At 42.3% G+C, this 144,179-nt stretch overlaps 1 protein-coding gene across 1 annotated transcript; it reads right to left on the reverse strand.

The window, feature by feature from the left end:
• Window positions 1–13,003: 13,003 nt before the first annotated feature.
• Window positions 13,004–90,764, reverse strand: NTS (neurotensin). The gene is made up of 4 exons (XM_077261093.1): window positions 90,573–90,764; window positions 87,679–87,740; window positions 30,903–31,127; window positions 13,004–13,380 (listed from the first exon to the last, which is right to left on the reverse strand). The coding sequence occupies exons 1-4, from the start codon at window positions 90,643–90,645 to the stop codon at window positions 13,231–13,233; spliced, it is 510 nt and encodes a 169-aa protein (XP_077117208.1). The 5' UTR covers window positions 90,646–90,764; the 3' UTR covers window positions 13,004–13,230.
• Between the last annotated feature and the right edge of the window lie 53,415 nt (window positions 90,765–144,179).

The raw sequence follows: 144,179 nt of genomic DNA on the forward strand, positions 1-144,179 counted from the left end.
CGGTTGCGTCGTGTTGCGTCGGTCCATCGCCAGCAAAAAACGTTGCATGTAACGTTTTTTGGTGCGTCGAGACCGTCTTTTCTGACCGCTCATGCGCGGCCGGAACTCTGCCCCCGCCTCCCCGCACATCACAATGGGGCAGCGGATGCGTTGAAAAACAGCATCCACTGCCCCCGTTGTGTGGCGCTTTCACTGCTTGCGTCGGTACATCGCAACAACGCAATTCGTCGTGCGTTGTACGACGCTAGTGTGAAAGTAGCCTTAGGCTACTTTCACACTAGCGTCGGGAACAACCCGTCGCTGCGCGTCGGGCCGACGTTCCCGACGCTAGTGTGGTCTCCGCCGCACAACGGGGGCAGCGGATGCATATTTCCCACGCATCCGCTGCCCCATTGTGATGTGCGGGGAAGTGCGGGGAGGTGGGGGCGGAGTTCCGACTGCGCATGCGCGGTCGGAAAAAGCGGACCGTCGGGAGCAAAAAACGTTACATGTAACGTTTTTTTCTCCCGACGGACCGCTACCATACGCCCAAACGCCGCCAAACGCATTCACCGTTTGGAAATGCGTCGCAAATGCGTCGCAAATGCGTCGCTAATGTTACTCTATGACGAAACAACGTATCCAGCAAAAACTTTTGCTGGATGCGGCGTTTCGCAAAAACGACGCATTTGCGACGTATTGCAGTTAACGCTAGTGTGAAACTAGCCTTTGACTTAAGCACAAGATGGGGTGGGGCCAAACTGAGTCTCCCACATTGGTGGACTTATTTGCTATTGCGACATCCGGAATGGCCTTAACTATAAAAATGTCACACAATGTAAATCTTAAAATGAACACCCTAAAAAAAAATGAAAAAAAAATGGCAAAAAATGTTTTTCATCATACCACTGCACAAAAGGCAGAATCAAATGTAATAAAAAAAAGTCATATGTAAATAAAAATTATATCCCTGGAAGCGTCATCTTGTTATAAAAGAAAAACAAGCACTGAACTCAGTTCTGTCAGATGAAAAATAAAAAAAAGTTATAGCTTTTAGAAAATGGCAATATATAAACAATTTTATTTCTGTAAAATTCTTTTTACTGTACAAGCAGCAAAACATAAAAAACCTAAAGAAATCTGATATTACCGTGATCATACTGTACCAAACAATAGAGCTGTCTTATCAGTTATATCACATAGTGATAATTGCAGAAAATAAAAAAAAATAAAACAATTCCTGATTTATTGTTTCTTAATCAATCTGCCTCCGCAAAATAGGAATAGAAAAATAGAAAGTGATCAAAAAATGTTTTGTAATCCCAAATGGTGCCAATAAACACTGTAACTCATCCTGCATAGAACAAGCCCTGACATAATACTGTCTGCAGAAAAAAAATTATAGCTGTTAAAGTATGACAAAGCAAAACAATTTTTTTTTTTGTAAAAAAGTTTTTTTTTTATGTGTAACAGTAGCAAAACTTAAAAAATAAACTATATCAAGCTAGTATTGTTGAAATAGCACTGACCTTAACAATAAAGCTATGCTATCACTTATACCGCACAATAATAAGCAATAAATCTTGGTTTACATTTATCCTCTGTTCTTGGCTGAGCACTTACATTGTGGTTTCATTCTACATTGCTCAAAAAAATAAAGGGAACACTTAAACAACAGAATATAACTCCAAGTAAATCAAACTTCTGTGAAATCAAACTGTCCACTTAGGAAGCAACACTGTTTGACAGTCAATTTCACATGCTCTTGTGCAAATGGAATAGACAACAGATGGAAATTATTGGCAATTATCAAGACACACTCAATAAAGGAGTGGTTCTGCAGGTGGGGACCACAGACCACATCTCAGTACCAATCTTTTTCTGGCTGATGCTTTAGTCATTTTTGAATGTTGGTTGTGCTTTCACACTCGTGGTAGCATGAGACGAACTCTACAACCCACACAAGTGGCTCAGGTAGTGCAGCTCATCCAGGATGACACATCAATGCGAACTGTGGCAAGAAGTTTTGCCCTGTCTGTCAGCGTGGTGTCCAGAGGCTGGAGGAGCTACTAGGAGACAGACCAGTACACCAGGAGATGTGGAGGGGGCCGTAGGAGGGCAGCAACCCAGTAACAGGACCGCTACCTCAGCCTTTATGCACAGAGGAACAGGAGGAGCACTGCCAGAGCCCTGCAAAATGACCCCCAGCAGGCCATGTGTCTGCACAAACGGTTTGAATTCAACTCCATGAGGATGGTCTGAGTGTTAGAATCTGTTTTGTTTTTTGACCATCCACCATCTTGTTGTGGTTTTCTGGCTGCTGGCCTTTTTCCCCTGGTGCAGGGTTGTCTTAGGTTAGGTGATTGTATCACCCTTAATTACCCAGCACCCGCCTCCCATTCCTTGCTGGACAACAGTGTTAATCCACTAGAGTTATGGCTAGGTGCTTTGATAGCTTTCTGTGTTTGATATTGTGGGATCTCTGGTTCTGCTATCCTTAGTTTCTGATTTCAGTTGGTTTCTGCAACTGTCTCTGTGTTTTCTATTAGGAGGTGACCTGTTTTTATACCCAGTCCTTAGATCTTTCAGGGACCTCCTTCCCCCTGTCTAAAGGTCTTAACTTGAGTTTAACCTAGGATCGTTGGTGGGTCTATTCGCTAGGAATGGGTCAACCACTCCATCATAGGGTATCAGCCTAGTCTCAGTGCAGGGTCAGTTTTCCCCCCTTCTGTTCTAGTTCTGTGTTGCAGTTGTGTAACACTGAGTGCCTGACATCCACAGATGGGGGTTGTGCTCACAGCCCAACACCATGCAGGATGCTTGGCATTTGCCACAGAACACCAGGATTGGCAAATTCACCAATGGCGCCCTGTGCTCTTCACAGGTGAAAGCAGGTTCACACTGAGCACATGTGACAGACGTGACAGAGTCTGGAGACGCCATGGAGAGCGAACTGCTGCCTGCAATGTCCTTCAGCATGATGATTTGGCAGTGAGTCAATAATGGTGTGGGGTGGCATTTCTTTGGAGGGCCGCACAGCCCTCCATGTGCTCGCTAGAGGTAGCCTGACTGCCATTAGGTACCGAGATGAAATCCTTAGACCCTTTGTGAGACCATATGCTGGTGCGGTTGGCCCTGGGTTCCTCCTAATGCAGGACAATTCCAGACCTAAAGTGGCTGGAGTATGTCAGCAGTTCCTGCAAGATGAAGGCATAAAAGCTATGGACTGGAATGCTCGTTCCCCAGACCTGAATCCGATTGAACACATCTGTTACTTCATGTCTCGCACCATCCAACGTAATATTGCACCGCAGACTGTCCAGGAGTTAGCGGATGCTTTAGTCCAGGTCTGGGAGGAGATCCCTCAGGAGATGATCCACCGCCTCATCATTAGCATGCCCAGGCATTGTAGGGAGGTCATACAGGCACGAGGCCACACACACTACTGAGCATAATTTCCTTTTCTTGAGACATTTCCACTGAAGTTGGTTCAGCCTGTAACTTCATTTTCCACTTTGATTTTGAGCATCATTCCAACTCCAGACCTCCATGGGATATTAGTTGTGATTTAGTTGATATATTTTAGGTTTTATTGTTCTCAACACATTCCACTATGTAATGAATAAAGATTTACAACTGGAATATTTCATTGAGTGATATCTAGGATGTGGGATTTTAGTGTTCCCTTTATTTTTTTTAGCAGTGTATATCTTTGAAGAACATGAATGGGATGAAACTTCACCAGAATATTCACTATGATGAGTCAGATTGAATATACTTTGGAATCCATCTGGCCAATGATAATCCTGTCGTAGTCCTCAGTAGTGTTGAGCGATACCGTCCGATACTTGAAAGTATCGGTATCGGATAGTATCGGCCGATACCCGTAAAAAAGTATCGGATATCGCCGATACCGATACCCAATACCAATACAAGTCAATGGGACACCAAGTATCGGAAGGTATCCTGTATGGTTCCCATTGTCTGAAGGAGAGGAAACTCTCCTTCAGGCCCTGGGATCCATATTAATGTGTAAAATAAAGAATAAAAATAAAAAATATTGATATACTCACCTCTCCGACGCAGCCTGGACCTTACCGATGTAACCGGCAGCTTCCGTTCCTAAGAATGAGCGCTTGACAGACCTTAGATGACGTCGCGGCTTGTGATTGGTTGCGTGAGCGGTCAATTGACCGCCACGCGACCAATCACAAGCCGCGACGTCATCTAAGGTCTTTCAAGCGCTTGAAAGACCTTAGATGACGTCACGGCTTGTGATTGGTCGCGTGGCGGTCACGTGACCGCTCACGCGACCAATCACAAGCCGCGACGTCATCTAAGGTCTTTCAAGCGCTCATTCTTAGGAACAGAAGCTGCCGGTTACATCGGTAAGGTCCAGGCTGCATCGGAGAGATGAGTATATCAATATTTTTTATTTTTATTCTTTATTTTACACATTAATATCGATCCCGATACCGATTCCCGATATCACAAAAGTATCGGATCTCGGTATTGGAATTCCGATACCGCAAATATCGGCCGATACCCGATACTTGCGGTATCAGAATGTTCAACACTAGTCCTCAGTGGTTGATACCTTTTAATGGCTAACTGAAAAGATGGTAACAAATTGCATGCTTTCAAGACTAAACAGGTCTCTTCATCAGGCAAAGACTAAAAGAAATTCTGAAGAATCACATATTTATGCACAACATAGCACAGAAAAACAAAACAAAAAAAATGGATAAGACAGGTCACATGAAGCAGAATTACCATGAGTGATAAACAGTTATGTCCATAAATATTGGGCCAGTTCTTAGATAAGGAATGTTTTATTGTCCTCTGCAGGGCCGGCGTCAGCACCCGGCGTACCCGGGTAAGTGCCGGGGCCCTGGCGAGACAGGGGGGCCCATTTAGGGCCGGCGTTAGGGGCAGGCTGCCTGCATGCGGCCCCTGAGGCAGGCATCTGCGGTCCGAGGTGCAAGCTAGAAGAGAGGAGGCAGAGGCAGCACGGAGCTCTGGAACTTTTGCAGCTGCTGGAGAGCCGCCCACAATCCGTCGCCATGGATACGTAGCAGAGCAGAGTGACTTCCGACTGTCCAGTGCCTGGAGAATGAGCCGAGTGTCGCCAAACAGGTAGTGTGCAGCACCTGCCACTTGGAACAAAGGATTGCGGGGGCTGGGGGAATGCAGAGCCTGGCTGGGAGGACAAGGTATGGGCTCTTATATTCTGATTGGGTTGTGTTATATACTACGTGGGCTGGGCTGCTATATGCTGTGTTGGCTGCTATATACTACATGGGCTGCGCTGCTATATACTACGTGGGCTGCGCTGCTATATACTACGTGGGCTGCTATATACTTCTACGTGGGCTGTGCTATATACTACGTTGGCTGCTATATACTACATGGGCTGCGCCGCTATATACTACGTGGGCTGGGCTGCTATATACTACGTGGGCTGCTATATACTTCTACGTGGGCTGTGCTATATACTACGTGGGCTGCTATATACTACGTGGGCTGCTATATGCTACGTGGGCAGCTATATGCTACCTGGGCTGCTATATACTACGTGGGCTGCTATATACTACGTGGGCTGTGCTGTATACTACTATGTGGCTGTGCTATGTACTACTATGTGGGCAGTGCTGTATACTACTGTGTGGACTGTGCTATATACTACTGTGTGGGCTGTGCTATATACTACTATGTGGGCTGTGCTATATACTACTGTGTGGGCTGTGCTATATACTACTGTGTGGGCTGTGCTATATACTACTGTGTGGGCTGTACTGTATACTACTGTGTGGGCAGTGCTGTATACTACTATGTGGGCTGTGCTGTATACTACATGGCTGTTCTGTAAACTACGTGGGCTTTGTTATATACTATGTGGCTGTGCTATATACTATATGGGCTGTTATATGATATGTTGGCTGTGCTATATACTACGTGCCTGTGTTATATGCTACGTCGGCTGTTATATACTACATGGCTGTGTTATATGCTACGTGGCTGTGCTATATACTACGTGGGCTGTGTTATATACTACATGGCTGTGTTTGTATGCGATCATGAATCGTGGTATGTGTTAAAGGGGGGGCCCACTGAGACTCTTTCGCCTGGGGCCCTCAAAAACCTGGAGCCGGCCCTGGTCCTCTGATTGGGGTCTGGTTCTGTTATCTGTACTTATCCATGTTTTTTTTTTCTGTGCTATGTTGTGCATAAATATGTGATTCTTCAGAATTTGTTTTAGTCTTTGCCTGATGAAGAGACCTGTGTAGTCTCGAAAGCTTGTAATTTGTTACCATCTTTTCAGTTAGCCATTAAAAGGTATCAACCACTGAGGACTCTCAATTCATAAATATTTTTCTATCTACTGGCTAACACCGTACCAAGATATATATACTGTATTTCCTGTACCTTATTATAGTGAATGGATCCGTGGAGGGTTCCCACTTAATCACGTATTTTGATGCTTTAAATGGAAACCCTGATGTAAATGTTAGCACAGAGCACAGGATAAATGTGAAATGAGCCTTAAAAGTGATCCAAAATGTCAGGTATCCAAAAATGATATCAATAAAAGATTTAACTTAATCCAAAAAAAATAAGTCCCCACTTAGGTTCATCATCTGTTAATGAAAACTTAGAGGTGATTACACATTTCAAGTAGCTTAAAATAACCCGCAAAATAAAAATAGAAACCTTTGACCTCCTTAATCCAAATGCTCACATTCCTTCTGAGCACCTCAGTGTGCCTACACCACAGTTAGCATCCACGTGTTTGGCATTATGGTAGCAGGGAGAGTCCATTTCACAATTTACAGGGTGCATTTCTCTAGAAGCACAGCTCAGCACAATGCATATTCCACTAAATTGACAAATTAGCAGTTTTCACACTACAACATCTACTGACTTCTTGCTTCTAGAAAACATACACAGAGTCAAAACACGTTTAAATATGTTTTCAGATGCGTGTCATTTTCATATCTGGGTCATTTAACAGGGGTTCCTGCAGTTCTGACACCTTAGGGGTCCTGCAAATGGAATCCACAAAATTTGTGCTCCAAAATTCATATAGCGTTCCTTCCCTCACGAGCCCTGCTCTGTGGCAGACCTGTATTGTACAGTCAAATGTGGAGTATTGCCATGTTCAAGAGAAATTGTGAAACAAATTATGGGGCCATGTTTACTTATCTTCCCTTGTAAAAATGTAAAAATCTAGGACTAAAACTATGTTATTGGTAAAATGGTAAGTATTTTACTTCACTCCTAAATAGTATAAATTTATGTTAATGGTGTCAATGTGCTCGCTGCCCAATAAGATGAATTAATGAGATGTAGTTTGTAAAATGGGTCACTTATGAGGGTTGTGCTGCTGTGGTATCTCAGTGTACCATATGGCACTCACAAACCATTCTAACAAAATCTGCACTTCAATTTGACGATCTTCTACTTCTGACCTTTGAACTGAATCTCAACAGTATTTTCTGACCACAATAGAGCTCTGCAAATGCAACATGGCATCTACAATCTATTTCAGTCTAATATGTACTTCAAAATTCATATGGCGCTCCTTCCCTTCTGAGCCCTGCCATGTATCCAAACAGAATTTTACAACCACATATTTGCCAATAGTGACCTCAAGGAAAGTTGCACAGATAACTGTGGCATCCATTTTCTATTTTTACCCCTGAAAAATGTGGAAATTTTGCATTAAGACTATGTGCCTACGTTGCGTTTTTTATGCGCTTCTGCTGTGCTTTTTACCGCAGTGGAAAAGCTTAAATACTCATAAAAACACATTCCCATATAATTGAGTCGCCCACCAGGGCCGTGGGGTACCCGGTACCGGGTCCGGTGTTCTCAGGGGGATGTCACGGTGGTGACCCGGTCTGTGGCCCTGGGTGCCCATGTGAAAGGGGAAATTGAATAAAGTTTATGTTCGTGACGCCACTTGTGGTATTCGGTCAGTGGGGACTGATGCTGCTTTAAGGCGTCCTCTGGGGTGATGTTATGGCAGCTAGATGGTATAACTTCCCACAGGTGAAGTCTATCCCCAGGGCTCCCGGTGTGTAGATGGAAGATGGTGAATGGCGCAGTAAAGAATGAGGACACAGGTTTGCAGTCTCTTTACCTGGTTTTACTGAAGACTTCAGGCAGCCACAGTCCAGGGTACCAGATCACAGGGCAGGCAAGGTCCGGCCAGCTTGGAAGCGAATCCAGAGTCCCCTTTACCAGGTGAAGTTAAAAGCCTTCCTCTAGCATGGTGGTGTTGTAGTCCCTTACTGCCTATGGCATCAGATAAGGTCCTCACAGTTCTTCTCTCTGTCCCCCATATAGGATAGGACAATACCTGTATGACAGGTAACTCGAACCTTTTTACAGGGACTCTATCACACCCCAGGCTCTATCTGTTACTGTGTCTTCAGGTGTGTGTGGCGGACAGGTAACTTGAAATTCAGCTGTCCTGCTGGTCTCTAGTATAAGTCCTAGAGTCCCTTACAACCTCGGTGTGCCGGCTACCAGTTATCTGCTCTTTGCCAGGGAGACAGTCTGCTCGCTGCTGTCCTCCCCCTGGTGTCCTCGCCTGTGCCTCGCTCTCCTTCACTCTCACTGAACGATGTCCTTTCTGTATGTCTCTTTTTCTCCAGGGGCTGTAGTACTTCAGATTACATGGCCCCTTCAGACCTTCTGACACTCTGTCGGTCTGCTCTCTTCTGTCTCTCTGACAATCTGACCTCATTTCCCCTCCAAACCACAATATATATAGGGGAGTTACCTAGGAATATGATCAAAAGCTCCCCCTTGTGGGCTGGAGTGTGAACATGTTGTGTATATGGTGATTACCTGATAAAAGATATCCTTCATTGCTTCCAAACGTAACATCACTCTCCCCGTGAGGAAAGCAATGCTACTTTGATGACCAGGACCTAGGGACGCCACACAATCCTACGGGATTCAGCATTTGCTGTGCCCATGCTGCAGATTTTTTTGCTGTGGAATCGCATAGTGGTAAAATCTGCAGCATGTTCATTATTTCTGCAGAATTGCAGCGATTCCGCCACCATAGGATTGCATTGAAACGCTCACTTTATGCATGTGGCTATGCCCATCATGCGTAAAGTGAGCGCTTCATGTGTGGATGGTAGCCAGGGTTTGGAGGAGAAAAAAAGATTTAAAATAAAAAATAGGGATATACTTACCTTCTGATGGCCCCCGGAGTCCTCCCGCCTCTCAGCGGTGCACGCAGCGGATTCAGTTCCCAGGGATGCATTGTGCAATTCACCTGAGATGACGTCGCGGTCATGCGATCGTAACATCACAAAGGTCCTTCGTGCAAAGCATCCCTGGGAACGGAACGTACCGGGAGCACCACTGAGGAGATCGGTCGCCGTGGGAAGATGAGAATAACCATATTTTTTATTTTTCTTATTATTTTTAATATTCTATCTTCTACTATTGATGCTGCATAGGCAGCATTAATAGTAAAAAGTTGGTCATACTTGTCAAGCACTATGCTTGACAAGTGTGACCAACTTGTCAATCACTTTTCCTAAAAACGCTTGCAAAACGCTTGTGTTTTGCGGGAAAACGCATGCGAATTCTGCATGCGTTTTACCCATGGCAGGGAGTTGCAGAAATGCTGCGGACATTTCCACAGCATTTCTGCAACATGGGCACATAGCATAAAGCAACATTTTTCTGCAAGAATTGGAATATTTCATTTCACAGCTCAATTTCATAAAATGATGCAACTCTCCTGTGAGAAAAATAATAACTAAACCTCTATATAGCTATCATATGATGTGCTCTGTCTAAAATTGGGTCACTTGTAGAGGGGTTCTGCCTTTTTGGCATTTCAGGGGATTTTTAATTGTTAATTTGCACAGTCCAATAGTGTCAAATTCTGTGAAGCACCTATTGGTTCAAAATGGTTATCACAACCACATATGAATTCCTTCTGGAGTGCAGTTTCCAAAGTATCGTCATTTGTGAGGGTTTCTGCACTCTGGCGTCTCTGTACAAGACATGGTGTCCACAATCTAATTAGGCCAAATTTTCACTTTAAAACTAAAATAGTGATTCTTTCCTTTCTAAGCTCTGTTACAGTTTCTAATCACATATGGGGTATAAATGTACTCAGTAGAAATTGAGTAACATATCATGTGGTCCACTTTCTCCTTTTACCCTTGGGAAAATGAAACAAATGGTAATCAAGCAACATTTTTGTAAACTATAATGCAATTTTTCATGGTTTTCTTCTAATTTGTTTTAATTCCTGTGAAGCACCTGAAGAGGTAACAATATGATAAAGGGTACAGTTTATTGCAAAGGTATTCGGCTCCCTGGAACTTTTCAACGTTTTCCCACATATCATGCTTCGAACATAAAGATACCAAATGTAAATTTTTGGTGAAGAATCAACAACAAGTGGAACACGATTGTGAAGTTGAACAAAATTTATTGGTTATTTTAAATTTTTGTGGAATTTCCAAAACTGAAAAGTGGGGCGTGCAATATTATTTGGCCCCTTTACTTTCAGTGCAGCAAACTCACTCCAGAAGTTCATTGTGGATCTCTGAATGATCAATGTTGTCCTAAATGCCAAATGATGATAAATATAATCCACCTGTGTGTAATCAAGTCTTCGTATAAATGCACCTGCTCTGTGATAGTCTCAGGGTTCTGTTTGAAGCACAGAGCATCATGAAGACCAAGGAACACAACAGGCAGGTCCGTGATACTGTTGTGGAGAAGTTTAAAGCTGGATTTGGATGCAAAATGATTTCCAAAAACTTTAAACATCCCAAGGAGCACGGTGCAAGCGATCATATTGAAATGGAAGGTGTATCATACCACTGCAAATCTACCAAGACCCGGCCGTCCCTCCAAACTTTCATCTCAAACAAGGAGAAGACTGATCAGAGATGCAGCTAAGAGGCCTATGATCACTCTGAATGAACTGCAGAGATCTACAGCTGAGGTGGGACAGTCTGTCCATAGGACAACAATCAGTCATACGCTGCACAAATCTGGCCTTTATGGAAGAGTGGCAAGAAGAAAGCCATTTCTCAAAGATATCCATAAAAAGTGTTATTTAAAGTTTGCAACAAGCCACCTGGGAGACAAACCAAACATGTGGAAGAAGGTGCTCTGGTCAGATGAAACCAAAATTGAACTTTTTGGCAACAATGCCAAACGATATGTTTGGCGTAAAGGCAATACAGCTCATCACCCTGAACACACCATCCCCACTGTCAAATATGGTGGTGGCAGCATCATGGTTTGAGCCTGCTTTTCTTCAGCAGGGACAGGGAAGATGGTTAAAATTGATGGGAATATGGATGGAGCCAAAATTGATGGGAATATGGATGGAGCCAAATACAGGACCATTCTTGAAGAAAACCTGTTTGAGTCTGCAAAAGACCTGAGACAGGGACGGAGATTTGTCTTCCAACAAGACAATGATCCCAAACATAAAGCAAAATCTACAATGGAATGGTTCACAAATAAACGCATTCAGGTGTTAGAATGGCCAAGTCAGAGTCCAGACCTCAATCCAATCGAGAATCTGTGGAAAGGGCTGAAAACTGCTGTTCACAAACGATCTCCATCAAACCTCACTGACTGAGCTCGAGTTGTTTGCCAAGGAAGAATGGGCAAGAATTTCAGTCGATGTACAAAACTGATTTTTCAATTCAAATAAATTCAATGGGGCAATAATTTAGTATGACATCATGTAATACCCTAAAAAATTTTTTTATTAAATGTTATTTAAAATGCCACCAACCTGTGGCTACACCAAAGGCTAAATGAAAACACACCGTGAAAAAAACTGGGATGGGGAAAGAGACATACCCTAATGTGTGTCTATGCTGAAGTCTGCCTGTCTGCGGGGGTTGGCACCCTAGGGGAAACATATTGGCACCCCCACTCAGCGACGGCTGGCCCTGGGGTCCCTAGATTGGCCCTGATTGGTCCAAAGGGTCCCTCTACCCACACAATGATGCACTGAAGGTACCCCTATAGACTATACATGAAACACACCTGTAATAGGGAGATCTATACCCCACACCGTGCCATTAAAAACAATTAGAGAACATGTTAGTAGGCGTTAGACGGAAGTGAAAATGCACTTATAACGATACTTATGGATGATTTATGACAAAAGTCACTTTTGTACAAATTACTGCATATTCCATTCACCTAAATCATAATGCCATTGAAAAAACATTTTTCCACCGAACAGGTAAAAGCTAACCATCAAAACAATGATGAATACTAGCTGGACCAGATGAATATATGTCTCATATAGACATAGTGTCGAGTAGAAAAAATCATGATGAACACCACCCAATACAAATAAATATGATCAGCCTATAACTAATGCCCTCTGCCAGATTTAAACACGCAATGTTTCGCAGAAGCTGAGGCATACAAATGGAGTTTGTACTCATCATTAGGTGAGATGCCGTCCACCTGGTATACAAGTGGCCTCAACGCGTTTCGCCTCTCTGGCTCATCAGGAGGCTCGATTTTCTGTCATGTGTCTCGATAGAATATGTATTAGGGTTAGAAACAAAGCCATTCCTATCCTTGGTTTTTTGGAAAATGTTGTAAATAACTTATATCAATGGAAGCTGAAATACCAGCTATAAAATGTACACATGGCATTGTCTTAAAGTGTTTTTTCTAATCCAATTATCCTAAAAATCTTAACTTATTGTTCTGGCAAAGTTCAAATTGCTTTTTTATTTCTTATGATTATTGTGTTTTAGGGAAAGAAAGCACAGAAATAAGAAATCAGTAAAAATTAAGTGTATACCTTTATTGTCAATCTAGATGAGAAGAAGTAAATGAAACAGTCTTTTTAACTTTTCATTTACCAAGGATACATCTGACTATCACGTCTGATTACTCGTGAATATCTTTTCCTAAGAATAAATCTCAGTAGTCCAATTTCGTGACCACCATTTAATGCCAATATTGCTTCTGATTCAATGCATTAACACGATGCAGATAAATGGTATTTATTTTTAAAATGTAAAAGTGCAAATAATATTATATTTATAAAAATCACATTTAACGAACTACGTGAATAAAAACACTTTTTACTTTATATTAATGACAATCATTTTCCAATTTATTTATGGCACAAATAGAACTTTAATTGTAAGTAAAAGAACCATAAATCACATTTACTTATAAATTAAACAAATCTTTGTGAATGATATTAAATTGTTAGTAATAAGAGCTCCTTTTCAGTATGTAGGGTCTTCTAGCTTTGCCTACAATGGCTTGTCTTTTCAAAATATAAGGGGTTTTCCTCTTTACAATATCTTCACTTTCACTGTTTGAACTGCTGGGTTCAAGATAATCCCGTGGAATCAGCTGAAAAAACAAAATTGCAGAGATCTCATTAAATTGATAAATCAGAAACCTAGTTTGCCTGATACATTAAATTGCAAGTGATGTGGATGTCATGAAGTATGATATAGTGTACACATAATCTTATAATTGGAGCTACTACTGTAGATTTCTTACATCATCAATATATTCTTAAAATGAAAAATGTCAATTTTTAGGCAGTATCTTAGCTAGTTTTGTATTTTATCAGGGGCATCGTCTAAAACCTTGCTGGCAACTTCCTGATTCTTTTAGAGAAGAATCAACACATTATTCCCATGCCAACTAGCATCACTAAATAGATTCATGCTCTGTTTTTATCAGCTCCAACAAGTTGATTAAATGTGTCTTTGCATTGCATGAATATCCTTAAAAGTGTTGTCAGGGCATATAATATTTATGAACTATCCTTGGGGTCATCAATATCAGCTCAGTGGCAGTGCAATACCTGGCACCCCCATTGATAAGCTGTTATTAGCTCCTGGGGCATCCAGATATAATTATGGAAGAGATGAGCAGCACTTCATTCAATGTATACTATCCAATGTACAAAGTACAGCGATCAGCTTCCATTTTCTCTATACGTTGAACTAAGCTGTGCTGTCCATCTCTATACATCCCGCCACCAGTAGAGCTAATAATATCAGATGAGTGGGGTGACAGGTGTCGGACCACCATTGATCTGATATTGATGACCTATCCTTCAGATAGGATTATTTTTTAGTTTAATTTCTATCCTGAGGATAGGTCATCAATAGTTGATGCCCAGACAAACATTTGAATCACTAAAACCAATTATTGTGTATAATGTATAAATATAAAGTTATTTTCTTATGGAAATAATAAGTAAAGTTTATTTAATGACTGATTACTATTATTCACATTTATTTATCATCTAGCTACAGTTGCATAATGCTAAATTGTAATATGCTTTATTTTTGCATCACTATTGAAGCCAGTTTATTATTATGTTTCCATGTAATATTGTAGCCATGTTGTAGGATTTGCTGATGAATGACATTTAAAATATCAGTGGGCTCAATGCAATCTAGTGGGGAATTAGGGAATATAGATGAAGGGGAATGTGAGAAGAATATTAGAATTAAAGCGTGCACTTTCAGCTCAATGATACTGCATGTAAAATTATAAAGTTTAGAGTTCTTGCTACTGTAATAAAATACTTGCATGAAATCAATGTTTAGTTATATAAGGCCGTATGTGGAAAATTACAAAGCCAAGTGTTAACCCATTACTTGCCAAATTAAAATTTTTACAAGTACAGATTTTTCACAAAAGGGCGTCCCAATATTCAATTAAAAATGACAATGACATGATTTCCTATTTTGAAAACATTCATTTTACAAACACAACACAACAAATTGGACCTAATTATAAAAATTATAAAATCTTAATTGCTAGAAGCTAAAGATTAGGCATCCCCAAAAAAGGACATTGGTAGATAATGGGTTAAAAAACTTCCAAAACTAGAAGACACTTCTTACTTACAGACCACATCAATGTGTAGACTCATTAGTGCTTCACATAGTAAATTAATAGTATTCACAAATCACTTTGTTTTTTAAATAAAACATCAGTTTTATTGGAGACTACCACATATATACAATTGGAATTGTAATTTTCGCAACAGGGAAATTTGCTTTGCTAGACAAAAAAGTGTTCAGCCTACACAGCTTCTCTAGAGCACTCCTAGTAATTGCAGTAACAAAATCAAGCCAAATACTTACGTCAAACAATTGTGTAAATGCTTTTGGAAACGAAAGGGCTGCTTACCCTACTTCTTGAGTCTGAGAGACATACTCTTTGCAGACTATATATTTTTAAAATTAAGCAACTTATTTTTGGAAACAAGAAAATACTATCTGTAGAATAGTGCTGCACTATAGAATACAATATGCACTCTCTCATAATGGTCTGTAATTTGTGTTCTCTTGAAACAAAGCCACTTACTCTGCTTCCATTCTTCTTCTTCACACTTTCTCCTTTTTCATCTTTCATATCTGCTGTTCACTAAACCACTTTTCTCAGTTGCTGTCTGCTATGTTAAACTGAGTGCCCTCTACTTACGTAATGCCCAAGAGGCATATTTGCCAAGAAGAACTCTGCTGAAGTTCATGATTTATAAACAGAGAACAAATACTGAACCATATACACTCACCGGCCACTTTATTAGGTACACCATGCTAGTAACGGGTTGGACCCCCTTTTGCCTTCAGAACTGCCTCAATTCTTCGTGGCATAGATTCAACAAGGTGCTGGAAGCATTCCTCAGAGATTTTGGTCCATATTGACATGATGGCATCACACAGTTGCCGCAGATTTGTCGGCTGCACATCCCAAAGATGCTCCATACAAGGCAGGATGGATCCATGCTTTCATGTTGTTTACACCAAATTCTGACCCTACCATCCGAATGTCGCAGCAGAAATCGAGACTCATCAGACCAAGCAACGTTTTTCCAATCTTCTACTGTCCAATTTCGATGAGCTTGTACAAATTGTAGCCTCAGTTTCCTGTTCTTAGCTGAAAGGAGTGGTACCCGGTGTGGTCTTCTGCTGCTGTAGCCCATCTGCCTCAAAGTTCGATGCACTGTGCGTTCAGAGATGCTCTTAGGCCTACCTTGGTTGTAACGGGTGGCGATTTGAGTCACTGTTGCCTTTCTATCAGCTCGAACCAGTCTGCCCATTCTCCTCTGACCTCTGGCATCAACAAGGCATTTCCGCCCACAGAACTGCCGCTCACTGGATTTTTTTTCTTTTTCGGACCATACTCTGTAAACCCTAGAGATGGTTGTGCGTGAAAATCCCATTAGATCAGCAGTTTCTGAAATACTCAGACCAGCCCTTCTGGCACCAACAACCATGCCACGTTCAAAGGCACTCAAATCACCTTTCTTCCCCATACTGATGCTCGGTTTGAACTGCAGGAGATTGTCTTGACCATGTCTACATGCCTAAATGCACTGAGTTGCCGCCATGTGATTGGCTGATTAGAAATTAAGTGTTAACAAGAAGTTGGACAGGTGTACCTAATAAAGTGGCCGGTGAGTGTACAATGGATACTCAGTAGACTCTTGCATCTGTTCATAAGAATGATCACACCTGATATACTAATTTCCTTTCACACTTGAATGCTAATATAAAAAAAATGATACTTCTGTTTTTTTTAAATTAGGAAGACAAGAGAAACTGGTAAAACTTAGTAACTGTAAGTCATAAGAGACAAGTAGATGAGCAGTTCTGTTGCATAATTATGGTTTTCTCCTAAAGGCAAGGATGATTTATGGAGAAGTCAGACCATGCAAACCCCAAAAGATGTAATAAGTTTGGAAAAGAACTAAATAAGTGTCTATGCAGCATTTTGTGAGTTAATGAAAGCACTCGTGCCAACCTTTCCCTTAAAGTATGTGGTTAATTTGGCATGAAATACATGGTCCAGTTATTAAATACGTTAGAAGTTAACCAAAGGTAAAGAAGTAGCACTAAGTTTCAGCAATTTGTATTCCTTAATCATTCATTTTCAACTCCCCTCAGTTTTGGGTTTGTATCTTGCATCTGTAAGTCTGAAGTCGGCTGCGATCACTTTCATGTCATCTTCTCTTCCCTGTTATGAGCTGGTGGTTTAGGAGCAACATGGGACATGCTCTGGAGGAGGTGGTACCTGTACAGACCGCAGTTCCTGAGCTTAACACAACACTAGAAGTAGCCGTGGGATGTTCCTGTCACTACCTAGACACCTCTTCACAGCCGGAGGACTAACTTCCCCTAAAGATAGAAACAGGAAAGCTATCTTGCCTCAGAGAAAATCCCCAAAGGATAGGACAGCCCCCCACAAATATTGACTGTGAGTGGAGAGGGAAATGACATACGCAGAATGAAACCAGGATGTAGCAAAGGAGGCCAGTCAAGCTAGATAGATAGAACAGGACAGAATACTGTGCGGTCCGTATTAAAAACTAGAAAAATCCACCACAGAGTTTACAAAAATCTCCACACCTGACTAAAGGTCTGGGAGGTAAATCTGCTTCCCAGAGCTTCCAGCTTAAAGGGAGGGTGCCGTGATTTTAGTTTTTGTATTAATAATTATTGATTATATAATCAATTATTTTTAATACAAAAGTAAATGTACCTCTTTCATACTTTTTTATTTATTCACTTTTACATTCACCACTGGAGGCCGCCATTTTCATTAGTGTGGGTGTAAGTGTCTGGGCACGACACTTGCACACCTCACTTACGGCAGCCATGTACATAGGAGCCAACGGTCGGGCTCCGACCGCATCTCCTCCTGCCTCTCAGCTGTGACTTGGACATGCCCACTGAGCTGCTACATCACAGCTGTGAGAGGAGATCGCGGCCATTTTGTTTATTTCCCTCTGCCATCGCACACACAGCTCAGTGCGTGCGATGGCAGAAGCTGCCAGGGAGAAGCTGCTGCCGAGGGTCCGAGGTGAGTATCTGCAGCGAGGAGCTGTGATTGCAGCCTGTACTTAGTATTACATTACAGGCTGCAATCACTGCCAACCTGTTCAGAGCAGAGCAGGGAGATGTCACACTGCTCTGCCCTGAACATGACTCAGCACATCCTGGGAGAGGACGGAAGGTAAGTACAGCGTTTTTATTTTCTTATGCATCTACCACTTCTACCAGCCCCTATCTACCACTGCTACCTGCCCCTATATACCACTGCTACCAGCCCCTATATACCACCTACCACTGATACCTGCCCCCATATACCACTGCTAGCTGCCTCTATATACCACTGCTACCTGCCCCTATATACCACTGCTAGCTGCCTCTATATACCACTGCTAGCTGCCTCTATATACCACTGCTACCTGCCCCTATATACCACTGCTAGCTGCCTCTATATACCACTGCTAGCTGCCTGTATATACCACTGCTAGCTGCCTCTATATACCACTGCTAGCTGCCCCTATATACCACTGCTAGCTGCCTCTATATACCACTGCTAGCTGCCTCTATATACCACTGCTAGCTGCCTCTATATACCACTGCTAGCTGCCTCTATATACCACTGCTAGCTGCCTCTATATACCACTGCTGGCTGCCTCTATATACCACTGCTAGCTGCCTCTATATACCACTGCTACCTGCCCCTATATACCACTGCTAGCTGCCTCTATATACCACTGCTAGCTGCCTCTATATACCACTGCTAGCTGCCCCTATATACCACTGCTAGCTGCCCCTATATACCACTGCTAGCTGCCTCTATATACCACTGCTAGTTGCCTCTATATACCACTGCTAGCTGCCTCTATATACCACTGCTAGCTGCCTCTATATACCACTGCTAGCTGCCTCTATATACCACTGCTAGCTGCCTCTATATACCACTGCTAGCTGCCTCTATATACCACTGCTAGCTGCCTCTAAATACCACTGCTACCTGCCCCCATATACCACTGCTAGCTGCCTCTATATACCACTGCTAGCTGCCCCTATATACCACTGCTACCTGCCCCTGTATACCACTGCTAGCTGCCTCTATATACCACTGCTAGCTGCCCCTATATACCACTGCTACCTGCCTCTATATACCACTGCTACCTGCCTCTATATACCCCTGCTACATGCCTCTATATACCCCTGCTACCTGCCTCTATATACCTTTGCTACCTGCCTCTATATACCCTTGCTACCTGCCTCTATATACCACTGCTAGCTGCCTCTATATACCACTGCTAGCTGCCTCTATATACCACTGCTACCTGCCCCTATATACCACTGCTACCTGCCTCTATATACCACCTACCACTGCTACCAGCCCCTATATACCACCTACCACTGCTACCAGCCCCTATATACCACCTACCACTGCTACCTGCCCCTATATACCACTGCTAGCTGCCTCTATATACCACTGCTAGCTGCCTCTATATACCACTGCTAGCTGCCTCTATATACCACTGCTAGCTGCCTCTATATACCACTGCTAGCTGCCTCTATATACCCCTGCTAGCTGCCTCTATATACCCCTGCTACATGCCTCTATATACCCCTGCTACATGCCTCTATATACCCCTGCTACCTGCCTCTATATACCCTTGCTACCTGCCTCTATATACCCTTGCTACCTGACCCTATATACCACTGCTACCTGCCCCTATATACCACTGCTAGCTGCCTCTATATACCATTGCTAGCTGCCTCTATATACCACTGCTACCTGCCCCTATATACCACTGCTAGCTGCCTCTATATACCACTGCTAGCTACCTCTATATACCACTGCTAGCTGCCTCTATATACCACTGCTAGCTGCCTCTATATACCACTGCTAGCTGCCCCTATATACCACTGCTACCTGCCTCTATATACCACTGCTACCTGCCTCTATATACCCTTGCTACCTGCCTCTATATACCCTTGCTAGCTGCCTCTATATACCACTGCTAGCTGCCTCTATATACCACTGCTAGCTGCCTCTATATACCACTGCTAGCTGCCCCTATATACCACTGCTAGCTGCCTCTATATACCACTGCTAGCTGCCTCTATATACCACTGCTAGCTGCCTCTATATACCACTGCTAGCTGCCCCTATATACCACTGCTAGCTGCCCCTATATACCACTGCTACCTGCCCCTATATACCACTGCTAGCTGCCTCTATATACCACTGCTAGCTGCCCCTATATACCACTGCTACCTGCCTCTATATACCCCTGCTACATGCCTCTATACACCCCTGCTACATGCCTCTATATACCACTGCTAGCTGCCCCTATATACCACTGCTACCTGCCTCTATATACCCTTGCTACCTGCCTCTTTATACCACTGCTAGCTGCCTCTATATACCACTGCTAGCTGCCTCTATATACCACTGCTAGCTGCCTCTATATACCCCTGCTACCTGCCCCTATATACCACTGCTACCTGCCTCTATATACCACCTACCACTGCTACCAGCCCCTATATACCACCTACCACTGCTACCAGCCCCTATATACCACCTACCACTGCTACCTGCCTCTATATACCACTGCTAGCTGCCTCTATATACCACTGCTAGCTGCCTCTATATACCACTGCTAGCTGCCTCTATATACCACTGCTAGCTGCCTCTATATACCCCTGCTACATGCCTCTATATACCCCTGCTACATGCCTCTATATACCCCTGCTACCTGCCTCTATATACCCTTGCTACCTGCCTCTATATACCCTTGCTAGCTGCCTCTATATACCACTGCTAGCTGCCTCTATATACCACTGCTAGCTGCCTCTATATACCACTGCTAGCTGCCTCTATATACCACTGCTAGCTGCCTCTGTATACCACTGCTAGCTGCCTCTGTATACCACTGCTGGCTGCCTCTGTATACCACTGCTGGCTGCCTCTGTATACCACTGCTGCCTGCCTCTGTATACCACTGCTGCCTGCCTCTGTATACCACTGCTGCCTGCCTCTGTATACCACTGCTGCCTGCCTCTGTATACCACTGCTGCCTGCCTCTGTATACCACTATCTGCCTCTATATACACCTACCACTGCTACCTCTGTCCTGTGTAGCTAATCTAGTCCTGGGTAGCTAATCCTGTCCTGTGTACTGTGTCCTCAGCAGACAGTATCACACAGGACAGGATTAGATACACGGCTCAGCAGTTGGTATCACACAGGACAGGATTAGATACATGGCTCAGCAGTCGGTATCACACAGGACAGGATTAGATACACGGCTCAGCAGTTGGTAACACACAGGACAGGATTAGATACACGGCTCAGCAGTCGGTATCACACAGGACAGGATTAGATACACGGCTCAGCAGTTGATAACACACAGGACAGGATTAGATACATGGCTCAGCAATCGGTATCACACAGGACAGGAATAGATACACGGCTCAGCAGTCGGTATCACACAGGACAGGAATAGATACATGGCTCAGCAGTTGGTAACACACAGGACAGGATTAGATACACGGCTCAGCAGTTGGTAACACACAGGACAGGATTAGATACACGGCTCAGCAGTTGGTATCACACGACAGGATTAGATACACGGCTCAGCAGTCGGTATCACACAGGACAGGATTAGATACACGGCTCAGCAGTCGGTATCACACAGGACAGGATTAGATACACGGCTCAGCAGTTGGTATCACACAGGACAGGATTAGATACACGGCTCAGCAGTCAGTATCTAATCCTCTCCTATGCACTCCTCTCCCCCTGCGTGTCTTTCCCCAATGTGGTTTATTATTTTTGTTGAGGGAGTCGAGGATTATGCGTTCGGTATGGTAAAAGATCAATAAAGGACTTTATTCTGGCCGAGTCTTTACAATACAACTATAGGATTAGTAATGGATGGGTGCCTTATAGATGCCTCTCCATTACTAAGCCGTGGGCTTGATGTCACCGGACAATATGAAGGTGACATTAACCCCAAAAATATGAACCCCACTTGCTACCGCTACAGGGCAAGTGGAAATTGCCAGGCAAAGCGCCAGAAGAGGCGCATGTAAAAGGCGGCTGAGAGCTGATCTTTTTAGCCTGGGGGGGACAATATCCATGGCCCCTTCCTAGGCTATTAATGTCAGCCCGCAGCTGTCTGCATAGTATTTGATGGTTATTAATTATAGGGGGCCCCACGTCTTTTTTTGGGGGGTGTCCCCCATTTTAATAGCCAGTAAAGGCTAAGTATACAGTTGCGAGCGTGTGAGTGTGAGCACACCCTCCCACCCATAGACCAGTACACTGCTCTCCTGAAATACTCTGTGCTCCTGTCACCCTGCTCCTTCCACCATACGTCTCTGTGACCTCCCTAGAGCAGCACAATACCATATGGATCACGTATAATGCCGCTATATATATTTATCACATAATACTCCTGTAAAGACCACACATTATGCCGAGATATTATAATATATATAATATCACACATTATGCCGCCAAGTATTGTGTGATCTATGTGACGGTATTATATGTGATCTATATGGTGGTATTATGTTTGATCAGTGTTGTGGAATGATGTAAAAACTATATGACGGTGGTATATGAGAACTATATTGTGGGATTATGTGTGATCTATGTGGCAGTACTAGGTGAGAATTATATGGCGGTATTATGTGTGATCTATATGGTGGTATGTGAGAACTGTATGACAGTATTGTGTGATCTATTTGATAGTATTGTGTGTGTGATCTATATGGTGGCATTATGTGAGAACACTATGGCAGTATTATCTTCAGAAAGCGGACCCATTCTATGGTGGTTCTGGCTGAGCACCTGCACGCGGGTCTGGGGTAATAGAGGGGGCAGCATGACCTCCAGTTAGGTGCAGTCAGGGCTGGTGATGCAGCTGAAGAGAGGGGTCTCATTTTTATCGTTACTATATGGCTACGTTTCCTTCCCAGCGTCACCCCGTACTTCGCCTGTCGTCTCACTTTCACACATCGCCAGGACAGGATAGAGAAGACAGGATCTGAGGAGGGGAATGGGGTCTTTGCATGCAATGTCTGGATCAGAACAGGTCATCAATCCGCAGAAATGTTTCCTGGATTTCTGTGGAGCAGACGGTCCATCCATGTGTATAAAAGACAGCGCTCTATGTACAATCCCTGGCTGCTCCGCGCACTGAACATGGTGCCCCCCCCATAGACCAGCACACTGCTCTCCTGAAATACTCTGTGCTGCTGTCACCCTGCTCCCTCCACCACATATCTCCCAGAATCCTTGCTGCCTGCCATCCTCGGTGACTGTCTACTTGTTAGTATAAGGCTGCCGTCGCACGTTCAGTATTTGGTCAGTATTTTACCTCAGTATTTGTAAGCCAAAACCAGGAGTGGGTGATAAATGCAGAAGTGGTGCATATGTTTCTATTATACTTTTCCTCTAATTGCTCCTCTCCTGGTTTTGGCTTACAAATACTGAGGTAAAATACTGACCAAATACTGATAGTGTGACGGCAGCCTTACTCTGCAGTCACCAACAAAATGGCTGCTCACTGGGTTCCTGAATATCATCCTCTCTTATCCCTTAGCAAACACCTAGAATGGGAGGAGAGGAGACATCACACATGTCAGCAGACTCCGCCCATAATTACTGCAGTGCAGTAATGTGAGCTAGTTGTACACTAGGTTTTTCTGAAATTTCAGCAGCTGCTCCCCCTAGTGTTTAAAAGTGGAAATTCCCAAACTTTTCAAATTATTTTTCATATTTTACTAAATTATAAACAAATGATAATATTTTTTAAGAAAATTTAAACATTAATTCTTTACATTTTTACAATTGCTGTAAAAAAAATTTTTTTGATGGCACCTTCCCTTTAACTGAATAAATCCATACTGACAAGCTGGACTAGAAAAAACATAGAAAGTGCAGAAAGATTAAGTCCACAACAAGTGGACTGCAAAAGACCAAAGCAAGGACTTATCTTTGCTGAACTGGTCAGAATATCAGGGAAATCCAAGCAGAGATGTGAATCCAACCAGGAACCATTGACAACTGGCACTGGCTGAAGGATAGAGCCAGGATAAATAGCCGAGCCAGAATAAACGATCAGTGGAAGCAGCTGCTGACTGCTAAATCCAAGGAGCAGCAGTTCCACTTAAATCCACCGGAGGGAGCCCAAGAACAGAACTCACAAAAGTGCCACTTACAACCACTGGAGGGAGCCCAAGAGCGGAATTCACAACAGTACCCCCCCCTTGAGGAGGGGTCACCGAACCCTCACCAGAGCCCCCAGGCCGATCAGGATGAGCCAAGTGAAAAGCACGAACCAAATCGGCGGCATGGACATCGGAGGCAACAACCCAAGAATTATCCTCCTGGCCATAACACTTCCACTTGACAAGATACTGAAGCCTCCGCCTCGAAAAACGAGAATCCAAAATTTCCTCCACCACATATTCCAACTCCCCATCAACCAACACCGGGGCAGGAGGATCAACAGAGGGAACAACGGGCACCACATATCTCCGCAACAAAGATCTATGGAAAACATTATGGATGGCAAAAGAGGCTGGAAGGACCAAACGAAAAGAAACCGGATTGATAATCTCAGAAATCTTATTAGGACTGTGACAAAACACTCCGGGATCGCCTTTGCTGGGGTCAAAGGTCACGTGGTTTGTGCATTGAACTCTGAGGCGACAGCAGGTTTCCAAGTTGACTGACCTCAAGTCAGGTTTATTAAAGTGAAAGCAAATACAGAAAACAAAACATAAAAATAAATCCTAGCCTGTCCGGCGCTAACTAAACAAATACGTTCCTATCTAACAACTGGGGGGGCTTCTCCCTCCCAGCTAACATTACATAGATCATGAGCACAGCTCTCACTCACGTTTGTCTCACACAGACAGGCATTCTGTGTGCCCCAGGCTGACACCTGAAACCTCCAGGTGGTCAGCCTTTATTCCTGCACTTATTAACCCCTCGGTATCCTGAAGATACTGAGCGGCCTAATTCACATAGGACAAATACCTGGGCGAGATATACCTGCCCCCGACTACCAGACTGACATGACTCTTACAGGACCAATAAACCGAGGCTTGAACTTAGGGGAAGAAACCTTCATAGGAACATGATGAGAAGATAACCAGACTAAATCCCCCACTCGAAGCCAGGGACCAACACACCGACGGCGGTTAGCAAAACGTTGAGCCTTTTCCTGAGACAACGTCAAATTGTCTACCACATGAGTACAAATCTGCTGTAACCTGTCCATTACAGAATCCACACCAGGACAATCAGAAGGCTCAACCTGCCCCGAAGAAAAACGAGGATGAAAACCAAAATTACAAAAGAAAGGCGAAACCAAAGTAGCCGAACTAGCCCGATTATAATTATTGCCAACGGCAAGAAAGCCACCCAATCATCCTGGTCAGCAGACACAAAGCATCTCAAATAGGTCTACAAGGTCTGATTAGTTTGCTCAGTTTGGCCATTTGTCTGAGGATGAAACGCCAAAGAAAAAGACAAATCAATGCCCATCCTAGCACAAAAGGCCTGCCAAAACCTAGAAACAAACTGGGAACCTCTGTCAGACGCAATATTCTCCGGAATGCCATGCAAACGAACCACATGCTGAAAAAACAATGGAACCAAATCAGAGGAGGAAGGCAATTTAGGCAAAGGTACCAAATGGACCATTTTAGAGAACCGGTCACAAACCACCCAGATAACAGACATCTTCTGGGAAACAGGAAGATCCGAAATAAAATCCATGGAAATATGCGTCCAGGGCCTCTCAGGGACCGGCAAAGGCAAAAGCAACCCACTAGCGCGGGAACAGCAAGGCTTGGCCCGGGCACAAGTCCCACAGGACTGCACAAAAGAACGCACATCCCGCGACAAGGAAGGCCACCAAAAGGACCTAGCAACCAAATCTCTGGTACCAAAAATCCCAGGATGACCAGCCAACACCTAACAATGAACCTCAGAAATTACCTTACTTGTCCATCTATCAGGAACAAACAGCTTCCCCACAGGACAGCGGTCAGGTTTATCAGCCTGAAATTCCTGAAGCACCCGCCGTAAATCAGGGGAGATGGCAGAAAGAATCACCCCTTCCTTGAGAATGCCAACCGGCTCAAGGACTCCAGGAGAATCAGGCAAAAAACTCCTAGAGAGGGCATCAGCCTTAACATTCTTAGATCCCGGAAGATACGAGACAACAAAATCATAACGGGAGAAAAACAGGGACCATCGAGCCTGTCTAGGGTTCAGCCGCTTGGCCGACTCGAGGTAAATCAGATTCTTATGATCGGTCAAGACCACAATGCGGTGCTTGGCTCCCTCAAGCCAATGTCGCCACTCCTCAAATGCCCACTTCATGGCCAACAACTCCCGATTGCCGACATCATAATTGCGCTCCGCAGGCGAAAACTTTCTGGAAAAAAAGGCACACGGTTTCATCAAAGAACCATCAGAACTCCTCTGAGACAAAACGGCCCCTGCCCCAATCTCAGAAGCGTCAACCTCAACCTGAAAAGGAAGAGAAACATCCAGCTGACGCAACACAGGGGCAGAAGTAAATCGGCGTTTAAGCTCCTGAAAGGCCTCAACAGCCGCAGAGGACCAATTCGTCACATCAGCGCCTTTCTTCGTCAAATCGGTCAGGGGCTTAACCACACTGGAAAAGTTGGCAATGAAACGGCGATAAAAATTAGCAAAGCCCAAAAATTTCTGAAGACTCTTCACAGATGTGGGTTGAATCCAGTCATGAATGGCTTGGACCTTAACAGGATCCATTTCTATAGATGAGGGAGAAAAAATAAAACCCAAAAAGGAGACCTTCTGAACTCCAAATAGGCACTTAGACCCCTTCACAAATAAAGCATTATCACAAAGGATCTGGAATACCATCCTGACCTGCTTCACATGAGACTCCCAATCATCGGAAAAAATCAAAATATCATCCAAATACACAATCATGAATTAATCAAGATAATTGCGGAAAATATCATGCATGAAGGACTGAAATACAGAAGGAGAATTAGAGAGCCCGAAAGGCATCACAAGGTATTCAAAATGGCTTTCGGGCGTATTAAATGCAGTTTTCCATTCGTCACCCTGTTTAATACGAACAAGATTATATGCCCCTCGAAGGTCAATCTTAGTAAACCAACTAGCCCCCTTGATCCGAGCAAACAAATCAGAAAGCAAAGGTAAAGGGCATTGGAATTTGACCGTGATCTTATTAAGAAGGCGATAATAAATACATGGTCTCAAGGAGCCATCCTTCTTGGCAACAAAAAAGAATCCCGCTCCCAATGGTGAGGAAGACGGCCGAATATGCCCCTTCTCCAAAGACTCCTTAACATAACTCCGCATGGCGGCATGCTCTGGCACAGACAGATTGAAAAGTCGGCCCTTAGGGAACTTACAGCCAGGAATCAAGTTAATAGCACAATCACAATCCCTATGTGGAGGAAGGGAACTGGACTTGGGCTCATCAAATACATCCTGGAAATCCGACAAAAACTCAGGAACTTCACAAGAGGGGGAAGAGGAAATTGACATCAAAGGAACGCCACTATGTACCCCTTGACAACCCCAACTAGTCACAGACATAGATTTCCAATCCAGCACCGGATTATGTCCCTGTAACCATGGAAAACCCAGTACAACAACATCATGCAAATTATGCAACACCAGAAAATGGCAATCTTCCTGATGTGCTGGAGCCATGCACATGGTCAGCTGAGTCCAATACTGAGGTTTATCCTTGGCCAACGATGTAGCATCAATGCCCCTCAAAGGAATAGGGCTCTGCAAAGGCTGCAAAGAAAAACCACAGCGCCTGGCGAATTCCAAGTCCATCAAGTTCAGGGCAGCGCCTGAATCCACAAATGCCATGACAGAAAAGGACGATAATGAGCAAATCAAGGTCACAGATAAGAGAAATTTAGGCTGTACAGTACTGATGGTAACAGACCTAGCGACCCTCTTAGTACGCTTAGGGCAATCAGAAATAGCATGAGCAGAATCACCACAGTAAAAACACAGCCTATTCTGGCATCTGAATCCCTGCCGTTCTGCTGTAGTCAAAATCCTATCACATTGCATAGGCTCAGGACTCTGCTCAGAGGATACTGCCATATGGTGCACAACTTTGCGCTCGCGCAGGCGCCGATCAATCTGAATGGCTAGAGACATAGATTCGCTCAAACGAGCAGGTGTGGGGAACCCCACCATAACATCTTTAAGGGCTTCAGAAAGACCCTTTCTGAAAATTGCTGCCAGAGCCTCCTCATTCCATTTAGTGAGCACAGACCATTTTCTAAATTTCTGGCAGTATACTTCTGCCGCTTCCTGACCCTGACACAGGGCCAACAAGGTCTTTTCTGCATGATCCACAGAATTAGGTTCGTCATACAATAATCCGAGCGCTTGAAAAAATGCGTCTACATTAAGCAATGCCGGATCCCCTGATTCAAGGGAGAATGCCCAGTCCTGAGGGTCACCACACAGCAGAGAGATGACAATTTTAACCTGCTGAATGGAATCACCACAGGAACGGGGTTTCAAGGCAAAAAACTATTTGCAGTTATTTTTAAAGTTCAAAAACTTGGATCTGTCCCCAAAAAACAAATCAGGGGTTGGAATTCTAGGCTCTAAAGCCGGAGTCTGGACAACACAATCTTGGATACTCTGTACTCTTGCAGCAAGTTGATCCACACGAGAAAACAAACCCTGAACATCCATGCCAGCGCCAAAATCCTGAACCACCCAGCGATTAAGAGGAAAAAAAAGACAAAACAGACTGCAGAAAAAAAAATGGCTCAGAACTTCCTTTTCCTTCTTTTGAGATGCATTTAATTCATTTTTGGCCAGTTGTACTGTTATGAGCTGGTGGTTTAGGAGCAACATGGGACGTGCTCTGGAGGAGGTGGTACCTGTACAGACCGCAGTTCCTGAGCTTAACACAACACTAGAAGTAGCCGTGGGATGTTCCTGTCACTCCCTAGACACCTCTTCACAGCCGGAGGACTAACTTCCCTTAAAGATAGAAACAGGAAAGCTATCTTGCCTCAGAGAAAATCCCCAAAGGATAGGACAGCCCCCCACAAATATTGACTGTGAGTGGAGAGGGAAATGACATACGCAGAATGAAACCAGGATGTAGCAATGGAGGCCAGTCTAGCTAGCTAGATAGAACAGGACAGAATACTGTGCGGTCAGTATTAAAAACTAGAAAAATCCACCACAGAGTTTACAAAAATCTCCACCCCTGACTAAAGGTGTGGGGGGTAAATCTGCTTCCCAGAGCTTCCAGCTTAACTGAATAAATCCATACTGACCAGCTGGACTAGAAAAAACATAGGAAGTGCAGAAAGATTAAGTCCACAACAAGTGGACTGCAAAAGAACAAAGCAAGGACTTACCTTTGCTGAACTGGTCAGAATATCAGGGAAATCCAAGCAGAGATGTGAATCCAACCAGGAACCATTGACAACTGGCACAGGCTGAAGGATAGAACCAGGCTAAATAGCCGAGCCAGAAAGACAATCAGTGGAAGCAGCTGCTGACTACTAAATCCAAGGAGCAGCAGTACCACTTAAAACCACCGGAGGGAGCCCAAGAGCAGAACTCACAAAAGTGCCACTTACAACCACCGGAGGGAGCCCAAGAGCGGAATTCACAACACTTCCCCCTCAGGTCCCCTTTCCTATACTTACTCAGTCTCCATTGTTTTGGGCTTTCTTTTACCATCCTCAACAAACAGTCAAAGATAGTTGCAATAGTAATTTTTGGCTATATCCAAGATGTTAAGGATAAGACTAGAAAGTACAGATCAACAGCGACTGGTTAACGACCAAAACAGGACCTTCAGAGATCGAATAAGGTGAGTATAGTGTATTTTATTGTTTTTAATTGGTCTGAACCTTTCATCTAATTTCATTATGTAAAATAAAACATTAAAAGGCAATGGACACATTTGACATAGAAAACATAATTTGATGGTTGCTTTGGGTTAGCAAAAAGTTGCAGGCTGCAATCTCCATTCCTTAATATTTTTTATTTAATTTTCAGCCTGCTCCTGTAACTCCGGGAAACTACTGGGACATTCTCATTCCTGGACTTATTTCCCCATTTACAGTTTCTGAGAAATTTCATCACTATTGTACAGACACTGAAGCTGAGGAGTGCGTGAGTCCCAATCTCCTGCCCTCATTGATAGCTTAGATATTTCCCCTCTACTCACTTATTTTCCTGGTACATATTCCTCCATATCCCTGTTGCTATCTTTAATTCACTAAGGCCTCCTTCACATGTCCGTGTTTGCAGTACCTGTGGCATTCGTTTTTTTCACACGTACCCATTTTAACCTATGCTGCTCTTTTACATTAACCATGTGTCTGTGCAAAACAAACAGAGACATGTCCATTTTTTCCGGCAGCACAGATGACAAGAGCCAACACAAGTCAATGGGCCCATGAAAAACATTTACAGCACACAGATGGCATGATTGTGCCATGCGTGTGCTGTACATGTCCTGTATGTGTTTAACATTGCAAACTTTAGGAGAAGCTTTGTAATTTAGTTATTTCTTTATCCATGCCAGACAAACACTAATGGCAAACACGGACGCACTGATAAAGCACTGGTGACACACTGATGGATAACACTGATGACACCGGTATTGTTTTTTTACGTATGTGTTTCATAAAGTGTGACAGAGGCCTAGCATTGAGAGAAAGGAACAAGAGAACAGAGACAACAAATCCCGGAACAGTGTTGTCCAATCTATGTCAGATTCAGCATAGCAATCAGCTATGTGAAGGAGGTACCCATGCTCTATATTAGCAAAATCATATTTTGTATGTAGATGATTTAGAAAAACTTATTTTTTCATTTTTGAAGCAACAAAACAATAAACATAATCACCACTAAGCCATTATTCTTTTTTTCTCTTAACTAAAATGATATTAGCCTAAACATTTCTTTAAGGTTCCTTAGCACAATAACCTCAAATACAAACATTGTAATTAAACAATTTATTTGCGTCATACCTCTGAATGCTGAAAAAACATGCTTTGGCAAATTTTCTGCAGTTGAATTGCTGTTAACATGGCTTCCAAGTTAAAACCATCCAATGAAGTTGGATTTTGTTTTCTCACCAGGAGCTCATCTTCTCCATTCTCCCCTGGTTCCTCCGTTTGGGTATTGAAATTGTTCACAAGTTTGCATACATTGAGAAGACTCATTTTCCAGTATGGAGGTCTTGCTTTATTCACCTAAAGTTAAATAATTGCTAATTATTTTGGACACATGCAAACAGATTTTAGCATACTCTTATACATGGCACATAACTTATATCAATTTTCTTTTTTATAGCACCAGCAATAATGCATTTTTTTAATGAATTTGCACTTTATATACACAAATGAACAGTACCGTGCAAAAGGTTTAGAAACCAATATGCAAAAATATCTATATGTATATAAATATAGAAAACCTCGATTGGAAGAAGCACTCATATTGAAATCAGTGAAAAAGGTGGGCTTTACTCCCAAAAAATACATGTGCCATTTCAGCTTCTCATTTGAAGCCTTTCTCATGCATAACACATGGAGAGACAGAGAGATTTTCCAGCTCCAAAGTTTGGGTCTCCATTGATTTTAATGGGCTTGCCTGAACCAAACTTTGCTTTATTCACACCGATCTCTGTATCTATTGGCCATTTCTCCCCTCAGTTTAGCCACATGTCTGAACTTTCAAGCCTCTTCTTGCACCTTATCTGTTAGATGCTCAGACCACATGTCTTAAGCCTCTAGGTCTTTGGTGATCATTCTTAATGTGTACAGTATGTTTATTTTTCACGTGTTCACTTGCTTGTATTACTGAATCTAGGGTTATCATATCATTCATTATCTTATTGCAGGATTGTACACTTGTATTTCTATCACTGTATTCACATATGATACATTTATGCCTGTATAGATTAGACTTATGTATTTATATACAAATCACTATGAATTGCACCATTTATATTTGCCTATAATCAATTAAGCTGTAATTGCAGTAACATAAATATGTGTATTAGGTATCACATATTATGCTTAAAAAAGGCTTCAAATGAGAAGCTGAAATGTTGCTTGCGGCTGTGTTAATAAAGTTCACTTTTTCACATATTTCCATTTGAGTGCTGTTTCTAAATCTATTTTTCCTACATTTGGAGGCTCCGGGGCTGGATCCTTGTGGAAGTATTGCACCCACAACTTTAGGACTGTGCTGCTATTTTTCCTTGTTACTGTAAGTTCATATGAATATACACTGCTCAAAAAAATAAAGGGAACACTAAAATTCCTCATCCTAGATATGACTGAATGAAATATTCCAGTTGTAAATCATTACATAGTGGAATGTGTTGAGAACAATAAAACCTAAAAATGATCAACGTAAATCACAACTAATATCCCATGGAGGTCTGGTGTTGGAATGATGCTCAAAATCAAAGTGGAAAATGAAGTTACAGGCTAAAGTTCCAACTTCAGTGGAAATGCCTCAAGACAAAGAAATGATGCTCAGTAGTGTGTGTGGCCTCCTCGTGCCTTTATGATCTCCCTACAATGCCTGGGCATGCTCCTGATGAGGCGGTGAATGGTCTCTTGATGGATCTCCTCCCAGACCTGGACTAAGGCATCTGACAACTCCTGGACAGTCTGTGGTGCAATGTGACGTTAGTGGATGGTGCGAGACATGATGTCCCAGATGTGTTCAATCGGATTCAGGTCTGGGGGATGGGCGGGCCAGTCCATAGCTTTAATGCCTTCATCTTGCAGGAACTGCTGACTACATTTTTCAATTCACTATGTAACAAGGAGCTGTATCCTGCTGGATAACCAAATGTTTAGAACCTCAACAAAGTGTTGTGGTTAAAAGAGTTGACATAAAGTTTGTCAAGGGAAGTCACATCTTTCAACTTATACGGATCTATTAGCAGATTTTTTTATTGCAATCTGTCAAGGTGACAGAGAATTAAAAATAGGTCAACTTTTAGATGATCTAATGAAAATAAGGCAGCAAATAACAATGGATTACAAGACTGCAAAAAAATGGCACTTTTCTTGCTCATATAAGAGCTATCAGCAAAATGGATAATTTGTGTTACAGGGAAGTGATTTCGGTTTCTGCAATGTTCTGCTTATGGCAATATAATAATCACTCAAATTTAAAGAGTGTCTATTAGATTAAATGGCAGATCCCTTTTAAAGCAACAGTTTTGTTCAGCATGTCAAATTAAAAAAAAAATTAAAACAGTTATGGGGCTTATCTTTTTTTCATACTCCTTGAGAAAGCCACCCAAATTTTGGGATTTTTTTTTTCATTTTTTGCAATAAATTGTTGAACGAGGGATAGTGGGGTGAGTCTTTATTCAAATAAAGTGGTTTTTTTCTGTATGTATGTGTTATTTTATATTAACATGTTAGTAATGGGAGTGTCTGATAGACACCTTTCCTTAACTAACCCCAGAGGTTAATGGCAGCTGAGATTTTTTGAAGTCAAAGCTGTCATCAACCATCATCAAGCTGTCATCAATGGTAGTATTAAACCCCTAGTCAAATCAGTTTGAGAGTGAATTTAATTCAAACATAGCTAAATAGATATTTTGTCCCCTTTGCTGCTTGTACTCAGACATTCAGGTTTACCCCCCAGGTAGGTCAAGTCTAGCCGGTCAGAGTTACCTTGTCTTGGTGGGATCTCTTTTATGCTATTTTTCAAAAACAGTATTACTAAAAACTCTGTGTTATTGACATGCACTTTTTGCTTTTTATTTACTTAGTTACAGCTGGGTGTTTGCTAATTTTTCTCTAGTAGGTTTTACAAATCTAGCCAATGTTGTAAATTTTATAGCCTGAAACAAATAGCTGTTATAGGCATTTTGTCTGGATACTAATAGGGATATAATAATACCTTTTTTACTTCACTTTATTAGACAGGTTAATATCTGCATTGGAACCACAGTTTCCATAAAATATACCACAGAGATATTGTGGTGAATCTGGCATCATTATAAACTCCACTATTGCAGTAAAAATAATATTTTAATATTGTTATTATTAGTGTTGAGCGATACCGTCCGATACTTGAAAGTATCGGTATCGGAAAGTATCGGCCGGATCTAATCCGATACCGATACCCGATACCAATACAAGTCAATGGGACTCAAGTATCGGACGGTATTCCTGATGGTTCCCAGGGTCTGAAGGAGAGGAAACTCTCCTTCAGGCCCTGGGATCCATATTAGTGTGTAAAAGAAAGAATTAAAATAAAAAATATTGCTATACTCACCTCTCCGACGCAGCCTGGACCTCACCGAGGGAACCGGCAGCGTTCTTTGCTTAAAATGTGCGCTTTTACTTCCTTCCGTGACGTCACGGTTTGTGATTGGTCACGTGCCGCCCATGTGGCTGCGACGCGACCAATCACAGCAAGCCGTGACGTGAATTTCTAATTCTAGGCATTCAGGAATTTAAAATTACGTTCCGGCTTGTGATTGGTCGCGTCGCGGTCACATGGGCGACGCGACCAATCACAAGCCGTGACATCACGGGAGGCAGGAGACGCGCGCATTTTTAAAATTATGTCACGGCTTGTGATTGGTCGCGTCTCCCATGTGACCGCGACGCGACCAATCACAAGCCGGAACGTAATTTTAAATTCCTGAATGCCTAGAATTAGGCATTGAGGACCTGAAAATTACGTCACGGCTTGCTGTGATTGGTCGCGTCGCGGCCACATGGGCGGCACGCGACCAATCACAAGCCGTGACGTCACGGAAGGAAGTAAAAGCGCGCATTTTAAGCAAAGAACGCTGCCGGTTCCCTCGGTGAGGTCCAGGCTGCGTCGGAGAGGTGAGTATAGCAATATTTTTTATTTTAATTCTTTCTTTTACACATTAATGTTGTTTCGATACCGATACCCGATACCACAAAAGTATCGGATCTCGGTATCGGAATTCCGATACCCGCAAGTATCGGCCGATACCCGATACTTGCGGTATCGGAATGCTCAACACTAGTTATTATTAAAAGTTATATTTAAAAAAAAAATCTCACTCCAATTGGATTAGTCAGTGAATAAACATTTAATGGTATTTGAAATAGGCTGACATATGGCATGTGTGATAACCTGCAGTTATTCTATGATTTATTGCATAAATTAATTACATAATGAGAGACTGGTGCCCATGTTGACACTGAACATTGACACCGCTTTCAAAGGTCAAGGTCAAGGTACATTGTCTGCATGATATGTCACTATAGACAAAAATCATTGCAATTATTACTTTATCATAACACCTTCACTGATCAGGACACGTTAGTATGTCATTGGGATCATGTGGGTGTATCAAGTGGGCTCAGGAGCTGAGCCTGCATCACTCGGTGCAGTTGACATTTCACACAGTTAGCTCCTGCCTCTAACAGCAGTTATAAAACTTAGCAAACTGACATAGTCATATAAGAGGCATGATCATGATAGAGTGTTTGGTTAGGAGCCACTGTAACATGATCAGAGTTTGAATCACATATATATGACCTAGGCACAAGAGGGAAGAGACATGTTCAGGAGAAGTTCCCTCTCCTTGGTCCATTTCACCTCCATTTAGCAGCATTAAAGTGTTCGGAGACTGGAGCTTCTTCACACAGGACCACAGGAACCTGCAGAAAAGAGCGCAACCTAAGGGGGGCTACTGAATTGTGGGCTGTAGCTTCAGTGCAGGGCCTACATCAGCTGACAACACCGCACTTGGTGAGTGAGTGGAGGGTAGAAGCAGATATTAGAGCCCCTTAACACGCCGAGGCTTCTGCATTATATTTATACATAGCTAACCTCTATTTTCTGATCTGGGTGACGAGAACACTTAGGACTATGATGGAAAAGCTACACAGTAACTCGGACATTGCTGGCATAATACAAACCAACTGCATTTTGGTGACAAAATGCGCCATTTTTAGAAGTACTGGAGAAGCAGAACTACAACTACAACTCCCATCTTATCCACCCCTTTCTCCGCACTAGTGCAAGTACCGCATAAGAATCTCGTTACAGATCTGCAACACAGGACTAACATAGAAGGGGGAAAACTGACCGTGCACTATGACTAGGCAGAAACCCTACGATTGAGTGGGTGACCCATTCCTTGCAAATAGACCCACCGACGAACCTAGGTTAATCTCAAGCGAAGACCTATAGATAAGGGGAAGGGGTACCCGAAAAGAACTAAGGACTGGGTACAAATATGGGTCACCTCCTAGTAGAAAACACAGAGAAGGCTGTAGAAAGCAATAGAAAGCAGAAACTAAAGCTAGCAGAACCAGATGCACCAGTACTGCACAAATAACACACACAGAACACTAAGCAAAGCATCAAGCTAGAGCTCAAGCAGATTAACACTGCTGTCCAGCAAGGACTGGGAGGAAGGTGCTGGTTAATAAAGAGTGAAACAAACACTTTACCCAAGACAAACACAGCACCAGAGGAAAAAGACCAGCAGCCAGAACTCCACAAGAAAATGGAGGATAGTAACAAACTAAACAGATTCTAACAGTACCTCCTGTCATGATCTCCATGGCCAGAGAACTAGCATAAGCCTCTATAGGAACAAGCTCTTGGAAGATGTAACTGTACTGACCATGAACTAAACCTACCGCATCATCTAGAAGTAGCCAGGTAGCATGTCCTACTTTTTATCCCTATATGCCCAGCGCCGGCCGGAGAACTAAATAATGCTAGCAGAGGGAAATATAAGACCTGACTCACCTCTAGAGAAATGCCCAAAAGGAGACAGAAGCCCCCCACATATATTGGCGGTGATATGAGATGAAACAACAAACGCAGCAGGAAAATAGTTTTAGCAAATTTGAGGTCCGCTTTCTAGATAGCAGAAGACAGAAAGCATACTTTCATGGTCAGTAGAAAACCCTAACAAAACACATCCAGAAATTACTTTAGGACTCTGGCATTAACTCATAATACCAGAGTGGCAATTCCTGATCAACAAGAGCTTTCCAGACACAGTAACGAAACTGCAGCTGTGAACTGGAACCAAAATACAAAAACAAAACATGGACGAATGTCCAACTTATCTAGTAGATGTCTGGGAGCAGGAACAAGCACAGAGAGGCTTCTGATAACATTGTTGACCGGCAAGCATCTAACAGAGAAGCCAGGTTATATAGCGACACCCAGATCTAATCAGAACAGGTGAACAGGGAAGATGATGTCACAAGTTCAATTCCACCAGTAGCCACCGGGGGAGCCCAGAATCCAAATTCACAACAGTACCCCCCCCTCAAGGAGGGGGCACCGAACCCTCACCAGAACCACCAGGGCGATCAGGATGGGCCCTATGAAAGGCACGAACCAGATCAGAGGCATGAACATCAGATGCAGTGACCCAAGAATTATCCTCCTGGCCGTATCCCTTCCACTTGACCAGATACTGGAGTCTCCGTCTGGAAACACGGGAGTCTAGGATTTTTTCCACAACGTACTCCAACTCACCCTCAACCAACACCGGAGCAGGAGGCTCAACGGAAGGCACAACCGGTGCCTCATACCTGCGCAATAACGACCGATGAAAAACGTTATGAATAGAAAAGGATGCAGGGAGGTCCAAACGGAAGGAAACAGGGTTAAGAATCTCCAATATTTTATACGGACCGATGAACCGAGGCTTAAACTTAGGAGATGAGACCCTCATAGGGACAAAACGAGAAGACAACCACACCAAATCTCCAACACAAAGCCGAGGACCAACACGACGGTGACGGTTGGCAAAAAGCTGAGTCTTCTCCTGGGACAACTTTAAATTGTCCATCACCTGCCCCCAGATATGATGCAATCTCTCCACCACCGCATCCACTCCAGGACAATCCGAGGATTCCATCTGACCGGAGGAAAATCGAGGATGGAACCCCGAATTACAGAAAAACGGGGAAACCAAGGTGGCAGAGCTGGCCCGATTATTGAGGGCGAACTCCGCCAATGGCAAAAAAGCAACCCAATCATCCTGGTCAGCAGACACAAAACACCTCAGATATGTCTCCAGGGTCTGATTAGTCCGCTCAGTCTGGCCATTAGTCTGAGGGTGAAAAGCAGACGAAAAAGACAAATCTATGCCCATCCTAGCACAAAATGCCCGCCAAAATCTAGACACAAATTGGGTTCCTCTGTCAGAAACGATATTCTCAGGAATACCATGCAAACGAACAACATTTTGAAAAAACAGGGGCACCAACTCGGAAGAAGAAGGCAATTTGGGCAGGGGAACCAAATGAACCATCTTAGAAAAACGGTCACACACCACCCAGATGACAGACATCTTCTGAGAAACAGGCAGATCTGAAATAAAATCCATCGAGATGTGTGTCCAAGGCCTCTTAGGAATAGGCAAGGACAACAATAATCCACTAGCCCGAGAACAACAAGGCTTGGCCCGAGCACAAACGTCACAAGACTGCACAAAGCCTCGCACATCTCGTGACAGGGAAGGCCACCAGAAGGATCTTGCCACCAAATCCCTGGTACCAAAAATTCCAGGATGACCTGCCAACGCAGAAGAATGCACCTCAGAGATGACTTTACTGGTCCAATCATCAGGAACAAACAGCCTATCAGGCGGACAACGATCCGGTCTATCCGCCTGAAACTCCTGCAAGGCCCGCCGCAGGTCTGGAGAAACAGCTGACAAGATAACTCCCTCCTTAAGAATACCTGTGGGGTCAGAGTTGCCAGGTGAATCAGGCTCAAAACTCCTAGAAAGGGCATCCGCCTTAACATTCTTAGAACCTGGTAGGTACGATACCACAAAATTAAACCGAGAAAAAAATAATGACCAGCGCGCCTGTCTAGGATTCAGGCGCCTGGCGGTCTCAAGATAAATCAAATTTTTGTGGTCAGTCAATACCACCAACTGATGTCTGGCCCCCTCGAGCCAATGGCGCCACTCCTCAAACGCCCACTTCATGGCCAAAAGCTCCCGATTCCCAACATCATAATTCCGCTCAGCGGGCGAAAATTTACGGGAAAAGAAGGCACAAGGCCTCATCACGGCGCAGTCAGAACTTTTCTGCGACAACACTGCCCCAGCTCCGATCTCAGAAGCGTCGACCTCAACCTGAAAAGGAAGAGTCACATCAGGCTGACGCAACACAGGGGCAGAAGAAAAACGGCGCTTAAGCTCCTGAAAGGCCTCCACAGCATCAGGGGACCAATTAGCAACATCAGCACCCTGTCTAGTCAAATCGGTCAATGGCTTAACGACATCCGAAAAACCAGAAATAAATCGACGATAAAAGTTGGCAAAGCCCAAAAATTTCTGAAGACTTTTAAGAGAAGAGGGCTGCGTCCAATCACAAATAGCTTGAACCTTGACAGGATCCATCTCAATGGAAGAGGGAGAAAAAATATATCCCAAAAAGGAAATTCTCTGAACCCCAAAAACGCACTTAGAACCCTTGACACACAGAGAATTAGACCGCAAAACCTGAAAAACCCTCTTAACTTGCCGGACATGAGAGTCCCAGTCATCCGAAAAAATCAGAATATCATCCAGATACACTATCATAAATTTATCCAAAAAATCGCGGAAAATATCATGCATAAAGGACTGGAAGACTGAAGGGGCATTAGAAAGACCAAAAGGCATCACCAAATACTCAAAGTGGCCCTCGGGCGTATTAAATGCGGTTTTCCACTCATCCCCCTGCCTGATCCGCACCAAATTATACGCCCCACGGAGATCAATCTTAGAGAACCACTTGGCCCCCTTTATGCGAGCAAACAAATCAGTCAGCAACGGCAATGGGTATTGATATTTAACCGTGATTTTATTCAAAAGCCGATAATCAATACATGGTCTCAAAGAGCCGTCTTTTTTTGACACAAAGAAAAAACCGGCTCCTAAGGGAGATGACGATGGACGAATATGTCCCTTTTCCAAGGACTCCTTTATATATTCTCGCATAGCAGTATGTTCAGGCACAGACAGATTAAATAAACGACCCTTTGGGTATTTACTACCCAGAATTAAATCTATAGCACAATCGCACTCACGGTGCGGAGGTAGTGAACCCAGCTTGGGTTCTTCAAAGACGTCACGATAATCAGACAGGAACTCAGGGATTTCAGAGGGAATAGATGATGAAATGGACACCAAAGGTACGTCCCCATGAGTCCCCTTACATCCCCAGCTCAACACAGACATAGCTCTCCAGTCAAGGACTGGGTTGTGAGACTGCAGCCATGGCAATCCCAGCACCAAATCCTCATGTAGATTATACAGCACTAGAAAACGAATAGTCTCCTGGTGATCCGGATTAATACACATAGTCACTTGTGTCCAGTATTGTGGTTTATTATTAGCCAATGGGGTGGAGTCAATCCCCTTCAGAGGAATAAGAGTTTCCAAAGGCTCTAAATCATACCCACAACGATTGGCAAAGGACCAATCCATAAGACTCAAAGCGGCGCCAGAGTCGATATAGGCGTCAGTAGTAATAGATGACAAAGAGCAAATCAGGGTCACAGACAAAATAAATTTAGACTGTAAAGTGCCAATGGAAACGGATTTATCAAGCTTCTTAGTACGCTTAGAGCACGCTGATATAACATGAGTAGAATCCCCACAATAGAAACACAACCCATTTTTCCGTCTAAAATTCTGCCGCTCGCTTCTGGACAGAATTCTATCACACTGCATGCTTTCTGGCGTCTTCTCAGTGGACACCGCCAGATGGTGCACAGGTTTGCGCTCCCGCAGACGCCTATCGATCTGAATGGCCATTGTCATGGACTCATTCAGACCCGCAGGCACAGGGAACCCCACCATAACATCCTTAATGGCATCAGAGAGACCCTCTCTGAAAGTAGCCGCCAAGGCACACTCATTCCACTGAGTAAGCACAGACCATTTACGGAATCTTTGGCAGTAAATTTCAGCTTCATCTTGCCCCTGCGATAGGGACATCAAAGTTTTTTCTGCCTGAAGTTCCAAATGAGGTTCCTCATACAGCAAGCCCAAGGCCAAAAAAAACGCATCCACATTGCGCAACGCAGGATCCCCTGGTGCCAATGCAAAAGCCCAGTCTTGAGGGTCGCCGCGGAGCAAGGAAATCACAATCCCAACCTGCTGTGCAGGGTCTCCAGCAGAACGAGATTTCAGGGACAAAAATAGCTTACAATTATTTCTAAAATTCTGAAAGCTAGATCTATTCCCTGAGAAGAATTCCGGCAAAGGAATTCTCGGCTCAGATACCGGAGCATGAATAATAAAATCTTGCAAATTTTGTACTTTCGTGGTGAGATTATTCAAACCTGCAGTTACACTCTGAAGATCCATTATTAACAGGTGAACACAAAGCCATTCAAAGATTATAAGGAGAGAGAAAAAAAAGAAAGACTGCAGCATAGACAGACTGGCAAGTGATCCAATTAAGAGCACAGAGGAAAAAAAAAAAAAAAAAAAAAAAACTCTCAGCAGACTTCTTATTTCTCTCCTTTCTCAGCCAAGGATTTTAACCCTTTAGTGGGCCGGTCAAACTGTCATGATCTCCATGGCCAGAGAACTAGCATAAGCCTCTATAGGAACAAGCTCTTGGAAGATGTAACTGTACTGACCATGAACTAAACCTACCGCATCATCTAGAAGTAGCCAGGTAGCATGTCCTACTTTTTATCCCTATATGCCCAGCGCCGGCCGGAGAACTAAATAATGCTAGCAGAGGGAAATATAAGACCTGACTCACCTCTAGAGAAATGCCCAAAAGGAGACAGAAGCCCCCCACATATATTGGCGGTGATATGAGATGAAACAACAAACGCAGCAGGAAAATAGTTTTAGCAAATTTGAGGTCCGCTTTCTAGATAGCAGAAGACAGAAAGCATACTTTCATGGTCAGTAGAAAACCCTAACAAAACACATCCAGAAATTACTTTAGGACTCTGGCATTAACTCATAATACCAGAGTGGCAATTCCTGATCAACAAGAGCTTTCCAGACACAGTAACGAAACTGCAGCTGTGAACTGGAACCAAAATACAAAAACAAAACATGGACGAATGTCCAACTTATCTAGTAGATGTCTGGGAGCAGGAACAAGCACAGAGAGGCTTCTGATAACATTGTTGACCGGCAAGCATCTAACAGAGAAGCCAGGTTATATAGCGACACCCAGATCTAATCAGAACAGGTGAACAGGGAAGATGATGTCACAAGTTCAATTCCACCAGTAGCCACCGGGGGAGCCCAGAATCCAAATTCACAACAACCTCCCCTTTAACGAGGATCCTCTGGATCCTCTAGGCAGGACCTTATTCGGAAATCTCCTGTGAAAAGCCTTAATTAACCTTGAGGCTGAGACATCCACAGCTTTCAATCAGGAATTATCCTAGGGACCAATACCCTCCCAGGACACAAGATACTGTAACCCTCCTCTTTGCCACCTGGAATCAAGAATGCGTGAAATCTCAAACTCGCAGTCCTCATCAATTGGAGGAGCAGATGGCACAGCCACCTTATCTGGCGTGTCAACCTTCTTCAGCAAAGATACATGAAAAATTGAATTAATTTTCCAGGACGAAGGAATGTCTAATCTCACCACTGCCGAATTGACAATGTGAACCACTTTGAAAGGTCCTACAAACTTCAGCTCCAACTTTTTAGAAGGGATCTTCAAATGCAGATTAATAGAGGCCAACCAAACCATGTCCCAAACAGCAAACCTTGCCTCCCTTCTAAAATTGTCAAAAAATTTCTTAGACCTCCTATTATCCTGTTTAAGATCATGGCGCATACTGGCCCAAAACCTTTCCAAATTTCCAGAAAAAATCTCCTCCTCAGGCACCGCCGCCCCAATCCTAGAAAAAGGACAGAAAGATGGATTCTTCCCAGTACAACAAAAGAAAGGAGAACACCCAGCCGAAAAAGCTGTATGATTATTGAGAGCAAACTCAGCTAATGTTAGATATTCCGACCACATCTCCTGATTGTCCGCTACAAAACATCTCAAAAACTGCTCAACGTCCTGGTTCTTCCTCTTGGTCTGTCCATTGGATTGCGGATGATAGCCCGACGAAAATGATAAATAAACCTTAAGTCTGTCACAAAAGGCATGCCAAAAGCGAGCCTCAAACTGTGGTTCCCTATCAGAGACAATGTCTGTGGGAACACCATGGAGTCTGACAATCGCTTTCACAAAAGCCCTGGCAAGTGTCTTAGCGCAGGGTATTTTATTGAATGGGACCAGATGACACATCTTACTAAACCGGTCCACAACGATCCAGATAACAGAAAAACCCTCAGAGACCGGCAGGTCGATGATAAAATCCATTGCAAGATGCGTCCATGGAGAACCAGGAACCTCTAATGGGCAAAGCAACCCTGCCATCTGAGCATGAGAAGCCTTAGACCTAGAGCACAAGGTACACTGACGCACCCACTTGACAATTTCTCTTAGCCACCCCGGCCACCAGAAACTCCAACTGATCAACATTCTTGTTTTGGCAATCCCTGGATGACCCGCCAAACAAGACTCATGACATTCCATAAACAAAGCTCTCTTCGGGGCTTTAGGCACAAATAAATTCCCATACGGAGTGCTAGTTGGTGCCGCATCCTGGTCTTTAAGAATGCTATTTCCAACTCAGAACCTAGTGCTGCCACGACCACCACTCTCTGCAGAATAGATTCTTCCTTTTCGGTACTAACCGCTGGGGAGAAACTTCGAGACAAAGCAACAGCTTTAACATTTTTTGTCCCAGGGATATATGTCACAGAGAATTGGAACTGGGTAAAAAACAATGCCCACCTAGCTTGACGGGCATTCAAACGTTTAGCAGAATCCAGGTAGATCAGGTTCTTATGATCAATAAAGACTTGTATAGGATGTCTAGCGCCCTCCAAAAAATGTCGCCAATGCTCAAACGAAAGCTTAATAGCCAGCAATTCTCGGTTCCCAACATCGTAGTTGAGCTCCACCTCTGAAATTTTTTTAGAAAGGAAAGCACAGGGATGCACTCCTTCCTCCCCCTCCTGGGACAGAACAGCCCCCACTCCTACTGATGAGGCATCCACCTCTACCAGAAAGGGCTTAGTCTCATCTGTCTGAATCAAAACAGGAACAGATCTAAACCTCTCCTTGAGATGCTCAAAAGCCTTAACAGCCTTAGGGGACCATTGGACAGTATTGGAAACTTTCTTAGTAAAATCAGTAAGGGGTTTTGCAATAACAGAAAAATTCTTTATGAATTTTCTATAATAATTAGCAAACCCCAAAAATCTCTGAATTGACTTCAAGCATTCAGGTCTAGGCCACTCCAATACCGCCTGAACCTTCACCGGGTCCATCTCAAAACCATCACTGGAAACAAGATACCCAAAAAAACTAATTTTCTGTACCACAAACTTGCATTTCTTCAGTTTAGCAAAGGGTTTGTTTTCTCCCAGAATCTGCAGACCCTTACGGACTCTCTGTCAGATCAGGCGAATAGATCAAATATCATCCGAATAAACAATCACACTCCTACCGATCAACGGCCTCAGGATGTCGTTAATGAAATTTTGAAAGTACGCCGAATCATTTGTAAGGCCGAAAGGCATAACTAGACACTCAAAATGACCTTTCGGGGTATTAAAGGCCGTCTTCCATTCATTGCCTTCTTTAACCCGCAGCAAATTATATGCCCCACGGAGATCGATCTTAGAGAACCACTTGGCTCCATCTAATTGGTTAAACAAATCCGGAATTAGCGGCAAGGGGTAAGGATTGTGCACAGTGATCTTATTAATCTCCCTGAAATCCAGACATGGCCTAAGACCCCCATCTTTTTTTTTACAAAAAAGAACCCCACTGCCACAGGGGACTTAGAGGGTCTTATATGACCTGCAGCAAGGCTAGTCTGCAGGTATTCCTTTAAGGCCTCCCTCTCGGTAATCATCAGTTTAAATAAATGACTCTTAGGAGAGTAGCACTTAGGACAAACTCAATAGCGTAATCGTAATCTCTATGAGGTGGGAGAGCTTGTGACTCCACTTCTGAAAAGACTTTCCAGAATTCCTGAATAGCTTCAGGTTGCTCTTTTTTCACAACAGCAGCAATGTGTACATCACAACATTTCCCATAACACTCCTCACCCCAGGATCTTATCGTACTTGATGACCAGTCCAGTACAGGATAGTGCATTTTTAACCAGGGTAACCCCATGACAACTGGAACATGCAATTTGTCAAGTACAAACAAATCTAAAGATTCCTGGTGTTCCATATTCACAATGAATGTAAACCCAGTGACCTTTCGAGAAATGCACCCATGCTCTAGAGGAGTGTTATCAATCGCCACTACAGGAAAAGGGCATGTTAAAGGTACAGAATCAATCTTATACTTGTCTAGAAATTGTTTATCAATCAAATTAAGTGCAGAACCACAGTCCACCATCACTTGAAAATCAATCGAATGACCAAGACAGGTAGAACTACCAGAAAAAGAAACTACTGCCGACCATAAAAATGCAATGCGAAAGGGAGGGTTATTTTGATTGACCTTTTCTTTCACTTTTCCTTGTCTATGCGTCCTTCACATTGCTTAATAAAATAGTCAGCCTTACCACAATAAAGACATAGCCCCTCTGAGAATCTTCTCTGCCTTTCCTGGGAACGAGAGGACATCGCCCCAAGTTGTTTTGGCTCCCCACAGTCAACGGGGCTCTCCAGCAAAATTGAAACCTTCTCCTCATTCTGTCTACTTTTTAATCTTCTATCCACCCAGATAGCTAATTGCATAGCAGCCTCAAGTGTACCATGTGCAGGATATGCAATGAGCAAATCTTTAACCCTGTCATTCAAACCTGCTAAAAACTGACTCTTGAGTGCTGGATCATTCCAGCTGACCTCTGCAGACCATCGTCTGAACTGGGTACAATATCTCTCAGCGTCGCCAGAACCCTGTTTCAGCGGCCTGAGTTCTGCCTCGGCTGTAGTGACCAGATCAGGATCCTCATATAACAGCCCCATAACAAAAAAAAAAAAACGCTTCTACAGACATCAAACAAGGGTCAACAGGACACAATGCAAATGCCCAAACTTGGGGCTCACCTCGCAATGATGACATAATAATCCCCGCATGCTGTAAATCAGCCCCTGAAGACCTGGGTCTAAGCCAAAAATAAATTAAACATGCATTTTTAAACAACAAAAATCCTGCTGTTTACCAGAAAAACATTCAGGCAAACCCACCTTAGGGTCTTCAGAGTGGATTCCAGGGCAATTACTTATATGCTTCTGTAAGCTGGCAACTTCCAAGCTGGCAACTTCCAACGTTAACCCTTGCAGACGCTGAGCAAGATCTTGAACGCTGTGCATGTTGCAGAAATCCGGGAGGGGTTTTTTTTGTATACTTCTTTCTGGCTGGACAAACTGTTACAGATCTGCAACACAGGGCTAAGGTAGAAGGGGGAAAACTGACCGTGCACTATGACTAGGCTGAAACCCTACGATTGAGTGGGTGACCCATTCCTTGCGAATAGACCCACCGACGAACCTAGGTTAATCTCAAGCGAAGACCTATAGATAAGGGGAAGGGGTACCCGAAAAGAACTAAGGACTGGGTACAAAAACGGGTCACCTCCTAGTAGAAAACACAGAGAAGGCTGCAGAAACCAATAGAAAACAGAAACTGAGGCTAGCAGAACCAGAGGCACCAGTACTGCACAAATAACACACACAGAACACTAAGCAAAGCATCAAGCTAGAGCTCAAGCATATTAACACTGCTGTCCAGCAAGGACTGGGAGGAAGGTGCTGGTTAATAAAGAGTGAAACAAACACCTGACCGAAGACAAACACAGGACCAGGGGAAAAAGACCAGCAGCCAGAACTCCACAAGAAAATGGCGGATAGTAACAAACTAAACAGATTCTAACAAATATTCCCTGTTCTGCACAAGTAATACCAACAAAATACCTACAGTATCTAGTGGTCACAAAGTTGGCAAAAATTACAATCAGACTCTTATATTAAAATCTGCAGTTTACACCTCAATACTATATGATATTATTTCCATGACTACATTACTGCTATCGACTCTTCAACGGAGAATAATGCAACTTCTATTCACTTAGATAGTGGTACTTGCTGTATTTCCTATCCTTAGCTATTTCTATTTGCAACTCAGGAATTTACCTAGGTATCACACTGAATGACACTACTAACCCACAAAAACAATCTAAAAGAAATGTACGTATAGACACCCTTCTATGAAGCGGTGATTCTTCCTGACAGGTGATCAGAATCAAAACTGGTCAAATCTAGCAAAGAACGCACAAAAGACTTCTCTGAAAATTCTGCTTCTCATAAACAAGGTGAAGTAGTCAAATTTTTAAGGACAAAACTTTCTACCCCTCAACCACCCTCAACAAAAATCATCTTCCCACACCCTTGGTGCAACACTAATGGGGGAAATCTGATTCCAGCAAAGACAACTACGAAAGTGAATCACTATCCACAGACTCTGCTTCTATCTCGAGGTCCTTTCTCAAAAAATCTCTGGTTTATGCTATGAAACCCTTACTATAAGAACTTTATGGCCTGAGATCGGATCGAAAACAAGTTGGACACATAGTCGAATTCCAAGAGACTTCTCAGACGGACCTTATGTTCTTCTCAAACCACGTAAGAGAACAAGTGATCTATCACCAACATCAGCTCAACACTGCCATCCTGGCCCTGGAAGATCAGAAAAGCACAGATGCAAGAACATCAGACTTAAAGGAATTCCTTTATCCTTTGCTCCATGATCTCTAGAAAAATTCATCAAAAATTGTTTTGCCTCCATCTTAAGGACTGAAAGAGTTTAAAAAATAACAATTGAGACAATTTATAGAGCTCTAAAATCTAAACCAAAGCCTTCTGACACCGAACATGATTTGAAATGCAGTCTACTAAGTTTTGTAGATACTTCAGCTGTCCTCGCTGGGTCAAGAGAATCATCATCTCTTCCAATATATTGTACCCTCCACTTTGGCCAAATGAAGGAAAATTAAACTACTCCTGGACATCTTGAGAGCCAACAAGCTTAATTACAGGTGGCTATTCCCATTTGGCCTAGTAGTAATTAAAGATGAAAGACAAAAAATTGATACCCCAGAAGACCTTCAAAAAGCTTGGGGTACCCTACAAAACTCCCTAGTTGAAGACTCTTCCTGGATACTACTGTATGCTCGGTTTGTTTTCCCTCAGCTACAGAAAGCAAAAAACCTTCTCCCATGGCCAGGAAACAAGTGTGAAGACACCCACCTCCATGAAGCCAAAGAAAAAGTCCTTTTCAAGCTAATGGACCTTTGACACAAGAGCCTGGGGTTCACTACCTTTTATTTCCTTCATCACTCCCTTTAATTGACTAATCTCTCTGCAAGGGGATAGGACATTGGACTTAAATCACCCCTCTTCTTTCCACTCCCTAGCCATTTTATTAGAAGCCATGCCAATATTTTATTTACTACTGTTTCATTTTTTGGGTTACAAGAAGGATCACACTTGGACTGTCTTATCTGGTTCCTAGGGATAGTATGCCCCCTCTGAAGCATATAACATCTTTTTTGATAATAAGTGTATGTTCTTATGTAGTTTTAGGAACAAATCTTTTCCATCAAACATGCATGTCTTCATTCATAATGGCTGAATTGACTTCCTCTAAGGCTAGTTTCACACTAGCGTTTGTAGCAGCTGCGGACTACCTCCGTGAAGCCCCACCCTCGGCTGCACCTCTGCCGCTAGCTCCACCTATTTCTTCATGCGGCCGGCATGCGGCCTGCGTACCTATCTTTAACATTAGTTATGCAGGTCGTGCGGCTGTATGCGGATGCTTCCGCATGCATCGTTTCGACGATGTGGAAAAAAAATAAATTGCTACAAGCTGCGTTTACGCTGGTCACCGCATCGTCAAAACGACGCATGCGGAAGCATCCGCATACAGCGGCACAACCTGCGTACCTAATGTTAAAGATAGGTACACAGGCCGCATGCCGGCCGCATGCAGAAATAAGCGGAGGTGCGGCCGAGGGTGGGGCTTCACGGAGGAAGTCCGCAGCCCTCCGCAGCTGCTACAAATGCTAATGTGAAACCGGCCTAATTCTATTATAGTGGCTTCATTTAACGCGCAGGGCATTAACTCTCTGCTAAGCGTAACAAGATAATGACACTTATATGAAAAAAGAAAACAAAAATTACTTTTTTCAAGAATCTAATTTAAAAAAAAGGCCGCGTTCCTGGTCTATCTCATTGCACATTCCCGACTTGGTTTAATAATAGTTGCTAGCTGTAAAGGCCTGACCTTCACGTTGAAGTTCACCCTCTCAGATCCAGATGGCAGATATATTTTTTGGAAAAGGTTAAGTAGCTAACACTCTCATCACATTATGCATCATACAGTACAGACCAAACGTTTGGACACACCTTCTCATTTAAAGATTTTTCTGTATTTTCATGACTATGAAAATTGTAACTTCACACTGAAGGCATTAAAACTATGAATTAACACATGTGGAATTATATACTTAACAAAAAAGTGTGAAACAACTGAAAATATGTCTTATATTCTAGGTTCTTCAAAGTAGCCACCTTTTGCTTTGATGGCTGCTTTGCATACTCTTGGCATTCTCTTGATGATCTTCAAGAGGTAGTCACCGCAAATGGTCTTCCAACAATCTTGAAGGAGTTCCCAGAGATGTTTAGCACTTGTTGGCCCTTTTGCCTTCACTCTGCAGTCCAGCTCACCCCAAACCATCTCGATTGGGTTCAGGTCTGGTGACTGTGGAGGCTAGGTCATCTGGAATAGCACCCCATCACTCTCCTTCTTGGTCAGATAGCCCTTACACAGCCTGGAGGTGTGTTTGGGATCATTGTCCTGTTGAAAAATAAATGATGGTCCAACTAAATGCAAACCGGATAGAATACAATGCCGCTGCAAGATCCTGTGGTAGCCATGCTGGTTCAGTATGCCTTCAATTTTGAATAAATCCCCAACAGTGTCACCAGCAAAGTACCCCCACACCATCACACCTCATCCTCCATGCTTCACGGTGGGAACCAGGCATGTAGAGTCCATCCGTTCACCTTTTCTGGGTCGCACAAAGACACGGCGGTTAGAACCAAAGATCTCAAATTTGGACTCATCAGACCAAAGCACAGATTTCCACTGGTCTAATGTCCATTCCTTGTGTTCTTTAGCCCAAACAAGTCTCTTTTGCTTGTCGCCTGTCCTTAGCAGTGGTTTCCTAGCAGCTATTTCACCATGAAGGCCTGCTGCACAAAGTCTACTCTTGACAGTTGTTGTAGACATGTGTCTGCTCCTAGAACTCTGTGTGGCATTGACCTGGTCTCTAATCTGAGCTGCTGTTAACCTGTGATTTCTGAGGCTGATGACTCGGATAAACTTATCCTGAGAAGCAGAGGTTACTCTTGGTCTTCCTTTTCTGGGGCGGTCCTCATCTGAGCCAGTTTCTTTGTAGCGCTTGATGGTTTTTGCAACTGCACTTGGGGACACTTTCAAAGTTTTCCCAATTTTTCGGACTGACTGACCTTCATTTCTTAAAGTAATGATGGCCACTCGTTTTTCTTTACTTAGAATTTGTATTATGGCAAGAAAAAATAAGCTAACAGTATATTCAGTAGGACTATCAGCTGTGTATCCACCAGACTTCTGCTCAACACAACTGATGGTCCCAAACCCATTTATAAGACAAGAAATCCCACTTATTAAAACTGACAGGGCACACCTGTGAAGTGAAAACCATTTTCAGTGACTACCTCTTGAAGCTCATCAAGAGAATGCCAAGAGTGTGCAAAGTAGTCATCAAAGCAAAAGGTGGCTGCTTTGAAGAACCTAGAATATAAGACATATTTTCAGTTGTTTCACACTTTTTTTTAGTATATAATTCCACATGTGTAATTCATAGTTTTGATGCCTTCAGTGTGAATTTACAATTTTCATAGTCATGAAAATACAGAAAAAAAGGTGTGTCCAAACTTTTGGTCTGTGCTGTATATGCCTCAAATCATGGAAAAATTACATGGATAACTAAAACACTAGATACTGTAGCCATTTTCTGTGAGGGACTCCTCACCATGAGCAGAGATCTTATTATCCCTTTAAACCCATTTTTGATACTTCTATAAGCCCAACAGCCCTTTCCCAGAAAGCAATAAAGAAAATTCACTTAATTAAATTGGAGGCAAAACGAAAACATAGACAATAACTTGAAGGGGGCCTAAAAGCTGCCCAAACAGCTCAAATTATTGGCAGCCACCAGGAAAAGTGGCATCAGTTGACCCACAGTACAAATTTTATAATGTCACAGCAGCAGTCAGGCATGGGCCATTTATGAGACAGGTTCCGAGACAGCATTTACAGCTTTGAATGTAAGTTCAAATTAAAATCTGGATGAGAGACTGTGCTGGGAGCTCTGATACCTCATGCAACAGCTCAAACTGCTCTTCTTCTCAGCCACACTTAGTTGACACTAATATCAGCTTTGCAGACTGCTCTTGTTAGAAAAATTTAAGGATAGTAACACAGGTAGTTGACTGAAAGTAAGTATAGGACTGCTGGTCTGGGAATCCCACTGTTAAAGGCAAGACACATGAAAGATTCCCAACTTAGAGTCAAAGCATTTCCAAAAATTAGGGGCAGACACCAGGAAAAGTGGGATCAATTGACCCACAGTACAAATTTTATAATGCGGCTCTGACACCCCTGTGACTACACAAAACCCTTCAGATGGAGACCCAACTTGTAGTCTCCATATTTAATAAAATAATTACCACACACCACTAAAGTGGTATGAATTTCCCCAGAGCAGAAATAGCATAATTGGGCTCTGACACCCTTGCCACTACAGGCCACACACTAGATGGCGACCCAACTCGGAATCTCCACATTTCAAAAAATTGTTAGCAACATCAGCAGCAGTAGCAACAGCAGCCAGAGAAGCCATGAAAAAGGTGTCACAGAATGGAATAAAGCGAGATCAATACGGCACACTAAAAATGACACCATCAACTAGTCTGCCCAGTCTTTGACTGGGGTGCAAAAATCATTTGAGATCCATGACTTGTTCATCTTGATGAAAGTTAGGCGGTCTACACTTTCAGAGGACAGCCGGATATGCTTGTTCAGCAGGACACCACCAGCAGCGAGGACACAAATTCTGAGAGAATGCTGGCTGCAGGGCACAACAAAACCTCCAAGGCATGACAGGCAAGCTTAGGCCACTATTCCATTTTTGAAGACCAAAATTCAAAAGGGGCAAACCCCCCTGATAGCAATGATATTGAGATCGAAATACTCCTGCACCATCCTCTTTCCAATTGTTGAGTATATGTCAGACTTGTACTCTGTTCTGTTGGTTCATGGGCTGGTCTAAAATGTTTATGCAACTCACACTGCTGATGCTGCTAATGATTTTATGTTGACATCTCAACGTTCTTGCTGTTGGAAGTCTAATAGAGCAAAGCACGCTATGTGTCTCATTGTTGTATTGGGGAAAACCACTTTTAAGATTGTCTACAAGCGTGCTTTGATATTCAAGCATGGGCACGTCCTTTTCCGGGCAGGAAATCATCTGGCAAAATGTACTCTTGTACAGTGGATCTAACAGAGTGGCAACCCAGAAGTCAGCCCTATTTCTAATCCTAACAATATGGGCATCATGTTACAGATAGTGCAGCAAGAAGGCACATATATGTCAGGTGCTTCCATGAGGTCCAAGTTCATTGTTTGTTGGTGGAGGGGTAACACTCAAGCTTGCTTCCTCCGTCACCTCCTACCAACCACAAACAACAGAGAGGGGATCATTATCCTCTTCATTGCCTAACTGTTGCGCACCCATCACCTCTTCCTCCTCATCCTCCTTCATTTTGTTCCTCAGCTTCTACACCTTCATTAACAGTTTGTTCGATCACTGTTATCCACACTGTACTCAACCATCCCATGGCATCCACCTGTGCAATGACAGTCCGGATCTTAGATATATTGTGTCAAGGGGAGACTAGGTAGGCTAAGGCTGGTTACCCGGGCCCCTGCGAAATCCCTCAGACTAGGGAAAACCCTGTCTGTCCCTCTCCCAGAATTTACACTAATGGTGTGCTTGTCTGGGCCACCAGGCCTGACCCTGACTCCTGTTTCAGCCCTATGCTGAAACCTCCACCCGCCACCCAGTGATTAGACTACACACAAACCCCCACAGAAAGCACAGACAGGGAAAACTAAAAAACGCACCACGCCGCAGACACACAGGAAAACACAATAATGTGCCCAGGGCAAAACAAATACAAATATAGGAAGGAGAAATATAACAAAGGATAATACACCACCAGATACGATATTTCTTCTCCAACACCACCACTCCAAACCGGAATCACTAGGCACGAGGCAGAAGCTATAATCGGCGACGCCCAAAGTCCAGCAATACTATTTAAAGGCCGTGGGCATGACCCAGCCTCCAACCCGAGTACCAGCTAGATTAACCCTGGGCTACCTGGATAAAAATCTAGTCAGCGCCACTGAGCGTATAGTGGACGAATGTGTTATTACCGCTGTCTGTCGGATGCCCTAGTGTGAATAGCGTCCGACATGACATATTGTTATCTCTTCATCATCCTCCTTTGCTTCCTCCTGATCCTCTGGGACCACCACCTCCTCCAGCAGACTATTCAAATTCAAAGTGTGTAGAAGACCGAGATAGTGATGCTCATGACATCGTCAGCGCTAACCATCTAAGTAGCCATTTTGAAACTGTGCAGAATGGTGCAGAGGTCCTTCATGTTCATACTACGTTGGCCCAGGCTATGCAAAAGAACATACTGCATCAGGGCTCGTTGTTGCTGCCACAATCGCTGCCACATGCGCAGAGTGGAATTCCACTGTGTCACACATCACATATCACCCAGTTAACTGGTAGGCCGAAAGACCTCTGTAGGGCTGCCACCAGGTTTGCACCGTTATTGCACACAGCTTTCTCTGGCTCCAAGCTCAGTGCAGACATCCATTGCTGTAACTCAGCTTTGATACCTGTCCACAATTTTTGAGCTGCATGACTGCGATCTCCAAGGCATATTCATTTAAACACTGCCTGATTACAGTGAGCCCTGGCTGTTCAGTACGGAGGTATGAGGAATTCTCTCTGCACTGTCTTATTAAGGGAGAGGTTGAGGACAAAGCTGGAGGCCCTAGCAAAGGTGGAGGAGACACAAAAAGTGGAAGAAGTGTTAGACACAGAGGTTTGTCCTGCAAGCCTTGGGGATTTCAAGATTTGTGCAGCAGCCTCTTCCCCACCTGCTACAACAGCCACCAGTGTCAACCAGTGCCCAGTCAGCAAAATGTAACGCCACTGGCCATGCTTGATTGTCCAGGTGTCCATGGTGAAATGCACCATCATCCATTTTTTTCAAGGAATGGGTGATGTTTTCGGTGACATGCTGGTGTAGCACGCCCCACGAAGAAGCATTACAGTGAAACGCACGTTGGGATTCCTCTTCCACGTCCTTCTTTGAGGATGATTTATTAATGGTGCTCTGACTTTACCTCATATATCAGCAATGTCTGTATGTCTTCCATCTCTTATTATTTCTCAGCAGCCATGATTTGAATTGGTTATCCCCCTTGAAATGGCAATAATAACTGGGTTTCTATGAGATGGTCTCTATCTAACCTTGCATTGCACTTTTCACTTTATATTTGACTTAGAGTCCCTATGAATATCCATAAATATCCCTTTAAATGCTATTTCACTGCTGTCCTTAACATTTATTGTGCTGCTTATCATTAATTAACTCACTAATGATTTAAACATCATATACATATTTCAATGTGGTTTAAGTATGCCTCTCTGATAGATTTAACCAACCGCCCTTGGATGTGGCACTAAGGTGTCACTACCCCTTTAATTTACTTTGTGTCTATAAGATTTTTCAAAGAAAAACTTTTTTATTGTATGTTATTAATAATTGCTAATAAAATTATATTCTTGTTTACTGCTCCGTGATCCATATTTGTGTTTTCGGTTGATGGTGTAGCACTGGCACAGATTTCTTAGAGAAGTAATGGTGAGACTGGGCATCTGGTACTGGGGGACTGCGATGGCTATCAGCTTTCGGAAAATGTCTGTATACATCAGGAAGAATGGCAGCATTTCCATGGAAAACAGATTGCAGATGGTGAAGTTTAAGCTCTTAACTGTGGCATGTGTAGGAGGAAACAATCTTGACCACAACTGCGGGACCGAGCGCTGACTGCCGTGCTGAGAGAGGGTGGAGTAGGATGAACACGATAATCACCTGGACTGTTAGTGAGGTGCTCGCTGAGATGTTATGGTGGATTGAGAATTATGTGGTGTGCTCAGTGTCTGAGATCAGTAAAATACAGCAGGCATGTTCACCTTTGTAACAGATGATGGGCTCTCACTCACCCCGACCATAACAGGTAAGCAAGTCCAGGATCTGCAACTGGAGACCTGTGTTAGAACACTTGCCATGGTGACAGAGGAGGAAGCAGCAGATGCAGTTGATGGGGCAGCCATTGGTTGACGAGGTCCGCTAGGCTGCATTTTAGCGCAGTGAGCTTGCCAGACTAACACATGTTGATCGCACATGTGCCGCTTCATGCATGTAGTAGGCAAATTATTGTAATTTGTGCCTCTACTGAGTCGTATTTTACAAATTTGGCAAATAACGTAAGTTGGGTCTCAAAAAAGGCCCAGGCTAGGCAACTCTTGCCACCCCTACAAACTGCAGACCTGTGACCACTGCTGGCCACAGTCAGAGTTGTTGCTGAGGATCCAGTGCTTGTCGTGGTTGCATCACTCCGTGTCTGTATGGGAAACCACAATGTAACCTCCTCATCTTCCTCCTCCTCCACTTCCTCTGCTGAGCTAGTCAGCTGTGTTTCTCTGGGTTCACACCAAGTGGGATCTACAACCTCATCATTATCTTCTCTGTTATCCCACACCTCACCTGAGAGTCCACCTTCTCTTTTTCCTAACAACACAGTATAGTCCCCATGTGCCACAGGTATCTGAGTCTCATTGAGATCAACTGCACCCCCAGAGGTTAACATCTGTTGATGTGGGCCTGGATTCTGCTTGGATCCTACTTCGTCCAGCCCTGGATCCAAGTGAAAAAAATTTGGGGCATCAGTTCAGATGTTTTTCTTCTGTTGAGTCTGTAAATCTTTGGAGTAGACCTCTGATGTCCATGGAATAGAATGTGTGAATAGATCTGCAGACTCACCCATCTGTGGTTCCTCACAATCAGTTGGGTGGTTGGAGAGTTGTGACACAGGGTGAAACAACAGTAATTGGACTGGTGTCTGGACCAAACAATTAGCACAAATAATTTAGATGTTAAAATGTGGACTGGTGCTGGAACACACAACTAGCACAAATGATTTAGATGCTGAAATATGGACTGCTGGCTAGACCACAGAATTAGCACAAAGGATTTGGATGCTGAAATGTGGACTGATGTCTGGATCACACAATTAGCACAAAGGATTTAGATTCTGAAATATGGACAGATGGCGGGACCACCCAATTAGCACAAAGGATTGATATTCTGGAAGGTCAGTATGACACAGGATCCTATCTATCTGAACTAGGTGACAATAAACCACCTAGGTAACTATCTGACTACTTGCAGCAGCAGCCTCACTACACTGTTACACTGACAAGTTGAAGCCAACTGCCCACTTTTTATATGGAGAGGGACAGCCAATGACACAAGCCCTTGGGTCTGGACATTGGGGATGATTTCTGCACCCTGATTGGCTGCCGGAATCTCCACTCGTTAAGTTAATTTTAAAAAAAAGTATAACAGTCTTCCGCTCTTCTGATCGTTCCCCACCTTCTTTCCTCATCAAACACGTCCCCCCACTCCTCATACTCATAATACAGCACCACTATCCTAGCCAAAGTCTTAACAAAAGCATTAAAGGAAACTTGATCATTTACTGATCTTTGGCCGAATTTTGCTGATTTGAGGAAAATGTTCGGGAATCTGAACACGAATCCGAATGTGCAACTATCATGAATTTGAGATTGTCAAATGTTTTTTCAAACAATTTCGCTCGACTTGAATAGAAGCGCCAAACGCAATCAAAGTCATATCAGTATCTTCTAAAAAAATAAACAGCTTTCTGAATTCCTTATCTTTCTCTATACACATACACTAATATCGAGCAATTGTGATTTGCTGACTTCTCAAATCAACCCACAGGACATATTAGGTAGAGTGAAAACTATTCCTAATGGTAAAACCCCAGAACCCTATCATCTACTATTAAAAAAATCATTAAAACACTACTTCCTCATTTAGTGAATTTATTCAACTACTTTCTCTCTGCCCCCATGACTCAATTAATCTTCAGAGGCCTTTTTCTCTATTATCCCAAAAGAAAGCAAAGATACCCTACTATGCAGCAGTTATCACCCAGTTCCTTTGCTAAACGGAGACAGGAAACTATGGGCAAAATTTTTGACTAGAAGAATAAAGGTACCGTCACACTCAGCAACTTTGCAAAGAGAACGACAACAATCCGTGATGTTGCAGCGTCCTGGATAGCGATCTCGTCGTGTTTGACACGCAGCAGCGATCTGGATCCCGCTGTGCCATCGCTGGTCGGAGCTAGAAGTCCAGAACTTCATTTCGTCGCCAGGTCGGCGTGTATCGTCATGTTTGACATCAAAAGCAACGTCGCCAGCAACGAGCATAGGGTGCGTCGCAGCGTCTCCTTCTAGCCAGTCGGTACACTCCGGCTGTTTGACATGGAGCTAACAACCAGCGAGAACGAGAAGTGAGTCGCCGTTACGTCACTGGATCGCTCCTGCATCGTTCTGGAGTTGCTGTGTTTGACATCTCTACAGCGACCTAAACAGCGACGCTCCAGCGATCTAGTTTAGGTCGGCTCGTTGACTATATCGCCACAGCGTCGCTGAGTGTGACGGTACCTTAAGTGTTGTCCTGCCAAAAGTAATACATCCAGACCAAGCTGGATTTGTGAAAGGCAGTGAAGGGAAGATTAACTCCACTAGGGTTAATCTCATTTGCCTTATAAACAAAATCCCCTCTGACCCTCCTCTCAACTGGTGCAGATAATTAGTTGGCTGCTCATTGTAAGCACCTTGGAGAGATTCACCTTTTCAACTGCAGTTATAAATGCAATTCTAACCCTAAGTGAAAATTTGAGTGAATGGCTCTTTTTCTCATAGGGGTGTCCTTTCTTACCCTTTCTCTTTATCTTAGTTATGGAGACTCTTATACAGAAAAATTAGACAAGACCAGACCATTCAGGAACTAAAAATAAAATATTTGGAACAAAAAGCTGTAGCTTTTGCCAATGACATTCTACTTCTACTTGCAAACCGCAAGCAATTCTTCCCTAAACTCGCAGAACTCTTTGAACATTTTGGAGAAATATCTAACTTTAAAATTATTCTAGATGAATCAAAAACTCTCAAAGTTTCATTCTCAAAAAGCAATATTGCAACCCTCCAGAAAAATACCTCATAAAAATGTCCATCAAAGCAAACAAATGGTTAGGAGTTCAAATTGCTAACAACACAAAAGACCTATAGCAAAGCAACATTTTAACCCTTATCAACGCAATAAAATACCTACTAAAATCCTGAGACCTGCCTTGTCTTGGATGGGTAGAATAAATCTTTTTCAATAATATGTCCAATATTACCATATGGCACTTCAAAATATACAAAACAACAACATGGAAAACCAGTGGTATTAACCACTAAGTCCAAAGAAGAGAACCATAAAATGATCACTAAAAAGACTATTTATTAACAAGAAATAAAACAAGGTTACAGAACTTATATTACACAAAGATACCCAAGGAGCCGGAAATGCCCTAAAAAGGAATATGCATTGCCATAATATTCATTGCCACATTTAGTGAAAGCAAAAGATACACAACAATTTTAATAACCTAAATAGAATATATTGTATAGCCAGATCAACCTGATGCATGTCATTTGTGCATATAGTGATCCACTGTGCCCCTATGGGGAATACATAGTATGCTCTCAGGACATGCAGAATACAGGAATTACAAAGACTAAAGTGCAAAGTATAGGTTATCTCACCGCCGTAGTTTGTAAGTGAATAAAGGCTGCAGATCCTCGGTATCGGGTGATTCGGCGTTCCCCTGTCGCCCCGACGCGCGTATCGCTCTTAGCTTCTTCCGGGGGCATGCCCAAGGGATGAAAGGTGCAGCTATTTAAATGAGTGACGGCCAATGAACGTGCAAGGACAAAAACAGAGCTGTGATGTCAGTGTTTTTCTATTGGTACAGCCATATCCAAGATACCGGCCAATAGTTAACTACTACCTGTGCTGTGTCTAGGTTACCATTAAACGGAAGTGACGACAAAGACCCACTAATAAAACCCATGTACCATATAGACACCATAGTATAAAGTTGTCAGGCGTATAAGTGTTAGCGCACTACGAGTAGAATGTACGGCGCATGCGGTCAGCAGCATCAGCCATATAAAGGCACTTCTCTGGTTGCGCTCCCTGTACCATGCACAATGATTTGCGCAGGCTCAGTATGGAGCGCTCCGAGAAATGCAAGGTGATCTGATGATCCACGCATGCGCTCCTTCTCTCTAGTGCCCTATGAAGACAAGTGCAGGGACGTGATATTAAAAGTGCTGGACCAATTAAGTACATTATAAAGCAAAAAACCGTAGGTCTATATAAAGTGCCAAGTGAAGGGAAAACTACGAATGTGCAAAAATAGGAATTTATTCCATATAAAGTGCATATATCAAAGTCACTATAAATTACTGAATAAACTAGGCACATAATAATACCATTAAAACACGATAATGACAGTGCTAAAAAAGGACTGAATACATACAATCCCTATAATCTCAAGTACAATAAAGTGCTAAAAAAGAGGACAAATGAAATACATAAGTGAAATTATATACACATATAACCACCCAACGTGTGTGTTATGATAAAATTCCTATAAAGTGACAATTCAGCCCATATATGGACTCAAAAGACATAGTCCATACTGAACCATATTGAAAAGACTATAATATGTTACTAAAAATTAGACAACCACACATCACAATAGCATATTCCGGATGCACCATAAAACCATATATTACAAAAAATAGAAATGAAAATAGTCCCGATGTTTAAAAGACCCAGCCACCACTCATCAAAACGTCGTATAGTGAATAAGTCCATATTGAACAAGATAAAAGTCCATGAAAAAATTATCTTCAGGAAAGTTCCAAAGGAAACGCCGGAATTGCTCTTTGCATGTCCACGAAAGCACCAATTTCACCGCCACAGGATAAGCCAGGAGTGAAAGATCTCCATAAAAAAGCACCCATTAAATAGCCATAAAAAACTAGGATAAAGAGGACACTGATTAATAAACAGTACAATACATACAATACACGTAACTGCTAAAATTACATAATAATTAATAAAATAACCCATCCCTAAAAAGATGCTTACAAAAGTTATACAAATTCAGTGGCCCACACTTCTACAGAAACGCTGCAAATCCCAAATTTTCATTAAGACCTCCTGGACTCAGGGTCCCCAACCTGTAAATCCACTTACTCTCTACTCGGGCTAGAATTCAACCCAAGTCTCCTCCCCGAGATCCACGTATAACCTGATCTATTGCCTTAATCATCAAACCTCTCGCGTTGCATTCATGATAACTTTTGAAATGCCTAGGAAGACTCTTGAGAGAGGAAATTTCTTTAATAGTTTTAGCTTTCTCTATATCCCTAATGTGCTCACGAGTTCTTACCTTTAATTCCCTAGTGGTCAGGCCTATATAAACCTTCCCACAGGGACAGGTAGCATGGTAGATGACTCCAACTGACGCACATGTGAGATGTTGCCGTATAGTATAAGTGCGAGATCCATTCCAATTCTTAAAGGTTGTAGATTTATTATGATTGTAACAACCCTTACAAAGACCACAGGGAAAGAAACCTGGCAATTCTTTCTGATTTACTTGTTTATTAGCTGTCCTTGTAGACTCATAGTGGCTATGGACCAATAGGTCCTTTAAATTGGCAGATCTTCTAGCCACAATTGATTGTTGTGTTGGAAGTATTCCTCTAAGGATTGGATCCACCATTAGTACCTCCCAATGCTTATAAACAATGTCCTTCAGATTTTTCCATTCTTTGTTAAATGTAGAAATGAACCGTATTTGCTCAAATGAGGAAAATTTTAATAAACAAGCCATTGACCTTACTGGTAGATTTCTGGACAGAGTCTATAGTAAAAGGGCTATAAAAAGAGGCTATCAAAGAGCTGCCAAAGCATCCAGAGATCAACTATTATATCGTACGTCAAGATCTACAACAAGAGAGAATAATAACCAAGTTCGGTTCATTTCTACATTTAACAAAGAATGGAAAAATCTGAAGGACATTGTTTATAAGCATTGGGAGGTACTAATGGTGGATCCAATCCTTAGAGGAATACTTCCAACACAACCATCAATTGTGGCTAGAAGATCTGCCAATTTAAAGGACCTATTGGTCCATAGCCAATATGAGTCTACAAGGACAGCTAATAAACAAGTAAGTCAGAAAGAATTGCCAGGTTTCTTTCCCTGTGGTCTTTGTAAGGGTTGTTACAATCATAATAAATCTACAACCTTTAAGAATTGGAATGGATCTCGCACTTATACTATACGGCAACATCTCACATGTGCGTCAGTTGGAGTCATCTACCACGCTACCTGTCCCTGTGGGAAGGTTTATAAAGGCCTGATCACTAGGGAATTAAAGGTAAGAACTCGTGAGCACATTAGGGATATAGAGAAAGCTAAAACTATTAAAGAAATTTCCTCTCTCAAGAGTCTTCCTAGGCATTTCAAAAGTTATCATGAATGCAACGCGAGAGGTTTGATGATTAAGGCAATAGATCAGGTTATACTTGGATCTCGGGGAGGAGACTTGGGTAGAATTCTAGCCTGAGTAGAGAGTAAGTGGATTTACAGGTTGGGGACCCTGAGTCCAGGAGGTCTTAATGAAAATTTGGGATTTGCAGCGTTTCTGTAGAAGTGTGGGCCACTGAATTTGTGTAACTTTTGTAAGCATCTTTTTAGGGATGGGTTATTTTATTAATTATTATGTAATTTTAGCAGTTACGTGTATTGTATGTATTGTACTGTTTATTAATCAGTGTCCTCTTTATCCTAGTTTTTTATGGCTATTTAATGGGTGCTTTTTTATGGAGATCTTTCACTCCTGGCTTATCCTGTGGCGGTGAAATTGGTGCTTTCGTGGACATGCAAAGAGCAATTCCGGCGTTTCCTTTGGAACTTTCCTGAAGATAATTTTTTCATGGACTTTTATCTTGTTCAATATGGACTTATTCACTATACGCCGCTTTGATGAGTGGTGGCTGGGTCTTTTAAACATCGGGACTATTTTCATTTCTATTTTTTGTAATATATGGTTTTATGGTGCATCCGGAATATGCTATTGTGATGTGTGGTTGTCTAATTTTTAGTAACATATTATAGTCTTTTCAATATGGTTCAGTATGGACTATGTCTTTTGAGTCCATATATGGGCTGAATTGTCACTTTATAGGAATTTTATCATAACACACACGTTGGGTGCTTATATGTGTATATAATTTCACTTATGTATTTCATTTGTCCTCTTTTTTAGCACTTTATTGTACTTGAGATTATAGGGATTGTATGTATTCAGTCCTTTTTTAGCACTGTCATTATCGTGTTTTAATGGTATTATTATGTGCCTAGTTTATTCAGTAATTTATAGCGACGTTAATATATGCACTTTATATGGAATAAATTCCTATTTTTGCACATTCGTAGTTTTCCCTTCACTTGGCACTTTATATAGACCTACGGTTTTTTGCTTTATAATGTACTTACTTGGTCCAGCACTTTTAATATCACGTCCCTGCACTTGTCTTCATAGGGCACTAGAGAGAAGGAGCGCATGCGTGGATCATCAGATCACCTTGCATTTCTCGGAGCGCTCCATACTGAGCCTGCGCAAATCATTGTGCATGGTACAGGGAGCGCAACCAGAGAAGTGCCTTTATATGGCTGATGCTGCTGACCGCATGCGCCGTACATTCTACTCGTAGTGCGCTAACACTTATACGCCTGACAACTTTATACTATGGTGTCTATATGGTACATGGGTTTTATTAGTGGGTCTTTGTCGTCACTTCCGTTTAATGGTAACCTAGACACAGCACAGGTATTAGTTAACTATTGGCCGGTATCTTGGATATGGCTGTACCAATAGAAAAACACTGACATCACAGCTCTGTTTTTGTCCTTGCACGTTCATTGGCCATCACTCATTTAAATAGCCGCACCTTTCATCCCTTGGGCACACCCCTGGAAGAAGCTAAGAGCGATACGCGCGTCGGGGCGACAGGGGAACGCCGAATCACCCGATACCGAGGATCTGCAGCCTTTATTCACTTACAAACTACGGCGGTGAGATAACCTATACTTTGCACTTTAGTCTTTGTAATTCCTGTATTCTGCATGTCCTGAGAGCATACTATGTATTCCCCATAGGGGCACAGCGGATCACTATATGCACAAATGACATGCATCAGGTTGATCTGGCTATACAATATATTTTATTTAGGTTATTAAAATTGTTGTGTATCTTTCGCTTTCACTAAATGTGGCAATGAATATTATGGCAATGCATATTCCTTTTTAGGGTATTTTCGGCCCCTTGGGTATCTTTGTGTAATATAAGTTCTGTAACCTTGTTTTATTTCTTGTTAATAAATAGTCTTTTTAGTGATAATTTTATGGTTCTCTTCTTTGGACTCAGTGGTTAATACCACTGGTTTTCCATGTTGTTGTTTTGGGTAGAATAAATGTAACAAAGTCTTACAGGCTGTCAGAAATACTATATATAATGAACATACTGCCTATTTGTCTTCCTATATCTCTTTTTTCAGCTATTAGCTAACCGCTGCACGACCAGCTCTACCCCCGCCTACTGTATCCTCACCCATCCCTTGTAGATTGTGAGCCCTCACTCTCAGGTTCCACAACTGTACCAGTCGTGACTTGTATTGTTTAAGATTATTGTACTTGTTTTTACTATGTATACCCCTCCTCACATGTAAAGCGCCATGGAATAAATGGCGCTATAATAATAAATAATAACAATTCCTCTCTATACTTGGAAATATATATAACAAGATTGCCGTACATGCTTCTTACCCATCCCAAAAGATTAGGAGGTCTGGGATTGCCAGACATCCATTCCTACTACAACTCAATCCATCTTGGTAGGTGGTTGAAATTGGTTCATTCTCTACACTAAGACAATAAATGTAACCTTGAACTAATTCCACAGGGTGGGCCATGCATATGGATACACCTAAATAAAATGGGAATGGTTGGTGATATCATCTTCCTGTTTGTGGCACATTAGTATATTCGAGGGGGAAAACTTTTCAAGATGGGTGGTGACCATGGCGGCCATTTTGAAGTCTGCCATTTTGGATACAACTTTATTTTTTCCAATGGGAAGAGGGTCATGTGACACATCAAACTTATTGAGAATTTCACAAGAAAAACAATGGTGTGCTTGGTTTTAACGTAACTTTATTCTTTCATGAGTTATTTACCCTTTTTTAACAGCCATTGACATGTCACAGAGGTTAACATGTGAGGAGCAGATAGAAATTGTGTTGATGTCTGGTGAATGCAGTACCCGGGTCATTGCAGCAGATTTCAATGCAAGACACCCTACTCAAGAAAACTGTCACCATTCCCATTTTATTTAGGTGTATCCATATACATGGCTCACCCTGTACTTGGCAGACAATCACATAAATACATTTGGACTAAAAATTCACCCCCAACAGTCAGTAAAATAGATGGCATCACTACAATGACCCTAAAAAATAGAAGAGATCTGGTTAAAACCCTACCCCGCTAACTTTTACTCCAGGTTTAGCCCCCGTTTGCATTATCCCATACCTTATTGACTACAAATATGTAGATATATATGGCCTATGGTCCCATCTACCCACCTACACTATCTCCCAATACCTAACTAACAAAATCCCTATGAAAAACACATGGCCAAAAGAAGCACCTTACCAACTTACAGCAACAAATATATGATAATTAAATTTTTGAACAATGTAAACTAAAATTCCCGACCGTAGGAACATGGTCCTAGCTTGACTTAATCTCCATATTCCTCTTCCCCTTTCCCAAGATGATCTCTAAAATATACACTCATCTAACCTCCCCATATTACCATGTAAACAATTATATCTGACTTCTTAGGAAATGGAACTAAATATTAAGTGAACTGATAATGAAATCAAGAATATTCTTTCCAACTCACAGTGTTTTTCCAGATTTACGCTCTTACAAAATACTCGACAAACCGTTTATAGCCCATATTGTTGGGATGATTACAACTTTGCTTTTGATGGTTTTTTTTTAAAAAAAAATAGATTTTGGATTGAATAAATTAAACTATTTAAAAGACGTCCATTTTACAAGATTGTGCTTTGTTGTACGAAACAGTAACTCTAAGGCTACTTTCACACTAGCGTTTTTGGCTGCACGTCGCAATGCGTCGTTTAGGAGAAAAATCGCATCCTGCAAAGTTGTCTGCAGGATGTGTATTTTCCCCATAGACTAACATTACCGACGCATTGCGACATATTGCCACACATCGCAACCGTCGTGCGACGGTTGCATCGTGTTTTGGAGGACCGCCGCCACAAAAAAACGTTACATGTAAAAAATTTTCGTACGTCTAGTCCGCCATTTTCGACCGCGCATGCATGGCCGAAACTCCGCCCCCTCCTCCCCGGACCTTACAATGAAGCAGCGGAAGCGTCTTAAGACTGCTTCCGCTGTCCACGTCGGGCATTTTTTTCACAGTATGCGTCGGTACGTCGGGCCGACGCAGCTCCACAACCCCATACCGATGCTAGTGTGAAAGCAGCCTAAGCAGTTTACAGGTTGTAAAGGTACCGTTACACTAAGCGACTTACCAACGATCACGACCAGCGATCGTGATCATTGGTAAGTCGTTGTGTGGTCGCTGGGGAGCTGTCACACAGACAGCTCTCTCCAGCGACCAACAATCAGGGGAAAGACTTCGGCATCGTTGAAACTGTCTTCAATGATGCCGAAGTCCCCCTGCAGCACCCGGGTAACCAGGGTAAACATCGGGTTACTAAGTGCAGGGCCGTGCTTAGTAACCCGATATTTACCCTGGTTACCATTGTAAAAGTAAAAAAAAAACACTACATACTCACCTTCTGAAGTCTGTCACGTCCCCTGGTGTCCACGCGCTGCTGCAGAGAGCTTTCCCTGCACTGAATGTGTCAGCGGCGCCGGCAGTAACAGCAGTGACATCACCGCTGTGCTCTGCTTTACGGCCGGCCGGCGCTCACACAGTGCAGGGAAAACTCCCTGCAGCAGCGCGTGGACACCGGGGGACGTGACAGACATCAGAAGGTGAGTATGTAGTGTTTTTTTTTTACTTTTACAATGGTAACCAGGGTAAATATCGGGTTACTAAGTGCGGCCTTGCACTTAGTAACCCAATGTTTACCCTGGTTACAAGTGAACACATCGCTGGATCGGTGTCACACACCGATCCAGCGATGACAGCGGGTGAGCAGCGACGAAATAAGGTGCTGGCCTTCTAGCTCCGACCAACGATATCACAGCGGGATCCAGATCACTGCTGCGTGTCAAACACAACGATATCCCTATCCAGGAAGCTGCAACGTCACGGATCGTTGTCGTTCTCGTTGGAAAGTTGTTCAGTGTGAAGGTACCTTAAGAAAAAAAAATTGGGCTGTAAAGGTAAGATAAGTGAGCAAAGAACAATGGTGGAGTGGAAAGATTGATTGTTACTGTGTCTGCTTGTACAGTGACATCTGAATGCCTGCATGGATATAGAGATAAGTGGTAAATGCTGTTTGCCTTGTAAAGACATAATATTTTGTTGAATGTCTCCTTTTAGTTAATTTAACAGGAATTCTCTATAGCTTACCAGTCTATATTCCTGACATAAAAGAGTATTTTACTGCAGTTTAGTCATGATCCAAAAGATTACACGCATTTATGTCAATAGTTGCTTAGCATTGGAAATGTTACTTGCATATGTTAGTCATCTGATGTGTTATCACTGTTTGAATGTTGCCAATTTCTATACATCCGCTTGGAGTGCCCTTACAATTAAAACAGAGATATGAGGGACACTTTGTAATCAGAAAAACTATTGGCTTGGGAAGGAAACAGACCATGGCTCCCAGAATATATAAAGTTTGACCCACATTTCCTGGTCTTAAGAAGCTTTGACACTCTTAAAAGACCATCCCAAAAATTTGCCATTGCTTTATAGCCTAAACTGTATACAGATATGTCCACCCTTAATTTCCACATCTTTTCAGAAGTGAATAATTTTTCGCTCATGGTAGAGATGGTAGCAGTGAACAATGAGAAATATGAAGCTACTAGTCAGAGTGAGGGGGCATTCATCCCCCTCCCTCCTCTCTCACACAGAATTGCAGTAAGAAAAAAAGTTTACATTTTAAGTCTCTTAGAAGTAGAATTGCACAATGAACATAGAGAAGTTGGTAAATTACATAAAGCAAAGGGGTGAGGAGACCAATTAAGAAATGAATAGTTAATAATTAAAATTCCTTTTGAAACCATTACTCCCTACGGAGTACAGTTAATTAGACAGTAAAAATCTTTCCTGAGGTCCAGATAACAAAAGGGGCATGTTTTTACACATAAATGGAGAAGTAAAAAAGTCTGCTTTGTCCCTAGGAAAGACATCCTGAGGTGAAAGGAAATTATAGTTCCCTTCAAGTGAAATGTTACATCTGAAACCAGACACAGGGACAGCCTTGGAAAGTTATGAATATTGGAGTTTGTATAGATCCAATATTGATGAGACATACAGTACGTCTTCACCTTCAGGACTAATATGGGAAGAATATGCATATTTTGTCATAACTGTTATACTTATACCTGCCTATAAGCCCCAAATCAATAGTAGTTGGATCGCTGACACCATCCATGTCATGTACACTATCTATGGAAAGATAAAATCCTGATAAAAAATATTTCTGCGATCCTGAACAGCTAAGAACAGTCCACAACCCTTCCCTTGTGATGCCAGCAAGGTGTGTGTGTGAGTGTTACTGTAGTTGCTGATAAAACGACAATGCAAACTATGATCTATATGAACACAAAAGGCCCCATTCAGCATAATTAAAGCAACAAGGGGTAAAAGAGTATATTCAACCATAAAATCAAATTTATTAACATAAATAAATATACATTAAAAAGTGCCAAACAGAGTACCACTACCAAAAGCAGGAAATACATGGGGATAGTAATGAAAAAGTATAGCCGAGGAATGCAAAAAATAAATAAATAAAACTTGGTAAATGAAGAGTGAGAGCTCTGCCACAAATTGCACAAGTAGTAGATATGTACAAAAGCAAATTTAATCAAGGGTTAAGAGTTGTACAAAGACAGAGCAGTAATTCGAAAGTGGAATGTGAGCACCAAAATTCCTAATGAGATCTAACATTTGCTCCAGTGTCCATTATAAAGGTAACATCCTCATGTGAGGTGAAGGGTAGGTTAGATAATTAAATCAGAATCACTAAAAGTGCTTGCTGTACATGGACAAGAAGTAATAAAGTGCAAATGCCCAGCTAGTACTTACATGATTGTTTAAGGGGCAGCAGGTCGGGGTTTGATCCTTAAACAATCATGTAAGTATTAGCTGAGCATTTGCACTTTATTACCTCTTGCCCATGCACAGCAAGCACTTTAGAGCCTTTGATTTAATTATCTAACCTACCCTCCACCTCACATGAGGATGTTACTTTTATAATGGATGCTAGAGTAAATGTTAGATCTCATTAGGATTTTTACTTTTTCATTACTGCCCTCATGTATTTTTCTGCTTTTGGTAGTGATACTCTGTATGGCATTTTTTAATGTAAATTTATGTTAATAAATTTGATTTTATGGTTGAATATACTCTTTGGTCCCTTGTTGCTTTAATTATGCTGAGTTGGGCCTTTTGTGTTCATACTGCTTTTTGAGTTATGACCTGCTACGTATTTTCTTGATACCTGCCTTGGGAAACCCCTTTGTTGAATTATGATCTGTGTTCATATGGAGAGATATATATCAGTGTATGCACGATACCATCACTGGATGTTTTCAATTGAAGTGCTCTCCTTTGCTAGGTCGATTCATTTCTGTGATCAGCATAGTAAGTTTCTTTATTAATCCTGTTTATTTTATGTAATTGTATGTGCTGTATTGTTTTGTACCCTTTGTAAAATCTTCTGTATCTTCTGTATATTTTTATAAACACTGCCTACTGTTCTGGATTTAATATAAAATGTAATAATTCTGTTCCTTTTGTTCTGTAAACCACACCCCAAAGCAATACACTACCTGTCAGGTGCCCAATCAATCTGTATAAATGACTTTGTGGTGGCAGCCAGTAGTTCTTGTGTTATCGTGGAGTTAGCAGTGACCATACCAGGGTATATATATATATATATATATATACATATATATATATATATATATATATATATATATATATATATATATATATATATATATATTTATATATTTATTTAATGCTTTAGAACCATACACTCAATGTTAGTCTCCCAATAAACAGACCATTAGTGGAAACACAATATGTAAACATATGACCCAAACCCATCTCACCAAGCCAAGGGATGGGCTACACTCCAATCAACTGTTGAACATAAAGATCCATAGAGCAACTATTAAGGTGCATATTGAATCAAGAAGTGTTAGGCTTTTAAAACGTTATAACTTTATTAATATACAAAAACTACACACAATAAAACACAAAGTAAAACAATGCCTCATCAACTTGAAAAATTTTTTTTGAAATTTTTTTTTTTTAAATATTATGGCAGAAAAAGGCAGAAAAATGCAGAAAAATTCAAAGGCTAGCAGGAGCAAACGGTAATAATGAAATTTCTATAGTTAAATTTAATCTGACCCAATAGTTCAATATAGTATGGTTACATAGTTGGGTAAATACCGCTAAAATTTATCATGTCCTTTAATAGTATTTGATGTAATAGAAATATATTGCAGCACCTTATCAGTACACTAATACCCGAGCTTTCAATATTATGAAGTTTAAAAGGTTCTTACAGGACAGCTGCAGTTACTCAATTTGGTAACATATAAAAATGGACTAACACAGTAATTGTGCTCAGCAACACAGTATTAAGTCAGAGCACTATGCATAGATTTCAGCAGTAGGTTTCTGAAAAACAAATGCAAACAAGCCGGCCTTTAACCCCTTCACCCCCGGAGCTTTTTCCGTTTTTCCGTTTTCGTTTTTCGCTCCCCTCCTTCCCAGAGCCATAACTTTTTATTTTTCCGTCAATTTGGCCATGTGAGGGCTTATTTTTTGCGGGACGAGTTGTACTTTTGAACGACATCATTGGTTTTAGCATGTCGTGTACTAGAAAACGGGAAAAAAATTCCAAGTGCAGTGAAATTGCAAAAAAAGTGCAATCCCACACTTGTTTTTTGCTTGCCTATTTTGCTAGGTTCACTAAATGCTAAAACTGACCTGCCATTATGATTCTCCAGGTCACTACGAGTTCATAGACACCTAACATGACTAGGTTATTTTTCACCTAAGTGGTGAAAAAAAATTCCAAACTTTGCAAAAAACAAAACAAAACAAAATTGCGCCATTTTCCGATACTCGTAGCGTCTCCATTTTTCGTGATCTGGGGTCAGGTGAGGGCTTATTTTTTGCGTGCCAAGCTGGCGTTTTTAATGATAGCATTTTGGTGTAGATACGTTCTTTTGATCGCCCGTTATTGCATTTTAATGCAATGTTGTGGCGACCAAAAAAACGTAAATCTGGCGTTTCGAATTTTTTTCTCATTACGCCATTTAGCGATCAGGTTAATGCTTTTTTTTATTGATAGATTGGGCGATTCTGAACGCGGCGATACCAAATATGTGTAGGTTGGGGGTTTTTTTTATTGATTTATTTTGATTGGGGCGAAAGGGGGGTGATTTAAACTTTTATATTTTTTTTATTTTTTTCACATTTTTAAAAACTTTTTTTTTTTTTAAACTTTTGCCATGCTTCTATAGCCTCCATGGGAGGCTAGAAGCAGGCACAGCCCGATCGGCTCTGCTACATAACAGCGATCATCAGATCGCTGTTATGTAGCTAAAATGCAGGTGTGCTGTGAGCGCCGACCACAGGGTGGCGCTCACAGCCACCGGCAATCAGTAACCATAGAGGTCTCAAGGACCTCTATGGTTACAATGGAGGAGCATCGCCGACCCCCGATCATGTGACGGGGGTCGGCGATGCGCTCATATCCGGCCGCCCGGCCGGATGCGGTAGTTAAATGCCGCTGTCTGCGTTTGACAGCGGCATTTAACTAGTTAATAGCAGCGAGTGATCGCGATTTCACCCGCCGCTATTGCGCGCACATGTCAGCTGTAAAAAACAGCTGACATGTCGCGACTTTGATGTGCGCTCACCGCCGGAGCGCACATCAAAGCGGGGGTCCCGACATGTGACGTACTATTCCGTCACATGTCGGGAAGGGGTTAAGTCACACAATGCAATGCAATCTCCATGTGCACCTGTAAGGCAGCAGCTAAATTCCTTTAGTATACATCATAACAACAACGAACACCAATGAATTCAAGGCGTCACTTTGCCAATGTAAAATAAGTCTTGCAAAGACAAGATCCGCTGCTAATCAGTACATAGCATATGCGAATGGAAAAAATAAACAAAAACTACAAAAATACATATTACCTGGCAGTATAATGCAATGCTATGCTTCCTGCTGCCAGCCACGTGAGGCACACCAGTCTCTGCCTAACCCCGACACGTGTTTCGCGACAGCTTCCTCTTGCAAGACTTATTTTACATTGGCAAAGTGACGCCTTGAATTCATTGGTGTTCGTTGTTGTTATGATGTATACTAAAGGAATTTAGCTGCTGCCTTACAGGTGCACATGGAGATTGTATTGCATTGTGTGACTTAAAGGCCGGCTTGTCTGCATTTGTTTTTCAGAAACCTACTGCTGAAATCTATGCAGAGTGCTCTGACTTAATACTGTGTTGCTGAGCACAATTACTGTGTTAGTCCATTTTTATATGTTACCAAATTGAGTAACTGCAGCTGTCCTGTAAGAACCTTTTAAACTTCATAATATTGAAAGCTCGGGTATTAGTGTACTGATAAGGTGCTGCAATATATTTCTATTACATCAAATACTATTAAAGGACATGATAACTTTTAGCGGTATTTACCCAACTATGTAACCATACTATATTGAACTATTGGGTCAGATTAAATTTAACTATAGAAATTTCATTATTACCGTTTGCTCCTGCTAGCCTTTGAATTTTTCTGCCTTTTTCTGCCTTTTTCTGCCATAATATTTTAAAAAAAAAATTTTCAAAAAAAATGTTTCAAGTTGATGAGGCATTGTTTTACTTTGTGTTTTATTGTATGTAGTTTTTGTATATTAATAAAGTTATAACGTTTTAAAAGCCTAACACTTCTTGATTCAATATGCACCTTAATAGTTGCTCTATGGATCTTTATGTTCAACATTAGTGGAAACAGCCTGCGGCCTCCTCCATTAATCATCAGTCAATAGAGTAATTTTCTGGAAGATAGGGAGTAGCAAATGGCTGTTTGTGACAAAAAGATAACAGTGGGGTGGTTCAATGCAACCCCCCGGCCGTGATCGTAGACAATTGGTGGCAGTGATGGGATTCTGTGTGATCTCTCATATGCCTTCCTTGACACTATCCACAAGAAGAAATGTTACCCTTTATACCTCAGTCCAGAGCCTCTCACCTAGCCAAATCAGTTCTCAAACTTTGCACTGACCATGGGCAATAGCCAAAACACTGTGTCTACAAATTGAGATTCTGTTTTGGCTTTTATCCTAAGTTATATTGCAAGACTCTAAAGTAATAGTAACTTTTAGGATTCCTTACAACAGGTGGCGCTATAAAGTTTAAGTCCTCTTCCTCTCTGAAGAGGCAATTGGCTTATTAAATTTCCTAGAGGAGCTTTGCCTTGTGCACAATCCTCCTTATCTTGGTACTCCAGAGCCGGTAGTCACTCTTCTCAAGGAGAACCATTACCCCTTAGACCTTGACACTATCTATAACTTATATTTACTACTTCTATCTTTCCTATTTCCTTAGCTTACAAGAATTTTATTGGATCACTGAGATAGCAAAAGGCAATAAAAATCAAGTCTGTCACTGCCTCACATTGTTTTGTAAATACAAATTAGTTTCTGTATTAAATAAGTTTGTGGAGCCCCTTATCTCTTTAGAGTTGCAGCTAGTGTTGAGCGATACCTTCCGATATTTGAAGGTATCGGTTTGGATCGGCCGATATCCAAAAAATATCGGATATCGCCGATACCGATACCCGATACCAATACAAGTCAATGAGACACAAATATCGGAAGTGATCATGGATGGTTCCCAGGGTCTGAAGGAGAGGAAACTCTCCTTCAGGCCCTGGGATCCATATTCATGTAAAAAATAAAGAATAAAAATTAAAAATATGGATATACTCACCCTCGGACGAGCCCTGGCTGTCACCGCTGCAAGCGTCTGCCTCCGTTCCTAAGAATGCAGATTGAAGGACCTTCGATGACGTCGCGGCTTGTGATTGGTCGCGTGACCGCTCATGTGACCGCTCACGCGACCAATCACAAGCCGCGACGTCATCGCAGGTCCTACACTCACTGCATTCTTAGGAACGGAGGCTGCCGTTTGCACCGCTGAGGTCCAGGGGCCGTCCGAGGGTGAGTATATCCATATTTTTTATTTTTATTCTTTATTTTTTACATGAATATGGATGCCAGGGCCTGAAGGAGAGTCTCCTCTCCTCCAGACCCTGGGAACCATACGCACCGCACACGCCTGGGAGCTTATAGGAACTTCCGATTCCGATTTCCGATATCACAAAAATATCGGAACTCGGTATCGGAATTCCGATACAGCGAATATCGGCCGATACCCGATATTTGCAGTATCGGAATGCTCAACACTAGTTGCAGCGCTTGGAAATGTATTGTCTTTTTGGGTGTTTCCATAACCTTTTTATGCATATATCCGTTGCTTTAAGTCTGACCAGACTTTTTATGGATATGTCCGTTGCACTATATCTGACCAGAATTTTTATGGATACAGTACAGACCAAAAGTTTGGACACACCTGCTCTTTTAAAGATATTCCTGTGTTTTCATGACTATGAAAATTGTACATTCACACTGAAGGCATCAAAACTATGAATTAACACATGTGGAATTATATACTTAACAAAACAGTGTGAAACAACTGAAATTATGTCTTATATTCTAGGTTCTTCAAAGTAGCCACCTTTTGCTTTGATGACTGCTTTGCACACTCTTGGCATTCTCTTGATGAGCTTCAAGAGGTAGTCACCGGGAATGGTTTTCAATTCACAGGTGTGCCCTGTCAGGTTTAACCCCTTTACGCCCAAGGGTGATTTGCACGTTAATGACCGGGCCAATTTTTACAATTCTGACCACTGTCCCTTTATGAGGTTATAACTCTGGAACGCTTCAACGGATCCTGGTTATTCTGACATTGTTTTCTCATGACATATTGTACTTCATGAAAGTGATACAATTTCTTTGATATTACCTGCGTTTATTTGTGAAAAAAATGGAAATTTGGCAAAAATTTTGAAAATTTTGCAATTTTCCAACTTTGAATTTTTATGCAATAAAATCACAGAGATATGTCACACAAAATACTTAATAAGTAACATTTCCCACATGTCTACTTTACATCAGCACAATTTTGGAACCACATTTTTTTTTGTTAGGGAGTTATAAGGGTTAAATTTGACCAGCAATTTCTCATTTTTACAACACCATTTTTTTTTAGGGACCACATCTCATTTGAAGTCATTTTGTGGGGTCTATAAGATAGAAAATAACCAAGTGTGACACCATTCTAAAAACTGCACCCCTCAAGGTGCTCAAAACCACATTCAAGAATTTTATTAACTCTTCAGGTGTTTCACAGGAATTTTTGGAATGTTTAAATAAAAATGAACATTTAACTTTTTTTCACAAAAAATTTAATTCAGCTCCAATTTGTTTTATTTTACCAAGGGTAACAGGAGAAAATGGACCAAAAAAGTTGTTGTACAATTTGTCCTGAGTACGCCGATACCCCATATGTTGGGGTAAACTACTGTTTGGGTGCATGGTAGAGCTCGGAAGCGAAGGAGCACCATTTGACTTTTCAATGCAAAATTGACTGGAATTGAGATGGGATGCCATGTTGCGTTTGGAGAGCCCCTGATGTGCCTAAACATTGAAACCCCCCACAAGTGACACCATTTTGGAAAGTAGACCCCTAAGGAACTTATCTAGATGTGTGGTGAGCACTTTGACCCATTAAGTGATTCACAGAAGTTTATAATGCAGAACCGTAAAAATAAAAAATCATATTTTTTCACAAAAATGATCTTTTCGCCCCCATTTTTTTATTTTCCCAAGGGTAAGAGAAGAAATTGGACCGCAAAAGTTGTTGTACAATTTGTCCTGAGTATGCTGATACCCCATATTTGGGGGTAAAACACTGTTTGGGCGCATGGGAGAGCTCGGAAGGGAAGGAGCACTATTTTACTTTTTCAACGCAGAATTGGCTGGAATTGAGATCGGACGCCATGTCGCGTTTGGAGAGCCCCTGATGTGCCTAAACAGTGAAAAACCCCCAATTATAACTGAAACCCTAATCCAAATACATCCCTAACCCTAATCCCAAAGGTAAACCTAACCACACCCCTAACCCTGACACACCCCTAACTCTAATCCCAACCCTAATCCCAACCGTAAATGTAATCCAAACCCTAACCCTAACTTTAGCCCCAACCCTAACCATAACTTTAACCTCAACCCTTACTGTAGCCTTAACCTTAGCCCTTACCCTAGCCCTAACCCTAACCTTAGCCCTACCCTAACCTTAGCCCTAGCCCTAACCTTAGCCCTAACCCTAGCCCTAACCCTAGCCCTAACCCTAATGGGAAAATGGAAATAAAAACATTTTTTTAATTTTTTAATTTTTTGCTAACTAAGGGTGTGACGAAGGGGGGTTTGATTTACTTTTATAGCGGTTTTTTAGCGGATTTTTATGATTGGCAGCCATCACACACTGAAAGACGCTTTTTATTGCAAAAAATATTTTTTGCGTTACCACATTTTGAGAGCTATAATTTTTCCATATTTTGGTCCACAGAGTCATGTGAGGTCTTGTTTTTTGCGGGACGAGTTGACATTTTTATTTGTAACATTTTCGGGCACCTGACATTTTTTGATCGCTTTTTATTCCGATTTTTGTGAGGCAGAATGACCAAAAACCAGCTATTCATGAATTTCTTTTGGGGGAGGTGTTTATACCGTTCCGTGTTTGGTAAAATGGATAAAGCAGTTGTATTCTTTGGGCCAGTATGATTACAGGGATACCTCATTTATATCTTTTTTTATGTTTTGGTGCTTTCATACGATAAAAACTATTTTATAGAAAAAAATAATTATTTTTGCATCGCTTTATTCTGAGGACTATAACTTTTTTGTTTGATGACGCTGTATGGCGGCTCGTTTTTTGCAAGACAAGATGACGTTTTCAGCGGTACCATGGTTATTTATATCCGTCTTTTTGATCGCGTGTTATTCCACTTTTTATTTGGCGGTATGATAAAAAAGCGTTGTTTTTTGCCTCTTTTTTTTTTTTACGGTGTTCACTGAAGGGGTTAACTAGTGGGACGGTTTTATAGGTCGGGTCACTACGGACGCGGCAATACTAAATATGTGTACTTTTATTGTTTTTGCTTTTTTATTTAGATGGTGAAATATATTTATAGGAACAATATACAGTTAGGTCCACATATATTTGGAAAGAGACAACATTTTTCTAATTTTGGTTATAGACATTACCACAATGAATTTTAAGCAAAACAGTTCAGATGCAGTTGAAGTTCAGACTTTCAGCTTTCATTTGAGGGTATCCACATTAAAATTGGATGAAGGGTTTAGGCATTTCAGCTCTTTAACATGTGCCTACCTGTTTTTAAAGGGACCAAAAGTAATTGGACAATTGACTCCAAGGCTATTTCATGGACAGTTGTGGGCAATCCCTTTGTTATGTAATTCTCAATTAAGCAGATAAAAGGTCTGGTGTTGATTTGAGGTGTGGTGCTTGCATTTGGAAGGTTTTGCTGTGAAGTAAACATGCGGTCAAAGGAGCTCTCCATGCAGGTGAAACAAGCCATCCTTAAGCTGTGAAAACAGAAAAAACCCATCCGATAAATTGCTACCATATTAGGAGTGGCAAAATCTACAGTTTGGTGCATCCTGAGAAAGAAAGAAAGCACTGGTGAACTCATCAATGCAAAAAGACCTGGGCGCCCACGGAAGACAACAGTGGTGGATGATCGCAGAATAATCTTCATGGTGAAGAGAAACCCCTTCACAACAGCCAACCAAGTGAATAACACTCTCCAGGAGGTTGGCGTATCAATATCCAAATCTACCATAAAGAGAAGACTGCATGAAAGTAAATACAGAGGGTTCACTGCACGGTGCAAGCCACTCATAAGCATCAAGAATAAAAAGGCTAGACTGGACTTTGCTGAAAAAAACATCTAAAAAAGCCAGCACAGTTCTGGAAGAACATTCTTTGGACAGATGAAACCAAGATCAACCTCTACCAGAATGATAGCAAGAGAAAAGTATGGCAAAGGCGTGGTACAGCTCATGATCCAAAGCATACCACATCATCTGTAAAACACGGCGGAGGCAGTGTGATGGCTTGGGCATGCATGGCTGCCAGTGGCACTGGGTCACTAGTGTTTATTGATGATGTGACACAGGACAGAAGCAGCCGAATGAATTCTGAGGTTTTCAGAGACATACTGTGTGCTCAGATCCAGCCAAATGCAGCCAAACTGATTGGTCGTCGTTTCATACTACAGATGGACAATGACCCAAAACATAAAGCCAAAGCAACCCAGGAGTTTATTAAAGCAAAGAAGTGGAATATTCTTGAATTGCCAAGTCAGTCACCTGATCTCAACCCAATTGAGCATGCATTTCACTTGTTAAAGACTAAACTTCAGACAGAAAGGCCCACAAACAAACAGCAACTGAAAACCACCGCAGTGAAGGCCTGACAGAGCATCAAAAAGGAGGAAACACAGCGTCTGGTGATGTCCATGAGTTCAAGACTTCCGGCAGTTATTGCCAACAAAGGGCTTTCAACCAAGTACTAAAAATGAACATTTTATTTTTAATTATTGAATCTGTCCAATTACTTTTGGTCCCTTTAAAAACAGGGTGGCACATGTTAAGAAGCTGAAACTCCTAAAATCTTCATCCAATTTTAATGTGGATACCCTCAAATGAAAGCTGAAAGTCTGAACTTCAACTGCATCTGAATTGTTTTGTTTAAATTTCATTGTGGTAATGTCTATAATCAAAATTAGAAAAATGTTGTCTCTGTCCAAATATATATGGACCTAACTGTATTTATTTATTTTTTTGCATTTTTTGGGGAATTTTTTTTTTTTTTACACATGTGAAATTGTTTTTTTTTACACTATAACATTGCTCCGGGGAAGGGGGGGGCATGATGTTATAGTGTAAGATCGCCGATCTGACACTTTGCTGTGCACTGTGTCAGATCGGCGATCTGACGTGCACAGCTCCTGGAGGCTTCCCGGTGCCTGCTCTGAGCAGGCGCAGTGAAGCCACCTCCCTGCAGGACCCGGATGCTGTGGCCATCTTGGATCTGGGCCTGCTGCAGGCAGGAGGAGGTAAGAGACCCTCGGAGAAATGCGATTACATCGCGTTGCTCCGGGGGTCTCAGGGAAGCCCGCAGGGAGCCCCCTCCCAGCGCGATGCTTCCCTATACCGCCGGAACACTGCGATCATGTTTGATCGCAGTGTGCCGGGGGTTAATGTGCCGGGGGCGGTCCGTGACCACTCCTGGCACATAGTGCCGGATGTCAGCTGCGATAGTCAGCTGACACCCGGCCGCGATCGGCCGCGCTCTCCTCGTGAACGCGGCCGATCACGCTGGACGTACTATCCCGTCGGTGGTCATACGGGCCCACCCCACCTCAACGGGATAGTACGTCCGATGTCAGAAAGGGGTTAATAAGTGGCATTTCTTGCCTTATAAATGGGGTTGGGACCATCAGTTGTGTTGTGCAGAAGTCTGGTGGATACACAGCTGATAGTCCTAATGAATAGACTGTTAGAATTTTTATTATGGTAAGAAAAAAGCAGCTAAGTAAAGAAAAATGAGTGGCCATCATTACTTTAAGAAATGAAGGTCAGTCAGGCTGAAAAATTGGGCAAACTTTGAAAGTGTTCCCAAGTGCAGTGGCAAAAACCATAAAGCTCTACAAAGAAACTGGCTCACATGAGGCTCGCCCCAGGAAAGGAAGACCAGGAGTCACCTCTGCTTCTGAGGATAAGTTTATCCGAGTCACCAGCCTCAGAAATCGCAGGTTAACAGCGAGACCAGGTCAATGCCACACAGTGTTCTAGGAGCAGACACATCTCTACAACAACTGTTAAGAGGAGACTTTGTGCAGCAGGCCTTCATGGTAAAATAGCTGCTAGGAAACCACTGCTAAGGACTGGCAACAAGCAGAAGAGACTTGATTGGGCTAAAGAACACAAGAAATGGACCTTAGACCAGTGGAAATCTGTGCTTTGGTCTGGTGAGTCCAAATTTGAGATCTTTGGTTCCAACCACCGTGTCTTTGTGCGACACAGAAAAGTGAATGGATGGACTCTACATGCCTGGTTCCCACCGTGAAGCATGGAGGAGGAGGTGTGATGGTGTGGGGGTGCTTTGCTGGTGACGCTGTTGGGGATTTATTCAAAATTGAAGGCATACTGATCCAGCATGGCTACCACAGCATCTTGCAGCGGCATGCTATTCCATCCGGTGTAGTTGGACCATCATTTGTTTTTCAACAGGACAATGACCCCAAACACACCTCCAGGCTGTGTAAGGGCTATTTGACCGCAGAGAGAAGGCAAAAGGGCCAACAAGTGCTAAGCATCTCTGGGAATTCCTTCAAGATTGTTGGAAGACCATTCCCGGTGACTACCCCTTGAAGCTTATCAAGAGAATGCCAAGAGTGTGCAAAGCAGTCATCAAAGCAAAAGGTGGCTACTTAGAAGAACCTAGAATCTAAGACATAATTTCAGTTGTTTCACACTTTTTTGTTAAGTATATAATTCCACATGTGTTAATTCATAGTTTTGATGCCTTCAGTGTGAATGTACAATTTTCATAGTCATGAAAATACAGAAAAATCTTTAAATGAGAAGGTGTGTCCAAACTTTTGGTATGTACTGTATATCTGTTGCTCTTTGTCTAACCAGACATTTTATGGATATGTCCATTACCTATGTCTGACCGGACTTTTTATGGATATATCCATTACCCTATGTCTGACTAGACTTTTTATAGGTATATCTGCTACTCTTTGTCTGACCAGATCATGGTAAAAAGGATGACTTGCTGAATGATGGGGGTCTGACAACTGATTCCCTCAGTAGTTCCCAGCAGTCCAGAGATCAAGGCTATAGAGTCCTGAGAATGGAGCTTTGCAGCTTAGTCCTAAATGGAATGGGCTCTGCTCCAATGTCTTTGTTAATGGAACTTCCAGAATTAGCCAAGCACAACATTAAGCTTTTCCAGCAAACCCATAAACAATGAATAAAGTGGAAGAGGAGAATGTGCACTGCCACTTTACACAAGGCTGCAAATCTCTATTCTTGAGAATCCAGAATTCAGATCTTGGGATTGTTGGATGCCCCACTGATTGGACCACCAGCGTTCAGAAAGGTTTTATATTTATCATCATATATACGTTTTTTGTACGAAAACCTTTATATGAAAATTATGTGGGAGCCCACGCCATTTTTTTCAGAAAAATAATCTTTTAATAATCTTCTATCTATTCTATCCTATTGGCTCCTGCAGTGATTTTATAGAACACGGCAGATGAATTGCCAGCTTTTCTCCTATCTATGTAATATAAATACACACATATATATATATATATATATATATATATATATATATATATATATGTGTGTGTGTGTGTGTCACTGACATCTATATGTCTATGTATTCTATGTGTATATAACTATTTTATCCATTCTATTCTAACCTGACAGTGTGACAATACTGTATGCAACACATACATTTCTGGCTTTTCTAAGGACACCGGTGCGTAAAAATCGGACAGCACTCGCATGGTCTGAGTGCTGTGCAATTTTTTTCTCCCATCCGTTGACTTGCATTGGCGATTCTCGTCTGAGATACACAGTAAATTGCAGCATGCTGTGATTTTTTTTCTCAGTCCGATTTAAGCTCAGAAAATAATCACAGATGAGATGTAACCCATTGAATAACATTGGTCAGAGTGCAATCCGATTTTTTCTTAGATTGTTCTCGTTCTTTTTTCTCGCAAATGAGTATGAGCCCATAGATTAACACTGGGTCGAGTGCTTTGCGATGTTTTCTCACATAGCACTTGCCCGTACTCTACAGTAGTGTGACATCGGCCTTCATCAGATGCTCCTCTGCTGTAAATAAATTATTTAAAAAAAAAAAACCCTGCGTGGGTTCTCCTGTATTTTTGATAACCAGCCAGGCAAAACTCACAGCTGGGGGCTGCAACACTAAGCTGTCATCTCCAGCAAGGCTGGTTAACAAGAATAGAGGAGTCCACAACGTATTTTTTAAATATTTAAATAACTAATTTAAAAAATGGCTTGAGGTCCCCCCATTTTTAGCAACCAGCCTTGCTAAAGCAGACAGCTGGGGGCTGGTATTCTCTGACTGGTAAGGGGCAATGGATCTTGGCCCCCAGCCTAAAAATAGCAGCCCACAGCCGCCCAGAAATGGCACATCTATTAGGTGCACCAATTCTGGCGCTTTTCCTGGCTCTTCCCAATTGTCCTGTAGCGGCAGCAAGTGGGGTTGATATTTGTAGGGTTGCTGTCACCTTTGTATTGTCAGGTGTCATCAAGCAAACAGATAACTAATGGAAAGGTGTCTATAAGACACCTATTCATTACTAATCCTATAGTTACATGATAATTAAAGCCAAAGCCAGCATAAAGTCCTTTATTCGAAATAAGACTAAACACAGTTTTCCATTTTATTTAAAAATAACAGACATAGTTATACTCACTTAACGCCTAATTCCACCAAAGCCCTTGTTCTCCTGTATCAAATCTAAAATAAAAAAACAACGACATACCATACCTGCCTGTCACTCTGTCCCAAGCCGTAATCCATGTCTGGAGGATTAATAGTTTTCAACCTGGACAGTGCCAAAACGCGACCATCCAGGTTGAGAGCCACTGGTGACTGATCTACTGGGAGCACAGCGTCAGTGACCGGCGGTGACATAATTACCTCCGGTCACTGGTGTCAGCTGATGGGACTACAGCTTGCATCAGCTGACACGTGGTGCCGCTACCACATGTCCAATCACAGCTGAGCGCTCACGCTGCCTTTTGACAGCGTGGGAACTGCGGCTCTCTGACTGGCATGGAAGATTTCAACGCCGATCAGAAGCGCTACACTGGTGTTTCCCACACTGTCACCCAGCGTGGGAAACACTGGCTTTTGTGCTGTGTATGTTCAGGTATATTTGGCCATATAATTGATTAAATCAGCAAATATTGCAAATTCGGCATTCATGAGCCAAACTGAACATTGAAATATTCGCTTCTCTCTACTTATTATGCCACCAATCCAAAAGCAAAATCTGTCTCAATATTAGATAGAGTGCATAATATTATACATATTTTATACATTGGCTTGTAGTAGCTTCTGTCCTTTAACCCCTTTCCAACCATGAACGTATCTATACGTCCAGGTCAGCTGATACTTACCGACCTTGGCGCATGAATAAGTCAAGTCGATTTTGCACGAACAGGGGCTCTACACGTGTAATAGCAGCTTTGTGTCAGCTGATTCTGACAGCTGACACCTGGCACTCAATAATGGAGTGGTACCCACAATGCTTCTCCTGGCACTTTAACCCCCCAGATACTACGATCGTTATATATCGCTGTATTTAGCAAGCAAGCAAAGGGAGGGAGAACCCTTTGCTCTCCAATCAGTGCCCCCGCAAAGGACTGGTTGTTACCATGGTGACCCGATGTCGTCATGACAACATTCAGGTCACTAATGCTAGCAAACTTGCTAGATCATGCTCAGATTTATAAAGCATAAATAAGCTACTGCTTTGCTGTGTTTAAAAGCGATCAGACTGCAAAAAGTGAAAGTCAGACAGTGGAATAAAGTAAAAAACCTAATAAAGTTTAAAAATACGAAACAAATTATAAACACAAAATAATTCTGTATATATATATATATATATATATATATATATATATATATATATATATATATATATATATATACTGTATATTGTATCCATAAAGAAATATTTTTATGAAAAAAAAATAGTACACATATTTGCTATCATCGCGTCCGGAACGACCCGACCTATAACATTGTCTCAGTAGTTAACCCCTTTAGTGAACAGTGCAAAAAAAAAAGCGAGGCAAAAAACAATGCTTTATCATCATACTGCTGAACAAAAAGAGGAAAAAAGCATGATCACAAAGACAAATGTAAATAAAAATGGTATAACTGAAAATGACTGTCCTACAAAAAACAAGCCACCACACAGTTCCAACAGAGGAAAAATCAGCAACGTATGGCTATCAGAGTAAAGTGATGCAAAAACATATATACAGTAGACTTGGCCAAAGGTTCACCATCCAACAATCAATGACCCTAAGCACACAGCTAAAATAACAAGGGAGTGGCATCAGAACAACTCTGTGACCATTATTGACTGGCCCAGCCAGAGCCCTGACCTAAACCCATTTAATCATCTCTGGAGAGACCTGAAAATGGCTGTCCACCAACGTTCACCATCCAACCTGAGGGAACTGGAGAGGATCTGCAAGGAAGAATGGCAGAGGATCCCAAATCCAGGTGTGAAAAACTTGTTGCGTCATTCCCAAGAAGACTCATGGCTGTACTAGCTCAAAAGGGTGCTTCTACTCAATACTGAGCAAAGGATCTGAATACTTATGACCATGTGATATTTCAGCTTTTCTTTTTTAATAAATTTGCAAAAATTACATTTCTCTTTTTTTTCATTCAAGATGGGGTGCAGAGTGTACATTAATGAAAAAAATGAACTTTTTTGAATTTACCAAATGGCTGCAATGAAACAAAGAGAGAAAAATTTTAAGGGGTCTGAATACTTTCCGTACCCACTTTAAAGGGAACCTGTCACCCCAAAAATCGAAGATGAGCTGCGACCACCGGCATCAGGGGCTTATCTACAGCATTCTGTAATGCTGTAGATAAGCCCCCGATGTATCCTGAAAGATGAGAAAAAGAGGTTATATTACACTCACCCAGGGGTGGTCCCGCTGCGGTCCGGGTCTGATGGGCATCACGGTCCGGTCCGGGGCCTCCCATCTTCTTACGAAGACGTCCTCTTCTTGTCTTCATTCCGCAGATCCGGCGCAGGCATACTTTGTCTGCCCTGTTGAGGGCAGAGCAAAGTACTGCAGTGTGCAGGCACCGGGAAAGGTCAGAGAGGCCCAGCGCCTGCGCACTGCAGTACTTTTCTCTGCCCTCAACAGGGCAGACAAAGTACGCCTGTGCCGGAACCGCAGCGTGAAGACAAGAAGAGGACGTCATTATAAGAAGATAGGAGGCCCCGCACCGCGACTCCCATCGGACCCGGAAAGCAGCGGGACCGCCCCAGGTGAGTATAATCTAACCTCTTTTTCTCATCTTTCAGGATACTTCGGGGGCTTATCTACAGCATTACGGAATGCAGTAGATAAGCCCCTGATGCCGGTGGCCGCAGCTCATCTCCAAATTTTGATTCCCTGAGAGGTCTATTTTCCCAAATGGTGTCATTTTTCTGGGGTTTCTATTATTTAGGCACATGAGGGTCTCTCCAAATGTGACATGGCATTCACTAATTATGTCAGCAAACTTTACTTTCAAAAAGTTAAAGTTCGCTCCTTCCCTTTCAAGCCCTGCTGTGTACTAAACCAGTAGTTTTCCTCCATATATTGAGTATTGTCACATTCAGGAAAAATTGCACAATAAATTGTATGGTGCAGCTTCTACTGTTACCCTTTTCAAAATGTAAAATTTAGGGTTAAAACATTTTTGTGGGGAAAATTTGATTATTTTTTATTTTCATGGCTCAGTGCTATAAACTTCTGTGAAGCAGCTGGGGGTTAAAGGTGCTCACCACACTTCTAGATAAGTTCACAGAGGGGTCTGGTTTCCAAAATGGTGTCACTTGTGGGGTTTTCCACTATTTACGCACATCAGGGGCTCTCCATACTCAACATGGTGTCCGCCAACATTTCAGCAAATTTTGAGTTCAAAAGGTCAAATGGCACTCCAGGCCTTTCAAGCCCTGCCATACGCTCAAAGAGTACTTTTCCCCACATATGGGGTAAAGGCATAATCAGGAAAAATTGCACAACAAATTGTATGGTGCAGTTTCTACTGTTACCCTTGTGAAAATGCAAAATAAAACATTTTTTTTTTTTTTTTCATGGCTGAATGTTATAAACTTCTATTAAGTACCAGGGGTTCAAGGTGCTCACCGCACATCAGGAAATCTTCCCTGAAGGGTCTAGTTTCCAATATGGTGTAATTTGTGGGAGGTTTCCCCTTTTGCTTCATTAGCATATTTGAATAATTAGCAGTTTCATTACTACAAGCTAATGGATGCTAAAGATATGGATTATTTTCTTAGGACATGGCATTGTGCTTAGCTTCAAAGTGAGAACAGATATTTTTTCAATGCTGAAAAAAATCTGCCAGATATAAATGATTTCTAGGTTTTATATATGGGATAAGGTCCCCCCTACTGTAAAATATCGGAATATTAATAGTCACTAAATTTACTAGGCTGATCAATATGGCATTTTGATAGCATTTATACAGATAATATTCTTAACAATAAGAAAATGTTCAACTGAAAATTATGGCTTATGATATACATCACAGACCCCCAAAGATTTTAAAGAAACTGTTTTTAAAATTTATAAGAACCCCCTTTAACTGATTTTTTATGAATTGTTGTGGCAGACATTATATGCAAAACTGTTTTACACACATCACAGCTGCTGAACAACCTCTTTTTAAACAAAAAAGGCAAAATTACATGCCAGTTCATCAATGAATGACTTAAAGAGAATCTGTCAGCAGGATTTTACTATGTAATCTGAGGACATCATAGTGTAGCAGCTGAGACACAGATTTCAGGGATCTGTCACTTATTAGGCTATGTGCTATTGTTTCCTTACAACTAAGGTTTTATCACAAGGAGATGATGTCTGCTTGGACCACAGTGCACGTGAGCCCTGGTCCAAACACGCCCCCTCCTCTGATATGCAGCTTGCTGTTAATAGACAATGTACAGGAAGCTGGGGTGTGGACAGGGTCAGCTTTCTGACCTCTGCTACATGCAAATAATCTGATGCACCACTGATGCACCCAATAAAGTAAATTATACATCTTTAGAATGAGGGTCTCTGCCCCTTCATTATGCTACTATCAGATGAGGTAGCAAAAATCTGGTAACAGATTCACTTTAAGAAAAAGGAATTTAAGCTAAAGTGATGTGCAAAATACTGTTTCTGCTGGAATGGATGAGTAGTGCACCATTCAGTATAAAGGAATGGGATATTTCTACAAATATTATTGACCGACATGTCAATGGAAAGTTTGTTTTGACATGATTCTTCTAATTAGTTATTATCAATTCAGCTCTATAAACTACACATTGCAGTCTTGCATTTCAAGCAGCAGGTGGCAGGGCTCTAATAACATGTGTGCATAACAAATTAGCTGTCGAGGTTGTAAAATGAACATTTAGAATCGATGTCATAGACAGTATGTACAATGGAAAAAATAAAGAGCATGTAAGGCTTAGGAATAAACGCAAAGCACGAGAGCAAAAAGTCATTCCATACTATACAATCTAAAATAATTCTGTATTTTAAGAAATTTAAACTGATCACCAAAGATCAAGCTATAGCAGAGCTGATGTTATCATTTAATCTTGATCAGAAAGCATTTTAACAACACTCCTGTGGATAACTGGGGCAGCTTAAAAAAATGAAGTTTCGTTATAAATTCAGCTCTGCTACATCTATGTATTGATGGATTTATTACTCGATAAGAAGAAAAGAAAATATCCCCAGCATGTTCTTAATGCACTCTGTGATCTGGTAATAGGGATGGTTGCCACATTGTGGTGAAGTCGATGCTAGAAGTGCATTTTCCTAGATTAAAGGAATGCTTCTTCTCTTGGCTAATAGAGAAAACACAAGTGACAGCTTCTTACAGATCAAGGTTTTATTTCCAAGGTTTTATTCCCATAGAGTGGGAGTCCTGCCATTTGATACAAGCAATAAGTCTACAAATAAGAACATGGTGTCATTCATTTCAACAGGACTTCTAAAATAAGGCAATACACACCTTTGATGAGTACATATTGCTCAGTACATCTGCTTCTAAGGCTTTCATCTCCTCTTCAGAATCTATGGGAAAAGAAAGAAGAAAAATAAAATGGCGCTTTAGTTACTTGAGTGCTGTTATTTTTGCCTGTTGTGGGATCTTCCACCCAAATGCAAACGTTGCATCTCGAATCTCCAGCAAAGAGCTGATGCCTTGATATTTTTGAAGTTCTGTGCTTACTATTAATTCTATACATTAAAAAATCAATTAAAATAGTCCTAGATTATAATTTGTGGATCTGTAAATTGTTTACAAAATTACATGCAGTTACATTTCTGTATAAAAAGGAATCAAAAAAGCCAAAGAATTCCATCTTTATGAATATCTGGGTTATGTAATCAATCTATAAGTGCTTGATACAGAAAAGCTAAAACATTCTATACTGAAGAATATATGAGGAGTCAATATGAATGTGTAAGTATGGTGAACTATGGAAACTTTTGCTATCACTGTAGGATAATATTTCTCAACCGATCCCGTAGATGGCTTACTTTATCGATTCCATATGATAACGTGCTAGAGCAAGAGCAAAACCTTAATAAATGAGCTGCTAAAACATTCATGTTTTTCTGGTTGTTGTGTCGGTCATAAGAATTCACATAACGAGTCTTGTATGTATCCTTATATCTGAAAAGGTAATGAAATATATGCAACATATTGGATATCAAGCAAAACTGCTCCCGAGATACTGTTGCTAATTGTGAGAGCTTTCACACTCATTGATAGATAGATTAATTATGAGAAATCCATATGTTCAGGTATCGGGGTGGTCTGTTGTGTGTTCTGTGCGTGCACACGTATGTTTGACATCGGAATGTTTATATTGTAGCTCTCGTAAATGAAAAACTAGTGTTTCGTTAAGTCGTCCACATTTATGTCAATTATCCCTAGAATGCTACATTCTAGGAACAGTACTATAATATCATACATCTATTCTCAACGAAGAGCCCAATTGCTTCATCTCTTCAGTACCTTTATTAAGTTAGCACTATTGGCTCATTCATTTTGGAAGAAGCGTAAGAAAGGTTAGAACATTTACAGCTTCGATGGCAGATAAGCTTCTATTCAACCGACTGCTCCTAGAAACCAAGTTCACACTACACGACTTAATATAGATCTATCAAACAATGTGCCTGACTGCTTTCAGAAATAGGCACGAAGCTTTCTTTGCAGACTGAGCTGGCAATATTAACCATACTTCTGCCAAATGAGTCAAATTCTTGCTGGCAACAATCATGTAAAAAGTGTGTTAAGCGTTTGGCAGGCAGATTCCGAAAACTGCAGAGTGAAGCGCAAGTGCCGCGGTTTAATCACGTCAACATCTCAATAACTATGCAGATTATATGGTTTTAGTTATTTTTATCTCTCTATGTATAACTTATTCTACTTGTTTGTGGACCTTTAACTCTAAACATCTGCCCTTTTGTTTTTCTCATGTAGACTATATTGATTATTGTGTTTGGAAGTTCTAGTATTGTGTACTTGGAAGATATATTGACTTTATTCTTTCTTTTTGCACGAAAATCATGGAATATTACTATTAAATGAGCAGCTCATCTTAATATCTATGCAGATACAATGTTAAGATCAATATTGATATATATTCTCATATTGACTATATTGATTATTGTACTGTAAAGTATTGTGCACTTGGAAGATAAATTGACTTTATTCTTTCTTTTTGCAGTCACATGGGAATCATGGAATATTACTATTAAGTGAGCAGCTCGTCTTAATATCTAGGCAGATAAAATGTTAAAATTAGTATTTATATATATATATTCTCATGTGGACTTTATGGATTATTGCACTGTAAATCATTATGTAAATCATTGTGTGTACTTGGAAGATAAATTGACTATTTTGTTTAGCAGCCTCAAGAGAATCATGGAATATTACTATTAAATGAGCAGCTCTGTGACTGCAGAACAGCTATGATGAGAAAGGAATGAGCGTTCTTCATGTACTTTATTGTTGTGCTTTATGGGTATCTCATTACTTAGCAAAATTGCAAACCCATTAGAAAAATAGCCTGCATAACCAAAGACATTATGCATAGTTTTTCGTAGATGAGCAAATATACACCTTTGATAATGACACTTCAAGGTCAGCAGTGCAAAGATTAATCCATAATCACTGTCCCCTGTCCCTGATAAAATTATCGATTCTGACCTCCGAAAATGTAAGTTACAATACGAATAGGACCTTTTTTTATTAGCCCCTAGTTGCTACAATCATAACAATAGTCTGCTAAGGGCAGTGATATAGCCAAATATTTTTTTTTTAACTTACAGCCAATATTATTTTTACTATGCCAAAACTGTCCTGTTCAGAGCATAATGTCCTTTTTTTTGTCGGTAGTTTAAAAACAAATGTTCTGATTGAACTAGTTACAAGTTTTGAAGCAGTTGCAAATCAGCTTTTTCTATTTCAGACCGTAGGAGAATATATGCCAGAAACTTTGACTCTGCCAATAATCTATCTTGGCAGCAATATTTGGAAAAGTGTTTTTCATGCGTGATCAAAAATACCAGAAATACATCAAAACACCTAGAACAATAGAATAGCATTAAAGAGAAAACAAAATATTAGAGTTAGGCTGGGCAGTAAAAAAACCCCAAACATTATAAAGACAGTCCCAACTCCACTGTACAGGTAGCAGTCATCAAGATCATCTTGTGTTCAATGTGCAAGTCATTTTTCCTAATGTGCAGAAAGAAAATTTTCTAGACATAATGTAAAAAAAAAAACATCCTGTTTTGTGATTTCATAGAAAGAGGCATAACAACAGCACAATAAATGTGCTTTTTCACAGCAGCATAGTCAAAAGCTGGAGCAGCAAAGCAGTACATTACCTGTACACATCCCACAGCAGCTGAAAGCCAGGAGCATCAGACACACCATCTGAAGTCTTAGTCCAGTCATCATTGATTTAGTTTAGGAACTTAAGTCCATTCAATAGCAGAAATGTAAGTGGTACTGTTCTATCTTCTCTCTCTTCTGTGCTGAATAGACAGCTCTGTGTCTCCGTACCATAATGGGAATACTGGACCCTCCCCAACTATATAAGCAGTGGGATGATGTCACAAGTCCACAGGAGAACATTTTGAAGACATCCTCAACCCTCCTCCTCTTTCAGCTCTTGCTGCTTCATTTATCATCCTCTAATTGCAGATATCATGACGCACATTGATAATAGTAGAGTTTTCTCATTTTGGACGTCACTCAATGACGTCCTGGGATTTCTTACATAGGGAACAAGTCATGTCCTCTTACGTTTTATACACAAGGCACGATTCATGACACATTGATTTTGGAATGACTTTTCTTTGATGCTTCATAAACTTATCAATAACAAAAGAACTCATCATATGTGAGCTTTATAAAGAATCATTTTTTGTTGATGATGGTTCAAACATACCGATAATGAAGTTGGTGACATTCGTTAAGGGTTTGCTCTCTCACAATCAGCTGAAAGACAATCTTCGGATAACACCTGCTCTCAGCCGTGATTGATATAAGACAACACAGTATGTTTGACATGTAGTGGAAATTCAACTATTATGACTATCCAATAAGCAATGCTTTACTTACTGTAAGCCAACATATTTTTACCGTAAGGCCATGTTCACACGTTCAGTATTTGATTAGTATTTTTCATCTGTATTTGTAAGCCAAAACCAGGAGAGGAACAATCAGAAGAAAAAGTGTAATAGAAACATGTGCATCATTTCTAGATTCTTCACCCACTCCTGGTGTTGACTTACAAATATTGATGTAAAATACTGAACTTATGAACAAGACCTAAGGCTGGGTGCCCACGATCCGAAACTATCAGCGCTTTGGACACAGCATAAGTTTGCTGCAGCCAAAGCGCTGCCTTCTATAGAATGCAGGTAAATCCGCATGTGTTCACTGATCCATGCGAATTTACAGCATTCAATACATTTCTATTGGTGAAATTTATCTCGCGGAGACTTGTATCTCGGCAAGAGAAATTGACATGCTGCAGTCTTGATCGACACGCAGCATGTCAGTGTCCATGGGTGATCCGCAGGCGACTATGCTCACATAGTGGACATGGGATATCTAGAAATCCCATCCACTATGCTGTAATATCTAGCCGCTGTGGGTTTGACACTGCATAAATACACAACGTCAAATCTGATTGTGTGCACATACTCTAAGGGGTATTATTATTGTAATCAAAATGTGGTTATATCCACAAGATATGCCATAATTGTCAGGTGCTGCCTGCTTCCTTGGCTTCTGTAACTCCTGTAGAAATGAATGGACAGAGCAAATGCACAGTGCTGAGGTATTGGAATACATAGATATAATCAACAGAGAACTTCAGCTCCATTAGTTAGAGCATCAAAAAGCATCTCTTACTTTGGGATACTTTCCAATGGAATGGGATCCATCTACAATCAGCTCATAATTAAAATGAAGCTATTGTCAGAAAATGACCTATTGTGTCAATGAGGGTTTTGCGTTACATGTTTTTTATTAATGGCAATGGTGTTTTTTTTATATTACGTTCTTTATTTTAGTCTTACAATTTTCAAATTGGCTACTGGGGCATTTTTAGACTCACATTTACTGTCTTTTTAGCAAGAGTTTTCAGCAAAATTCCATATTATTAGAGGCAATATTAGAAAGACAGGTAGCAAGCTCTATACACAGTTGATAACAACAGGATTCATCAATAACAATAGAAGATGTTACAGTTTACCCTGCTCCCCTTTCACAATCACCATTGCCCACTCTCATTAGAAACTTCAATACCAAAGATGGAATCCAACTGGCAATGTACATGTGTTGTTTCCGGAAACAATAGGAAGTTAGAGTCTATAAAAGTCCCAGTGGCCAATGTAAAAAGATTTCTTTTTTTTATTTTTGATACAGCTTGTGATATGTAAAAAAAATGTTAACATGTCTGTAAAAATACATGTAACACATAAACCTGATTTAAACAATAGCTCATTTTCTGATATTAGCCTCCTTTTAAGAGAAATCCTATAAAGGAAAGAGTTAACCAAACTGTACAAGTTTAATGAGCAATACTATACTTGATGTGTAATATCTGTGATAATACAAGTCCTAAGACCCACAGTGATGATTCAAACTAATCGGTAGAAATGCTCAGCTTATTTTCAAGCATAAGCAGTGTGGTGTATTTGTAACACCCCAGGTATCTGGTTGTTACAGTGATGTTGCTTTCCTTTCGGGGAGGGTGATGTCATGCCTGGAGACAAGGAGGATTCCCTTTAACAGGTAATACATCTACATGCAACACATTCTGAATCCAGGCCAGAAAGGGGAGCTCTGAACCCAGATTCAGGGGAGCTTCCCCCAGATATATATATTCTGGTCTGTAGGAGGAGTTAGTCAGTTGGAGTTGAGAGGAGAAAGGAGTGTGAGCAGATTAGGGCATGCAGCCACATGTGGTGCTGCAGCTCCAGGACGGAGGAGAATCAGAAGGTTTGCAGTAATAGCAAATGTTGGAGTGGAGAAGCAAAGGAGAAGTCAGGAGTTTGCATGGGAACTGTGACCGGGCACCTTTTGAGCTGAAGTGCAGGAATCGGGCACTGGGAGTCCAAGGCTGTGTCGCATTCCACGTCCCACAGCAGAACTGGAGGGCAGAAGACTTTATGTAGTCTCTCCGCACCCACACCTGAAGGTGCAGCAGTACACAGAGAGCCCGGGTCGTGATAGAGACCCTGTAAAAAGGCTCGCATTGCCCACCATACGGGGTACTGTTTCAGGACAGGAGAGAGAGGACCTTGTAAGGGAGCCACAGGCAGCAAGGACCTCACAAAAGAGCGCTAGAAGGAAGGCTTACAAACCTCACCTGGGAGAGGGATCCATGATTGCCTCCAGGCAGGGCCGACCACATTAACACCTGTTGCTGGTACCCTGGACTGTGGCTTACTACAACCAGTAAACCAGGTAAAGAGACTGTAACCATGTGTCCTCTGTTTATTCCCAGTGTCACATCATTCTTTCCAAACACACAGGGAGCCCAGGGGACCCCGCTTCACCTGTGGGAAGCAAAACCATCTTTGCTGCAGCACCATCACCCCCAGAGGACCCCTTTTAGCAGCGTCGGTCACTCTTGACCGAGTACCACAGGTGGCGTCACAAAATTTTATTACTTTAATGACTACCCCCTTTTACTTGGGTGCCCAGGGCCATGGACCTCCCCTTTAACAACGACCGGACCGGGTACCCAGTACCCCACGGCCCTGGCAGGCTTTCCATATGATATTGGATTGATCTTGGGTTTCAGCACCTGAACAACCATCAAGCAATTTATTCTTTATTATGTGCACAAGAGCTATAGCTTCACATTACATACTGCACCGCTAACTTTCAAAGAAAAGGTGGGAGACTAGAAGACAGGACAGGAAAATCTGCCTCCAACTTCAGTAATAAGCAATGCTCAGTGTTGCACCAAAGTCCAGCAGAAAACTGACAATGACCAAGAAACATTATTATTTTTAATATTTAATACTATTGATTTTTTTTTTAAATCTGGAGGTGCACAAGACAATAGATAGCGCCTCACTTATTAAAGTTGAATACCAATAAGCGTTCATATAATGGAGAAGTTGCCCTTATGGCAGTGTTCACACTTATCTTGTCTCTAGTATGCTACAGACCTGATGGTGACACAGGCTATAATGCCTCCTTCACATGTACGTGTCGCCGGTACATGTGTCATCTGTTTTCAAATGTATCGGAGACACATACACCAATTATAATCTATGGAACTTCTTACATGTCCATTCTTTCACGTGGACCATGTATCTGTGTGAACCACACAGAGACATGTTGGCTTTTTAGTGGCAGTATGGATGACAAAGACCCATACAAGTCCATGAGTCCATGTCACACTTGTACCGCACACAGATGAAATCCATGAGACATCCATGTGCTGTCTGTGTGACATGTGTGGAATAGAATGCAGACTATAAATTACAATTTTTATGTGTTAAAGATATATATATATATATAGATAGATAATAGATAAATACGTATCCATCAGATATATAATTAGTGTATCTGAATGTGGAGCTTAATGTGCATGTATTAACCTAATAAATAAATGATAAAAAAATGGGGTCTGCCTCAATTTTTGATAACCAGCTAAGGTAAAGCAGACAGCTGAAAGCTGATATTATGAGGCTGGGAAGGTCCCTGGCCGTAGGGCACTTCCCAGCCTAAACATACTAGCCCACAGTCATCCTAGAAGTGGCACATCACATTATGGGCTCCAACTCTGGAGCTTTGCCTTGGCTATTCCGAATTGCTCTGGTATTGTGGCAATTGGGGTGATGGGGCTTGAGGTTGATGTAGCTGTGAAGGGTCTAAAAACTCAGCTGACATCAAGCCAGGTGTATTTAATGGAGAGGTGCCCATCAGACACCCAGACTATTATAAACCAGGAAAAACGGAAACATGCAAAAAAAAAATGCTTAAGTGAAATAATCACTCCCCGGCACTTTCCCTGGTTCACCATTTTATTAAAAAAAATCCCACACAGGTCAGACGTAGTTCACCAAATCTGATGTAGTTCAGCAAATGGAAACCTGAAAAGAATATTCACACAAAACACAGAGAAATAAACCATGCATAAGTTCATCTTCTGCCTAATTTCTGTTCTGTATTTTGAGTGAAACACTGAACATATTGGTATAGTCGCGAGCTTGAAGAATAAAGGACATCTGCTCCATCTGCATATTTAAGCTTCTTTTTGCAAAGCATCACACAGAAATGTATAGTCCACATATTAATTTTGTCTTTCACAAGATCTATTAATTTATTTTATATGTTACAGAGGCCTAAGTGTGATTAACTGTACAATGCTGTGCAATATGTTGTCTAGTAATACTTATTATTACTGTAGATTCTGTGGGGTATAAAGTGGTTTTAAGGTTGTAAATAATGCTATTTTGAAGTTAATCACTTGAGGGCAGGAAGAAAATCAATAATTCATCAAATGGACATATAGTACATAAGTTCACCACTTAGGGTATGTTCACACTGACTTTTTCTCAACTATCAGAAACAACTAGAGTTTTCCAGAGCAAACTGCTTCAGGGAACTCTCCTTCTGTGGGGAGTTTTGTGAGAAGATTTCAGTTTCTGTAGTGCTTCCTGAAAAAGTTTTGAAAAGTTTTTAAATAGTTTTTGTTGTATATTTTTTCAGCTTTTTGATTGGACAATGCCTAGTTTGTGGGATTTTCTGTCAGGGGCCACTTCTGAGAAGTGACATACACTTTCTTTTCATCAACCAGGCATTTTTTAAAAACCCTGAAGCATTTGAAAGAGACTACAAAGTCTGAACATATCTGAACATACTGTATGAACAGCAAGTGTTTTTTCCATTGAAATTAATAGAAAGATTATTTTGAGTTTTTATAAGCATAATTTCAGGCACTTTTAGATTACATCCCCACAGTCAGTAATCGGCAGCGATTTGGAAGCAGCACATGTCCGTTCTGTCCAAACCGCTGCCGGCTTCTGATGATTCGGCATGTGTTCTTTGAACTGTGCAGAATCACCACGTCCAAAACATTGCAATGGTGATATTTATCTTGCGGGGACTGAGCGTCTCCACAAGATAAATTGACATGCCGCAGTCTGGAAAGATGCGCCGCATGTCCGTCTCTGCAGGGAAGCCGCAGGCATTTGACCACACGTAGTGGAGATGGGATTTCCTGAAATCCCCTCCACTATGCTGTAACATCTGGCCGCTGCATGTTGGAAGCTGCGGATGTACGCAGCATCCAACCCGCAGCATTTACTGACCGTAGGAATATACCCTTAGTAGCAGAGCCTCTAAAAAAATGCGATATGAAGATGCCCTTAACGATACATGACATATTGCACAAAAACTGAGTGGAGCAAAATAAACCATTTCTAAGCAGACCAGTTTAGGTCCAAGTTCTAAGATCTACATCAGTCACTCAAAAACTCTTGCAAGTACACAGCACAGACAAAAATGCAATGTGTGAGCATGCTCTTAGAAGTGTGCAGCTCAGGAAACACCAGTGCTCAGTTCCTGTCTGAGAGTGGACACACAATGTGGACTATGGATTCTGTAGAAAGCCTATTCCTTTCGGCTGTGTGTGTGAGCTCTCAGACAGAAGCTGTGCTTTCCTGTCTCACGCGCTGTGTACCTTTAAGGGTATGTTTACACTTTTCATTTTTGGTGTATTTTTTTCTGAGCGTTTTTTCCATGTTAAACACCACATTTTACTGCCCTCGCTAAGTTAATGAGATTTCTGAAATCTAAAGCACATGTCACTTATTTTTTCCTTGCAGATTAAGGCTAGGTTCACATTGCGTTAATGGGTTAACGCTAACGGACTGCGTTGCACGGCAAAATTGTCGCAATTAACGCCGTGCAACGGGTCCGTTAGCGCACCCATTGACAGCAATGTGATTTGTCTCTGTAGCGCATCACTAGCGCATGCCATTTTCGGCACGTGCTAGCGATGTGCCGTTCTTTTGTGACAGACCTCGGACGCTGCTTGCAGAGTCCGAAGTGCGTCCGAGGTCTGGTCCTCGCTAGTGCAGATCGGGGATCGGGAGAACGGGAGCGACGAACGCGAACCCTAAAGAAACATTGCGTTAGCGCAATCCGCTAGCGCTATGCGCTTAACGGATTGCCCTAACGCAATGTGAACCTAGCCTAAAAGCAATTTCAAATCTGCAGCATGTCAATAATTTCAGTGTTTTTTGCAGTGTTTTCACCCACTCTATGTGAATGGGGAAAAACTCATAAAAAATGCACCAAAAAATGACTGTTTTTTTATGCAGTGTTCCTGTCAAGAGACATGTTTTTAATGCAGATATTTGCAGCAAATATTTAATGTGTGCATATACCCAAAGACGTTTTTGAGCGATCAGTAGGGGTCTTAAGCCCTGGAACATCACCTGTCTGAAAACTATTAAAAGGCTTATGCAGCGCTCCAGGGTCCTGGTGGTTGCAGTAATGTCATTTTCCTCTAGGTGAGAGTGATGTTACGTTTGGAGGCAAAGAAGGAAAACTGCATCCAGGTATCACAAACATGCAACACATTTCACAGTCCAGGCCACCAGGGGGAGCTCTGCTCCTATTTATTAGGTCACTCCCCACATTGGTAAAACTGGTTGCCTGTAGGGAAAGTTAGTTAGTTGCTGGCTGAGCTCTGCTCAGGTAGTTGGTCCCTGACAGGGGTGGGATCCTGTCAGAGATTGAGGAAGAAGGACATGGAGCTGTGCATGCCCTCAGAGCTGCAGCTCCTAGAAAGAGACACAGAAGGAGAACTGTATTGCAGAGAGGGTGAAGGAAGTCGTAGCGAAGGAGTGGATACCAGAAGGGGACCAGCCCTACACAGGCTACCTCCTTCTGAGGCGCAGGATCCCGGTATCCGGAACACCGAGGGAGCAACGACCCTTTATGCCTTGCTCCAGAGACCAGCAGGACAGCTAATTTCATGTTACCTGTCCACTCTACACCCAGGAGGCAAGGTGGCACCCCTTAGAGGCTGGGGCATGATAGAGTCCCTATAAACCGCCTCAAGCCTCCGGTCATACGGGTTTGTCCTATCCTATCCGGGGGGACAGAGAGAGAGAGAGACATAACATCTACAACATCTGTGAGGACCTTATGAGAAGCTTAGCAGTAAGGGACTACAGCACCACGGTGCTAGAAGAAGGTTACTGATTTCCACCTGGACAAGGGGACTCTGGACTTGCCTCCAAACAGGCCAGACTCTGCCTGCCCTGTGATCTGGTGCCCTGGACTGTGGATGCTGAAGTCTTCAGTAAAGGTAAAGAAACTGCAACCCTGTGTCCTCGTTCTTCTCTGCACCTCTCACCATCCACCATATACACACCGGGAAGCCCTGGGAATACACTTCACCTGTGGGATGGTATACCATCTAGCTGCCATAACATCACCCCAGCGGACCCCTTAAAGCAGCGTCGTTCACCTTGACCAATTACCACAGGTGGCGTCATTAACATTTCCCCTTTAAAGGCCTTTCCCTTTAACACGGACGTCCCAGGGCCACGGACCGGGTCAGCCACCGTGACATCCCCCCTGTGAACCGAAGGGCCCGGTACCGAGTACCCCATGGTCCCATGGGAGTGCTCCACTTAAATCATATAAAAAAAATAACCAAACGTTTTAAAAAAGACACATTGTCACTTGTAGGTGTTAAAATTCAGTGACATAAAGTACGCTTGCTACCACGTCTTCCTTCCATGTCTGTTTTAGTTCAAACTTGAATTTGCATGGTAAAACAATTCTGGAGCTTCTTTTTTTATACACTAACTTTGCATTGTGCTGTTCATCTGTAATTCTCAATGGAAATGTATGAATAAACTGATAACTGTGAATTGCCATTCCCCTTATCGATGTGTCTTGTCTGCACAGACTGGAACAGTAAACTCTGATTGGACAGTCCAAGGGTGCAGAGACATATCCCAAATGTGGCACCTAGCCGTAATTTCATTTATAACTTCCTAGGAGCAGTAACTGAGGAATGTGTTTCTATGAAGACCTCACTGCTTTGTAGTAATAAACCTTCAAGCTTAGGGAGGATGAATGAAGGGTGCTTCATGCTGAGGAACGATCTGAGGCCTAGAAACATGCTTCTAAAAGTCTACAATACTCAAATATAAAGTCAATATTTCAATATATTACATTTCTTCAGAGCAAGTGAACAAGAGACAGATAATGAATCTCAATGCTTTAGTGTGACTTAAAGCAAAAATATATATTATCCCAATGTATTAAATGGGCTGTACAAAAGTTCATAGTTTTTAAGGTTGAAGGTTGAAGGTAGACCTATGTCCATTGAGCTCAATCTTTAGTCTAACAAGTTGATCCAGAGGAAGGTAAAAAAACCATAAGGCAAATGCTAATTCCCCCATAGTAGAGGAAATATTCCTTCCCAGTTCCACATTCCCTCCAGACTGGTTCCCTGGAGAGGTGCTGTGGGCCCGATGTCAGGATTCAGCGGTCTTGCTGATGCAGACAATCACTCATATGATTTCATACTTGAGATTTGCATACTTCCACTCACAAAACCGGGAATCAGAAGTCTATAGAGTGACTGTGATGAAAAGAAACGTAGCAAAAAAAAATATTGGCTATATACTATATTGGATAAAACAAACAGAGACCACCCATATAAAGATAGATACAAGCAGCATTCTCATGGGGCTGGTTACACTAAGATGTGGTTAGGTTGGCAGGCATATGGCATTAATGTTCAAAGTAAGTGGAAAACTGGAGAGGGATTAGTCTTGGCAATTGGCTTGATATTAAAACATCTAAAATTGCTGGTACTTCATTTAAAGCAAGTCTGGGAAAAGAAAAACAGATTACCTGTCAGTGTCATTAGAATAAACTTCTAACATAGTGAGGTAGCATTTGGTGATGTGCCTGACATGCACTAGGTGGCGTCAGCACTTCATACACGCTGCCATGAGACTAGCGTAGTGTAAATGACCTCTTTTCCAATGATGTTGGGAATCTGGCAGTGGTGTCGAATGGTCCATGAGATGAGGGACAGGACAGAAAACCTAAGGTAGAGAGAACCTAAGAATCTGATACTCAAATCGAATCTAATACATTGTCAGCAGCAGATAGAAGTAGTGTTAGAAAATAATATCAGGGGGCACAGAAGGAAAAGCTTAAACTGCAGGATGGCATGTAAAATGAATAATAAATAATAATAATAATCATAATTTTATTTATATAGCGCCAACATATTCCACAGCGCTTTGCAAATTATAGAGGGGATTTGTACAGACGATAGATATTACAGCGCAACAAAAACACAGTTCAAAATAGATACCAAGAGGAATGAGGGCCCTGCTCGCAAGCTTACAAATTATGAGGAAAAGGGGAGACATTAGAGGTGGATGAATAATAAAGATAATATTGGATCAAAATGTATAATCTTGTAATTCCCCATGAGAGGGAAGGTGGTCATAAAGATGCACGAAGGGAGCATAAAAGTGGAGTGGATTTTGCCAAGTATTTAATTGCTAGGAGCGTGAAAAATAAGTAATGCCATATTCTGGAAACATTTATGCTGGCTACTAGCCAAAGCATTATGTAAGATAAAAGTAAAATCTCTAGTCCATAGATAAACTGTTGAAAAAAAACATCATTTTATACTAAGCTTCCCTTAGCTAACCTTTCAGATATCAGAGATAAAGAGTCTAAAAAAGATACAACTACTCAAACAAAAATGCAGAAGGTTCCAAAAACAACAAGAACAAATGTTTAATAAGTCATTCACTTATAAGACGGCAATATACAGTAAAGTCCATGATGCAATCAGTGTATTGAGAAGACAGATTGTACAAAATAGTTAGGATCGGAAATATAGAATTTTTATTAACTGCAAATTATGGATCAAGTATTCCTGGTTTTCCTCCTGTTTCTGAATCTCCGGAGGATGGAGATATGTGCAAAAACCTGGAACTGTAGTTGTGAAAAAGAGTCTTTGGCGTCAATGAAGTGTGATGGTAATGGTAGCAAGCATTTCTGGCAACAGAGAATAAGAATGGCACAGGACAGAGTTTTAATGGAAAGTTGTTTAAGAGGTGTGAGTTCATGAAGAATTAATATTTCATGAATAATACAAGCATTTACTGAAATAGACCAGGAATTCAGAGAGGTAAAGTACCGTATGTCAAATCACTTTTTTACATGGCCCAAATATTTGATGTTAATGCCAAGCTGTCATATGCTAAAATTAAATCATTAAAACTAGTAGAAATAGAAAGAAGCATATTCATATACTGTACTCACCTAGTGAATTTGTGATATTCCCAATAATAAAAGTTATTACCTTAAGCAGAATTGAACTCTCCTCTAATTTTACAAAAATCTGTTTTCTCCAAAATGCTGATTTTTTTTGTAATTCATTATACTGCTATTTTGCTGAACTGTAGAGATCTGGGAAAAGGTTAAAAAAATCCCCCAAAAACCCTAAAACCTTCCTGCTCACCTCTCCAGCCACCTCTGTTACCCGTTCTCTCCTTCAATGTCCTTTTTTACTTTTTTTAGCATGACAGATCTCTGAAACCACAGCATGTTCACATTCGACCGGGATTTGTGCCAGCAACTAGGATTGGATGTCCCTGTGCAAGTGCACTGTGACTTTAAGACACAAACTCTAGGTTGGGTGATGGCACCGCGACCTTACGACACCAACAGAAAATTTGGATGCAAATGCGTCTAGATCTTGGAATTCTCTGCATATCCAGTCTCATATGAAGCTGTCAGGGTATTCCTTGCAGCAGCAATACGAAGAGGTGCTGAGGACCATTCAAGAGACAGTTGCAGCACATCAGGTAACCAGTTGCTGCAGTGATGTTGCCTTCCCTTTGGGGAGGGTGATGTCACACTTGGAGGCCAGGGGGATCCTTTCTATCAGGTAAGGCACTTACATTCAACACATCCGAATGTAGGCCAGGAGGGGGAGCTCTGAACTTGGATTCATGGGAGTGTCCCTTAGCTATATGTATCCTGGTCTGGAGGAGGAGCTAGGGAGGTTATAGTAAGTCTGAGAGGAGTGAGGAGAGTAGAAGAATGTCTAGAGCAGACGTAGGGGCCGAGCAGCCAAGAGGGAGCTGCTACCCCTGGAAAGAGTGAGAAGCAGAAGGAGAGTTGAATTGTGAAGGAGCTGAGAGGGAAGAAGCACAGTGGAGGAAAGGGCTCAGGAGGGGAACAGCGGAAGGACACCCTCAGAGCCAGAGCGCAGAAGCCTGAGGTCGTGTTGTTCTCCAGGACGCGTGACAGAACGGGAGGGCATAGGACTATATGTCAATTGCCTGTAACAAGTCTGAGGTGAAGCAGTAACCCTAGGAGCCGGGTCATCTAAGAGATCCTATAAACAGGCTCAAACTGCCTATCGTACAGACATCTGTCTTAGGACAGGAGAGAGGGGACCCTGTCAGCAAGCTTTAAGCCGCAGAGACCTCGCCATCTGGCGCAAGTAGGAAAAGGCATATGGACCTCAACTGGGAGAGGGATCTCTGTTATGATCCGGTGACCTTGAAGCCGCATGAAACTTTCTCTGGAGTAGGTGGAAACTATACTGACCGCAGATCCTGAACTAACACCGCAACTAGAAGTAGCCGTGGGGTGTGCCTAACAAACCCTAAACACCTCGACCCAGCCGGAGGACTAAATACCCCTATAGATAGAAATAGGAATACTACCTTGCCTCAGAGCAGAACCCCAAATGATAGGTAGCCCCCACGAATATTGACTGTGAGTAGGAGAAGAAAAGACACAAGCAGGCAGAAAACAAGATTTAGCAAAAGAGGCCACTCTAGCTAAATAGGAAAGGATAGGACAGAATACTAGGCGGTCAGTATTAAAACCCTTCAAAAAATATCCACAGCAGATAATACAAAAAATTCCACAATCTAACTAAAGACGTGGAATGAATATCTGCAACCCCAGAGAATCCAACAAGACTGAGAAAACACTGACACAATCTAAGCTGGACAAGAAAACACAAAAGAATAGCACTGAATCATGAAGCACACAGCATGTGTGCAACAGAAAAAAAAAACAGACACTTATCTTTGCTGATTTGGCAGAAAGGCAGGAGGAACCAGGCAGAGGACAAACACCTCCCAACAACAATTGACAACTGGCAAGGACTAATGAATCCTGCACACCTAAATACCCCAGTCAGAACTGCAATCAGCAGAAACACCTGACCAGGACTGCAACTCAGGGACAACTGCATTACCACCTACCACCACCGGAGGGAACCCAAAAGCAGAATTCACAACAGTACCCCCCCTTGAGGAGGGGTCACCGAACCCTCACCAGCGCCCCCAGGCCAATCAGGACGAGCCAGATGAAAGGCATGGACCAAATCAGCAGCATGGACATCAGAAGCAAAAACCCAAGAATTATCCTCCTGGCCATAACCCTTCCATTTGACAAGGTACTGAAGCCTCCGCCTCGAAAAACGAGAATCCAAAATCTTCTCAACCACATACTCCAACTCCCCACCAACCAACACAGGGGCCGGAGGATCAACAGAGCGAACAACGGGCACCACATACTTCCGCAATAAAAATCTATGGAAGACATTATGGATAGCAAAAGAGGCCGGAAGCGCCAATCGAAAAGACACCAGATTAATAATCCCAGAAATCCTATAAGAACCAATAAACCGAGGCTTAAACTTAAGGGAAGAAACCTTCATAGGAACATGACGGGAAGACAACCAAACCAGATCCCCAACCCGAAGCCAGGAACCAACACACCGACGATGGTTAGCAAAACGTTGAGCCTCCTCCTGAGACAACACCAAATTGTCCACCACATGAGCCCAAATCTGCTGCAACCTGTCAACCACCGAATCCACACCAGGACAGTCAGAAGGCTCAACCTGCCCAGAAGAAAAACGAGGATGAAAACCAAAATTACAAAAGAAAGGCGAAACCAAAGTAGCTGAACTAGCCCGATTATTAAGGGCAAACTCGGCCAATGGCAAAAAGGCCACCCAATCATCCTGATCAGCAGACACAAAGCATCTCAAATAGGTCTCCAAGGTCTGATTAGTTCGCTCGGTCTGGCCATTTGTCTGAGGAGGAAATGCAGAAGAAAAAGACAAATCAATGCCCAGCCTAGCACAAAAGGCTCGCCAAAACCTAGAAACAAACTGGGAACCTCTGTCGGACACAATATTCTCCGGAATACCATGCAAACGAACCACATGCTGAAAAAACAACGGAACCAAATCTGAAGAGGAAGGCAATTTAGGCAAAGGCACCAAATGAACCATCATAGAAAACCGGTCACAAACAACCCAGATAACCGACATCCTCTGGGAAACCGGAAGATCAGAAATAAAATCCATAGAAATATGCGTCCAGGGCCTCTCAGGGACCGGCAATGGCAAAAGTAACCCACTAGCACGGGAACAACAAGGCTTGGCCCGCGCACAAGTCCCACAGGACTGCACAAAAGAACGCACATCACGCGACAAGGAAGGCCACCAAAAGGACCAACCAACCAAATCTCTGGTACCAAAAATACCAGGATGACCAACCAACACGGAACAGTGAACCTCAGAAATCACTCTACTAGTCCATCTGTCAGGAACAAACAATTTCCCCACAGGACAGCGGTCAGGTCTGTCAGCCTGAAATTCCTGAAGAACCCGCCGTAAATCAGGGGAAATGGCAGAAAGGACCACCCCTTCTTTCAGAATGCCGACCGGTTCAAGGACCTCAGGAGAATCAGGCAAAAAACTCCTAGAAAGGGCATCAGCCTTAATATTCTTAGAAGTTGGAAGATACGAAACCACGAAATCAAAACGGGAAAAAAACAAGGACCATCGAGCCTGTCTAGGACTCAGCCGTTTGGCAGACTTGAGGTAAATCAGATTCTTATGATCAGTCAGGACCACAATACGGTGCTTAGCTCCCTCAAGCCAATGTCGCCACTCCTCAAACGCCCACTTCATAGCCAACAACTCCCGATTGCCGACATCATAATTGCGTTCAGCAGGCGAAAACTTGCGGGAGAAGAAGGCACACGGTTTCATCAAGGAACCCACAGAATCCCTCTGAGACAAAACGGCCCCTGCCCCAATCTCAGAGGTGTCAGTCTCAAACTGAAACGGAAGGGAAACATCGGTTGGCGCAACACCGGAGCAGAAGTAAATCGGCGTTTAAGCTCCTGAAAGGCAGAGACAGCCGCAGAGGACCAATTCGCCACATCAGTGCCTTTCTTCGTCAAATCGGTCAAGGGTTTAACCACGCTGAAGAAATTAGCAATGAAACGGCAATAAAAATTAGCAAAACCCAAAAATTTCTGAAGGCTCTTCACGGATGTGGGTTGAATCCAATCATAAATGGCCTGAACCTTAACCGGATCCATCTCCATAGATGAGGGAGAAAAAATGAAGCCCAAAAAAGAAACCTTCTGCACCCCAAAGAGGCACTTAGACCCCTTCACAAACAAAGCATTGTTACGAAGGATCTGAAATACCATCCTGACCTGTTCCACATGAGACTCCCAATCATCGGAAAAAATCAAAATATCCTCCAAATATACAATCAAGAATTTATCAATATAAGTCCGGAAGATATCATGCATGAAGGATTGAAACACCGATGGAGCATTAGTGAGCCCGAATGGCATCACAAGGTATTCAAAATGGCCTTCGGGCGTATTAAACGCAGTTTTCCATTCATCACCCTGTTTAATACGAACAAGATTATATGCCCCCCGAAGGTCAATCTTAGTAAACCAACTAGCCCCCTTAATCCTAGCAAACAAATCCGAAAGCAAAGGTAAAGGGTATAATCAATACAAGGTCTCAAGGAGCCATCCTTCTTAGCAACAAAAAAAAATCCCGCTCCCAACGGTGAAGAAGATGGCCGAATATGCCCTTTCTCCAAAGACTCCTTAACATAACTCCGCATGGAGGTATGTTCAGGCACAGACAGGTTGAAAAGTCGGCCGTTAGGAAACTTACTTCCTGGAATCAAGTCAATCGCACAATCACAGTCCCTGTGCGGTGGAAGGGAACTGGACTTGCGCTCATCGAATACATACTGAAAATCAGACAAAAACTCTGGAATTTCAGAAGAGGAAGAAGAGGAGATTGACATCAAAGGAACATCATTATGAACCCCCTGACAACCCCAACTAGTCACAGACATAGACTTCCAATCCAACACAGGATTATGTACCTGCAACCATGGAAAACCCAGCACATCATGCTGGGTTTTCCGTGCACATCATGCAAATTATGCAACACCAGAAATCGACAATCTTCCTGAAGGGCTGGCGCCTTGTGCATGGTCACCTGTGTCCAAAACTGAGGCTTATTTTTAGCCAAAGGTGTAGCATCAATCCCCCTTAAAGGAATAGGGTTCTGCAAAAGCTGCAAGGGAAAACCACAACGCCTGGCAAACTCAAAATCCATTAAGTTCAAGGCGGCGCCTGAATCCACAAACGCCATGACAGAAAATTATGACAATGAGCAGATCAAGGACACCGATAACAGAAATTTAGGTTGTACAGTACTGATGGTAAATGAACTCGCGATCCTCTTTGTCCGCTTAGGGCAGACTGAAATGACATGAGAAGCGTCGCCACAATAATAACACAACCTATTCTGACGTCTGAGTCCTTGTCGTTCTGTCCTAGACAGAATCCTATCACACTGCATTGGCTCAGGAATTGGCTCTGAGGATGACGTCACAGCGCGCACAGTTCTACGCTCCCGCAAGCGCCGATCAATCTGAATGGCCAGAGACATAGAATCACTCAGACCGGAAGGCATGGGAAACCCCACCATAACATCTTTAACGGATTCAGAAAGACCCTTTCTGAAATTTGCCGCCAAAGCATCATCATTCCATTTAGTCAACACAGACCATTTTCTAAATTTCTGACAATACAATTCTGCCGCCTCTTGACCCTGAGACAGGGCCAACAAGGTCTTCTCCGCTTGATCCACAGAATTCGGTTCATCATATAATAATCCTAAAGCCTGAAAAAAGGAGTCTACATTAAGCAAAGCAGGATTCCCAGATTCCAGGGAAAATGCCCAATCCTGTGGATCACCACGCAGCAGGGAGATGACGATTTTAACCTTCTGAATGGAATCACTGGAGGATCGAGGTCTCAAAGCAAAAAACAGTTTACAATTGTTTTTAAAACTCAAAAATTTGGACCTGTCACCAAAAAACAAATCAGGAGTAGGAATCTTCGGTTCTAAAACAGGAGTCTGAACAATATAATCAGAAATACCCTGTACCCTGGCAGCAAGCTGGTCTACACGAGAAGCTAATTCCTGAAAATCCATGCTAGCACAAGACTCCTCAGCCACCCATAGATAAAGAAGGAAAAAAAGACAAAACAGACTGCAGAAAAAAAAATGGCTCAACACCTTTCTTCCCTTCTTCTGAGATGCATTTAGCTCATTATTGGCCAGTTGTACTGTTATGATCCGGTGACCTTGGAGCCGCATGAAACTTTCTCTGGAGTAGGTGGAAACTATACTGACCGCAGATCCTGAACTAACACCGCAACTAGAAGTAGCCGTGGGGTGTGCCTAACAAACCCTAGACACCTCGACACAGCCGGAGGACTAAATACCCCTATAGATAGAAATAGGAATACTACCTTGCCTCAGAGCAGAACCCCAAAGGATAGGCAGCCCCCACGAATATTGACTGTGAGTAGGAGAAGAAAAGACACACGCAGGCAGAAAACAAGATTTAGCAAAAGAGGCCACTCTAGCTAAATAGGAAAGGATAGGACAGAATACTAGGCGGTCAGTATTAAAACCCTTCAAAAAATATCCACAGCAGATAATACAAAAAATTCCACAATCTAACTAAAGACGTGGAATGAATATCTGCAACCCCAGAGAATCCAACAAGACTGAGAAAATACTGACACAATCTAAGCTAGACAAGAAAACACAAAAGAATAGCACTGAATCATGAAGCACACAGCATGTGTGCAACAGAAAAAAAAAACAGACACTTATCTTTGCTGATTTGGCTGAAAGGCAGGAGGAACCAGGCAGAGGACAAACACCTCCCAACAACAATTGACAACTGGCAAGGACTAATGAATCCTGCACACCTAAATACCCCAGTCTATTAGGAGTGAAGGACCTTTGATGACGTTGCGGCTTGTGATTGGTCGCGTGACCGCTCATGTGACCACTCACGCGACCAATCACAAGCCGCGACGTCATCGCAGGTCCTAAACTCACTGCATTCTTAGGAACGGAGGCTGCCGGTTACATCGGTAAGGTCCAGGGGCCGCCGGACGGGTGAGTATATCCATATGTTTTATTTTAATTCTTTATTTTTTACATGAATATGGATCCCAGGGCCTGAAGGAGAGTCTCCTCTTCTCCAGACCCTGGGAACCATACACTGGGAACTTCCGATTCCGATTTCCGATATCACAAAAATATCGGAACTCGGTATCGGAATTCCGATACAGCAAATATCGGCCGATACCCGATACTTGCAGTATTGGAATGCTCAACACTACTGCTAACTCTGTGTCCTCCACTTATTTGTCGGCTTACACCATCTTGTCATACATTTGGGAAGCCCTGAGGACCCCGCTTCACCTGTGGGAAGCGTTACCATCTTGCTGCAATAACATCACCCCAGAGGACCCTTTAAGTAGCATCGGTCCCTACTGACCAAATACCACAGGTAGCGTCACGAACAATAGACATTACAAATCCCTTTAAAGTCCTTCCCCTTTAATTGGACGCCCATGGCCACGGACCGGGTCGCAGCCACCGTGACATCCCCTTATAGTTTACGATACCAGGAAATAGTTAATATTATAAAGAAATATATACCAATGTTTAACCAAAATGACAAACTCAGAGAAATTATAAAAAACGACATTCGCTTTGTAGCCAAAAAAGCACCCACATTGGGATCAATTTTATCCCCCAGTTTATTTTCCAGTCAGATGGAACAAACATCTAAAAACAAAAAATGGCTAGATTATAAAGGGTTCTTTAAATACGGAGCAAATCGCTGCACAACATGTGAACATGCTATGAAAATAAAAGAATTCAGTTCTTTTCATAATTCATCAATTTATCAAATCAAGGACTATATAAATTGTAACACAGCTTATGCTGTATACTTCATAGAATGCACCCAATGTAAATTCCAGTATACGGGATGCACAAGTTGTCCTTTAAAAACCCACCATCTCTCCAAGGCCACTAATATCGCAGCTGTGGGTACCTCAGCCGCATCCAAGCATTTTGCCAGGGAACATAAGGGAAATACCATATTTTTTTAATGTTATGGCTTATAAACCTCACAGAGGAGGCAATTTTTTAAAAAAGTTATTAAACAGAGAATCCTATTCGATATATATGTTAAATACCCGAGTTCCTTATGGCTTAAATGGAGGCATGATCTAATTACTCAATATTAATGTTGAGCGATACCGTCCGATACTTGAAAGTATCGGTATCGGAAATTATCGGCCGATACCGGCAAAGTATCGGATCTAATCCGATACCGATACCCGATACCAATACAAGTCAATGGGACTCAAGTATTGGACGGTATCCCTGATGGTTCCCAGGGTCTGAAGGAGAGGAAACTCTCCTTCAGGCCCTGGGATCCATATTAATGTGTAAAATAAAGAATTAAAATAAAAAATATTGCTATACTCACCTCTCCGACGCAGCCTGGACCTCACTGAGGGAACCGGGAGCCTTCTTTGCTTAAAATGCGCGCGTTTACTTCCTTCCGTGACGTCACGGCTTGTGATTGGTCACGTGCCGCCCATGTGGCCGCGACGCGACCAATCACAGCAAGCCGTGACGTAATTTTCAGGTCCTCAATGCCTAATTCTAGGCATTCAGGATTTTAAAATTACGTTCCGGCTTGTGATTGGTCGCGTCGCGGTCACATGGGCGACGTGACCAATCACAAGCCGTGACGTCACGGGAGGCAGGAAACGCGCGCATTTTAAAATTACGTCACGGCTTGTGATTGGTTGCGTGCCGCCCATGTGACCGCGACGCGACCAATCACAGCAAGCCGTGATGTATTTTTCAGGTCCTGAATGCAGAATTAGGCATTCAGGACCTGAAATTACGTCACGGCTTGCTGTGATTGGTCGCGTCGCGGTCACATGGGCTGCACGCAACCAATCACAAGCCGTGACGTAATTTTAAAATGCGCGCGTTTCCTGCCTCCCGTGACGTCACGGCTTGTGATTGGTCGCGTCGCCCATGTGACCGCGACGCGACCAATCACAAGCCGGAACGTAATTTTAAAATCCTGAATGCCTAGAATTAGGCATTGAGGACCTGAAAATTACGTCACGGCTTGCTGTGATTGGTCGCGTCGCGGCCACATGGGCGGCACGCGACCAATCACAAGCCGTGACGTCACGGAAGGAAGTAAACGCGCGCATTTTAAGCAAAGAACGCTGCCGGTTCCCTCGGTGAGGTCCAGGCTGCGTCGGAGAGGTGAGTATAGCAATATTTTTTATTTTAATTCTTTCTTTTACACATTAATGTTGTTTCGATACCGATACCCGATACCACAAAAGTATCGAATCTCGGTATCGGAATTCCGATACCCGCAAGTATCGGCCGATACCCGATACTTGCGGTATCGGAATGCTCAACACTACTCAATATTAATTATTTACAGTGTCGGAAATATGTCTTCAGTTTCTCTTAATCGTGTATAAAATGTATATAATGTTATATTTATGTTGTTTTTAACTATGTATATGCATTGTATATGGGCAAGTGGAATTGATTGTATGCAAATATCCACAAATGAAAGTCTCAGAGGAAACTACTTAATTGTAATACCTTGCTTCTAATGCAGATCATGACTAAGACCACAAGGTCGAAACGCGTAGATCGTCATTAGGTTCTATAGCCAGTGTGTACTGAGTGCTGGATACCATATATATGGATATATTTTTAATTTATTTTCATTAAAAGTTATTTTTTACCTTTTTACCTTCACCACTCGCTGGACACACCTGCTTTTCTGTTGGATTCATTGTGGCTACTTCACCATGGTGGATGTGATGTGTTTGGTGATCACACAGGAGGTCAAGATAAAAGACATGGTGAGCTGATTTTTTTTTTCTCTACTTTGTAAAACAAAAATTGACATTTTTCACTAGGTCACACAATCATCAAAAAACATTGTATGTTTGCAAAGTGATACCATTACAAATGTCAGCAATCTTTATACATAATTGTTTACCCACTTCATTCCATTTTTTTTTTCATTTTTGTTTAACCGCCCCTTCTTCCAAGAGCCATAACATCTTTATTTTTCCTTCGGTATGAGGGTTTGTTTTTTTGCCGAACGAGTTGTACTTTTGAATGACACCATTCATTTTACGATATAGTGTACTGCAAAAAGGGAAAACATTTCAAATTGAAAAACATTCTCCCATCATCCCCTAATGTCAACGACGCAGACAATGACAGGTGGCACGATGACATCACTACCCGGCGCCCTCTGTCAGTAGATGAGTGAGAGCAGGGAGCATTGCAGTAACCAGGAAAAAAAGAGGTATTTATTTATTGTTTTTCTTTATGGGGGCTCCCTTATATTACAGAGTCTGCCTAAGGGGGTGTGTGCTGCCTTATGCTACAGAGTCTGCCTGTAGGGCGGTGCTGCCTTATACTACAGAGTCTGCCTGTGGGGGGTGCTGCCTTATACTACAGAGTCTGCCTGTGGGGGCTGCCTTATACTACAAAGTCTGCCTGTGGGGGGAGTGCTGCCTTTTACTACAGGGTCTGCCCGTGGGTGGTGCTGCCTTATACTATAGAGTCTACCTGTGGGGGGGCGCTGTCTTATACTACAGAGTATGCCTGTGGGGGGTGCTGCCTTATACTACAGGGTCTGCCTATGGGGGGCTGCCTTATACTGCAGAGTCTGCCTAAGGGGTGCTGCCTGTCACGGGGGTACTGGGTAGACTAAGGCTGGTTACCCAGGCCCCTGCGATATCCTTCAGACTAGGGAAAACCCTGTCTGTCCCTCTCCCAGAATTTACACTAATTGTGTGCTTGTCTGGGCCACCAGGCCTGACCCTGACTCCTGTTTCAGCCCTATGCTGAAACCTACACCCGCCACCCAGTGATTAGACCACACACCAACCTCCACAGAAACCAAAGACAGGGAAAACTAAAAACGCACCACACCGCAGACACACAGGAAAACACTATAACGTGCACAGGGCAAAACAAAATACAAATATAGGAAGGAGAAATATGACAAAGGATAATACACCACCAGATACAATATTTCTACTCCAAGACCACCACTCCAGACCGGAATCACTAGGCACGAGGCACAAGCTATAATCGGCGACACCCAAAGTCCAGCAGAACTATTTAAAGGCAGTGGGTGTGACCCAGCCTCCAACCTGAGTACCAGCTAAATTAACCCCGGACAACCTAGATAAAATCTAGTAGGCACTACTGAGCATATAGTGGACGAATGCGGAAGTACCGCTGTCTGTCGGACGCCCTAGTGTGAACAGCGTCCGACATGACACTGCCTTATACTAGAGGGTCTGCCTATGGGGGTGCTGCCTTATACTACAGAGTCTGCCTATGGGGTGTTGTCTTATACTACAGAGTCTGCCTATGGGGGGCTGCCTTATACTACAGAGTCTGCCTATGGGTTGCTGCCTTATACTATAGAGTCTGCCTATGGGGGCTGCCTTATACTACAGAGTCTGCCTGTGGGGGCAGTGCTGCCTTTTACTACAGGGCCTGCCCGTGTGAGGGTGCTGCCTTATACTACAGAGTCTACCTGTGGGGGATGCTGTTTTATACTACAGATTAGGCCTGTGGGGGGTGCTGCCTTATACTACAGGGTCTGCCTATGGGGTGCTACCTTATACTACAGAGTCTGCCTATGGAGTGCTGCCTTATACTAGAGGGTCTGCCTATGGGGTGCTGTCTCATACTACAGAGTCTGCCTATGGGGTGCTGCCTTATACTACAGAGTCTGCCTATGAGGTGCTGCCTTATACTATAGAGTCTGCCTATGGTAGCTGCCTTATACTACAGAGACAGAGTCTTCTTATGAGGTGCTGTATTATGCTACAGGGTCTGCCTATGGGTGCTACCTTCTACTACAGAGTCTGCCTATGGGGTGCTGCCTTATACTAGAGGGTCTGCCTATAGGGTGCTGTCTTATACTATAGAGTCTGCCTATGGGGGTGCTGCCTTATACTACAGAGTTTGCCTATGGGGTGCTGTCTTATACTACAGAGTCTGCCTATGGGGTGCTGCCTTATACTGCAGAGTCTGCCTATGGGGTGCTGCCTTATACTTTAGAGTCTGCCTATGGGGGCTGCCTTATACTATAGAGTCTGCCTATTGGTGCTGCCTTATACTACAGAGACAGAGTCTGGCTATGAGGTGCTGTATTATGCTACAGGGTCTGCCTGTGGGTGCTACCTTATACTACAGAGTCTGCCTATGGGGTGCTGCCTTATACTAGAGGGTCTGCCTATAGGGTGCTGTCTTATACTATAGAGTCTGCCTATGGGGTGCTGCCTTATGCTACAGAGTCTGCCTATGGGGTGCTGCCTTATGCTACAGAGTCTGCCTATGAGGTGCTGTCTTATACTACAGAGTCTGCCTATGGGGTGCTGCCTTATACTGCAGAGTCTGCCTATGGGGTGCTGCCTTAAACTATAGAGTCTGCTTATGGGGACTGCCTTATACTACAGAGTCTGCCTATGAGGTGCTGTATTATGCTACAGGGTCTGCCTATGGGGTGCTGTCTTATACTACAGGGTCTGCCTATGGGGTGCTGCCTTATACTACAGGGTTTGCCTATGGGATGCTGCCTCATACTATTGAGTCTGCCTATGGGGGGCTGCCTTATACTACAGCATCTGCCTAGGGGGTGCTCTCTTATATTACAGGGTCTTCCTATGGGGTGCTGTCTTATACTACAGAGTCTGCCTATGGGATGCTTCCTTATACTATAGAGTCTGCCTATGGGGGGCTGCATTATACTACAGAGTCTGCCTATGGGGGCTGCCTTATGCCATAGATTCTGCCTATGGGGATGGATTATACAATATAGAGTCTGCCTATGGGGGTGCTTTATACAATATAGAATAAGCCTATGGGGAGTGCATTATACTATATTGAGGACTATCCAGCAATGGGCCCCCCGCCTGTCATTGAAGGGTCAGCTCTATCGGCATCTAGCCGATGCAGTTGACTGCATTGATGAGGGAGGAGTGATACGCTCCTTCTCCCATCATTCCTCTGTCAGAGTCTGACATCACTGACGCAGACACTGACAGGGGGCACGATGACATCACTGCCCGGCTCCCACTGTCAGGAGATAAGTGAGAGCAGCGAGCAGTGCAGGAACCAGGAAGAAGAGAGGTGAATATTTTTTTATTGTTTTTCTTTATGGGGGCTGCCTTATATGACAGAGTCTGCCTGTGAGTGGGGTGCTGCCTTATACCACAGAGTCTGCCTGTGGGATTGCTGCCTTATACTACAGAGTCTGCCTGTGGGGTTTGCTGCCTTATAATACAGAGTCTGCCTGTGGGGGGAGAGCTGCCTTATACTGCAGGGTCTGCCTGTGGGGTGCTCTCTTATACTACATGGTCTGCCTATCGGATGCTGTCTTATACTACAGAGTCTTCCTATGGGATACTGCCTTATAGTACAGGGTCTGCCTATGGGGTGCTGCATTATACTGTAGAGTCTGCCTATGGGGGCTGCATTATACTACAGATTCTGCCTATGGGGGCTGCCTTATGCTATAGAGTCTGCCTTTGGGGATGGATTATACAATATAGAGTCTGCCTATGGGGTGCATTATACAATATAGAGTAAGCCTATGGGGACTGCATTATACTATATGGAGTCCTATGGGGATGCATTATACTATATTGAGGACTATCTGGTGCATTTTACTATATGGAGGCTATCTAGGGGGGCATCATACAGTGTGGAGATTACAATGAGGGGGTTATCTTACAGTGTTTGAGCCATCAAACAGTTTGGGGGGCTACTAAGGGGCCAGTATACTGTGTGGGTTGTACTATACAGTGAGCGGGCATTATACTGTGTATAAAAGAGCATCATACAGTGTTTTCGGGAGCTGTAAGGGGGGAGACTCGGGACATTATTAAATGTAAAGTGGACACTTATTGTTATAGGGGAAATCAGTATACTGTGACTATCATAGGGGCACACAGGACAATATTACTTTCTGGGGGGCAAAATGTGGGGACTGTTTTCTAGAACACTTGCACCCGGCATTACTATATTATAGCTGGTTGCTTTAGAATTTAGAGGGCACAGAGAACCACACAGCAGGGGCAGTAATAGGGTCACATAAGGCAGCAGTGGCTCAGCATTGGCATATCAGCAGGTTGAGGAGTTTGTACAGGTTGGGAATAGATGGTGATGGCTAAAATTATGAGGGGTGAAACGTGTCTTTGTTGTTTTCTCTGCAGCCGAGTCATGGCTGGAAGTAGTTGTCGTGTCGGTCTAGGCCAGATGGAAAAGACGTGAATAGTAATGACTCCATCATAAAGTATGTCAGCAGTAAGTCATTATCTGTAACTGTGCTGTGATCTCTTATATGTAGGACTAGTATTTACCACTGACCATATGGAGGTAATATCAATATTGGTCTTTATATAGAGATTATTTTCAGTAACACCACTGTCATCTGCCGAGGTTCTCCTCTACTCTTAGGGTGCATCACTCAATCAATCAAGGTTACCTGTTTAGGGGCCCACTCAGAAGCTTCGCCCCCCTGAACCAAAACCCTAGCTACGCCTCTGGGAACACTTAAACAACAGAATATAACTCCAAGTAAATCAAACATCTATGAAATCTAACTGTACACTTAGGAAGCAACACTGTTTGACAATCAATTTCACATGCTCTTGTGTAAATGGAATAGACAACAGATAGAAATTATTGGCAATTATCAAGACACACTTAATAAAGGAGTGGTTCTGCAGGTGGGGACCACAGACTACATCTCAGTACCAATGCTTTTTGACTGATGTTTTAGTCACTTTTGAATGTTGGTTGTGCTTTTACACTCATGGCAGCTTTAGACGGACTATACAACCCACACAAGTGGCTCGGGTAGTGCAGCTCATCCAGGATGGCACATCAATAGGAGCTGTGGCAAGAAGGTTTGCTGTGTCTGTCAGCTCAGTGTCCAGAGGCTGGAGGCACTACCAGGAGACAGGCCAGTACACCAGGAGACATGGAGGGGGCAGTAGGAGGGCAACAACCCAGCAGCAGCACTGCTACCTCAGCCTGTTTGCAAGGAGGAACAGGAGGAGCACTGCTAGAGCCCTGCAAAATGACCTCCAGCAGGCCACAAATGTGTATATGTCTGCACAAATGGTTAGAAACTGACTCCATGAGGATGGTCTGAGTGCCCAATGTCCACAGGTGGGGGTTGTGCTCACAGCCCAACACTTTGCAGGATGCTTGGCATTTGCCACAGAACACCAGGATTGGCAAATTATCCATCCAATAGCCTCTGTGCTCTTCACAGATGAAAGCAGGTTCAAACTGAGCACATGTGACAGACATGACAGAGTCTGGAGACTCAGTGTAGAGCAATCTGCTGCCTGCAACATCCTTCAGCATGACCAGTTTGGCAGTGAGTCAGTAATGGTGTGGCGTGGCATTTCTTTGGAGGGCCGCATAGCCCTTCATGTGCTCGCCAGGGGTAGCCTGACTGCCATTAGGTACTGAGATGAGATCCTAAGACACCTTTTGAGACCATATGCTAGTGCAGTTGGTTGGCCCTGGGTTCCACCTAATGCAGGACAATGCCAGACCTCATGTGGCTGAAGTGTGCAGGAGTTCCTGCAAGATGAAGGCATTGAAGCTATGGACTGGCCCAAACATTCCCCAGTCCTGAATCCGATTAAACACATCTGGGACATCATGTCTTGCACCATCCACCAACGTCACATTGCACCACATACTGTCCAGGAGTTGGCGGATGCTTTAGTCCAGGTCTGGGAGGAGATTTCTCAGGAGACCATCCGCTGCCTCATCAGGAGCATGCCCAGGCATTGTAGGGAGATCATACAGGCACATGGAGGCCACACACTAGTCATTTCCACTGAAGTTGGATCAGCCTGTATCTTCATTTTCCACATTGATTTTGAGCATCATTCCAGCTCCAGACCTCTGTGGGATATTAGTTGTGATTTCCAATCATAATTTTTAGGTTTTATTGTTCTCAGCACATTCCACTATGTAATGAACAAAGATTTACAACTGGAATATTTCATTTAGTAATAACTAGTGTTGAGCGATACCGTCCGATACTTGAAAGTATCGGTATCGGAAAGTATCGGCCGATACCGGCAAAGTATCGGATCTAATCCGATACCGATACCCGATACCAATACAAGTCAATGGGACTCATGTATCGGACGGTATCCCTGATGGTTCCCAGGGTCTGAAGGAGAGGAAACTCTCCTTCAGGCCCTGGGATCCATATTAATGTGTAAAATAAAGAATTAAAATAAAAAATATTGCTATACTCACCTCTCCGACGCAGCCTGGACCTCACTGAGGGAACCGGGAGCCTTCTTTGCTTAAAATGCGCGCGTTTACTTCCTTCCGTGACGTCACGGCTTGTGATTGGTCACGTGCCGCCCATGTGGCCGCGACGCGACCAATCACAGCAAGCCGTGACGTAATTTTCAGGTCCTCAATGCCTAATTCTAGGCATTTGCTTAAAATGCGCGCGTGTCCTGCCTCCCGTGACGTCACGGCTTGTGATTGGTCGCGTCGCCCATGTGACCGCGATGCAACCAATCACAACGCCGGAACGTAATTTTAAAATCCTGAAGGACCTAAAATTACGTCACGGCTTGCTGTGATTGGTCGCGTCGCGGTCACATGGGCGGCGCGCGACCAATCACAAGCCGGGACTTCAAGTAAGGAAGTTAAAGCGCGAATTTTAAGCAAACAACGCTGCCGGTTCCCTCGCTGAAGTCCAGGCTGCGTCGGAGAGGTGAGTATAGCAATATTTTTTATTTTAATTCTTTATTTTACACATTAATGTTGTTTCGATACCGATACCCGATACCACAAAAGTATCGGATCTCGGTATCGGAATTCCGATACAGCAAATATCGGCCGATACCCGATACTTGCGGTATCGGAATGCTCAACACTAGTAATAACATCTAGGATGTGGGATTTTAGCATTCCCTTTATTTTTGTTGAGCAGTGTATATATATAGATAGATAGATAGATAGATAGATAGATATACACAGTTGCTACTCACAAAATTAGAATATTATCAAAAAGTTAAAACCCAAAAGTCATTATCTTAGTAAGTTACAAAATTTTCTAACACCAGCTTGAAAAATGATATTAAAATCCAAAATGTTGGCCTACTGAAATGTATGTTCAGTGAAGGTACTCAAAACTTGGTCGGGCCTCCTTTTACATCAATTACTGCATCAATGAAGCATGGCATGGAGGCGATCAGCCTGTGGCACTGCTGAGGTGTTATGGAAGCCCAGGTTGCTTTGATAGCAGCCGACAGCTTGTCTACATTGTTGGGTCTGATGTCTATCATGTTCCTCTTGACAATACCCCATAGATTCTCTGTGGGGTTCAGGTCAGGTGTGTTTGCTAGCCAAGCAAGCTCAGTGACACTGTTCTTTTAAAACCAGGTAATGGTACTTTTGGCTGTGTGGACAGGTGCCAAATCCTGCTGGTGAATGAAATTTCCAGCTCCAAAAAGCTTGTCAGCAGAAGGAAGCATGCTCTAAAATTTCATGAAGATGGCTGGCCTGGATAAAACACAGTGGACATACACCAGCAGATGACATGGATCACGGATCATCACTGATTGTGTAAACTTCATACTAGACCTCAAGCAGCTGAGGCTTGTGTGCCTCTCTGTTATGATCCGGTGACCCTGAAGCCGCATGAGACTATCTCTGGAGTAGGTGGTACCTGTACTGACCGCAATCCTAATACTGACACAGCAACTAGAAGTAGCCGTGGGATGTACCTAACCAGGCCTAGACACCTCGACACAGCCGGAGGAGTAAATACCCTTAAAGATGGAAATGGGAAATCCTATCTTGCCTCAGAGCAGAGCCCCAAAGAATAGGTAGCCCCCCACAAATATTGACTGTGAGTTTAAGAGGAAATACGTACACAGGCAGAAAAAACAGAGTTTAGCAAAAGAGGCCCTTCTAGCTAGATAGAAAGGATAGGACAGAGTTCTAAGCGGTCAGTATTAAAACACTAAAAAATTTCACAGCAGAAAATACTATATACTACATCTAACTAAAGACATAGGATGTATATCTGCATCTCCAGAGAAACCAGCATGACAGAAAAATCCAAACAAGTCAAGCTGGACAAAAACACAATAGATTGCACTGCACATAAAAACACACTGCATGCGTGCTACAGAGAACCAAAACAAGGCACTTATCTTAGCTGAAATGACAGTAGGGCAGTGGAGCCAGACAGAGATGCAATCCCTCCAAGATACAATGGACAACTGGCAGGGATTGATGGATCCTACAAACCTAAATACCTAATAGAGCTGCAATAAGCAGAAACACCTGCCCTGGCCTATAATCCAGAGACCACTGCACTACCACTAACAACCACCGGAGGGAGCCCAAGAGCAGAATTCACAACAGTACCCCCCCTTGAAGAGGGGTCACCGAACCCTCACCAGAGCCCCCAGGCCGATCAGGATGAGCCAAATGAAAGGCCCGAACCAAATCAGCAGCATGGACATCAGAGGCAAAAACCCAAGAATTATCCTCCTGGCCGTAACCTTTCCATTTGACAAGGTACTGAAGCTTCCGTCTCAAAAAACGAGAATCCAAAATCTTCTCAACCACATACTCCAACTCCCCATCAACCAACACAGGAGCCGGAGGATCAACAGAGGGAAGAACGGGCACCACATATTTCCGCAATAAAGATCTATGGAAAACATTATGGATAGCAAAAGATGCCGGAAGGGCAAAACGAAAAGACACCGGATTGATAATCTCAGAAATCCTATAAGGACCAATAAACCAAGGCTTAAACTTAGGGGAAGAAACCTTCATAGGAACATGACGAGAAGACAACCAGACCAAATCCCCAACCCGAACCCGGGAACCAACACACCGACGACGATTAGCAAAACGTTGCGCCTCCTCCTGAGACAACACCAAATTGTCCACCACATGAGCCCAAATTTGCTGCAACCTGTCCACCACAGAATCCACACCAGGACAATCAGAAGGCTCAACCTGCCCTGAAGAAAAACGAGGATTAAAACCAAAATTACAAAAAAAAGGCGAAATCAAGGTAGCCGAACTAGCCCAATTATTAAGGGCAAACTCGGCCAATGGCAAGAAAGCCACCCAATCATCCTGATCAGCAGACACGAAGCATCTCAAATAAGTTTCCAAAGTCTGATTGGTTCGCTCGGTTTGGCCATTTGTCTGAGGATGAAATGCGGAAGAAAAAGACAAATCAATGCCCAGCTTAACACAAAAGGCTCGCCAAAACCAAGAAACAAACTGGGAACCTCTGTCGGACACAATATTCTCCGGAATACCATGCAAACGAACCACATGCTGAAAAAACAATGGAACCAAATCAGAAGAGGAAGGCAACTTAGGCAAAGGCACCAAATGAACCATCTTAGAAAACCGGTCACAAACCACCCAGATAACTGACATCCTCTGGGAAACCGGAAGGTCTGAAATAAAATCCATAGAAATATGCGTCCAAGGCCTCTCAGGGACCGGCAAAGGCAAAAGCAACCCATTAGCGCGGGAACAACAAGGCTTAGCCCGCGCACAAGTCCCACAGGACTGCACAAAAGAACGCACATCCCCCGACAAAGAAGGCCACCAAAAAGACCTACCAACCAAATCTCTGGTACCAAAAATACTAGGATGACGAGCCAACACAGAACAATGAACCTCCGAAATCACCCTACTAGTCAATTTATCAGGAACGAACAGTTTCCCCACTGGACAGCGGTCAGGTTTATCAGCCTGAAATTCTTGAAGGACCAGTCGTAGATCAGGGGAGATGGCAGAAAGAACCACCCCTTCCTTTAGAATGCCGACCGGTTCAAGGACTCCGGAGAATCAGGCAAAAAGCTCCTAGAGAGGGCATCAGCTTTAATATTCTTAGAACCCGGAAGATACGAGACCACAAAATCAAAACGGGAGAAAAACAAAGACCATCGAGCCTGTCTAGGATCCAGCCGCTTGGCAGACTCGAGGTAAATCAGATTTTTATGATCGGTCAAAACCACAATGCGATGCTTCGCTCCCTCAAGCCAATGTCGCCATTCCTCGAATGCCCACTTCATAGCCAACAATTCCCGATTGCCGACATCATAATTACGTTCAGCAGGCGCAAACTTTCAGGAAAAGAAGGCACATGGTTTCATCAAGGAACCATCAGAATTCCTCTGAGACAAAACGGCCCCTGCCCCAATCTCAGAAGCGTCAACCTCAACCTGAAATGGAAGAGAAACATCTGGCTGACGCAACACCGGAGCAGAAGTAAATCGGTGTTTAAGCTCCTGAAAGGCAGAGACAGCCGCAGAGGACCAATTCGTCACATCAGCGCTCTTTTTCGTCAAATCGGTCAGGGGTTTAACCACACTGGAGAAGTTAGCAATGAAACGGCGATAAAAATTAGCAAAGCCCAAAAATTTCTGAAGACTCTTCACGGACGTGGGCTGAATCCAATCATGAATGGCCTGAACCTTAACCGGATCCATCTCTATAGATGAGGGAGAAAAAATAAAGCCCAAAAAAGAAACCTTCTGCACTCCAAAAAGACACTTAGACCCCTTCACAAACAAAGCATTGTCACGAAGGATCTGAAAAACCATCCTGACCTGTTTCACATGAGACTCCCAATCATCGGAAAAAATCAAAATGTCATCCAAATATACAATCATGAATTTATCAAGATAATTCCGGAAGATATCATGCATGAAGGACTGAAAAACAGATGGAGCACTAGAGAGCCCGAAGGGCATCACAAAGTATTCAAAATGGCCCTCGGGCGTATTAAACGCAGTATTCCATTCTTCACCCTGCTTAATACGAATAAGATTATATGCCCCTCGAAGGTCAATCTTAGTAAACCAACTAGCCCCCTTAATCCTAGCAAACAAATCAGAAAGCAAAGGCAAAGGGTATTGAAATTTGACCGTGATCTTATTCAAGAGGCGATAATCAATACAAGGTCTTAAGGAGCCATCCTTCTTGGCAACAAAAAAAAATCCCGCTCCCAATGGTGAAGAAGATGGCCGAATATGCCCCTTCTCCAAAGACTCCTTAATATAACTCCGCATAGCGGTATGTTCAGGCACCGACAGGTTGAAAAGTCGGCCCTTAGGAAACTTACAACCTGGAATCAAGTCAATAGCCCAATCACAGTCCCTATGCGGTGGAAGGGAACTGGACTTGGGCTCATTGAACACATCCTGAAAATCAGACAAGAACTCTGGAATTTCAGAAGGGGGGGAAGAGGAGATTGACATCAAAGGAACGTCACCATGAACTCCCTGACAACCCCAACTAATCACAGACATAGATTTCCAATCCAACACCGGATTATGTACCTGCAACCATGGAAAACCCAGCACAAAAGCACCATGCAAATTATGCAACACCAAAAAGCGACAATCCTCCCGATGGGCTGGCGCCATGCACATGGTCACCTGTGTCCAAAACTGGGGTTTATTTTTAGCCAAAGGTGTAGCATCAATGCCCCTTAAAGGAATAGGGTTCTCCAAAGACTGCAAGGGGAAACCACAACGTCTAGCGAATTCAAAGTCCATTAAATTCAAAGCGGCGCCAGAATCTACAAACGCCATGACAGAAAATGACGACAATGAGCAGATCAATGTCACAGATAACAGAAATTTAGGTTGTACGGTACCAATGGTAACTGAACTAGCGATTCTCTTAATACGCTTAGGGCAGACCGAAATGACATGAGAAGCATCGCCACAGTAAAAACACAACCCATTGTGACGTCTGAATCCCCGTCGTTCAGCTCCAGACAGAATCCTATCGCACTGCGTAGGCTCAGGTATCTGCTCTGAGGACAACGCCACAGCGCGCACAACTCTGTGCTCACGCAGGCACCGATCAATCTGAATGGCCAGAGACATAGAATCGCTCAGACCAATAGGTGTGGGAAACCCTACCATAACATCTTTAACAGATTCAGAAATACCCTTTCTGAAAATTGCAGCCAAAGCATCCTCATTCCATTTAGTCAGCACAGACCATTTTCTAAATTTCTGACAATACAATTCTGCCGCTTCTTGACCCTGAAACAGGGTCAACAAGGTCTTCTCAGCATGATCCACAGAATTTGGTTCATCATATAATAACCCTAGAGCCTGAAAGAAGGCTTCTACATTAAGCAAGGCAGGATTCCCAGATTCCAGGGAAAATGCCCAATCCTGAAGATCGCCACGCAGCAGGGAGATGACTATTTTAACTGATATGATCTGGTGGCCTAGGAGCAGCATGAGACGTACTCTGGAGAAGGTGGTACCTATACTGACCTCAGACCCTGAACTTAACACCGCAACTAGAAGTAGCCGTGGAATGTACCTAACACTCCCTAGACATCTCGACACAGCCGGAGGACTAAATACCCCTAGATATAGAAAAGGGAAAACTATCTTGCCTCAGAGAAAATCCCCAAAGGATAGACAGACCCCCCACAAATATTGACTGTGAGAGGATAGGGAAATAACATACGCAGACTGAAATCAGGATTTAGTAAAGGAGGCCACTCTAGCTAAATAGAAAGGATAGGACAGAGTACTATGCGGTCAGTATTAAAACACTAGAAAATATCCACCACAGAAAATACAAAATCTCCACATCAAACTAAAGATATGGAGGGTATATCTGCATCTCCAGAGATACCAGCTTGGCTGAACAAATCCTTATGCAGACCAAGCTGGACAAGACAAAAACATGGAAAAGAACTGAACAATAAAGCCCACAGCATGTGGACTGCAAAAAACAAAGCCAGAACTTATCTTTGTTGAAATGAACAGCAAAGCAGGAGAGACCAGGCAGGGATGTGAATCCTCCAGGAACAATGGACAACTGGCACTGACTAAAGGGTCAAACAAGACTAAATAGCCCAGTCAGAATTGCGATAAGTGAACACACCTGATGAATGCAGTGATCCAAAGACAGCAGCGCTACCACCTTTAACCACCGGAGGGAGCCCAAGAGCAGAATTCACATTTAACCTGCTGAATGGGATCAACAGAAGAACGAGGTTTCAGAGCAAAAAACAATTTAGTTATTTTTAAAACTCAAAAATTTAGACCTGTCCCCAAAAAATAACTCAGGAGTAGGAATCTTAGGCTCTAAAACCGGAGTCTGAACAATATAATCGGAAATACCCTGTACCCTAGCAGCTAGTTGGTCTACATGAGAAGCTAATCCCTGAACATCCATGCTAGCACACAGCTCCTCAGTCACCCAGAGGAAAAGAGGGAAGGAAAGACAAAACAGACTGCAGAAAAAAAAATAGCTCAGGACTTTTCTTCCCTTCTTCTGAGATGCATTTAACTCATTGTTGGCCAGTTGTACTGTTATGATCCGGTGACCCTGAAGCCACATGAGACTATCTCTGGAGTAGGTGGTACCTGTACTGACCACAATCCTAATACTGACACCGCAACTAGAAGTAGCCGTGGGATGTACCTAACCAGGCCTAGACACCTCGACACAGCCAGAGGACTAAATACCCTTAAAGATGGAAATGGGAAATCCTATCTTGCCTCAGAGCAGAGCCCCAAAGGATAGGCAGCCCCCCACAAATATTGACTGTGAGTTTAAGAGGAAATACGTACACAGGCAGAAAAAACAGAGTTTAGCAAAAGAGGCCCTTCTAGCTAGATAGAAAGGATAGGACAGAGTTCTAAGCGGTCAGTATTAAAACACTAGAAAATTCCACAGCAGAAAATACTATATACTACATCTAACTAAAGACATAGGATGTATATCTGCATTTCCAGAGAAACCAGCATGACAGAAAAATCCAAACACAATAGATTGCACTGCACATAAAAGCACACTGCATGCATGCTACAGAGAACCAAAACAAGGCACTTATCTTAGCTGAAATGACAGCAGGGCAGTGGAGCCAGACAGAGATGCAATCCCTCCAAGATACAATGGACAACTGGCAGGGATTGATGGATCCTACAAACCCAAATACCTAATAGAGCTGCAATAAGCAGAAACACCTGCCCTGGCCTATAATCAAGAGACCACTGCACTACCACTAACAACCACCGGAGGGAGCCCAAGAGCAGAATTCACAACACCTCTCCACTCTTTCTCCAGACTCTGGGACCTTGATATCCAAATTAAATGCAAAATTTACCTTAATCCGAAAACAACACCTTGGACCACTGAGCAACAGTCCAGTTCTTTTACTCCTTGGCCCAGGTAAGACACTTCTGGCATTGTCTGTTGGTCATGAGTGGTTTTACACAAGGAATGCGACACCAGTAGCACATGTCCTGGATACGTCTCTGTGTGGTAACTCTTGAAGCAATGACTCAAGCAGTACTCCTCTGCTTGTGAATGTCCCCCAAATTTTTGAATGGCTTTTTCTTAACAATACTTTCAAGGCTGCTGTTATCCTCGTTGCTTGGGCACCTTTTTCTACCACACTTTTTCCTTCCACTCAACTTTCCATTAATATGCTTGGATACAGCACTCGGTGAACACCCAGCTTCTTTAGCAATGACCTTTTGTGGCTTACCCTCCTTGTGGAGAGTGTCAATGACTGCCTTCAGGACATCTGTCAAGTCAGTAGTCCTCACGATGATTGTGGAGCCTACTGAAACAGACTAAAGGCCCCGTCTCACATAGCGAGATCGCTAGCGAGATCGCTGCTGAGTCACAAGTTTTGTGACGCAACAGCGACCTCCATAGCGATCTCGCTATGTGTGACACGTACCAGCGATCAGGCCCCTGCTGCGAGATCGCTGGTCGTGTCGGAATGGCCTGGACCTTTTTTTGGTCGTTGAGGCCCCGCTGACATCGCTGAATCGGTGTGTGTGACACCGATCCAGCGATGTCTTCACTGGTAACCAGGGTAAACATCGGGTTACTAAGCGCAGGGCCGCGCTTAGTAACCCGATGTTTACCCTGGTTACCAGCGTAAATGTAAAAAAAAACAAACAGTACATACTCGCCTTTCGGTGTCCAGGTCCCTTGCCGTCTGCTTCCTGCTCTCACTGACTGCCGGCCGTACAGTGAGAAGTGAGAGCACAGCAGTGACGTCACCGCTCTGCTCTCACTGTACGGCCGGATCTCAGTCAGAGCAGGAAGCAGACGGCGAGGGACCTGGACACCGAAAGGCGAGTATGTACTGTTTGTTTTTTTTTACATTTACGCTGGTAACCAGGGTAAACATCGGGTTACTAAGCGCGGCCCTGCGAAAGTATGTACTGTTTGTTTTTTTTGGTAACCAGGGTAAACATCGGGTTAGTAACCCGATGTTTACCCTGGTTACCCGGGTGCTGCAGGGGGACTTCGGCATCGTTGAAGACAGTTTCAACGATGCCGAAGTCGTTCCCCTGATCGTTGGTCGCTGGAGAGAGCTGTCTGTGTGACAGCTCCCCAGCGACCACACAGCGACTTACCAACGATCACGGCCAGGTCATATCGCTGGTCGTGATCGTTGGTAAATCGCTTAGTGAGACGGGGCCTTAAGGAACCTTTTAAATTGCTTAGGAAGCCTTTGCTGGTGTTTTGTTTGTTAATTATTCTAAATTACTGAGATAACGACTTCTGGGTGTTCATAGGCTGTAACCCATAATCCTCAACATTACCAGAAATAAACACTTGAAACAGATCACTCTGTTTGCAGTGACTCTATATAACATATGAGATTCACTTTTTGTACTGAAGAACTGAAATAAATTAACTTTTTGATGATATTCCAATTTTGTGAGAGGCACCTGTATATATATATATATATATATATATATATATATATATATATATATATATATATATATATATATGCAGCTCTGCCAAAAATTAAGAGGCCACTGCACAATTTTCAGTTTGCCTGATTTTTCTCTTTATAGGTATATTTTTGAGTAAAATGTAAATTGTTCTTTTATTCTAGAAACTACTGACAACATGTCTCCAAAGTTCCAAGCAATAGGTTTTGTATTTATTTTCTGAAAATAAGAAATGGTCAAAATAACAAAAAAAATGCAGTGCTTGCAGACATCAAATAATGCAAAAAAAAGTTCATAATCATTGAGAAACAACAATATTAATGTTTTAACTCAGGAAGAGTTCAGAAATCAATATTTTGAGTAGTAATATTGAGTAATTGCAGACTTGCAGCCTACCGAAGGACAACCCTTTTTAAATAGTGAGATGGTTTCCATAATTAGTTTAATTACTTGCTGAATCATTGTATGGCACATACAAAAGAAACACCAGGTTAAAAACAGAAAAAAAAATTCAATAAACTTTATTAGCCCCTTAAACCCCAAGGGTGGTTTGCACGTTAATGACCGGGCCAATTTTTACAGTTCTGACCACTGTCCCTTTATGAGGTTATAACTCTGGAACACTTCAACGGATCCCAGTGATTCTGACACTGTTTTCTCGTGAAATATTGTACTTCATGATAGTTGTAAAATTTATTTGATATAACTTGCGCTTATTTGTGAAAAAAATGGAAATTTGGCGAAAATTTAGAAAATTTAGCAATTTTCCAATTTTGAATTTATATGCCCTTAAATCACAGAGATATGTCACAAAAAAATAATTAATAAGTAACATTTCCCACATGTCTACTTTACATCAGCACAATTTTAGAACCAAAATTATTTTTTTGTTAGGGAGTTATAAGGGTTAAAAGTTGACCAGCAATTTCTCATTTTTACAACACCAATATTTTTTAGGGACCACATCACATTTGAAGTCATTTTGTGGGGTCTATATGATAGAAAATAACCAAGTGTGACACCATTCTAAAAACTGCACCCCTCAAGATGCTCAAAACCACATCAAAGAAGTTTATTAACCCTTCAGGTGTTTTACAGGAATTTTTGGAATGTTTTAAAAAATGAACATTTAACTTTTTTTCACAAAAAATTTATTTCAGCTCCAATTTGTTTTATTTTACCAAGGGTAACAGGAGAAAATGGACCCCAAAAGTTGCTGTACAATTTGTTCTGAGTACGCTGATACCCGATATGTGGGGGTAAACCACTGTTTGGGTGCATGGCAGAGCTCGGAAGGGAAGGAGCGCCGTTTGACTTTCAATGCAAAATTGACTGGAACTGAGATGGGACGCCATGTTGCGTTTGGAGAGCCCCTGATGTGCCTAAACATTGAAACCCCCCACAAGTGACACCATTTTGGAAAGTAGACCCCCTAAGGAACTTATCTAGATGTGTGGTGAGCACTTTGACACATTAAGTGATTCACAGAAGTTTATAATGCAGAGCCGTAAAAATAAAAAATCATATTTTTTCACAAAAATGATCTTTTCGCAACCAATTTTTTATTTTCCCAAGGGTAAGAGAAGAAATTGGACCACAAAAGTTGTTGTAGAATTTGTCCTAAGTATGCTGATACCCAATATGTGGGGGTAAACCACTGTTTGGGCGCATGGTAGAGATCGGAAGGGAAGGAGCACCGTTTGACTTTCAATGCAAAATTGACAGGAATTAAGATGGGACGCCATGTTGCGTTTGGAGAGCCCCTGATGTGCCTAAACATTGAAACCCCCCACAAGTGACACCATTTTGGAAAGTAGACCCCCTAAGGAACTTATATAAATGTGTTTTGACAGCTTTGAACCCCAAAGTATTTCACTACAGTTTATAACGCAGAGCCGTGAAAATATATATATATTTTTTCCACAAAAATTACTTTTCAGCCCCCAGTTTTGTATTTTCCCAAGGGTAAAAGGAGAAATTAGACCCCAAAAGTTGTTGTCCAATTTGTCCTGAGTACGCTGATACCCCATATGTGGGGGGAACCACCGTTTAGGCCCATGGCAGAGCTCGGAAGGGAAGGAGCATGATTTGGAATGCAGACTTAGATTGATTGGTCTGCAGACATCACGTTGCATTTGCAGATCCCCTGAAGCACCTAAACAGTAGAAATCCCCCACAAGTGACCCCATATTGGAAACTAGACCCCCCAAGGAACTTATCTAGATGTGTTGTGAGAACTTTGAACCCCCAAGTGTTTCACTACAGTTTATAACGCAGTCGTGAAAATAACAATTATTTTTCCCACAAAAATGTTTTTTTAGCCCCCCAAATTTTTATTTTCCCAAGGGTAACAAGAAAAATTGGACCCCAATTGTTGTTGTCCAATCTGTCCTGAGTATGCAGATACCCATATGTTGGGGTAATCCCCTGGTTTGGTGCATGGGAGAGCTCGGTAGGGAAGGTGCACTGTTTTACTTTTTCAACGCAGAATTGGCTGCAATTGAGATTGGACGCCATGTCGTGTTTCGAGAGCCCTGATGTGCCTAAACAGTGGAAACCCCCAATTCTAACTGAAACCCTATCCCAAACACACCCCTAACCCTAATCCGAACCCTAACCCTAACCACACCCCTAACCCTGACACACCCCTAACCCTAATCCCAATCGTAAATATAATCCAAACCCTAACCCTAACTTTAGCCCCAACCCTAAATTTAGCCCCAACCCTAACTCTAATTTTAGCCCTAACCCTAACTTTAGCCCCAATCCTAACCCTAGCCCTAACCCTAGCCCTAACCCAAACCCAAGCCCTAACCCTAGCCCTAACCCTAGCCTTAACCCTAACTCTAACCCTAGCCCTAACCCTAGCCCTTACCCTAACTCTAACCCTAGCCCTAACCCTAGCCTTTAGCCTAATCCTAGCCCTAACCCTAGCCCTAACCCTAACTCTAGCCCTAACCCTAACCCTAGCCCTAACCCTAACCCTAACCCTAGCCATAATGGGAAAATTGAAATAAATACATTTTTTACATTTTTTATGTTTCCCTAACTAACGGGGTGATGAAGGGGGGTTTGATTTACTTTTATATTGGTTTTTTTAGCGTATTTTTATGTTTGGCAGCTGTCACACACTAAAAGACGTTTTTTATTGCAAAAAATATTTTTGCGTTACCATATTTTCCATATTTTTGTCCACAGAGTCATGTGATATCTTGTTTTTTGCGGACCGAGTTGATGTTTTTATTGGTACCATTTTTGGGCATGTGACATTTTTTGATCATTTTTTATTCCGATTTTTGTGAGGCAGAATGACCAAAAACCAGCTATTCATGAATTTCTTTTTTTTTTTGGGGGGGGGCGTTTATACCATTCCACGTTTGGTAAAATGTATAAAGCAGTTTTATTCTTCGGGTCAGTACGATTACAGCGATACCTCATTTACATATTTTTTTAATGTTTTGGCGCTTTTATACGATAAAAACTATTTTATAGAAAAAATAATTATTTTTGTATCACTTTATTCTGAGGACTATAACTTCTTTATTTTTTGCTGATGATGCTGTATGGTGGCTCTTTCTTTGCGGGACAAGATGAAGTTTTCAGCGGTACCATGGATATTTATATCTGTCTTTTTGATCGCGTGTTATTCCACTTTTTGTTCGGCGGTATGATAATAAAGCATTGTTTTTTGCCTCGTTTTTTTATTTTTTATGGTGTTCACTGAAGGGGTTAACTAGTGGGACAGTTTTATCGGTCGGATCGTTACGGACGCGGCGATACTAAATATGTGTACTTTTATTTATTTTTTGTTTAGATAAAGAAATGTATTTATGGGAACAATATTTTTTTTTCTTTATTTAGGAATTTTTTTTTTCTTTTACACATTTAAACATTTTTTTTTACCTTTTTACTTTGTCCCAGGGGGGATATTATTATTATTATTATTATTATTATTATTATTATTATTATTTATTGTTATAGCGCCATTTATTCTATGGCGCTTTACATGTGAGGAGGGGTATACCTAATAAAAACATCACTGCATAGTGACAGATCGCTGATCTGACACTTTGCAGAACACTGTGTCAGATCAGCAACCTGACATGCAGGCTCCTGGCTTACCAGCGCCTGCTCTGAGCGGGCACTTGGTAAGCCACCTCCCTGCAGGACCCGGAAGTAGCCCCGTGGCCATTTTGGATCCGGGGCCTGCAGGAAGGAGACGCTCGGTACAAGGTGAGCACATTGCCTTGTACCGATCATCTCAATCCCATATGATGTATTATCCCGTCACTTGTAATTAAGTCCCAGGTCACCTTGATGGGATAGTACGTCATATGGGATTAAGGGGTTAAAGACACATTATACAAAACAGTATATGTAAGACATAAATAGAAGGAGATGTTAAAACAGGTGTCGACAGCTGAAGGCAGCTCTCATCATTGTCTCCTGATAGGATGAGATCAGCACAACCAGGAGACAATGATGAGAGTTGCATTCTTCCCATGGCACCTTGGAATAGCAGCATAGTTCCCGCTGATTCCAGACACCGGTTGCTGAAGGAAACTCATTATTGTCACCTGGTCTCTTTGAGATCAGTGCGCCCAGGAGCCAATGATGGGAGTTGCATTCAGCAGCAGCTGTGTACCTCCTACGTAAAATAAATAAAATTAAAAAAAGGCTTGTGCTCCTGCTCAAATTTCATAACCAGCAGTGAGAAAGCCGATGCCTCAGGACTGATTTTACTAATCTGGGACAAGGGACAATGTCCCATAAGGTTCCCAGGCTATTAATAACAGCTTACAGCTGTCCGTTTGGCCTTTGCTGGTTTGAATTTTTTGGGAGACGCTATGTAACTTTTTTTCTGGGGTCACCCGTAAATTCACCTGTAAAGACTAAGCAAAAAGCTGTGAGATGTTATTAATAGCCTGGGAACCTTATGGGGTATTGTCCCTTGTCCAAGATTATTAATATCAACCCTCCAGTTGTAGGCTTTCCCTCTGCTGGTTATGAAAATTGCACAGGAGCTCATGACGTCTTTTAAATTTAATTCTCTACTTTACTGGAGTTACATAGCTGCTGCTGATTACAACTCCCATCATTGTTGCCTGGTCGTGCTGCTCTCAGCGCAATCACAAGACAGTCATGAGAGCTGCCTTCAGCCTCCAGTGCCTGGGATCAATGCCAACTGTGTCGCTTGTTTCCAGGCACCAGTAGCTGTCACGTTGATGACACATGGAAGTCATCAGTGTGCATGTGTACGGCACACATTTTGTTCGTGCTGCGCAAAAAAAACTGACATGTCTGTGGGTTTTTCACATGGACATGTGGTTCATATGAAAAACCTGACGTGCACACCACCATTGAATACAATGGGTGTGCTTATAAAAAATGAACCGCATACGGACATAAAAAATGGACATATGAAGAAGGCCTTTGGAACATACAGTTAATGGTATTTTGAAATTTGCTTTCAGAAATTTCTGTTGTGCAGAACAGATTTTTCATGAAGCTCAATTAACCATTTCCTCAATAGCAAGTGAGATTGTATTAATTTAGTTTTAGATAATGTGGTTTTGTTTCAACAATGTCAGTATACCCTATTGTGCTTTTGTGGTTTCTGTGGTAAGCTGCCCAACTGCATATATTTCTACATCAAGTCTACATTTAATTCATTGACTCAGGCCTTACTCAATAATGTATTAGATCAAAAATAAAATATTTTTCTCTAAAGACAGACTGAAAAAAATGTCAATATACTGTTATACATGTGGGATCACTTAATTTCATTAGACCTGCACAACCACTGCTCATCGGAATTCATAGTCTCTATATTGAAGGTGAAAGAAGGTACTCAATAGATTTGATGCATGTGTGGCGCTTTACTTGTGTATATATATATATATATATATATATATATATATATATATATATATATATATATATGTATATATAGAGAGAGAAATATATACTGTATGTCACACAAAATACTTAATAAGTAACATTTCCCACATGTATACTTTACATCAGCACAATTTTGGAACCAAAATTTTTTTATGTTAGGGAGTTATAAGGGTTAAAAGATTACCAGCAATTTCTCATTTTTACAACACCATTGTCTTAGGGACAACATCACATTTGAAGTCACTTTGAGTATATATGGGTCTATATGACAGAAAATACCCAAGTATGACACCATTCTAAAAACTGCACCCCTCAAGGTGCTCAAAACCACATTCTAGTTCAGAAACCCTTCATGCGTTTCACATGAGTTTTGGGAATGTTTTAAAAAAATGTATTATGCAAATTGCCTCTTGAGAGAGAAAGAGGACTTAAACTCTATAGCGCCACCTGCTGAAAGTAGCGATCCTACAAGTCATACTCAACCCTTTAACGAGTCGTGCAATATGATTTAGGATAAAAGCCAAATCAGTTTCTCAATTCGTAGACACGGTGTTTCGGGCTGTTTGCCCTCGTCAGTGCGAAGCATGAGAACTGATTTGGCTAGATGAGAGGCTCTGGACAGGGGTCTAAGGGGCAACGTTTCTCCTTATGGAGAGTGACATACCAGCTCTGGCTTGTCAAGGTAAAGAGGCTTATTCGCCATGCAATGCTCCTCTGGGAAATATAATATGCAAATTGCCTCTTCAGAGAGAAAGAGGACTTAAACTCTATAGCACCACCTGTTGGAAGTGGCGATCCTACAAATCATTCTCAACCCTGGTTAAAGAGCCAAATCAGTTCTCGTTGCCCTTAGACCCCAGTCCAGAACCTCTCATCTAGCCAGATCTGTCATGCTTGGAATTCATATGCCTTGTCATACAGGTGAAGCTCAGATTTAGAAGACTTATGCCTCGCTTCAAGGTCAGGCGGAACAGTGTGCAAACCCCCCTTCACTTGTTGGCATGATCCCCAAAGAAATGCCACATCAGGGAGCTCTTTGAAGCTTTCTTTGGTGAGCTGATATCAGCCGCACGGTGGGTAGTAGCAGTCGACATACAGGCTAGGTGCTGCCTGCTGTGCCTCTGCGTCCGCTCCCTCGTTTGCTGTGCTGTTGGGGCAGCATGGCCACTTCTTCTTCCTCTGAACTGTGCATGTCATTAGGACTGCATGACTGCTTCATGTGGGGTATAGGAACTCATCATCCCTTGCATCATCTTCCACTGACACCACAACCCAGCCCTCCTTGATGGTCTGCACACTGCAGAAAGACTCTGCAGTTTTCAACTGAGTTTTATCATCAACTGACATGTGCTGTGGTGCTCCACTGACTGTGTGCACTAGCCCTCCCAAGTACTCATCCTCCGATATCACAAATGGTTAAACATCAATGCATGGAGTATCTTCCACTTCTGGGGCATGGCCAGGTCAATGGCCCTTTGAACCCCAGCTGGCAGAGTCATCAAAAAGTAGAAGAGACTGCTGCATGCCTTGGGGCTCTGACTGCTTGGCTGATTTGCAAGGGGGTGGGATGAGAGCTGGTGACCATGGTCCTTAGGTGCCAACTTGGCACTTTCTGCAGTGGAATGGGTGGAAGATAAAAACTGGATCCATTCTCAGCCATCCAATCTAACACCTTGTCAACATCTTGTAGCCTCACCATTCATGCAGCGGTATTCAGGCCTACAAAAGGATGCAGAACGTCCTGTCGCCTGCATGCACCAGAGGAAGTTGTTGTACTTGAGCATGTAGCAGGATATAGAACAATCACATCTGCTTCCTGCATCAGCTACACCATCACCACCATGAGCAGCTACACCAGCACCACCACAGCCACGTCCTCTGTTTTTGGAGATCTCCTAATTTTTGGAAGTGTTTTTTTCTGCAAACTACTGTAATACTATTGTAGGAACTCAAGGACTCTGATAGCGTGGGGCAATGAACAGACAGAGATGGGTTTCTTTAGTGCAAATAGTGTATTTGTACAACAACAATAACACCCAAAGCAATATACTGATAACCCCCAGTGTCCTGGAATGAAAACAAGTCCTTGAAACATATACAGCAAATCGGCAGAGTTCTTAAGGCTGAGTCCTCAGCAAGGTGATCAAAAGGTGAGTGTGACAGGTGACGTGGTGCAGTTCCAAACACTGTCGGTGCAGAAAGAGTCAAATCCAGGTATGAAGTAAACACAGGGAAGTCCAGAACAAGACCACAAGTTCATCCCAGGTGTAATATGAACACGGGTAAGTCCAGAAACTAGTTCATAAGTTGATTCTAGATTTGGCATAAACACAGGTAAGTTCAGAAACAGGTTCACATAAGTATTATACTGGTGTTGTTTCCAACAGCTCCCACCGGGGGAGTAAATGATGGATTAAGTAGAAACACAGTCCAGAAACAAGTCCATAAACAAAGTTCCAAAAACACAGTTCTTACCAGGAGGAATGAACCAAGGGTTAAGTTCCAAGTCAGCAGACTAATGATAACATAGAGAGTGTAGCTTACATATGCAGGGAATGTCCAGAGCCAGAGCCAGAGACACACTCAGAACCAGCAGCTGAGCTGAATTAGAACAGAATCAGAATACTCCAGCAAAGAGGCTGACACCTGACCCGGGTTTTAAACAAATGAACAGGAAGTAGGGCTGGAAAACCCAGAATACTGACAACTACTCTCAAAGATATTTCAGAAGAGCAAATTTATTTAGTTGCAACACTACTAGAAAACACACACCAGTCCAGAAAATTAATATTTTTAAACTACAAATGGCAATGACACGACTGATGCCAAACATTTATTTCCCAGACTACTAGAAAACATACACCAGTCCATAAAATGTAATTAATTGGCCTACAAAGGACAATGAAATGGCTGCTGCCAATTATTTGTTTCCCAGACTACTAGAAAACACACACACATGTCTAGAAAATGTATTACTTTGGCCTCCAAATGGCAATGAGCCATCTGATGCTAATTATTTATTTCTCAGACTACTAGAAAACACAAACAGGTACAGAAAATGTATTTATTTGGCCTAGAATTGGCAACCAGGCCGCTTATGCCAATTATTTATTTTCAAAAGTACTAGAAAACATATACCGGCCCATAAAATTGGTTTCGCTGGCCTCCAAATGGCAATGAAACAGCTGATGCTAATTATTTATTTCTCAGACTACTAGAAAACAAGCAGAGGTCCAGAAAATGTATTTCTTTGGCATAAAAATGGCAACGAGATGGCTGATGCCAATTATTTATTTCTTAGAAAAACATATCAATATCCTGGGAATCTGAATAAACTTGGCAAACATATATCCCCTTAAAACAAACAATTTTATTATACATTTTTAAAAATACACCACCCAGTGCTGTTTTAGGCAAAAAAAGCCCAAAAAAATAAAAGACCAAGGTCTAGCGCATACCCTGCAATAGCCTCTTCTGTCACCTGCCTGGCTGTGGAGGTTGGCACCCTGATGACGATTTTTTGGCGCCCCCACTCAACGTGGACTACCCCTCTCTGCCCTGAATCACCCTATACTGCAGGTGTGAAAACAATATGCATAAGAACAGAGATGAAAAAAGCAAAAAAATGGTCAAAAAAACAGAAAAAACACAATAGAAAAAATATAGCAAAACCAGAGGCAAAAGCAGGATATTAGCTATAGCCTATGTGAACTCCAGCCCCTTTTATAAATATTTGCTAAACGCCAATGATTGGCAATGGGTATGCTATCAGATATGCCACATAGAATTTATTGGCATCAATCATTCCAGCCTATACCACACATATTCATAATACTGCAGATTGTCTAGCATAAAAATATGCCCGTATATAAGACCAAAACCTGCAGTTAGTATCAAACACCGCCCAAATAGATAACCAGGGCAAATAATAGAGTCTCTCAGTGGTATAAGTAGGATTGTGGTTTACTTGTAATAATATATTGCACCTCGCCTCATAGCCTTAGCATAGATAACTGCATTCAGCATAGATAACTGCAATTATACCATATACACTTTTGTAGTATGGACTATCTAGCCACAGATACACCCGCTCAAAAGGGGTTGCCCCCATATATAAATAGGGCTAACAGCTGCAACAATAATCATACAGAGCCCATACAGAGCCAGGGCTGTCCAGTTAAACAATGGTATAAGCAGAATGGCGTGTTAACTTATCATGGTATACTGTGCCTCGCCTCAACGCGTTTCCCCGTGGTTTGGTTCATCAGGAGGTCCGTCAGAGGGTTCTCAGATGTTAGATGCCATAGATGAGTAGCATGACCAGCGGTTCATACGGGTGGAATTAAATACCCCCGTTCATACACATGCTCCAATCAGCATTGCCACCAATAATCATGGCCAAAAAAACCTGAGTGATGAACTATTTACCTGCCAGACCCAAATGAATAAATGTACAGATATGCCATGCCTCACCAGCGTCCATGTACCGCTACCACGCAAATGCGGAAGCAGTACTGACGTCACCAGGTGGTTGCTGCCGGTTAGAGGCCAGTGCGCATGCGCATTAATAGGCACCACTGAGAGACTCTATTATTTGGCCCTGGTTATCTATTTGGGCGGTGTTTGATACTAACTGCAGGTTTTGGTCTTATATACGGGCATATTTTTATGCTAGACAATCTGCAGTATTATGAATATGTGTGGTATAGGCTGGAATGATTGATGCCAATAAATTCTATGTGGCATATCTGATAGCATACCCATTGCCAATCATTGGCGTTTAGCAAATATTTATAAAAGGGGCTGGAGTTCACATAGGCTATAGCTAATATCCTGCTTTTGCCTCTGGTTTTGCTATATTTTTTCTATTGTGTTTTTTCTGTTTTTTTGACCATTTTTTTGCTTTTTTCATCTCTGTTCTTATGCATATTGTTTTCACACCTGCAGTATAGGGTGATTCAGGGCAGAGAGGGGTAGTCCACGTTGAGTGGGGGCGCCAAAAAATCGTCATCAGGGTGCCAACCTCCACAGCCAGGCAGGTGACAGAAGAGGCTATTGCAGGGTATGCGCTAGACCTTGGTCTTTTATTTTTTTGGGCTTTTTTTGCCTAAAACAGCACTGGGTGGTGTATTTTTAAAAAATTATAATAAAATTGTTTGTTTTAAGGGGATATATGTTCGCCAATTATTTATTTCCCAGACTATGAGAAAGCATACACTGGTCCACAAAATGTATTTCTTTGGGCTAGAAATGACAAAACGGCAGCTGATTGCAATTATTTATTTTCAAAAGTACTAGAAAACACACACCAGTCACACACTGCGGCTTTTTGCCATGGTGCTCCCACAGATATGGGTTGCACAGTATACACAGTGGCTTTTGGTACAGTACTCCCACATATATGAGTTGAAGAGTACACACAGTGGCTTTGTTTGCTGAATTTGCAGTCAGGATCTGTCCCTCACTCCAGTTGCATCCTATCCCTACAGTATCCCTACACAGCAGAATGGCGGCAGCACTTGTGATTGGCCTTTATACAGGACAGGTCACGTGGTGCATCTGCCTTTTACAGCCATGTTAGTACTTGTCATGGCTGTGATGGTTAATGTTTCCGAAAGTGCCCACATCTAAAAGCTTGTTGATTGGCTGTGCTGCAGCCTTTCAACAAGCTTTAATAGACTGGCGAACCCAAACAGGTAACTGCATGTACAGTAAAAAGTCCGTGTTCAGTACGGATCCCGAACTTAACCGTTCGCATTCTCTCATCTCTACTCATCACTTGATATTGTGCTGTTTGTGTCTTTTCAACCATTGTGCTTTTCTATTAGCTGGTAAAAGCCTAATTTTAGCATGACGCCTGCTGGATCGTGCCCTCATGTTGTGGCTGGTGTCCTGATGGTTTGTGCACTAGTGATATAAGACAGCAGAAGGGAGGAGGAAGCAATTCTGACCCAAATATGAGGTGTTGCATCTCCGCAGCGCAACGTCATGTTATTACATTAAGATAAGGTATTGCTTACATTGTGTTTCTAAATTACCGCTTTTTGTGTACAATATATTTTTTTGATGTTGACATGTGTAGCTATTTGTGTTTGGACTGAAAAATGTGCACTGTAAGTTAGACCAGTTTCCATCCAGTTAGTTATTTGTTCTTAATAAGTATCTATTATTTGGGGAGTTTTAATAAGACCACAACTAGCCACAGGAATGTTTTAAATGTAAATAGTGTGTACCACACCTTTTTGACTGATGAAAAAAAACAATGGAATGCCAGTCTACTACATGCTCATTTTTAGGTCAACTAGTTCATAAAAACAACATCACTGACACCTGCCCTGTGAAACAAGACCATGGACTGTTCCTTACAGACACCATTATTTAAACATATTTCTTTAGAGAAAGAGTGTACAGACACTATACTAACCGTTTATAGGTGTATGTATGTGAAGAGTGGCAGTGTTGAAAAATTGTAAAGTTCACGTATACATACTGTACATCTTCCAATAATGGTTGCAGATAGCCATAATATTCTACAACAATTCACAGTTTTCAAACTGCATGGATGCTGTGGATGGGAAGCACATGTTAAATGGCCTCCACACTCTGGCTCCCAATATTACAATCAAATGCAATTCTTTTCTGTGATGCTGTTACCTTAGAAGCAACTATGTTTCACTGTTGTTGATATTGGAGCTTTATGGAGCTCTGCTGGTTCACGAATCTTCATAGCTTCCATAACGTGACAGCAGTTTCTGAACAGTCAACTGACCATTCTCCAACCACAGGTCCTGCCCAGAACCTCTAGACCACTTGCCCTATTTATTATCATGACAGATGAGGCTTTTAGTTTGTCAAATAATTTTCTGCACTCTTTTCCCCAAAAAGGTTTGGCCAACCGAAGGTGTTTTTATAATTGCAGACTGATAAGAGCCACAAGGTTTGTGGAAGGTGCATTTGGGCTTCTCTGTGCCACATGGTAGGTATTGTTGAGAGCTCTGTGTGGATGAATGACACATCCTTGGACAAAGTCATGGAGATTCTTAAGTCATGCACATTTTTAAATGTAATTGGGGACAGCTCAGCTACAAATTAGAGGCTTTAGTTTGATGGTTCAAAACCAGTAAGTCAGATTATTTTGTAACCCTGAATGCAGGGCGCCATGACAGGATCCCGTTGATTCCATGCATCCTAATTGTGTTTTAATGTTCGTTATCATCTATGCACATGTTTGTATATGAGCATTTTTGGGTTGGCAGTTGGACAGGAATGAGGTTACATTAGAATATAAAATACATTACAAACATCTGTTTATGTTTCTATACAGATCATTGACCAAGGCACCCCAATTTCGCAAAATATTTGGTTACAAAATAAAAGGATGATCTTATTCTTTTCCTGTTTAGATAAAATGAACACACCATCCACAACATAAATACATCATAGTTATTTACTATATCAAACAACAATAAAACAACAATGGGGCTAAACACCTAGACAGCTAATAACTATAATTATAAGGTGGTAGAAGAGTTTGGTCTGCTGGGTGAGCTACATCTTTCAGGGGCCTGAAGTATTTGTAAAGTAGAAGGCCAGCCAAAAGTAGATTGCTTGGACACAGGGTATGAGCTTTAAAAGGTGGGTGGAGGATGAATGGTGGCATAAGAGCAACCCAGGTTTGGTTGACTAAAAGGTAGTTCGAGGTGTTGGACATGGTAAAAAAAATGCCCATGGTATGGTGCATACATTGGTGGCTTTGGTCCATAATATGAAATGTGAAGAGTTGTGCTAAAAGCTGGAGGGGGAAGATAGAATAAATGGTGTTGCAACCAGTGTGTCCTGAGTAATGCCAATGCTCTAAAATGAAAAAAAATCTTGTGGATCATTGAGTGAGGTAACTGTTTATTAATAATAATAATAATAATAATACTCTATTTTTATATTGCGCGAACATATTCCGCAGCACTATACAGTTTTTGCATACATTATCTTTGTCCCTGATGGGGCTCACAATCTAAATTCCCAATCAATATGTCTTAAGAATGTGGAAGGAAACCGGAGACCCTGAAGGAAACACATACAAACTCCTTGCAAATCTTGTCCTTGGTGGGATTTGAACCCAGGACTCCAGCGCTGCTAGGCTGTAGTGCTAGCCACTGAGCCACCATGCTGCCCAGCTGTTTCCATCAGTTTGAGAATTGCTGCATATTTGCATAGTCTTAAATTTATTGAACCTAACGTAGATATAGCCCTATATTATGTGCAAACCTATATTCCACATCTTCCTCTGCATTGTGACCAAAATATTTAAGCAAATATATGTGTTGATATCAGTCAGTATACTAACTTTCTTTCTTTATTCATTCTGGGTTGCTAACGGTGATTATTGTAACTGAGTGTTGTCTTCCACATCAGGGTGGTACTTGGGCACATTCCTGTGGAAACACACGAAGCTCTTCTTCAAAACTCAGGGTTTGCTTGCTGGTCGGAAAAATCAGCTTCAATTGTTTTCTCCTACTGTGGGGGATTTATGTCTTTCCTAAAAATAAAACATTCAAAATCTAGCACAGAAAAACAAATGTGCAAAATTAGCTAGATGAGAAGTTTCGAAGTTTCAAAAAGTCGGCTCTTAAATTGAACCAAATAAAAGGAATAGAAAAATAGACAGTATCATAGCATGCACACATCAAATTACAGTATATTTTGAATACCAACCAGATAGATAGTACACCAAATGAATATTGGACCAATATCAGGAGGCTGACACAATGTGTTGATGATATTGATTTGTAGTTTTTAAAAATGCTAATTTATCTAAAAGGAAAGCAAATTAGAAAAAGCGACTACAAACAAAACACAAAGACGTGATAGTTCCTTATTGACAACCCCAAGTTGTACTTAACCAAGAAACCTATTCATGCATATCCATTACTTTAAAAAAGAAACTCTGCTGCTGCAAGTACATGTAGGACTTCTTTTTGAATTCCACTAAGCCGCTTTTGGCATGCTGCTGCTTCTCTTGGCTAAACTGATTGTGGCACCTGTCGCAATGTTTGAAAACATAATCATCTGGGTTTAGAAATGAAAAATAATGTTAAAAATGCATGTTAAAAAAAACAGCAAGCTTAATCATGCAGATACCAATACAACATCTATTTTGACTAAGACACCTGAACCAAAAAAGAAGCACTTGCATTAGGATTATTATATTTCTGCACTGCTGCTGGCACATTCTGGGCAGAGGTTTGTACAAAATTGCCGACCAAGTTTTTTTTTATACTTGTCACTACAGGATGGGGTCACTATTAGTGTTGAGCATTCCGATACCGCAAGTATCGGGTATCGGCCGATATTTGCGGTATCGGAATTACGATACCGAGTTCCGATATTTTTGCGATATCGGGAATCGGGATCGGGATGCATATTCATGTGTAAAATAAAGAATAAAAATAAAAAATAGGGATATACTCACCCTCGGACGCGCCCTGGTTGTAACCGCTGCAACCGGCAGCCTCCGTTCCTAAGAATGAGCGCGTGAAGGACCTTTGATGACGTCGCGGCTTGTGATTGGTCGTGTGAGCGGTCACATGAGCGGTCACACGACCAATCACAAGCCGTGATGTCATCGAAGGTCCTTCACGCGCTCATTCTTAGGAACGGTGGCTGCCGGTTGCAGCGGTTACAAACAGGGCACGTCCGAGGGTGAGTATATCCCTATTTTTTATTTTTATTCTTTATTTTACACATGAATATGGATCCCAGGGCCTGAAGGAGAGTTTCCTCTCCTTCAGACCCTGGACCATCCAGGATCACTTCCGATATTTGTGTCCCATTGACTTGTATTGGTATCGGGTATCGGTATCGGCGATATCTGATATTTTTCGGATATCGGCCGATACTATCCGATACCGATACTTTCAAATATCGGAAGGTATCGCTCAACACTAGTCACTATACATTCCACAGGACACACCTGTCTTGGACCAAAATAATCAAATGCTGCGTATCCAGTGGCATTGGCATGGCCACCGAAGTGCACATAACATTTTCTTCCCCTAACTACTTCCTGGGACACTCGCAGGTTTCTTGCAGGTTTCTTGTTTAATTTCAAGCTGGATTTACACAGACTGTCAGACCAAGAGAAAAATCGTTCATCTAAAAACAGACCTAATAATTAACATGGATCAATGTGCTGTCCTTGTGCGATCTAATAAAAAATTAGACAGCACACATCCGATTTATATGCTTGTCTGCAAGGGACCTAATACTCAAAAAATTAATTCATTGTAAAAAAAATTGTAAAAAAAATATGCTTTTTTTAAAATTCCCAGTGAGATAAATGTCTATCTGACAAAAAGAAATAGCTTATTGTTGTGCCTTAAAATTGACTCACTGTTAGACAGCGCTGCAAATTGCTCATTTTTACAAATGTTATTCTTTTTTATCTGTGTCTTGTAACTTCTGATGACAAGGTTTTTGTTTCTAATTAGGATCACATTCAGTGTTTTACTTACATACAATTATATTAATTGCACAGCAGAGAACATTTCAGAAGATAATTTGAAAAAAAAAATATCACATTTAAACAAGAAATATGACATGCAAATATAATTAAGCAATATCAACCAGCTATTTACAGTAAATGCCCTTTACAAAGATTTTTGAACAATTCCTAAAGTTTATTTAGCTGCACAGTATGGGGCATATTAACAACAGGATAATTGCTGTTTCATTTAATTCACTATTCATAGTACGCATTGTAATTGAAAACACTTAACATTGTTAGGTGGATTATTAAAAGAATGGAAATTTGGTATAACAATTGCATTTCCAAAATGCAACACTTCTAGTGTATGTTTCCATTTTCAGGTTTTTAATGCAGCTGCTGAAATCAAAGCCAGAAAAGCTCATAGATCTATCTTTTACAAGCAGTAAACTAAAGT

This window comes from Ranitomeya variabilis, chromosome 5 (genome assembly GCF_051348905.1).
Source record: "Ranitomeya variabilis isolate aRanVar5 chromosome 5, aRanVar5.hap1, whole genome shotgun sequence".
NCBI classification, from domain to species: domain Eukaryota; kingdom Metazoa; phylum Chordata; class Amphibia; order Anura; family Dendrobatidae; genus Ranitomeya; species Ranitomeya variabilis.

Excerpts from the sequence above, each read along its gene's own strand:
- NTS (XM_077261093.1), bottom strand. The coding sequence starts at position 90,645 with ATGATGACTGGACTAAGACTTCAGATGGTGTGTCTGATGCTCCTGGCT. Across the intron at positions 87,741-90,572 it reads CTGCTGTGGGATGTGTACAG|ATTCTGAAGAGGAGATGAAA; the intron begins GTAATGTACTGC and ends CTTTTCCCATAG. Across the intron at positions 13,381-30,902 it reads TGTTTTTTCAGCATTCAGAG|CTGATTCCACGGGATTATCT; the intron begins GTATGACGCAAA and ends TTGTTTTTTCAG.